The 129496-nt window shown below is 40.2% G+C and overlaps 3 protein-coding genes and 1 pseudogene across 8 annotated transcripts in view; 1 reads left to right on the top strand and 3 right to left on the bottom strand.

Moving 5' to 3' along the window:
* The first annotated feature begins 532 nt into the window (after window positions 1-532).
* LOC117244101 lies at window positions 533-993 on the top strand (annotated as a pseudogene).
* A 7425-nt stretch (window positions 994-8418) lies between these two features.
* On the bottom strand, window positions 8419-12609 carry C3H1orf115 (chromosome 3 C1orf115 homolog). The gene is made up of 2 exons (XM_015620277.3): window positions 12239-12609; window positions 8419-9933 (listed from the first exon to the last, which is right to left on the bottom strand). Exons 1-2 carry the CDS (start codon window positions 12527-12529, stop codon window positions 9814-9816), a joined length of 411 nt encoding a protein of 136 aa, XP_015475763.1. The 5' UTR covers window positions 12530-12609; the 3' UTR covers window positions 8419-9813.
* A 2662-nt stretch (window positions 12610-15271) lies between these two features.
* MARK1 (microtubule affinity regulating kinase 1) lies at window positions 15272-72903 on the bottom strand. Of its 6 annotated transcripts, none has more exons than XM_015622514.3 (18): window positions 72526-72655; window positions 50037-50240; window positions 49372-49425; window positions 43108-43156; window positions 41922-41987; window positions 40922-40992; window positions 39847-39903; window positions 35942-36178; window positions 35733-35852; window positions 31584-31683; window positions 30955-31067; window positions 29555-29708; window positions 28293-28486; window positions 25591-25691; window positions 23279-23437; window positions 22177-22428; window positions 19426-19470; window positions 15272-17354 (listed from the first exon to the last, which is right to left on the bottom strand). In XM_015622514.3, exons 1-18 carry the CDS (start codon window positions 72574-72576, stop codon window positions 17000-17002), a joined length of 2382 nt encoding a protein of 793 aa, XP_015478000.1. In that variant the 5' UTR covers window positions 72577-72655; the 3' UTR covers window positions 15272-16999. The 6 variants fall into 6 exon arrangements, with proteins under 6 accessions (XP_015478000.1, XP_015477999.1, XP_015478002.1 ...); XM_015622513.3 differs by having other exon boundaries at window positions 22177-22431; XM_015622516.3 differs by lacking the exon at window positions 19426-19470 and having other exon boundaries at window positions 72526-72659.
* Window positions 72904-126972: 54069 nt separating this feature from the next.
* LOC107201238 (acrosin-like) overlaps window positions 126973-129496 on the bottom strand; it is a 19915-nt gene continuing 17391 nt past the window's right edge. Inside the window, exon 4 of the mRNA XM_033512554.1 lies at window positions 126973-127020. Coding sequence (XP_033368445.1) covers window positions 126973-127020 — 48 coding nt within the window. The remainder of the gene's footprint in view (window positions 127021-129496) is intronic.

Consider the following 129496-nt stretch of genomic DNA (forward strand, 5'->3'; position numbering starts at 1 on the left):
TTGTAAAAGGCTACAAAATCACACCACAAACTTACCTTCCCTTGAGACCTCCCCAACAGACAGAAGGCTCTGTGTTGACTAACAGCTGAGCAGACTTTGATGTTGTTAGCTATAATCCCCTTACCCTCTTTTTTTCCTATCCTTTGCTTTCTCTTCTTTTCCCTCTGTCACGTATTAGTGCTGATGAGCACTCAATAAAGTGTGTTTTACTGTTTGAGTCCCTGGTTTTCTGATAACCTTTTGTACTCTAAGATTAAATAAATGAACCACATCACGAATCCCACCTTGTGGATCATGACAGATACCCAGCTGCAAGGCAAATATGACATCAGATATAGGCTGGACTGGCAAATGCCACTGTTGCCACAGGTCTGTCCTCACAGGGCAAAGCAAGAGCTTTGGGATCTGACGTCCAGATTTCACGAACTGATTTATTTTTATGATGAGTGTGCTGAGAGCAAAATTCCAGAAGGTAGAAGATGGGGAAGCTCAGTGTTGGGCATTTCTGGGAGATTCAGACAGCCCAGCCACAATGGATTACTGGAATACTCCATCAGCAGCATCCTGGTGGAGAGGGACACTGAAGATGAGGCTATTGTGGGCCTTTTTTGATAATGGGTACGTGTGGGCAATCAAGCCAGGTGAGTTCCTAGCATTCACCTCAAGAATCACTTGATCACAGATCAGGATCAGAAAATGTTCCTACTGTGGGAATCACCATGGATTGTAAAAAGTATGGTGGGATTTATGAAAACCTGGTGGTGGGTGAAGACAACGTGACGGATGTCAGAAGCAAAGACAGTAACAGCAGATCTATTCCTACTGGCATGAGCCCAAAACCCAGATCTTCCTCTTAGGCAAAAAGAGAGTCCACAGAAGAGTCCTTAATTAGAAGGACCAGGATATGACTGTGAGCATGAAAGTATGACACAAATAGTGCCAAAGAGACAGACATCTGCCCAAGCACAGACAAGGGAATTAAACCTGGTTTTGTTGCAGATGTCTTTGTCTTCTACCAGATGAGGGGTGCTGGGCAGGCAGCAGTGCTGGGACAGCAGCAGTCCACCTGAGCAGGTGTGGTACAGAAGGGAGTAATATGTACCTTCCTCATCAGGATGCTCTGTATTACTTTTGTGGTCTCCCAGCCATTTTGGGTGGTTTCTCCTTGTTATTCACATTTTACTAATTGATACTGGGGTAAAGGTCTCTGGTAACATTAGCTTTGTGAAAAGGCAAGATGGAGGGCAATGTCTTTGCCCTCTTGGTCACCACTTTGTTGTTTAAACCATGCCCTGATTCCAGTCATGGGTTTTGAGACCTTTCTCCTTCTGAAAGTGCACCACAATATGAAAGATAAACAGAACTTGTTAAGTTCGAATTTTTCCCCCTGAACATGCCCAGAACAGTTCTGGAGATTAACTATTAATCAGCAGAGCCTTGTGCTGCTGTTGGATTGTGTGGGGGGCATGTGCAGAGACAGTCTGCTGCCTGCCCACCTTCCACATCACTTGAAACTCCTTCTTATGCTACTTTACTGAGGCAGCCTGTCTTCCATACCCCTGGGATCCCCACATTGGTCCAGGTAAATCCTAGGTGCTAAACTGCTTGATCTGGTTTGACCAGACCTGCCCCACCACCTTCAAATCATTGGCCCACTGAGTCAAAAATAGTTACTTGTGATTGCTTTTATGACTCCACCACAGACATGAGAGGGGAGCCAACCCTGCTGAGTAGACTGAGAGCCCTTGCACACTCTTTGGTAGCCATTAATCTTCTCATTTAACATGGAGTCTATATTTTGTTGAATTTAATTGAATTCACACAGAGGTCTTTAATCTGCACCTGCACCCACAGGAGCAGAAAAATGCTATAAGGGGAACCAGGCATCTTATGTATAAGTAAATGTTCAACAAAACTGCAGCAACTGTCTAGTGTCTGATAAGCAGTGCTTTCTTATTAATCATTAATTATTGAATCAAAACATTGACATAAGTACTAAAGAGATAAAAACAAAAGCACAAACAGGTTTTAGAATCTAACAAAAAGAATGTGAGGCATCGCATAAAAAGATTTAAAAATCAAACAAACTACTATTTATGCTGGCCACTCCTGACAAACATTAATGCTTATTTTCTCAACCTTCAGGCAAAAATAAGCTACTAACACCTGTGGTTTCTTGATTACTGGCAATATTCTTCACAGTTCAAACTGAAAAGTGCAGAATGATTTTGCTCTCCGAACTTCTATGAGGCATCAAAATATCAGAATTTGAGATAAGATGAAAAAAAAATGGATGATTTACTGTGTGCTTGCTTGCTTCTTTTGGATGCCAGAGAAAGTAGGTCTGGAGTACAGATATACTTTACCAGCATAAGAATTTGGAGAAGTAAAGCCCTTGATGGTTGTGAGAAACTACAGCTCCTTCCTTGCTACATATTGTGGGCAGCACAGTGATGTACAGAACCATATTCTTTTAGTTCAAAGGACTTGTTAACTGCGTTCTGAAATAACTCACCTTTGCTAACAATTGGGTATTAATTTAGAGGAAAAAAATATTGCAAAATCCAAGAAGGACCTTAAACTTTCATTCCCTAGATTTGCTGACCTAAGTATCCTAAGGAGATTTTGTTCAGACCAGCCCTTCTGTTACATTCAGCTCTCACTCTTCTTGGACAGTATGGTGGGAAGGAGCTTAAAGTAATAACAGAAGGCAGCAGCATCTGTATAATCTCTCCTTTCCTGCTGTGAAACAAGGAACATAAAATCAGAAATAGCTGTGAACAGCATAGTTGTGGCTAAATGTTTCAGGTCCAATTCTGCAGGCTTTGAGGAAAGGCCTCTTCACCCACGCACCAGGTAACTCCCAAACAGCCTCCAGTAAACATCCTGACCAGCAGGTTTGTTTAATCCTCCATCCCAGGCACACACATACCTAGGAGCCACCAGCCACTAGCAATGTGAATAGAGCCACTCAGACAAAATATAAGTCCTGGTTTTGTTACAATCCAAACACAGCCTCTTGTGTGACAGAACTGTGTTTGCTGTAGCCAGAGCAGGCACGGTACTCCTGCCCTTAAAAGCAAATGACCATTTTTTCAATTGCTGATAACTTCATTGAAAATGTGTCTGATCCCTCAGTCATGAAATTGTGTGATGCTGACATATCTTTAAAAAGCATGGTGTTAACTCAGCAGCGCAGGACAAATTTGCAGGTAGAAAAAAAATTAATGGAGAATGTAAAAGGCATATCTGCCTTCAGATGTGGTTGGCAATTTGAGATAATTCTAGAGGCAAACCCAGACTCTCTTGTAGCAGCAGCTCTATCAGAAGCCTAAGATGAATGATGTGGAGAGAGTTGAACAATTTCACTTGTTTCAACTAAAAAAAAAAGCAGTCTTCAATATGTACACAGTGCTGAGCTTTGGAAAGGTATAAATTACCACTTTGAGGGCAGAGGTTTGGATGGAGATTATGAAAAATAAAACAGTGACAAGGACAGCAAAATACTGGCCTCAATCAGGTGTCAGTGTGTCAGGATGGAGCTAAATGTAGCCTGGGTTAGTCTCAGTGAAAGAATTAAATGCACACACTGGGGATATGGCAGTTATTTTTTCAGTGACTCTCTGATAATTCAGCAAAAGGCAGGGATGAGGGGAAAACATGGCCAAGTATGCTGATTTCAACAAGATATGATAAAAATCATATTATACTCACACAAATGATATCCTTTTTCCAAAGTTAGAACAGACAATAAATTCAAAAAATTCCTTCACAGAGAGGAGGGGAGGATAAAAGCACTGCTGTTTCCTCTTAAAATCTTGAAGGAAATCAGAGTTCAGTGAGTCACGCACTAGAAATAAGTTCAGTGAAATTCATGTGTGGAAAAATCTGAGGCGAGTAATTGGTGATGAAAGAGTTATAAATAGAGAGATTAATGATAGATGCCTTTTAATGGAGCCAGAGCAAAGAAATAAAAGGATCTCTCTTTTTTGGTGAAGGTTTTTCTGTACAGAGGATTATTTATACCCAAGACCCGGGTGGGTTGATCGGCTACTTTGGTAGCTATCAGCTGTCATTCCAGACATACAGAAAGATTAATTGAAAATTTGGTTATTCTTCCAGTCAAAAGCTAAACTTCAGTCTCTGTAAACGTACCAGGACAGTGCAGAAATGGTAGTTCCAGGCAAATGTTTGGCCCAGTATTAATTAACAGAGACTGTTGATGTTATGAGTTCTCCAATTGTTCTGTAAATGCTATTTTCCATGCGAATATAACATCCATCAGCAGCTTCAGGAGTCTGAAGGGTCAGGACAGAGGTGTGTATCACCCGGGAGAGCAGGTAAGGATCAAAGGAGAGGCTTTGCTGGGGAGCAGGGCTTTTGTTTTTCAGCACAAACATTAACAATTCTGCAGCTCTGGTTTATCTGCAGTCATAGGGCAGGATGGGATTCACCAAGGACAGGAAAGTCTCCACCCTAATTCAGACACAGCTGAAAAAACAACCTGATGCTAGTTCAGTGTCCCAGGAAAGGAAGGAGCAAGGATTCCTTTACGGGCAGCAGAAACGGGAATACAGAAAGCATGAGGAGCAAGTACGTGTGGTTTGCTGGAGCTGGGGTCCAAGGCATTCCTGGGGGGATGTCATTCCAGTCTGCCAACCTCCAACTCAAAATTACACATTCTCTCATAGGCAGCTGTCCTCTCTCCAGAAAAAGGTGAGATTTAGAAACAAGAAGTGGCCGTGGCTCTTCCCTCACCTCCAGTAAATCTTCCCTGAGGAATGTTTCTGAGGCACAGCAAGAACTTCAAGGCAAAGTGCAATGCATTTTCAGGAGTTGAATGAAAAAAAATCTGACACAAGAACAATGTTCCTATGGCTTTACATTTGAAACACTTGGATAGAGGAGTCTCAAGGTTCCACTGGGTAGGAAACGCTGGTATACGGAGATGAACATTACGCTGAGACCCCACATCCTGAGGATGGATCTGGACAAACAGGGAGGCCAGCTTAGGGAAAGGCAGGAAATCCCTACAGGAGATGAGGCAGAACAACTGGGCAGGCTGACAGGCTGGAAATCTGTGGGGTTTTTTCCCAGGAGATGGCAGTAAAGGACAATCGCCTTTCAGCCAGCGGAGCGCGGGGCAGTGGAAGCCGAGCTGCTCCTCAGGCAGCACTGCCACCCTCGCCAGTCGCTCCTTGGTACCAGGAGCAAAGCTTTATTCTTCGCGTCAGTGCTTCTGGCAAGGGTGAGGAGCTCAGTCTTCTGCATTTCCATGGAGTAGGTAAATTAAAAGCCTTCTGCTTACCGTGGCAGGATCCCACTCCCACCTCATCCAGACTACAAAAAGCCCAGGAGATCTCTCCTCCAGCCTCCCGCTCACAGGGGTAAGCGCTGCATTCGTGCTGGGTTGCTTCCCACTTTGTACAGTCGTGCTGTGAGACCCTCCACAGACAGACCTCAGCCTTCTGAAATAACCTCTTCTCATGCTTAATGATCACATTACTGCTTTCCCTGACTTGTTTCTGGCTGAAAACTCCTCAGCTTGGATTTATGACCATTGCTGTCTAGCTGCAGACTTCATTAAAGAGCCTGGCTCCATCTTGTTGGAAACCCTTTCCTATGTACTGAAAAGCTGCTGTCAAGTTTCTCCTAAGTCTTCCCTTATCCAGCTGAACAGGTCCAGAGCCCTGCATCTCTCTTCATGCACGTTGCAGGATTCAGGAAAGTGCACCACCCTCTCTGAGCCCAATCTAGACTGCACCCCAAAACAGGCCTGTCAGCCTAATAGTACTTCCTGAAAGAAGAAGGAAGGGAAGGATTTTATTCCTTTGCTTTCTCTTAATTTAGTTATCTCCATTAATCTACAAGTTTTTCAGGCTCTCTACTCTTCCTTGAAGAAAAAAGGATTTCCAAAGCATACTCTGTACAGGTAACTGCAGCAACTTTGTGCATATTTTAGGGTCAGTTTTGTCTCAGACCAGTGTTCAGCTAACAAGGTGCTCAGGATACAGAAAAAGAGAGAGCTGGTTTTACTACACCCCAACACAAAACCTGCCCCTTTCCCAGTCTTACAGACAGGGAGAGGTTAGAAAGGGCGTTCATCCCTGAAGTGATCCGTGACCTGGGAGTGGCAAAGATCTGGAAGTGCCAAAGTGCTGTGGTGTGGTGCAACTCTCCTCAGTCACTGCACTTCCAAAGCAAGCTGTTCAGGAGTGCTTCCTTGCTGCTAATGCTGCAGCACAAAGGACAATAGCTATGAGTCCTCTGCCATTTCCTCAGAGCCTACGGTAAGCCAGAGGAGTAATTAAATACTCTGGCAAAAACAGCAGAAGTATGCTTTATTCTCCTCTGTGACTCATTGAGCAGTTGCCAGGAATGGCCAGGGATTTAAAGTAAAAGTTACTGCCAGGCTGTTTGATTAGTGGAGTTTGCCGCTGAAAGAAGCATGGACAAGTTGATTACGTACTTCTTGCCACTCCTGCATGTATTCAGCTTCCCAAACCTATTTATCCTGCCATTTGTTATAAGGCACAGTGAAATGGAATCTCAAGTGAAATGGGAATCTGAAGGGAACCAATAGACAGTAGCACACCACTGAAGACAAAACCTGGCAAGTGAAGCAAAGGGTAGAGGTTTCATGAAGGGGCTGAAGGGAGGAACTATTTTGTTCAGCTGAAACATCAAATCAAATCTTCCCCATATACCCACCATGGTATCCACCACATCCCACATTGTATATGAGCAAGTCAAACATCTGTTTTGTTCCTCTAAGGCACCAGGAGTTCAGCTGCAGACAAGCCCATTTTTATAAAAGAGCCTGTGTGGTTGAAAGCTGTCCCTGCTGGGGTGGCTTCTCCAAGGATTACCTTGCCAAGAACATCTAACACCTGTGCAGAAGCTAAGATTCAGTCCCAGACTGCCCTCATGGCTTGGCACCTGCCAGGGCTGGGAGCCCAGGCTCCTCAGCAATCCCAGCCTCCTCCCATCACCAATGTCTTGCTCTCCCTCATTTCCCGTGCAGACTTCCAGCATGGCAGTCCTGCTTCAGATGGAGGCTGCCCATTTTGTTGGCTGAGCAGATGACCTGCCAGCCAGTGCCGAGGCGGCCAGGGAACATTTCCTCATCCCTTGTGTCACCGAGACAACATTTAGCAACAGAGCTGCAGGACCTGCCCTGTTCCACCTGTTTGCGTCACAGCTAAGCCAGACCTGGACCAGCAGAGATGCTGCCATGACTGACAGGAAATACAGCCCTCTGCCATCCCCCGAGCTGACAAGTGAACCTCACCCTCTGGATTCAGAGTTTCTAGACACTGCTGCGTGAGCTGGGCTAATGAACAGAGTAGCAAACCATCAGGACAAGGCTTGGCCTCACAAATTCCCTTCAGGAGCTGAGGAGTGAATCAGGAGAACTGATAAGCAGCACTAATTGGTAACCTCAGTGAGAACTATCAGTTCATTTTGAGGGAGGAAAATGAATCATCAGCTGGTTTATTGCAAAAGCACAGGTCACTCGCTTACTTTTTCTTTCTCTCTCCTCTTTCTTTGTTTTTGGTCTATTTTAGAAACATTGGCCGGCCAAAGCTGACTCACCGGTATGCCTGAGGCTTTTCTTTTCTCAGGCTCAGGCAGAAGCACCATGTACATGTCATTCAGGTTCTGTATGGATAGCAACCAGGTTATTCCCTTAAAGTTGCACCATGTGAGTGGAGGCTGGATGTCAGCAGACAAAAGTCCACTGAGCTGAGCAGTTCAGGAGCTAAGGTTCATGTTTACCTTTGTGGAAGGTCTGAAGGGCTGGACTCTGTGTGGTGCAATAAGGGAGCAGTCTTACTAGTCAGGGGACACACAGACAAATAGATGGGACACTCACTCCACACAGAAAAAATGAAGACACAAATCTCTCCCTGCACAGCTTTAGGAATTTAGAAAATAGGTCTCATGATTTATGCTGTAAGAGCACTGTAAAACATGGAGTGGTGTAACAAAATCAGAAGTTAATCCCAAACTCTGCAGGCTTGGTGTGGCGTGTGGGTGTTAGGACAGCCCTGTTCTTACTGCATTATCAGCAGTCCTATGGCATGCTGGTGGGGCAGATAAGAGGGACAGCTCTGTCCTCACAAAAAAGCTCAAGAGAAACAACAGAAGGCATGGAATCAACGAGCAAAATCCCTTTGTGGTTATCCCTATCCCAGCTTTTGCAACCTTAGGTCCTCTGCAGCCTCATCTCCACACCTTGATGCTCCTGAGCATTTCCACACGGTCTGGGCTACAATCATCTCCTACCAGGGCACTGAGGCCACAGGCAAAACAACGTGGGGAAGTTTACACTGCAGCTTCCCCTCGCTGGCTGGGCTGCAGCTGAGAAACTCCTCCTTTGTGTTCTTACTTACGTGTGTAGGTAAAAACAGACATGGATCTCGTGGTTTTTATTTACAGTCCAGTTAGAAAAGAGCATAACACCCTGCCCCACCCCCCTCCCCCAATCTGATTCATTTGCTACATTTAAAAGAAATACAGTGTGGTTTGCCAAGACATACAAACTTCTTTGTTCAGAAAAGGCAAAGAAAGCAAGTGAACAGCATTTTTTTCCAGTTAAGTCAACTCCTTGATTACAAAAACACCATCAAAACTAGAAATATATATAATACAGAGAAAGTGCTAGCAGGGAAGTCATTTATGACTACCACAAAAGACTGACAGAAACAAACAAACAAACCCCACAAAATTTTTAAGGTCCATAAACCGCCTTGTTCCTGTGTCATCAATGTATGATTTATGTCCCTGGAGGTGTGACATGGAAGCTGCACTACTGAGCTGATATTGACATCCTCTGCTTACAGCTTCCAGGTGCAGAAATGGAGATGGAGCTGGCAGATTATTTGGGCCTGTTCTCATACACCACATTTTCACATTCTTATATCAAATGCTGCGTGGATTTTTTTTTTTTCTCAGATGCAGCCAGCAATCAATTTCTGTTTCCCCTGGTGAACACCATAGGGATTAGGTTTAAAATGCCCCAGCTTCCAGAATCAAGTATATCACACATAAACTCCATTCTCAGTAAAAGAATATATGCAGATTTCATGGTAACAGAGGAAAAGTTTAAACTGTTAATCACAGTGAGCCTTTAATGGCTCAAGATCACAAATACACACCTAATTTTCTTTCTGGATTTTTACATCTTTCTTATGATTATTTAAAGGCTCATTATGTCCAGTGTTTGAAATGAACAACCATGATGCAGCAAAGCTCTCCATGTCTCAGGGCACGTTCCATTTATGTCCAAGTATAGTTTTAAGCACACTCATAATCCTAACCCTCTCAGTTAGAAAACCACCATCAATAATCAGAATCTCAGAAAACCAAATATTATCTTTTCCTAGTCCTCTGTTATCTGTTTCCTCCACTGCTCTGACAATTCCTCTCACTACCCAAACTCATCTCCACCTTCCCAGCTGCCGTCCCATTCTCTGTTTTCCTTCATGTCTCTCTCCATCATCTACTTGCTTTTCCATCCATCCTTGGCTCCCTTCCACACAGCACAAAGCTCTGGAAAACCAACTCATGCCCAAAAACAAGTTAAAGTTAAATTAATCAAAGATTATTTTCTCATCCTTACACTTCTTTGACCCAATCTGATTTTACAAAGCACTGGAATTTTTTTCAGAGAAGAGCACTCAGTCTTGGAAAGGGCACAGGGGATCAGGGCTGTTGGTCCAAGAGTTTTTTCAGATCCAGGTCTCAAATTTAATCCTGAGAAAGCAGCAATGGCCTCGTGTCCTCTCCTGTGGGGCACAGGGAGTTGTGCTAGCGGACGAAGGATGCCACGTGTGCTGACACTCCAAAGGGAGCAGAATAGGCTGCTGCTAATCCTTGCAGGCCGACCACCAGGTAGTGACAACCCTTCTGCAGAACCTTTCCGACATTCTGGGGAGAGAGATGAGAAAAAGGGATAAAAAAAGACAAGGTGATAGAAAATACCTTCACTTAAAATCATTCTGACAGCCGGTGTCATGGCCCCAGAAAATGAAATTCTCCCACAGCTAACGAGGGCTGGAGAGTGGAAAAACATTTTCCATCTATTTTTATATAGGCATACACACCCACAGGGTATAGTTAAACTGAACGGATGCAGCCTCCACAGGAAGCCAGGCTTTCACATGTGATTCTATTCAAGAATAAAATTAGTTTAAATTCACCCTAGTTTGTAGAAGTACATAATTCCCACATTACAAGTTCCAACTATGTTAGTAATTCCTAGAAGTTCATAAGGATCTAAAACTGGAGCTGAACAAGAAAGAAGTAATCACTGAAAATATTTCTATGGAAATTTCATTGCTTTTTTGTCAAAATAAAAAGTTTTGATCCACATCAGTACACATTCAGGAGCTCATCTATGTACTGCACTAGAGGTACACTTGCCATGGATAACTGAAAACCTTAATCTAATTTTAATTTAATTTTTGATAGTTTTTGCTCATGTGGCTGCTCACAACTGGGGAATTAATACATGGTGGTCAGATTTAGAGGAATATCAGAATTAATTACTAGTAACTCTTTATAGTTGTGTGAGACTAGATTAAAATTACTCTTGTAACATGGGAAACATCAAATCTGAGTAAATATTTTTAAATCAGTGAAATCCAGTCAATGTTCATTATATTCTTATGATTTCTTAAAGCTGGATTACAGAGGTTCTGGCACATAAAAAACATCAGCTGTCATGATGTTACTACGCAGTTGAACTTAGCTGGTTTTACTCCTATAGAGACTTACTCAAAAGGAGTTGAGGTGCCAAAATAAAAAGGTGGCTCGAGCCAGGGGGCAGATCCTGAGGATGGAGGAGGAGATTTAGGGACTTCCCTTCCTACATCTGCCCCTGCCTCATTATATCACACTGGAGTATTCTTTCCCCCTTCCTGCCCTTCATTTACCTACCCAGACTTCACCTGTTCTTTCATGAGTTGTTCTGTATGCCAGAGCCAAACTGGCAACCCTTCCCCTTGGGAATGTCGTCTGACCAACACAAAAGGGACTACACAATGCCCAAGAACTGGCCTGTGCTCTAAACTGCATTAAAAGCACCTTTATATACCAACAGCATCACCAACAGCAAAGTGATGACCTGTTGCAACCATTCTCACAAAACTGCACCGTACAGGCTTGAGACAGCTTCCTACAGCGTGGGACCTGGAAAACACAGCGCTGGAAACTCAAAGAATCAAATTTGTCACCAAATAATTAAATACTCTGTTCGTTACTTCATGAAGCAGTGGGATTTGAGAGGCAGCTCGGGACAACGCTGACATCTGTAAACTCAATTTCAAAAGTAACTTTGTCAAGCTAATGGCATTTTCTGCATGTCAGACATAGCAAGCATAGCTTTACCAAAACCATGGTTTTTTAAATAGAACGCAGTAGAAAACCATGTCTCATGATGACACCTGTAATCTCAGCAGCTGGAAAGGATTCCTGACAACAGAGAGGTTTCTCCTGTTAACACAGAAACTACTTTTTGCTACGAATATCCAAGACATACCTGAGATGTACTTCAGTGACGTGAACAAGAGAAAAACAATAGAATTCTTCCACATGGCAGTTTTGTAACCAAAGGCACCCGTCCTCCAGTGGGAAGAAAACCAAACCACCAGACTGTAGGACTTGTGACTTCCCACACAGGAAAGCAAAAGAACAATTTTGATCCAAAATTGTCGCTACAGATGAAGAACAAGCTGCATTTTTTTCCCTGTAACTCACAGCAGTGATTTCTAAGGGTCACCTTGGCCAAGGAATGTCCTGCAGGGCTGTTTACAGTTTCTTTCGGGCACTTCAGTGGAAGGGAAAAAATGTAGGCCAATTAACTGGAAGTTTTAAGGAATAGTTTTAAAATTATGATGCCGAGGGAAACGCAGAACCAAGCGAGGCAAAGCACCCGTCACATGGATCAGCTTAGTGTCATTTTCACTTCGAATAGACAGATTTTGTGCTCTTTGATCCAGGCGAGGGTCGGTGTCCGCCTCCCCCCCGGCAGCACCGGCTCCTTCCCGGGCAGATCCAGAGCAAGCCCTGACCCCACCTCGGAGCCGGGCGCGGGTTCGGAAGCGCCTGCGGGATAAGGGGCATCCCGGGAGTCCCTCGGAACTGTCGGAGCCGAGGCTCCGCTGCCTTCCCGGCACCGCAGACACCGTGCCGGGGGTCCCCGTACTGAGGGTCCCCGCTCCTGCGCCCTCACCTTTCCGTACTTCTTCAGGCGTTTCCCGTAGGGTCGCTTGCCGGGGGCCCGCGGCGGGCGCAGCGGCTCGTAGGAGCCGGGCAGGACGGCGAAGCGCACCTTCCTGCACCCGGCGCCCTCCTCCTCCTCCTCCTGCTGCTGCAGCGCCGCCGGCCGCGGGGCCCCCGCGCTGCCCCCGGCCCCCGCCGCCTCCTCCTCCTCGCCGGGCAGGATGGAGACCTGGTCGTCGCCGGGCCCGCGGCGGGAGAACCTGCTCCTCACCTTGGCGCCCAGCCGCGCACCCACGGTCATGGTGCCGCCGGGCGCCGACCCGTCTGCGCCGACCTCGGGCGCTTCCTCCGCGCTGCGCCACAGGTGTGGCCGGAGGCGGCCGCTGCCCCCTCCCCCGGGGCGGGACGGCTGCGGGAAGAGGCGCCCCGGCCCGGGGCAGGCGATGCCCTCGGCTCCGGACCCCGGCCTCGCCACCGCTGTGGTGCGGGCAGTCGGGAGCTGCTGCGGGAGCCCGGGATTGGAGCCCGTCAGCTCAGCGGGGACAGGTGAGCTCTGACGGGACGGCACAGCCCGCACCGCCCCCGGGCTGCTCGCCAGGGCCGGCGAGAGCCTTGGAAGATCCTTCCTGGCACCGCACGCTCTGCACCGGCCCACGGCAGCACCGCTCCAGGAGGTCACGCTCTTTCCTCGTCAGCCAAAAAGGCCAAGCTCCTTGGATATCCCTCAGTTATAGGTGTTCCTACTAAAGCCACGGGTGAACAGCCTCTTCTGCCTCCTGGGCTGCACTCAGCTACCCCTGGCAAAGGGGCAAGTAGAGGAATTTCTCAGCGGCTTTTGCCCAGATACCGGGGAGGCTGTGACAGCCCCACCTCGGCTGCAGTGTAGCAGCTGCCTCTCCTAAGCAGTGTTCCTCAGCTGGGGTACATCAAGAAATGCAAAACTGTACAGGGAGGATAGATGCAATTTATTAAACCAGTTGGTGTATTTATCAACATTTGATACTCATATGAATGCTTTGGGCAAGCAGATGCAACATGGGGACAGACTAATCCTTTCCCCTGGATTCTTCCTACTGAGAAACAAAGCCTTGAACCTGCATCTTCCCAAGATGCGTGTGTAACTTTTGGAAAGTAAATCCTGCACTTCACATTCTTATCTGCCCCAAGGATGGTGATTCACCACCTCTACAGCTCCAGAAAGCTCTGTAAAGAACAGTGGGGCCACATCCCTGGATGGTGGAAGTCTCAAGACTGTCACTACAGGAGAAGTGCTCTATCCCATAAACGAGAAGCTCTGAGGTAGGTAGTTTTTCCCTATCATCCCAAGAGAGGCAGGCCTTTCTCCACAGACTTGCTTTGTACCTCACAAGTTTGTTTTCCAGAATTCAACTATCAGAATACATCTCTCAGCTGAGATTTAGTGTCTCCATTTGCAAGACGGAAGGGGAATCACGACATGTTCTGACATGAACAGGTCCAAGGTACCCCGAGCTGTATGACACCAGATACCAAAACCTCACGTCTCAACAGCTCAAGGAATTTTAGCATCACCCATTACCATATGGCATAATGACCCCAACTTGGTTCCCCAGCACTGTTATTTGTTCAGTGGACCAGGAGTGACTATCTTATTTTCACTGATTTATATACATTTTAATGATTTTAAACTGGACTGTGTGGAAAGGGATGCACTAGTTTTGGAAATGCTGGTATACCCCAAAGAAAGAAATAATGCAAAAAAACCACCCCAACTCAGACAAGCCAAACCATGCAGTAACCCCACTGCTCACCCTCCACCCGTCCCAAACATCCCTTAGAGATGCTGCCAACAGATTAGTTGAATTAATGAGGCCTCTGAAGATTTGAGGCATCTCTCTTCCCAGCCTGGAGCTGGGAAACATGATGTGGCATTTAAAAAACTCTTGTGTATTTCTGAAGTTAAAACTGTGCTGATAAAATGCCACACCAGTCCCCTCCCACACGGAAGTTGGGAGCATTTGGATCTGAAATGCAGCTTATTCCTCTTGCCTAAGAAGTAACTGAGACATAAGAGGTCCAGCACAAGTCAGCTGTTGAGGGTGCCCAGAACCAGGCACTGGGTCATCTCACTGATCCTGGACTAAGGCTCTGCTTGCCAATAAAACCAGAGAGCTTTTTCAGAACCGCTTTCTCTGATCTTCCCATCTTACTCCTGCTGGGGCAGCAGATTTGGAAAGCCAGGTGCTGTGTGCACCTACACCTTTTGCACTCAGACTGTGTCCCTGGGAAAGCTCCAGGTGTATTTGCTATGGAGAGCATGAGGTCGGTCACAGCTCATCTCTTCCAGCAAGGCAGGAGGAGGAGGGCACAGAGGTCAGGAATCAGGCCAGTTTCACACTGCTGGCAGCCACTGGACAGAACACCATTTGCAGGCTGCCCTGATACATAAACTTTGAATTGACAGTGCCATGTTTCATGGGTAAGCTGAATGAAAATTTGTCAGCTCTGTCCTCTGGAAAAGCTGTGTGTGTTTTGCTACATCTCCATTTATATGGAGCAGTGAAAACCAGCGGCAATCTAGGGCAAAGTTAGCCATGGAAAAACAGCGCCTGTAAAGCGGGAGGCTCTCCTAAGTACTTAATCTACTGTCTCACAGCATGACCTATATTTTTTCCACTGAACCTTCTGAAAAGGCAAAGGGTTTTCTTTCATGACCAAGTTCATACATGACCTTAGATTAGCATCACAGTTATGTTCCAGTTGTGTATTTTTAAAAACAATTGAGTATCTATGGACATTTATGGGTAAATTGAGCAGACACACAACGCCCTCCTCCCCGGACTGATTTTTGGTGAACTCCTGTAAAAGCTCCTGGACATCCATTTCTAAGCAATGCTAAACCACTGATCGTTTCTGAACAGTGCAGGAGCACTGAACCCATACCATGCTAATCCTGAATTCACACCATGCTGAAGGTGGAGCCTGTGCACCTTTAAACTCTTTTGCTACCTGCAGTAATGACTGTGCTTTTATAAAGGGCAAACAACAAGTATTTTAGTATGAGAACTGTTCAAGTAAGTTTTAATAGAGTGCACCAGTGAATCAAGATGACTTGCATCAGATTTGGTTCAATGAACATCAGATAAAAAAAAAAGAAAAGGGGCTACAGTTCTTTCTTTCCAAACACCACCCTTTTTCTAAGGCAACAATACACGTCCATTTCCGAACATAACTGTTACATAGGAAAGCTACATCACAGTACAGTATGTAAAGTCCATCTCGGTCAAGAAGCCATTAGAGAATGGCACATTTACTACACTTACAGCTTTCTAACTTAGGGTTACAGAGTTTACCACAGCTTTTTTTTTCATTTTTATTTTTTAAAGTGACAATTCCTTAATGAACTTTCTATTCTTCACAAGAGTGTGCAGATGGGGCCCATATGTTGATATTACAGTAATTACGACATTAAATAACATTGCACAACCAACCTCTATGGTTAATTCAGTACAAAAGAACAAGTATTAAAATGTACCAGTACTAGTGGTTTTACATAGTTTATAATCATTAATTATGAAGGAAAAAAAATGTGGGGCTGTTTTTTTTTTTCTTTTCTGTAGGCAAGTGCCTAATTACAAAGCTGCACATTACAGGCATAATGATGTGGAATAAATACAAGAAATCTGGTAAAATATTAAACACAAACAGGTTACATGGGAACAAACTGTACAACCACAAAAGCATAAATCAACAATTTATCATTATAAACAATGTATGTTTAGCTGTAAAATATTACGTGGAATTGCATGTACTCTTTGGGGGCACATGTTCCAAAAGCCAAGCTAATTCCTGAGGTGGTATTATTAACTTACACAATTGGTCAACACTTCAGATTATCTTGTGCTATTAAACAGTCCCAATGTTAATAGATTTCCATAAAATGGAATTTGTAGTATTCTGAAGGCAGCAAATAAGTGATATTTTACACCAAGATATTCAAATGAAATAATTCTGGTTCTCCGTTTTGGTGCTACATTTGTTAATGGGCCATGGGAATAAGCACTGGAATTTGCAGACAGAAATCACTTATGCCTGGTTTCTGTTCCCCCACAGCTCTGAGCTGGCCAAAGGCAGAACAAAGTTTCTAAACTGTAAGTGCCAACACTGTAAACATATTTGTCTCTTTTTTTTCAACTAAACACTGTCCAATAACAAGGATAAGAGCCAAAGATAAGCAGGAACAGTCTCATGTAGAACAAAAGCCAATTACTCATCGACTTTTGGTTCAACTCATGAACGATTTTTAAATAATTAAAAATGGTCATGCTACAGTTGTGAAAACTAGTTTGTGCATTTGACTCAGGACAAGTTTTTTAAAAAACGCATGGTAGAGGTAAGACTTATAAAACCCACCAAAAATGTAAATGATAGGGAAGAACTTTTCCAACTCAAAGCATCAAACATACATTTCTGTGCAGAAATCTAGACAACTATACAAGATCTGAATTTAAGCAGTCATCTTTTTATTATACAACTCTATGAACATAAAATGAACAGAATGCTCTATATACTTACCTGTACATGTGAACATAACTTCTTTAGCTACAGTTATTTAATATAGGTCATACTGGATTTAACTTTACAATTCTGAATAACTATGTATAACCTTATTGCAGTAAGGGCAATTTCTACATGGGGAGTTTCACAGGCCAATCACATTAGGCGAAACCAGTACATTCAAAGTGTAGATCATGTATGAATCTTCCCTGATCCCAAAGAATTTAGGTTCTCTTTACAGCTTAAGCTCGTTTGCTATCTTGGATGCAATGTTCTTAAATGCGATAGAAGTCCCAGATATTCTCTTGAAGCGAACTCCATTGAGCGACAATCGTGGCAGTTTGCAGACTTCCATCTCCCACTGAACAAGGCTGTCTTGTCGTGCATCACCGTGGACACAGAAAAGCAAAAACCTCTCTTTTTGTTCGTAATCACAGTTATTGGCATCTAACACTTTCCGAATCTCTCTCATCATATCATTCGGGTCCATAGAACTCGTGGTCTTCATACTCCACGTGAAGCGCAAGGAGCGTGGCTTTGAATCTTTGCTATCCTCCTTCTCTCTGTCTTTAGGCTCCCCAGAAACACTCCTGGAACAAGTGACACACAGCAAAGTCAAAACCAGAGCAGTGTAGCCGAGAGAGAGAAGAGAAATACAGCTCTTGAACAGGGGTTTCTAAACTGCCATTGAGAAGCCACGAGTCATGGGCAAGCTAATTCAGGGACTGGGATGGGCTCTGCTGGAACAGCCCTGCCCCACGTGCCGCACGCGTGTGCTCAGCACAGCGCTGTGCCACAGTAGTGGCACACAGCAAAGCAAGTTTGGAAACCCCTGCTCTACAATGTTCTAATGACAACATGTGCAATGGGAACTGCAGCAGACACACGTTACTCCATACTGCTCCAAAGAAAGTGGAATCTATGTAAAAGCATGACTGAAGTTCTGCTGATTTCATGATCTGGAGCATGCCATACACCAACAAAACTGAAGTTGAGGGACACAATCCTGAAGCAGAAATTATACTGTAAAAGCAGCAGAGGAAGAAATCCCACCCTGCAACTCACAAGTCTTTAGTGAATTCCCTAACCCTCTTTTCTGCCTTCCCCCCCTTTTGTATATATTTAATTTTTGACCTCTCTCTGTGCCAAAAGACTTTATAATAATGTATTTTATTTTAACATACAATGATATTGATGAGGCAGAATTTTGGACTGTAATTTGGCTGTGAACAGCCTATTGGTCACCATTTGAGCACAGAGCCAGCAGCTTTTACAAGTAAGAAACAGCGACTTGTGTTTTACAAATACAGACACAAACTATTTTATTTGATAAAGAACAAAATTGCAAGGGAGCAATTTCCAATTAATGCTCTTTGTCTGATGCTTCATTATCAAATAGATTACTTGTTCCATTGCAGAAAACATTTTGAGAACCAGCACTAATTACTTTAAAGTAATTCCACAGGCAGCTGTATCTGCTCTTGCCCCAGGTATTTCTGATGCCTCCACATCCACCACTGGGGAAAGGTGCTGCTCTCATTTTGATTCTATAAACTGTCATTATTATTCAGAGAGGAGTCAAAACAAGCACTTTTAATTCAACTTTGTGTGACCCCCAGAGAACCGCATTGATATTAAGGGATGGAGCAGGGATAAGATCTCAAATGACTTTTTTAGCCCAAAACAGACACTGTAGGATGACAAAAAGCAGAGAAAGCTAAAGAATGAAAGCAAGAGCTGAAAGCAACTTTACACTTCATTTGAACACTCAGTCTCTTTTCCTTTTCTACATCCAAGAATTTGACAGCTAAGAGACTCTGAATTGAAAAGGGCTAACTTAGATAAATGCATTGTGTATTATATACAGTGTAAGAATGTGCTGTTTATTTTTTTAAAATAGAGGCTGTTTTGAAAACTAAATCAATACTTTCTTTAAGTGACTGGTTTAGAATGAATGCAAACTACAATGCCTGTTCATTAGAGAGCAGAAAAATAAAGAGGTATGCACTGTGCTTAAGCACACCAAAAGCTGAAACATGGCAAAAGAGCAGATATACTGGAGAATGAGCATATGAAGGAATGTTTTATTGCTAACAAAGCATATATAGATTTGTGTACAGTGGTTGCCACAGAAATTCAATATTTGGCAGTCACCACTCCTTTTGTCTGAATGTCACTTGCTTTATTTCTTAGAACAAGTGACATTCATTTTTCAGGGACTATAAGGTGTTTACTTATGGCAAGCAACAGCTTTAGTAATGAGCACAGTACGTAACTATAGTAAAAATTTAATAGAGACGTATATACACACAGACACACTAAGTATTTACACTGTCCACTGAAACCAAAAGTAAACACCATTAAATATTTGTAAAGTCAAAAGATGATTTTAAGTGCCTAAAGGATTGGTTAACTCCTACAGGGGGCTTTATTATTCAAAGGAATATGCTTACATAAAGTTTTGTATTAAATACTTCGCAATAAAGCAGAAATGAGGGATATAAAGGACCTTGCCAAGACCCCCTCCCCCCCCAAACAGAAAACATTTTTGAAATACAGAATACTTAACCACTATTCTCTTTTACATTTTGATTTAAAAGGCTTTAAGAAATCACTTGATTCGAAAGACCTAGGAGCGAAGTATTAATAGTGACTCCTCACCTTGAGGTGTCAGTTCTGCCACTGGCTTCGCCTTCACTTGGATCCCTCAAAACAAAGTTAAGGTTGAGATTCAATGATAAAGGTGAAAAATAAAAGTTAAGAAAACCTACACCTAGAACAATGTTAAATAGCTACCGATGAAAAAAAAATCAGTATAAATAATGGCAAGCCTAATACTGTTTAATATAATTTTTTCACAGCTGTAATTTTAGTTTCCCTTTATGACACCTTAATTTTTTCCAGCTCTGACGTGTAATTGTTTAAATTTTTTCCCCAATTGATGGTAAAATTAACAAGTTCTTCTGAACCTACTGCAGACAGAGCAATGGCCACATGTAATTCCAGCAAGCACAGAGGAGCAGTTGGTCAGGGTGGTCCAGGGGAGCTCCACTCTGCGCCCTTGTGGGTCAGGCCTTTGTGAATTCCTGAAAGCACTTTGAGACAAGCCCATGCTTAAGCACACTCAAGCAATTAACAGTAAGATGTGCCTAAGAATTTGAGACCAAATGCTTGAAGCCCAGTTCAGGAAGGTTACTTCAACATCTGCTTCACTTTTAAGCAAATCAGCTGTTACACTGACTTCAGTGAGATTGAATATATCTTCAACTTGTTGCATTAGAGCTGTGCTTTGCAAGGAACTGGTTTACATTATGTCTTTTTAGCATGAAGTAACTTGAAATATATCCCCAGATTGTGTAAGCCACCTAGGGATGTTCCTAGTGCTGCTGTACCAGTATTTAGCACCCAATTTCAATTACCTGATTAATGGAATACCTTCAAAACACAAATACTTTAGTAACTAACACCAGGGAAGTATCATTTGACATAAACCATTGATTCAAAACACTTCAATACCCTATTCACTAAGCATCCTAATTATGCATTTATTTTATATACTTACCAGAAGAGGCATTTACCCTTATCAAAAGTTAGTAAAAAAAGTCTTTCATGACACCTTCTGGTCAAAGTATACTTTAAACCATTATTTCCTGAACAGTACAGAAGTTCAAAGTTACATGATCCAACTCAAAGAACAGCAAAAAATAACCCCCTGGACCTCCACCCATGTAATCCCAGCTATTAAGTCTTAAACAACCCAATTCAAAAAAAAAAAACAAAAAACCAGAACACCCTACCATCACCAGTAACAAAACAAACACACCCTACAGGGCTGACAAAATATACTTTTAACATTATAAAACATACTAGGAAATTGTAAAAAAACTTCTATAATAAAGGATAAATTTAAAATACATGAATTTAGGATATCTTAATTCTAAACACATAGTCTAAAATATTATTTTAATATTTCAAGATAATGAAAATATTATTTCTTCGATCTAACTCTTAAAAACAAAGTCAAGATACCATTCCTTGTAAAAAACAAGGAGCCATTGCACAAAAAAGCAGCCTGTACTCTTGAAATTGACTACTTACTCCACAGAAAATACCTTTCTTCCCATTTACAAATCTACGCAGTTTACTAGCTTTGCTCTAATACTTTTTTTTCTCTTTAAAATCAGAGAATAATTATTTCCTTATAACAATATAAGTGCTGGAGATACCAATAATGGAGGATTACAGTCCTGTATGTTCAGGTTTCTGGAAAAAGAAAATAATTCATTCAATTCTTCTGTTTTAGGTCTTCAAAGGAGGTATTACTTAGACACATACTGATGCAGTATCAGCTCACCAGGTCAGATTAATTTTGTAAGGAACATTACTCCATATCCAGCTTCCTTCTCTTCCCTTTAAGTATCACCTTATGTAATTCATGATATTTTACTTACAAATTTGCAACTAGGAGCTTAACCTAACTTTCAATTTATCTTTTTTTCCCTGCACACAAATGGTAGAAATTCAGTGTGCAACAGCCTGATTCAGCAAAGCAAAGAGAAATTTCCAGGATGCAATTGTGGGGTAAAACTGAGAAGAATGCATTATGGACACATCCATAAACAGGCTTGGGAATTAACAGATAAATCACTGGTAGAAAGAGACAAACTGAAAATTAAGTCCCCTTTTGCGAAAGCTCTTGTGACTGCTAAGTCTACAGTCACTTGATCTTGAACAGTGTACTTGAAAACCTTTTTCAGCATCTTTCCTCACAGGATTATTACTGATAGCATCATCACAGGAATGAATGCAGATCCAGGATGTGTGGGTTTTCTTCTTTCAGAAACCTGAACTTACAATTTGAAGAAGCTGGTGACATAATAGAACAGGCTGTATGATACTGAAATACTATTATTTCCACACTTCCAGACTTCTGCCTGCTTCTAACTTCTCATTTATTCACAGATTTTAGAATTACCTGAAATAACTTGTGAATACCTATTATTTTTAAGTACAGCAATAAAATGAGTGTAAATATAGCCCTCGCAACAACTGCATTCAATTAAAAAAGTAAAATATTGTTAACGTTAAATAATGACTCATTTTGAAGTCACTCTTTTCAGCATTTTAATGAATTTGATTTTATTTTAATTGTATCACAGCTAGGAAACAGGAGGAAAAGACACTTTCAAGCTGTGTTCTCTTGCTCCTTGAAAATAAGGAAGCAGAATAGCTGGTCAAACAATGGTTACAATATACACACAGAAGTGAAACAAGGCAGATTCTGGAAGGAACACACAACCCAAGCAGCGTTCTACCTAAATTTCTATTTACTTCAGATAGACGTCACAATTAAAGTCCCAGTCACAGGCTGGGCTTTTCTAATTGCTTTCTCCTGAAACTCGAGGTACCAACCTGCGAACAAACTTGGAGGTGATCTTGCTGATGATGCCTGTGGACGTCCCTCTCCTGGCGTGTGCGAACGCCCCGGTCTCGTGGGAGGGCGAGGCGGGCGGGCCGTTGTAGGTGGCGTTGCGCCGCTCCCGCAGCTGCTCCCCGTGGAAAGTGCTGCGGCTGGAGCTGCCCCGGGGAAAGCGGGTCCGGTCTGGAGTGGTGGTGCTAATGCTATGAGCAGATGGGGAGGCAGCAGGCACTCTTTGAGTTGCACTGCTGGGAAAACAGAAGCATAAATAACGAGAAAGACCGGGCTAAAAGCCCTCCTACATGACAACTGCTTCTGAAAAGAGGGGAAAGAAACCCTGCTCTTGATTCTTTTTAAAAACTGAATGTACCACTGATTTGCTTTTAGTATTCGTACTCTTTGATTGTACAATGAAAATGCCTCTTGATTATTTCTATCTCAATGATGCATTAATTTTAAATTTATCTCTAGAGCTGTTAAAAAAAGTATACACAGATAATAGGACAAAAGGGAAAAAGGTAAAAAAGTCTGTAGTGAGATCTGAAAGTGTGCCCAGCTCTTTTCTGGAAAAATGTGTTCATTAACACTTTTACCCTTACTAAGACATTACCCTTAATGTAAGCCCTCCCAAAAAACTTAATGGATATTTGTTAAGTCATAACCTGACAGAAATAAGTGTATAAAGCTATTCAGGCAGTTAATAGTACGAAGAACTATACCATGGTGCTTCTAGACACCAATAAGCTTAGCAATCTACAAATCAGAGAGGTTAACATTCCAGTATTTAATTTCAATGTATGGTGGCCTGTGTTGTACAGTCCCATCTAAACTAAATTTTTAACTACATAAGTTTTCTAAAAGTTTCCAGAAGGATGTAGTCATGGAACTTCTTTAACTGTATGTAAATGAGTTCCATGAACAAAATCAGGTTTAAATCATCTGTAATACCCACAACACTCGAGCAAGCTACCGTTTAAAACCAGAATGTAATGTGGCAGTTTTGACTGGATTACAAACACTTTGAGGTCTGTCACAAACTGAACAAGAGCATTTCTGAAGTGCACAGCAATAAAGAAACACCCATCAATCTGTTACCTTGGTCGGTAAGCTTCAGTACCATCTTTGATGGTTGGCAGTGTGACTTTGATAGGGTGACCAGAGGCAGACATAGACTTTTGATGCCGAGGGCGTGTGGAGACAGAGGCCACTGCAGAGCCTGCAGAGGATGTGCTGCTTGCAGACATTTCCGTCAGGCTTTTCCATGGTAGAAAGGCAGCGGGGATGGACAAATGACAAGAGAAAAGAATGTAAGTGTAAAACCCCTTATAAAAAAGAAATAACTAATTTCTTATTTTAAAAGAACTCAGCAGTGCTGCTTAATTAAATAGAAGACTGAGTGACCAGGCTGCCTTAGTCAGCTAAAGAATACAGAATTCTAAGAAAATTTTGTTCATCCATAAATGAATTCTCCATATATGTTAAGTTAGGCCTTTTCATTCCTGCCAAGATTAAAGCTTACACACGCGTTATTCAAAGTAATAAAAAAAGACTACAACGAATACAAGGACAAAAAAATACTGAAAAAGAAATTCCCAAAGACTTAAATAGATTTATTAAATAGACTCTCCATTCATGAATACCCTTACTTGTAGTTAAAACAAACAACCAGAACATGAAGCATTTAGAACTGCTGTCATATTATCACTTAGAAGTCACTCTTTTTAAAGGACCAATTTGTCCTCCTCTGGACAGTGTCCTCCAGACATCGCTAGGTTGAGTCAACCCTTTCAAAGTACAGTTTCTTCTATCAGTACTTTTATTTCTCCTTCTTTAAGTGGGAAGAAAGATGAAAGTAGTGACAAAACTATTGTGCCATTAATTTTTAAAACAAAAGTGAAATGAATTAAGGCAAAATACAGCTTTGCCTCTACAAGGGTAAGTGAAATTGCATTAATAATGTATTAGCAATTGGAGTCCCACAGCTAAATAATATCTGTAGCAAAGAGGTAAAGACATCAGATGAATAAGTCGATGACAAGACATTCAGCTGCACCAAATCCAAATTCAACAGCAACACAACATCTTGTAGGAAAAGCAAATAATTCAACTCAAAAGAAAATTCTTCCAAATTTTTCAGAATATGCTCAAAGAACTGAGCACAATAATTACTGCACTCATGAAAGGAACAGGGATTAAGAATCTTTCAATACTATAGAAAAAATGAACATTAAAATTAAAAACTTCAAAAAAAATCCCTTTTCCTTGCAGTATTTTACGTATTAAATCTCTTGAAAAAAAAATATCTTCGTCAGATCAGAAAAAATATTGTAATATGTGTATTATAACCCTCTATCTAAAAAAATCTGATATCTGCTTTTTTACAATAAAAGGATTGTTACTATCTTTGTTCAAATATTTGAAACTATATGCAAAAATTTAGGAAAACACTTTTGAAAGCACCCATCTAATAATTTGAAATTAAAATGCTTTAAGGAAGTACATTAAAAAGCAGAAAACTAATTTTAAGTGTTTAATTAAATAGTTGCCTTTTATGTGTTCCACAGCTCATCATTTTACTGTAAATGAACAGCCCTGCACTTCTCTTATTTCTAAAATTTTATGCATCATTAAAAAATTCAAACACTAGGACAGAAAACAAAAGAAAACTAGTTTACTAGATTATGCTATTTTGTGCAATGATTTTTTTTCATTCATTTGACAGTAACTGCTGCATTTGAATATCTTGAAAAGCATCACAGTAAGAGCTGTTATTTGAATCTAAATTAAAAAAAAAAAATCCGGTTTTTATTACTCTCCATTCAAGCCAGTGCTTTATTTTTCAGTCAAGTATAGGGATTAAATAACACCAGGGATGAACAGAAGATTTTTAAAAAGACTAACTGGCAGTGTTAAATACAATACTGCTTTACAAAACATACTAAACTTCATTGTCATTGCACAAATAGACACAAACTGGTTAACATCACTATGATGATGTTAACTATGTTAAATATGAAAATACTATTTAGGCCAAAAATGTATATTGAAAACAGTTAAAAAATTTTAACCATTTCAGCTCTTTGAGTGGTTAGGCTACACTGCCAGAGTAATCCATCTGAAGCTCTCCACAGCATAACTGCCCACTTAGCAATCAGTTGTTAGCACAGCTACTTCATCCTGTGTTGGAAGACAACCCTCAGTAATCAATGTGATCCTATGAAAGGAAGCAAATGCCAACTCACACATTTAGCTTCAAAAATTGATCAAAAAGAAGCAGCAGTGGAAGATGAAAACATACATCTTTATGTATTTCATACCGTGATTCAAAATGGTATTTTGCAAAACCTGCTTCTTCTGTGCCTCAGTTCTTGTACCCAAACTAATAAGCAAAGGAAGTTGAACAATACCTGTTGTCCTTCCCATTCTGTATTGCAGAATAGCGATCTGAAGAACGTTCACAAACGTAAGTGTTCCTTCTTGTCATTCCACTACCAGAAAACACATTGTTCTAGAAGAGAATTAAGACTAAATTAAATACTTTCTACTGTGTATCATGTTGTACAAAAATCTAAGCACTGGAATAAGCAAATCAAAACAGCGTTTCAGCTACTTATGTATATTGTTAATGCTTTCAAATGTACTAAGTCAATCTGTCAACACAAATCATTTATATCATCAGCTGTTTTTTCCAATAGCTCATTCACCATCTCATTACTGCACCATTGAGAATACACTGAGAGAACACAAGGAAGTTTAATTTTGCTGACACACGCTTTACTAAGTATTATTATGCAATACCCACATACTGTGTTCCTGTATTTATTTGTCCCTGAGATCAAACAAACCAGGATCCCAGAGAACACACCTATGGCTGGCTGAAAGGCTTTCCTGCACAGCATAATTTTCCAACAAGGGCTCCAGTTTGTTGCCCCTGTCAAAAGGGCTTTCAAGAGCAAAACGGAAATACTGTCAATCTATGTCAGTAAACCCAGAAACTGTGATGCAGTAATATGGCAAATACATCTTGTTGCAAAACCGCTGATGGTATTTCTTTCTGTTATTAATTTCAGTTTGGATAGACTTCATAAAATAAGTGCATAGTCTCCATCCCTACCAAGCAAGGGTTAGCTGCTGAAGGCTTAGCTTTAATACAGAACATATAATTCTCACTTTGTAATACACTACATACTGAATTAGGGGTGGAAGAGGTTGCACTGTGCTAACATTACACATAACATTCTGATGCCTGCTGGCAAAAGATTTCAAATACCCCAGACTCAGCTACTACAGGACATCATGAACTCTGCAAGATTTACTATGTTTAGGTCTTCCTCATCTACAGTTTTTCAGCATTAATATGACCCCACAGAGACCACTTAATAAAGTGTTTTAAGACCAAATTGTAAAGAAGATTAACAACTGCAATAATAGTTTCTGAAATTAAACTCTCCTGAGTTACATGACTGAAGGTGATAAATACGTTTTCAAGAAATTCTGCCTTTCTGAACATCATGTTACCCCCAAAGTTACACAAAAATATTTTTAAATTATCCACATTAAATTAGCTTTTTTCACTTTAAATGTTTGAGTTTTAAACAAAAATATTCACTATCAGTGTAAGCTGCTCAACCTTGAACTATTGTAATATCAGACACCAATATTCCTTAATCATGCCCATCACAAAGCCCTTCAAAGTCCCCAGAATAGTCACAGAGCTAAAAATGCACAAATATTGAAGTTGTCATTAGCCAGTAAATCAATTTCTCATTCTTCATAGCAAAGATACTCCATTTAATTAGTTCTCACAAAGCAGAGAAATGCTTGTGACATATCAGCTTGTACCACACATGACTCTAATCAGCTTTGGGGCAATATAGTTTTGAGAAAGCTCAGATAGGAAATCTAATCTTAGAAGACTCAAAGTTCCTGCATGCAATCCACATAGCCATAATTTCAAAGACTTTTGAGGGGGTGGGGAGACAACAACCCTATTTAAAATTAAAAAAAAATAAATTAAAGCATGTGCAGATGCATTGCAGACACAGCCTGCAGAACACTAGGAGTTAAATGAACTTCAGCATTTATTTTACTTTCAGAAAATTCTAATAGAAATGCACATCATCTTTCCAGAATATCCAAGATGGGAGCACGTAGAATCCCAAAGGATAATGAGAATTCCTGCTGCCAGTCTACTGTACTAAAAGATGGCAAGAGTTTTTGTATTTAACAGACAATGTCTCTTAAATAGCACGAAGTATACTTGAATCTTAAATCATGATTCATGCACACTTTTTTCTCCCACGTGAGCTCTTGCTCCTAAGTAGCTGTTTAAACATAATGCAGTATTTTTTCACTGTGAATCCTAAACACCAATCCTACTGCACAGGAATTACCAAAAGGCAAAGTAGATGCTTTCACATTAGAAGAAAGACTCTCCGATTTGGAACAGAGGTGTTTGAGGCAGTAATATGGTAACAGTATACAGAACTCTGAATATCACAACAGAAACATTAAGAAATTATTAATTTGGTAGTCCAGTTCCTTAATACAACAATCAGGTCGTGAATCATATCAGCAGGTATACGTATCGCAGAACAAGTGGGTTGCTCCCCCTCATCTCACTCCATTTCCAAAATGGAGTGAGAATGAAGTGGTTTCAGAGAACCAAACAGCCAAATTTACAGAGAAAGTTCATGAGAGATATTATGTAGGATTAATCAAATGAAATCTCTGAATCAAAAATCCCTTAAGTTCCTTGTAGATAGACAAGCATTAGAAACCAGAAAAAGGGCAGTCCATATTGGATCCATTTTTATGTTCTTTCCTTAAATATCCAGTATTTTTCTTAACAGAAACTGAAGTTTTCCCAAGTGCAGACATTCTCATGTTTACTGTTATGTCAGTGTTAGAAAAAGTAAAGTTGGTGGGGAAGGGAAAGGTTTATTTTAAAAGGCATCTACTGTAGCCTATTTCTGTCTGCCAGGAAAAGTTACCAGAAATAGACTTAGTGGTTATTCAGTACCCATTATGTCTATAGTAATCTTGTGCTGCACATTTTGCTTAAATAGGGAAAAACAAATATAACAAGCTGAAAGCACACCCAACTCACACTGGTAACTGCACTTGACTTCTTTCTTTCTGGACCCACAAGGGGACTTGCAGCCATTTCTCCTTTGGATCCCACTGTAGTGCTGCCGAGTTTGCGTGAGACATCCTTGTCCCAGTCTTCTTTCTGTTCACTTTCCACACTGTTTGCCTGAGACCTTTTTGTGTATGACACAGCAGGAGGAATCGAGGGGCCAACTGCCAAATAAAAATAGAATTAATAAAGAACTAAAAATAATCACTGCATTTTTCTTGGCCAAAGTAGCCTAAATATAATTCCCTGAGTCCAAAAAAAGCATTTGAACAACTCTGACGGCAAACTCAGCACACAGACCAGCCTACTAAATCGAGCTGTGACAGCCTGTGTTCTTTTTACCCACTCTCTCTTCACCACCAATTTGCAGTTCAGAATTACTTCCCATTTCACATCAATATGTAAAACCTAGAAGAGCATTTTAGTTCTCACTGTAAATCCATGCAATTTGTACAATATTATGAAAAAAAGGAATTAAATTATATTTTTCAAAATTTTTTTTTAGTATTTTTTGCTGTATACCTTTCCCTCTAAATACTATAAAGATTATTTTACCCTGAAAACCCTAGGCCTACTTTATTCACAAGCATGTTTATACTTAGAAAATATCATAATTCTTTTCCCCTCATCCTTCTTTTAAATGTTTTGGGAAAACTCCTCCATCAGTAGACTTTTACATTCCTTTGAAATAAAATCACATGAGCTAACAAAATAGCAGAAAATAATTATGTAAATTAGGCAGAAAAAAAGATCAAGCATTTTAGAAATATTTATAGCAATTTGACAGCTGAGGAAAAAAATAATATCTTTAAATCAATGTTTTAAATACATATTCCTTTTTGATAGAGGCATTTTCACCTGAAAACATTTCCTGAATACTTGGTAAAATTGTTGTCTCTTGGAAGGAAACAATTTGGCCCCACAGCCAAGTGTAATGATAACACAATTGGCTTGCTGCCCTTGGGGCTATCCAGGGCAACAGCTGCCATTAGTTCCTAAACAGAAAACCCCCTCAGCATCTCATTTAGTGAGTTAACCAAGTATCAAGCCCAAAGAATTAAATCTGCGAGGTGCATGGACCCAGATTTACCATGGAAATCTTTGTACAGAGACACATCACAGCGAGCTACACCACAAATGCACAGAGTGGGGGCCCTGCCAGGCTCACAAAACCCTGCCCATTCCCACTAAGCTGTGTCTGTAACTTGACTTGCTGCAACATCATCCCCCACCATGGTCGCTGAAGCGCCGCTGTTTCTGGTTGGTGGAGATGCTCCGCTGGACCTTCAGGTGAGCGGGGGACTGCACCGAGCTGTTGTTGAGGTCGCTGCTGGGACGAGACCTTTGACCCAAGTTGCTGCTGGACAAGGAATCACCTGCTTCAAACTACAAGGAAAACAGTTTTCAAACCATAAACAAAATTCAACACTACCAGTACTTTTATACCGTTACAAAGCAAAAAGCTCCAATCAAAGTTGCTTTTAAAAAATTTAACATTGTATCCAGAGCTGAATATTCTTCCAGATTAATTTTGTCACTTCATCTGTGTTTAATGAGCTTTAAAAACAGGTAACTAAAGCTACATAGTTAATGAATGCTCAAAACAAAATTACAAGAATCTTGACAGAAACAAACACGGTGCTATTTTGAAACCGAAGCCACAGAATGGCTTTCCCTGCCTTTTTAAATTTTATTTCAAAGCCTAAGAGCATTCATAGCTCCGGAACAATTTTAAAATGCATTGGACTGAGTCAGAAGGACTAAAAAAGCAAGTAGTGACTAAAGGATTCTTTATGGCTTTCAAAACATCTTTATAAGGTCTGTAACTCAGTCACTGATTTGTTCATATCTAAGAAGCGCAAGTTCTGTGGAAGAGCAGAGGAAAAGACAAATATCCTCTTCCAAGCAATTTGAGCCAAAATGATTTTAGACACATTCCCTCCATCCTCTGCCATCACATGGGAATTCTGGCTCAGAGATGTGAGAAAATGCACTCAAGGATGCACATATCAGATTTACACTTTCTTGGAATTGAAGGAAGGCCAACGAAACAGCAGGGAAAAAATTCCTTCAAAAAGAAAAACTTGGTCTCTGATTTCTTGAAAAATCCATGTGGTCCCAAAAGATTTGCAGATCCTTCTAGTTCCAAAACAATCACAAGATTTTTTGCCACAAATTTATTAATGACTGCAATGCAATAACATATTGAATAATTACATATACTCTAGAACAGTATATGAATGAGAAAGGATGAACACATTTCTGAGAAATAAAGGATGTCACATCTGAGTAGTCAGAAAAATAAATCCTATTATTTCAGATTTTAAACTGAAAACACACATGACAAGAAGAAAACTCGGCACTTGGAAGTCATGGCAGATAACTTCAGATGGACAGCCAGCTTTTTAAAAAAGCAGTTCAACATGTTTACAAGCAAACATGAACATACTGGAGATTTAATTTATTTCTTCGTATGGGAACTAACACGATATCCAAGAGGATAGGAAGAAGTAAAAACATTCATAAGTTATCAATCACAATTTTTAAAAAAAAGTTACAAAATAATTAATAAAAACATCATTCAACCCAGCAACATATAAAGGCCAAACCAGGAAGTGTAAACAGCACTTACTTCAGGTGGTTTTCTACCTAGAAGCAGGTAAGTAGCCATGACTTCATCGTACTTTTGATTTACTAAAGATTCATGGATTTCTTCTCTTGAAAAGCCCATTGTGACCATAATGTCTAAAAGTAAAAAGAGTCAGCTATATCAGCAGAATAAGTGTTTGGCTTTACTGACAACTTAAGTGAAAACACAAACTCCTCTCTTTCACTGTTATTTTCATCTTGAAAACCCCCAACTATATTATACAACTCTTAACTAATTTATACAACATTCAGTGTTATTCAACAAAAAATAAAGCACTGGCAAATAGAAACTATAAACAGCTACTGAGCTAATACAGTAACTTTCTCTAACAGCAGCAGGCAAGTAGGGTTGCCCTCAAAATCTGTCTCCTTCATTCTGTTAAATTCTGTAGTCTTATTGGTCTTTTGCTGTGTTTGTAGATTGATGTCAGCTCAATGAAGTCACAACAGTAATTATAAGGAGGCCACTGTAATAGCATTTCTCATTTAGATAAAAAGAACGTATTTTACTTGTATGATGAGATTGTAGGTCAAATTCTTAAGGGTTTAGTTTGCATTCCAAGATAAAACTGCCTGTGTCTACCAGATGCAACACCTTTCTGAAAGTCTTACCTATTCTTTTGGTGTCATTGAAATCTGGTTCAGGCTCAGTATATGGCTTTAGTTCTTCTTCTTCATGACCAACATTCATCCACCGATCCTTCATGATTTGCTAAGGAACGAAAAGAGCTTTAGGTCAACAGGCCCTTTACCATAACCCATTACACTTGTGCTTGCTTGTCTGCTGAAAAGCTATTTGAAGTTCATAATAATCTGAATGCTGCTCTTTCCCTCATAACTTTTCTCCTGACATCTTATTTAAAATCTTTCACATCTTTATATTCCCCTAAATTCATTCCTCCTATTTACCATTCCCTACACAATCACCCTGCCTAAAATATCAGAAAAAACACTGAAAAACAAAGTCTTTTATTTTGTACCTTTCACTTCCACTGTCTTCTTATCTCATTTTGCCCACTGACTGACACTCATGTGTTCCTCTTGGTTAACATCCTAAGATGCTAATGCAATACTAGCTCTGTCATGATAAAGAGCTCCTTTAAATAATAGCAAAGGAAGTCTTTAGAAACTAAGGAATAATTCAGGAATATTCTGATGCTTCCTACAGTCATTACTTTCAAGATCATGATACCAACTGGTCATTTTTTCCTATGGATCTTCTCACTGCACTTGACCTAAATATGTCTCCAAGTTTTGCTGGAGGGAGAAATAACTCTTTACACTCTCTCTGCCATGCAGTTATTTACTTCAAAAATTTCTCTTGCCTTCTTTGGAAAATTTCCTTCTGTTGTGACCTGGATCTTTTTGTAGGCCCTCAAGACTGATTGTCTGGAATCCCTAACATCACAATTTCTCCTTAAGGGCATATTCATCTTTAAACAGCTAAAATAATTCTCCCTCCTACAGCAACAGGCACATATCTCTTCAGGGACAGATGCTAATACTACTCACTACATGGACACAAGAATGAAACAAGTGCCAGCAAATCAAGTTTCCCACAGGCTCTAAATATGCCTTACAAACACTGTATTAAGTTATTTCTCATGAAGAGCCAAAAACTCAATTTTCCATTGATATAACCAAATTCTTTGTGTGTAAGGCTGCTGCCCAATTACAGCCCCCAATAGGTCTACCCTTACAAGAACAATACAGAACTTTGTGCCAATTAACATTTTGCTGACAATAACACTTCAAGATTTGTTCTATCATGGAACTGATTTTTTTGGCTTTTGATGGGATAAAAAGGGATTGTGAACACATACTGCTATATGGCATTTCTGACACACAGAACATGAGTCTACTTGACAACAGACTTGGGTTAGGTATTTGTAGCCATGCAGCAGAGAGCCTCCCCAAAGAGTACTATGCAGTCTCTGCAATCACAATTTTTTAAAGATACTGTTAAATAAATCTGAAATTTAAGCACAATGAAGTGGATGACAAATCACTGCTCAAATTCTACCTCCCTTTCTCGATCCTCCTTGAATTAACAGACAAGCCTGAAAATTCCCACTTGGTTTTTCATGTCTCTTCAGCAGGTGGATCTAGAGTTCAATGTAATCCACTCTCTGTTTCCATCTGTTAAGTATCTACATTTCTGCTGGCTTCTGTCTTTGAAATACACGATCTCAGAGGCACACTGAGTTATTGTACAACTCTTAAACAGGCTCTTACAATCAAGCATTTTGAAGTGACACAAACAATCCAATTCCAGGATCAATACTACATTTGTGCAAGTTCTGCTGGCTTTCAGTCAGCTGATTAAAGAGCAACAGCCTTGGTCAGAATATTTAGAAATCTGACCCAAACTGTACTTCTTAAACATCAACCCAAACTAAATTTCAACCAGCTAGATATTATTGATGAGATTTTCCTCAATTTTCAGGAAAACTATCTAATAAAAATCTGGTCTGGCTCAAGTCCTGTCTGTGCCAAAATAATTTTGCTTTATTACACTCTATTTAGAAATCTGCTCTGGAGGAATTTCAGAGCAACACCATGCAAAAGAATTAAAGACTGGGGGAGAAGGAAAGAGGAGTTTTTTGAAATCCTGACAGTTAAGAGGTATTTTCTGACGGTATATTTTTCCCATCTCTTCCTGGGTAGATTTACTTGTTTATATCAACATTCTCTTGTTTCTAAAATGCTTCTTCTCAGCTGCAACAATGAAAAAGTCTAGAGGAATCATTTTAATAAAGATTTGCCTGGTCCTGACTAGAGGATAAGTGCTAAGCCTAACCCACACAGTACTGATCCTGTATGGATCTCAGCTTTAATGATGATGTCACTGACAAACATCCTTTTGGATGGTCTGCCAAAAACATGCATGGGAACTGCGAAGATGTATGGTTGAGACTAAGCAAATAATCAAAAAGGCAAAGCACAAAAAATTCTCCCCACCTAAGATGACATTGTCTTTCCAGCTAAAGTACACCTTCATTCTAAACATGTATTTTTAGAAGTGCTCAGACAGAAATTTCTTTCCAAACCACATACCACACTTTTTAATTCAGCAAATGTGATTTCAGCAATATTCCTTTAAAAAAAAAAGGTTGTGATGACTCTCTCTTCTCCCTCTCAGGTTAGCATACAGATCAATGTTTGTTATCAGTATTTTGGAACTGGCTCAAGACCCTTGGTCACACATAACATTTACTCGCTCTCTTTCACACAATCTGACAACCTCAGCCTTTCAGTGAGGCTGCTATCCAACACCTCTCTCCAGGGACAGGAAGGAATTTTACAAGAACTGGATAACACTACAATACCTAGAATAAAAGTGAAATTAGATTTGAAGAGAAACTGCTGAAAATCCAGAGGAAAATTCAATAAAAGAAAAAGCTACTTCCCTAAAACCTAAACGTGACACAGCTAAACAGTGATCTTTGAGTCAGTGATCTTTGACTACACTCTTACCATTATGTCCTTTAGACAGGAATCACAGAACATAATGAGCACATATCAGTAATGTAGAAGTCATCATTCACTACTCTCTTTGGCACAGACTTTATTCAACTTAAAACTATTTAGAAAAAGCCATAAACCAGCATCAGCTCAGAATGAGTTGCCTGCAGACAGAGCTCATTGAGTGCATGCTTCCTTGCACAGGTAGCATCCATGCCAGGAAGCATAAGTTACGCCACAACAAATAAAAAGCTGCTTAAATGAGATTTATTCACTGGAACACATCCACTGCTGCACAAGTACGTGTAGAAAGATGAAACAAAAGTCACCAGTGATTAACTCATGCAAATACTATTTAAGAAGTATTCTATTTATTTTCTGCTCTACTTTCATCTCTATGGTAAGTAGATGTTATTTTAAAAAAATCTCTCCCTATTAAAGAATTCACACAATAGAACCAGGCAGCTTTTAGAGTGAACTGTACACCAATTATTTGTTAAATATCAGCTATGCACAAGTACCATCCAATACATCAATCTTGAACAAAACAGCCCCTTAAAAACACTGAACCTTTTAGACACCTTACAAGTTGTGCACAGATAATCTCTGCATCCCATGAAAAGAAAACCTAGTTTACTAACAACAACAACAACCATAACTTATTAGAAATCCCCAAAATGGATTTTACCTGAGGGACACAGCAGAAATTATTATAAATTTTCCAGATACTCAGAAACAAAGCTACCAGAAGAAGGAGAAGAAAGGCTTGAACAGAAATAACTAGCCATTATTAGCATATCATTCACAGAGCTCTTAGAGTTTACATGTATTATGGCCCTATAACAAACAAAAAAGGCCACACTCTTTTCCATCAGCTAGCTGTTCTTGTACCTATCTTTTTCAAGAGGTCATGAAAATGGAAGTCAAAAAAGCTTATGGTACTTGTTTTTCTGAAAAACTCCAGGAAGATATTTACAATCTTGTCCTGCTTTACACAGATTTTGAACCAGCTCCATTATCTGACTGAAACAAGTGGGAACAGTTTGCACTTTGAAATGCTCTTAATTTAGTCGTTAGTCAGCTGCAATTAAGGTTAGATTTTCATTGATTAACACTTTCTATTTTCAACCTGCACTGTTTCTAGGGCATTTCCTTTTTTTTTTTTTTTTGAAGACTTTTGGGCTCTCAAAACAGGAAGAAAGCATCTATCCTGAAAAATCAAGAATCTTCACGCAACTGTTGTATTTTATACTTTCATAATTTCAACCCCCTTTTTTCCAAGACAACATTACTTACTTCCAAGCTGCCTCGTTTTATTGGATTCAGTACTAGTAGCTTCTTCAGTAGATTTTCACAGTCTGTGGACATATAGAATGGAATGCGGTACTTCCCCCTCAGTACTCGCTCCCTCAGTTCCTGTCAAGTAGGAGTTTTAAAAGATGAGCTCCTCATGACACAGAAGATTAACAGCCAGCAGAAGCCAAGCTTTCATGTTGTTACTGTACCTTTAGGTTCTGACCATCAAATGGCAGTGATCCACTCACTAGTGTGTACAAAATCACCCCAAGGCTCCACACATCCACTTCAGGGCCATCGTATTTCTTTCCTTGGAAAAGTTCAGGAGCGGCGTAAGGCGGGCTGCCACAAAACGTGTCCAGTTTATTACCAACCGTGAACTCATTACTAAACCCAAAGTCTGCAATTTTTATATTCATATCTGAATCAAGCAGAAGGTTTTCTGCCTAAGAGGAAAATAAAAGAGGAAGAGGACAATTTTTGTATTAGAGTAAGTATCAATACATATATATAGTACAGTGAATAATTTATCAATAAATACAAAAATGTTTCTTCTAAAACAGTTCACCATCTGCCTCTTTCTTGCAGAATAAAAGAAACTAATCCCCTCTTAGTATGTTACAAGGACTAAAATCAGCAATGTTTACTCAAGAAAATATAAAGAAACTATTAAAAGCAGCCAAACAAACTTAAAAGTCAGCTAAGCGAATCAACTGTACATTTTATTTTCTGGAAGAAAAAACGTAGTTCAGCTTCAGAGTGAAGTATCTAGACATCTCAGAATAGCTGTTGAAGCTTTTGACAGGCTCATGCCAATTTCTGGTGCCAAGGAGAGTAAATCTAATCCTAGACATCATCTACCATTATGGCAGAGTAAATGTTAGAAGGAATTTAAGACTTACGAAGTTACCTTCCTCTTCTAAGATGAAACACTTCAAGCTACATGCTGTACCTTAGCATTCTGTACCAAAAAATCCTCTCCCTTTTATGATTAGTGTTTGCTTCAGCAGCAGTAACACCTAGGTGTCAGCACTCAAGTATTTAATTCTTTTCACACAGAATGTACTCTATACATCTAAGATTAATGCCTGTGTAGCAATCATGTGAATGCAATGCATCACATATACATAGAAACAAGTGTACAGGTACCTGGAGAGTTGATAAACAGTGTATTATATTTAGTATCACAGGTAGGTAAGATTAAAAGGGTGAAATTGCAGAAATACTAATAAATTATTGGGGGAATAAAGTGATTTCTCAAAATGCAAGGATGCTGTGCAAGGAGTGCAGCAGAACTGGGCAATGTTTATCTAACTGGGTCCCAGTTCCTGGTCTGCATGTCAGCAACACAAGACAGCACCAAGCAGTGTCGTAATCCTACTTTTTCAATAGAAGGCCAGATATTAACCAGAGTAGAGGGTTCCCCTTATTGCCAAACAACAGTTTTATAGCAAAGAGACATCTCTCATCAGATGCAATACTCAGAATTGAGTCCAGAAAACATAAAAATGTTTCAGCTCACAATCAGAGAAGCAGCAATATAATTGTCAGCTGTTCAAAAGCGTAAACATGATTTTGTCTGGGTTTGTTTGAGTTTATTTTTAATATTTTCTTACACTCAGTGAACAGGAGACAATTAACTACCAGTATATCAAGCCAATAGCTGCACAACAGAATTTAGCCTTTATCAGGAGTAAAATACAGCCCATTTTTACAAACTCTGTCCTGGAAAATATTTTATTTTTCCAATTCATGACCTGTAATTCCAGCTGGCTCCAGCTGAAGCGCCTGCAGACAGACTCACAGAGCTGTTTTCCAGAGCTGACAGCCTTCTACACTACTTCACAAAGACTTCATTTTCCTTGTGGTGAAAACAGTACTGTCAGTGCAGCTGCTCTGTGATTACAACAGTCCTCCTAGTTCAACAGCACTCTGCTACCCAAGTGCCCCATGCTTTCAGGTTCCTTACTTCAGACAAGAACACCAAAATACCTTTTTAATATGACAAATAGAAAGATGATGCTCTTGTTGATTACACACTCAGAGAAAAAAGTATAAATTGAAAAAATAAGTTCTGTCCACAGGATGAGCAAAGATGGAATTGATTGCAGCCCTTTCTACACAACTTGTTTATAATTACAAAGTAAAAAAGGAGGCAATTCTTCTACCAGAATAGCCTGAACAAACTTGCATATTTTCTTACACATCGCTCCAGTTTAGTATGAAATAACTTGTAAATAACAGAGTTTACCCTGTTATTAAAGCCAAAAGTCTTATCAAAAATATCCAAAGTGGTGCTAGACCTCTGCATGGAGAGTCAAGAGAAGCAAATGAGAATGCAGACACCACTTTAAAGTTGCTTTTTCCATCTCTGCAGCTCCATGAGAAGAGTTTTAAACGAGACAGAGATGTCATATCACTTGGAAAGAAGAGATGAAGCAAGAACACCTCCTCAAAGACACACATTTAGCCTTTTTTTCCTTTGGAAAATGTATTTTTCATTGGCTAGGCTGACTGGCTCTCAACCACACTTTACTATGAACTTTTCAAATGAGTCTAGCATAATTCCAGCCAAGAGAAGACAGAGAGAAAAAATCAAATGAAGTTATTTTGGAGCCTGCCTGGCTGTCTTGCAAATAGGCAGGAGATCAGCAGCAGACTCTTCGTGGAAGGTAGTTCCTGTGTTAATGCTGCAAAGCTGTTACGCATAGGCTCGAGAGCACGGCCTGTGAGCTGTGTGTGCTATGGAACTAAGAAATGGGAGAGAGGTGGAGACTCTAAGGGGCTCCTGGAGAAAGAGCAAGATACAGGATGCTGAGTAACTGCAGGGTTAATGCAGCAAGATTCAGTTAAATAGCTGGGCTGAAGGAGCCAGAGCTAGATAAGCATGAGGAGGTGGCTGGCTCCCTACTCCCAGCTGAGTGTGGAACCAAGAGAACCAGTGAAGGGCTTGACCTGGCTGGCCAGGGTGCAGCCTTCTGCAAAGCTGAAAAGCAGTGGCTGCATAAGATCCAGGGAGTTTGACAAAACATTCACAGGCTCCAAACTGTCAGGGAAGACATGGAGGAATTTTTTTTAATCAAGATTTTGGTGAGATCCAACCCTTTTCTTCCTTGCATTCTGACTTTAGAGTGCTGGGCAGTCATCTCCACCATCAGATGACAACACTCCTGGGGCAGAGACAACTGAGCAGAAAAGGATGTATTTATTATCCATCCTCATGTGTGCATGCAGGAGCTGGCAGATTGACAGGTATCAGGGAACAGATTTGTAAGAATGAGGTTGAAAGAATGCTGCAGTGCATTATAAGACAAAAGATACTGGTGAAAAAAAGTCCTTAGGAATTATTCAACCTCAGCTTTTCACAAGTATTCAGATAGATAAGTAAGAAAGAACCTACACCAGTGTGTTCTTTGTAAATGTTCAATGACATCAAAGCAACAGCACAAGACAGCTTTTAAGTGGGTAAGGATGATGTCCAAGTCCCATGATACCTACACCTGGCACGAAGACAACTTCAGGCAAGGCTTAGGTTGTACCTGCATGTGCTGAACTCTTAATATAGTCTGGTGGTTTACACAGATAGATTATTTAAAAGGATAAAGAAAACAAAAACAAACCAGCTAATTTCTGTTTACCCTTAATTGATTTTTTCCTGCCCAAATTAAACACTAAAATATAAACCATAAACTTTAATGGATTAAAAACCTAACATACTACTTATAAATCACTAAGGAAACACTGTTTTATATCTTTGCAATATACTTTAACTGAAAATATTTTAATTAAGTTGTGATGGCTGGTATCAATTGATCTTCTGCAGCTTCACTGTGTAGATACCAGCATGACAGCAGGTATAATTCTTTGGAGAGCCTGTCTTTTTCTTAAATCCAAAACTGGAATGAAACTAACACATGTTCTATTCTTGTCTCCCCACTGTTCCAACAGGCAAGCTATATTATTTTTGTGATTCAGGAAATTGAGAATAAAATACAAGTGAGAGTTCCCTCATTCATATATTTGAGGCATTCACAGGCAGTGGCAAGGTCCAATATATAGAATTAAATTAAGTCTGTATAATAGGCAGCAAAAAGTAAAATAAGCAGCAACCTACCTTAAGATCACGATGAACTATGCATTTTTGATGACAATACTGTACAGCAGATACAATCTGAAACACCAAGATCATCAGTGAAATACTTTATTTCAAATTAAAAATTAAGTTTTTGCATATAATTTAGTAATTTTGTTTCCTGATATGATTCACTAGAATGTAAGAAGTTAATAAATTAAGTGTTTATCTTAAAATAGTCATCCAAATTTCTTTCATTAAAGTTTAGATACCAAAACTATAAAGTCCTTTTAAGTAGCTAATTTTCCTAGTAAAAGGAATAGTACATACCACTCAAGACAATTGGAGAAATATTTTTTTAAAATGCAAATCAACCAATAGCAATAACTATTGAAAGGAAATTAATCCACCCTTCAAGCCAGTGGCCAGATACATCATCTCAGATTTTATCTTCTAAAACATCAACTGTGTATCATTGCAATTCATCCCTAGCAGAACAATTAATTCAACATTTTCATGTCTTCCACATACACAACGAAAATAAAGTCTGAAACAGCAAGTTACGAGTAGTTTCTTTAAATGTTAATTATGTAACTTAACATATATTATTATATATATATCTAAATTATGTAACTTAATCCTGAAAAACACCAAGCTTGATATATTTATCTGATTAAAGCTTTTCCAAAACAATCACTAAAACCAGAGTAAGAAAAGAATTAAGATGAGAAAGTTGTAATAAGAATATAAAAGCCTATTACAGAATAGCCTTCATACAGAACAGTGTGACACGGCTGTCATGACATCAACATCTCCAGATATAACAGCTGTAAAATTCTAAAATATTCAGAAAAAGATTTAAACCTCAAGTGAGTCACAATAAAAAAAGTGACTCTTAGGAACACTGACTAAAAGAAAATGTAAAACAATTTTACTATTTTTAGACAGTATCTAGGAAGCAGATACTTTTCTCTTCTGGATTTTTTTCCACTGCAGCTTTAATAAATATTATCAAAACAATTTCTTGTTAAGTAGAAGAAGTTTGCTCATGTTCATGTCTATCTGAAAACAACGTAAATCAAAATAAAAAAAAAGAATGAACACATTAATTTCATACCTGCCTGAATTTTGAACGAGCCTCTTTCTCTTTCATTCTTCCATGTGCAACTAGATAGTCAAACACTTCTCCTGATCATGACAAGGACAAAACATCAACATTAATTTTTTTTACTATCACACACAATCAAAACATGCTTGAAAACAACACACACCCCACACTGCTCCCCCACTTGAAGGGAAAGGAAATAGAAGCAGCCAAGAAAAATTCCTTTTGACTTCTCATTGGATTTCATTCAGACAAATAATAACTAAGTAGTAAAAATGGAACCCTTAATACTGAGATTTCTTTAGTTTTTAAAATTAACCACTATGAAACAAACAGAATCAATCACTAAAAATATTCATATCATGCGTACAACACATTGGGAATCAGGCAACTTATGCCCCAGATTTGTTTTGCACATCTCTAGTGGCTTCACTTAACATTATTTATATTATTTCTGCTTATTCCCTCTTGCTCTTTTCCTAATAAAGCTGGTCAAATGCCTTTCAGATCCCCATTTTTGCACTGTCTGACAGCAGCGTTTCCTAGCTGATCACTGGCACTGTGCTGGATTCTCTTCCCACATTCAAACATTTCCCATTCAGATGCTAAGCAGCTTCTCAAGCAGGCACTCACTATCCCTCTCACTATGAGCCTGCTGGTTCCCCTTCCTGTGTTACTGATTCCCATCCTCGGATCTGCCTCTTCAAGTGCTTTGGCACACATTTGCAAGATAAAATAAACCTAAATATAGCAGATAAATATGAGTCCAGAGTTTTTACAGAATCTGTGCCAGATTATCTCCTGATACTGCAGCATGAACCTCAGAATGGGAACTACCCTTGAGCACAAACCTAAGAGGCTACTTAACAGAATCAAGAAATCCTGCCCTGGGAGGTCTGCTGGGACTACTCTCAAGGCCAGATTGGAATAACCCATTAAATCCTTAAAGCGTTTCTAGGCATGTAACTGGCATTTCAGTTTATCCTTAACGCACATTTCAGAATCCACTTACCCCCACTGGCATATTCCATTACCAAATACAACGTCTTTTCAGTCTCAATAACTTCAAATAATTTTACTGCAAGAAAAATGAATGAGAGATTGCAGCCAGGAGTAAAAGCAAAGCACAAACAAACAATTATACTCATGGAATGAGTATAATTTATGGCCAGTGATAATGCTAAATCATACAGAAACTTTATATCCTTTAGGTTAGCATTCTTTTGAGGGGGAAAAAGACCAAAAATTAATTTCTAAATCACAGTTGATAATAAAGCATATTAATTCACAATTTTCTCAGAAGTTTATGCACACTGTACAAACGAGTTCATGCTGAAATTAGTGTTTAATTTGACACAGACTTAATTTAAGAACATACAAACCTCCCTTGTTTTTCTAGCAAACTGCTCACAGTCAGAAATCTGAGATTCTGACCAACTAAAAACCAAGTGGATACCAGAAATGTTAAGTCTGACTTGCCTCAGATTGCAATATAACCAGTCATTTAAAACAAACACACCCCCACCACCACCCCCAAGAAAACAAAAAAACAGCAGAAGCTATGAATGCTGAAAAAGCAACAAACAATTTAAGGGATGAGAAGGGAGTGCCTAGCATGTAATAACTTGTACACCTCGTCCATACCTTGTATGCAACAAGCCCTCTGGCCAATTCAGGACCATTAACTGTCTCTGGAACAAGACTGTCCAGCCCTCCTCAGCCAGAAGAATTGTCATCACAAAGTAGGGCCCTGAAGCTGTGGGGTAGGTGAAAGAACTAAAGCAGAAAGGGAAAATTACATACTTGGTAATTCTAATTTTCTGGAAATATTAGTCAGCAGGACTCTTTCCTAGACTGAACTAATGGAGTTCTGCTACTCTCTCCAAAGAAACTCATGCTTTTGGGTCTCAAGAATAATTTCAATAGAAGAGGGGAGTTGGGGTACTGATAGACCAGAGAGCTCACATCTCCTACTCTGTGTAAGGCTTTTCTGAACTGAGCAGTTTACCTCCTCTGAGCAAAATCCTTGATGCAAGCAGAGTCAATAAAAGAGGTGATACAATGAAGCATTTACCAGATGCTTACTATCCTATTAGCTCCAAAGAAAGTTTCACAGCAGTACATTCAAATACAGCCAAATAGAGTAAAATGTAAACAGTATAATAGAAAAAAAGTCTGCAGAAATGCAGGGCTCCTACCAATATTGGGATGATTCAGAATCTTCATTATTCGTACTTCTCGAAACAACTGTCAAGGAAGCAGAACAATTTCCTTAGAAAGGGTTTATTAAGGAAAAATTAAACAAAATATACAATTTTAAATTCCAAAAAGACAGAGAAAAGGCCACAGAAAGCAGCATTAGCATAAAATATAGGTAAATATAGTGCAGTGAACTCCAGAAAACAATCTACATCTTATGCATTAAATAAATATAGCCACTACAAATAACTACATACCAAAACCAGACTAATTTTCAGGCTTTATGCAAACAGACACACTAAATTGTATAGCCCTTTCTGGAGTTTCACATTGACCAAACCCCACAGATTATTCACACAAGTATTCACTCTCTCTGATTTCTTTGGTGACTAGCAAGCTCAGCCAATTATCCTGACCACATCAAACCTGCAGGTGCAAGTACAAGGTGAAGCATTAGAGAAAAGTCACACACAGATGTTCAAATGGAATCAGATACCAGGAATTCTGAAATCCTACAAGTGCTGCTGCTCCACAGAGGTGAAGTAGGCAAGTTTGCTTTTCCCACAGCTACCAAATTTTACATTGGTCACAAGTGGCAGCAATCCCCCTCTCTCCCCCTGAAGATTTATCACTGCTGAAAGTCTGCTGTATGGCACTGAGTCACATAACTATAAACAACTGGACAAACGGAAAGCCCTAAGTATATATTCTTCACACAGATTTTTTTTTTTTTTTCTCAAAACAGAAAAAAGAGGTTATTGCTCCTACATTTCAATATTCATGGCTTTATCAATTAGGGGTGGATCAAGAGGCTCAAAGGAAAGAAGACAATGAAAGAAATCAAAAATGCCTATGTAGTTTGGTGCTGTGTACTTGAGGCTGGCAATACTGATGGGCTTGCACTGTTTAACTGAACAGCATAGCCCCTGTTTACTCTGCTGCACACTCTTTGGTCCCTTATTGGGCTAACATAGGATGCCAAAATAAATGAAGAAATGCTCACTCCTCAGTGTAATGCTTAGACACTTTAGAAACATCTTGGCACCACAGTCCTCCTTACAGAGAAACTAGGCTCAACACATTGTGTTGTTGCTCTTTTGTTTCTCTCTTATCTCAGAGACATCTCACCTTCCATTTTTAAGATTAGTCCCATTTGATCAGATGCAACCCTTGCAAAAGGGTACAGTGAAGCAAACCAGACACCAAACAGCTCCCCAAAGAGTAGCACTATGTATTCTATGTTTCTAAAATTCTGCATTTATTCTACAAGTTAAGACTACAGAACAATATCTTATTGAAACTCAGCTTTTGATACAGTATGATTACTACAGCTCAGGTAATAAATAATATTACAGTTTTAGATTTGTGTTATTTAAGTATTGCATGCTAGTTACTAGGCACTTGCCTCATAACTGCCATTAAAACAATTTCAGAGAGAAGCAAAGACTACAGAAACATTTCTGAGTAAATATGAACAGATGCAGTTTACTTATGTCTAAAACACAAAACAAGGGTATATAACATTATGCATCAGAATTAACTTCAGCAAATATATTTTCCTCATGAAATTGGTTATTGCTAAGAAAAAACATCACACCAACATGTTCTTTGTGAATTTGTTGTTTTTCTAAGTATTGGAATTTGTTGCACAAGAATAAATTTCTTAGCTAAATCAATATAGACTAATCAGAAGCTAACAAATCTGCTTCAATGGATGGTACAGCATCAGAAGAGCTCCTAAGCAGGTATGTGGAAAATCAGTTCCTCCCTAAAGACTGGAAACCTATTTCAAAACTTAACACTATTAACACTGGTATAAGAGGTACAGCAATGAACACATACCTTCATAAGCACAATTAAAATATGAGACTCCTACAGAAAATTTCAACCCTCAGTTTTATATTTAATACAAAGCACATGGGCATTGAAAAAAAAAACCAAGTTGTGCATTATTACATTTAATATTTTCACAAGATTTACAAGTTTACTAATTGGTTTAAGATTCAAATTGATTTTACAGTGACATGAAATTTTGTTCCACAAGTATTTCTGAATAAAAGCCTTAACAGTACTTGAGGACAATATTTTACATTGCAACTCTGCATTCCATGAAGCACTACTTTGCGATAAATCCCCTCCTCCATGCAGAAGCATGCTGGTTATTAACACCTGCAATGTCAATAACTATCTATTTACAAATATAAACACCTTTAAACAATAACCACTACACCCCTCAGTAACACTCAAGATACATCTTTTCCTTTGCATATAGATGTATTTAAGAAAAAAGACCATAGTTATTTCCTACAAAGCCCAGTTTGTTAAATTTATAAAAATCTGGACCGAACAGTGATACTTGCTCTTCTCTGAGGACAAGGCAACCTGCTGCAGGATTACCATCTATTTTACAGACAAAAAATAGTGTTTCCAGAATTCAGAAACACCTGTATTTTCCTGAGCAGCACTGTTCTTCTCTCTCAGAAGCTATAAGTACTCCCTGACTTCTCTCTCCTCACCCCACCACAGATTTACCACTCTTCATTCTTAAAAAGTGTCACCATTCAAAAAAGCCCTTGAATAAGCATCTCCTTGTTGGAAAGGTGCTGTAGCCTCATAAGCTTCACTTATAGAAAGGGAGAGCCAGCATCACACTCAGTTCCTAAAATTTGTAGTTAGGACTGTCGACAGGACTTGAAAAATTGTTTCCTGTGGTTCCAGCTTAGTTTTCCGAGGTACAAACTGCAGAAAACAAAGATCTGCCACACCATTAACAACATTTCTACCTGCTGTCAGATTGACACCTATGTTTAAAACATAAACTTTAAGGTACATCTTAAGTCACTGCAGTCAAACCGAAAATTTTCAGTTCACCAAGGCTTTGCCTTGCTTTGAAAAACGTGCTTAAAAGTTGCTCTGCTTTCTAAACTGTTACTGAGAAGGGATGTGGCAAAAGAAGCACTGCTTTCAATAGGTAACATATTGAAATTGTTCCAAAACTTCTACTACTTTACTTCTGATCTGCTTTTCTTAACAGAGGGAACATAAGTTAGAAGCTCCAAGTATGTTTAAATAATAAAAAGCTTGCTGACCTCTACCAGGTGCATATCTGAAATAACCATTTCCTAATTAAACCTATTAATGAAAAAAAAAAATCACCTTCTGCTCCACTAGCAGTTTGCAGAAGAGCAACAGAATGCTATTTCAGAAACATCCCTAGTGAAGCTGGTACAAGACAAAACTTTCAATATAGCAGATATGCAAAAATCTGCTATTTTGATATGAACTTTGTGTGAAGACAAAACCCGAATACTTACATTTGGGAACAAATTACAATAGTGACAATGGGAAAAGCTAAGTCAGTACAGGATGTTATTGTCAAGACAGCAAATCAACAATAAAGCCTGTTCTATTTGAAACAGATTCTTGGTGAGTATGGTGGTAACCATATACTGGAGAAACTGAAAACAAAACAGAAAGGTAGGACCCTTAATTCAACCTGGGTTTTCTATTTAAAGAGGTGGAGGTCCTGGAGTGGGAAATATAATGTAAGTTAAGACTATCACACTGCATGGACAAGAAAGCAAAACTAAAAATTCACAACATCAGCTTACTTAAGCCATCAAATGTTAGGCCATGACACAAGCTACAATAACTGTCTGAAGTACCCTGTCCATACTACAGGGCATGAAAACCATTGGTGAGCAGCTAAGAAGAAATGAAACACTCTTTGCTTTCATACCCGTGACTAACTACAGACCCAGCTTGTATAACACTTCCAGCAAGTGAAGTATGTGCTCAAATATTTCTGTTTACAAAACAGAATGGTGCATGTGAAGCCATGATGACTCATTTAACTTATTTAGGTCAGTAGCAAGCACTGTAGCAAAACCGACTCACACTTGGTATCTTTCATACTTTGATGAATGGAAAGGAGATGGTTTCATGAATGACCCCATGCCCAAGATAAGTACAAATTTATCTTGTTTAATTAATAATAATCAGCAGTGACTGAAGGTCTAAAAGTTTTGCTGCACTGCATACAATTTATCACCTTTGAAGTTCAAGAGACTGTCTTCTCAACCATGAGGATTTAGATGGGTTCAGACTTAGGAGTGGTATTTTTGCACCAGTAGCATTACTTCAGTGTCCTCTATAAACCTTCATTAGCTGAGTGTCTGTTCCTATTAACACAAAACTATCACTGCTTCCCATTCCCAACACTACCTCTTCAAGAAAAATGCCCAACCACTTAACAGCCCTTTGTACAGTATAAGCCTGATGACAAAATTATAAAACTTCACATTGCTGTGATACTAAATATTACATAAAGAATCAGAAACATAATGTAATAGTAAAGTGCAGAAAGAAAAAAAAAAAGGTGGCTTATTTAATAGAACAGAAAAGGAATTTCTATTATTTTACTTGAAATTCACAAATGACCCATTAAAATATTAACAGAAATTATCTTAAGCATGCTAATAAACCACCCTCTCACCCTTATTTGCTTTATATGCACGGTTGCTTCAGTGACACTGCAAAAATTGTGCTGAAGTTTACTTAAGAGCTTTCAGGCAATCAATATTCATTCACTCAGCCACAGCTGAAGACATATAAAGCTTCAAAACAAAATGATTTTTTAAGAAAATCATAATATTTTACAAATGAAAACATGATACCAACAAATTACCCCACTTTTTAGTGTGAGCAGATGATGCATGGGATCAATATATTTAGAAGTTACTAAAAAATGGAATTGCAATTAAATCACTAAATGCAAATATCTATCCTTAGTTCTACTATCAGCTGCTTCTAACAGTACCTAACACTGATTCTCTTGTTGCCAGCTTCCCACTCAGAAAAAACAAGTAACAGCAGCAATGTCCTATTGTGCGAGTATTTTATGTACTATTTGTGCAGTGTGACAGAATCTTTTGTATGCTATGAAAGTCTTATTTATACTTGGAAAGGTTTATTGAATTATTATTGAGTATTTTTGTTTAAAACTATTGTCCCAAAGCTGAGGGGTTTTTTTGCTTCGTTTTCCAGAAAGTTTTAACATATTTTAGCTTCTCATGGCTCAACAATGAGACAAACCCAGCTCTTCAACTGTGAATACCAAGCTAGGTAGGAAACAAGCTACGTGAGCAGCTCAGGTTTCCACAATATGCTCTGTCACACACTGCCTCTGTGGGTCCCTCTTCTCTAGCTCAAATATTAGCAAAGAGACTTGCTTAATATAGGATATAGAACGTAACAGCAAAGCTTCTGCATGGACTGCACAGCACGTTGAATTAAAAAATAAAAATCCAGAAGAACTCACAGTCAGATACTACTAAGGAGGCATTAAAGCAAATAAAGCATAAAAGTGATAAAAGAAAAAAAAGAAATTAAAGCAAAGCTGTTTAGAACTCTTCATAACCTAAGTTACACAATAAAATAAATCGTAACAGCAGCCAGAGATAAAAGAAACAGCAATAAGCCCTGGTCTCTGTCTCTCATTTCTACAGCTACAGACAGCAGCAGTCTACTATTTGTAAGCAAGAACTACCACAAATCTTTATAATGGGCATCCTCCAGTAAAATAATACAACATTTCTGTGCTTCAGCCACAACAAAACATATGCAGAGTTAAATAATAAAAATCCAAAAGAAACAAAAATCCCTAGGGTTTTGATAAAACCCTTATCACAATGACTATGGAAGATTTCTGAATTTCTATCTACAGGCATAAACAACACTGTTTTGATTATATTCACTCATTTTGTCAATTCTGTGCATGAAAAGTAATTGCCACAGGTCCCCTGAGTTCAGCGAATATTTTATTGAAGTTGAAAGATTATAAAGATAAATGTAGAAAAACCCATTAAAACAATAGAAGTTGGTACTGTAAGTCCACAAAAAACAATTACTACATTAAAGAAAAAATCCAAGAAAAATACCATCCATTACAGCATTAAATCTTGGTTCAGCATGTAGACAAACTGTTTGTATACTGAATTGGAAAGAAATGCTACTGCTGGCAAAGAGGAAAGCTAGAGGAGGAAGGAAGAGCAAAACAACAAAGCTCAGATAGGAACCACATGGAGTCACTGCCCTCAGACAAATGTATGTGAACATTATAGCAGGGAGACAACACTCTCCCCCCAAGGTCACACACAAAAATGTTGTTTAACAAGATAAGGGGATCAAATATTTTTGTCAAGTAAATAAAGGATCACAGTTCAACTGTTTACAGAATTTCAGATGTTATGGTCTATTCTTACCTTTTGCAGGCTAGTAGGATTTAGCTGGGTTTTATCTATTATTTTCACAGCAACCTTGGGAAAAAAAATAAACAATTACTATACCCAGAAAAAGGTTTGAACAAAATGTATTGAACAAAAATATATTGCACCTCTGTGAGCAAGAGCATAGATGCATCTCTAAAACGTGCATGTATATATATATATACTTCTATACATTTAATCAAACAAAATTCTCTAACCTATTAAAATTTACCAGCAGGAGTTTGGAACTTTGCCACCAAAGAATCAGTTTTATACTTCTGTCTGTGTTTGGACTGAACAATGTTATCTTGTCCACTGTTATCTTGTCCAGGCCCTCCAAACACAAGATTTATCTATTAACAAATCACCAATATCAATATCTGCACCTCAATACATTTCTCTTCAGTTTTAGAAATGGTTGGGGATGAACAGACACCTTCCCAGCCCCAAAATACCATTTGATGCACAACAAACATTTTGATCCTTTCACCAAGAAGCTATATTTTAAAAAGGGGATGGGTGGGAGGTTAGGTGGAAACTCAGACATGTCAGGTAACAACTTCTATGTCCTGAAACAGCCTCTAGAAGAAATACTTATTATAAACATAGCCAAAGAAAAATCAGGCTATCAGCCTTTTTTTTTTTTTTTTTTCAAGTCTTACCTCTCTTCCAGTAAGCACATGCCTTGCCAGCTTCACTTTGGCAAAATTTCCTTTTCCTATTGTTTTCAGCAAGCGATAATTTCCAATGTGAGGATGCTCCTCATTTGTGGATGTGATGGAGTTCCTACATCGTGGGATATTTTGTCTGCTACTTGACTTAATAGGCTGGATGTGTGGTTCAGTGTATCCATCAACAGAGGTGTGCTGTAAGGCAGACAAAATAGTTGGGAATTTAGCTACTTGGATTTTAGACAATTGCAACAGAATAGACCACAATCATAAAAAGGTGTAAAGGGGAGTAATTTATTTAATTTTTACAATATAACTGATAACTCTGGATGGCAGCCCAAGGAAAAAATGCTTCAGGCAGAGTTCGATACATGTCTCACAAAAAAGGCTGCAGAAAGATTTTACCATTTCCAAAAGCAAAACTAGGTATCTAGGCAGTAATCTACAAACCATTACAGGCTTTTTTAAACATGCTAAACCACACAGTATAGCACTATGTTGCAGATAAATTTGTCTAATCATAATCAAAGTTAGTCTTTTAAAAATAACGCTGTACAAAATATACTTGTACCTTATTGCATATTTGGAAATAAGGTTTCACTCTATTTTTTGTTAACTTTCTGCAGTCAAATGACATCACCATATTTTTTTTCAAGTAAGCTTTGTTCCCCAAACATGTTTGCATCTTTTAAATTCTTATTCAAGTAGCAAACTATCTACATCTTTATTTAAAAATAACTATTCTTTAAAACTCCATAAGATGACATAAAATATTTTAAATCTCAGAAGTCAGAAGAACTAAAAGGAAGTTATTTTTAATGCATGCCAACACATCATCCCACATTAAATGTTAGTCACTGAAGTCTGCAGTGCTTCTGTACTCTAACTTCCAAGTATATAAGGGGCAAGTTACAGATGGGGCTTGGAATTGTTCCAAGGAGAAACCAAAGTAATGAAAAATGTCAAAGGAGTGCTAACTGTTTCAGTATTTCAAATACTTTCTAAGAGTGGCAGATGGGTACAAATGTTTAACAGGTAAAATTTAGCTTCTAATCTTTTAAGTTACAGACTTTGAAGGCTGGCAAATACTGGAGGTAGAAAGAGTGTCTTCCCAGAGCAGATTTTAGATTTGTAGCAGAAAGGCATGCTTACTCCCAGCTAAGCATAAAGCACCGACAGACACCTGAATATTTTCCCATTACTGATTGCCTCAATTAAAAAGTAGATGCCTTTGTACAGAGCACTAACAAGTTCCTAGATCTTTGACCTTAAGCTGAAAGCAGAATCTGAGGGCAGCTGGAGTTTTACTGCTTCTCCCAATATCCAACCTAACACTGGGCTGTGCTGATCTCATCCATCATTCCTAATGGAATTATTTTCACATACAACCAGAATTTAAAGCAGTACTTCCAGCTTCAGTGTGCATTTGTTGAGATACTGAATCCAATGTGGATCAATCCCCACCTGTAAGCAGTCTGGCTTTACAGACAGTCCCACTGAACCGGGCAAGATTATTTCAGGACATGAGCAGTAGTGGAATCGGGTAAAGCAGCAAACAGCTGCAACACAACCGGAAAAAACAAGGAGTATACCACAACCAGAATGTTCTTCCCAAATGTAGCACAACCCTGCTTACATCACCTTCAGCATTATTAATTATTCACTATGGCCAAGAGAACAGCCCTAAATATAATTTTGTTTGTCTTTTCATTGCATGAGTCCTTCTGCAAAGTACTACTGTAACTCCCACTGCAAAACTGTTTTCCAAATTACTGGAGAACCAAGCAAGCCAGGCATGTTTAGATTCTGTATATCAGACAAATTTATTCAGTTATGAAATAACACACTAGTAATAGTATTTACTCTTTAGAAGCACATCATTAAAATGTTTTCTGTGGACTCTGAAAGAGAAGATCAGAAAAGCAGCTCCAGGCAAACAGGCTTTGAATCATTCCTTCAGCATCGGACACCAGTCCCACACATGATAAACCACAGCCCAAAGAAAAGTCTCCCCTAAAAATACACCCTGCAAAATCAGTACCTCTATGGTGCTAACAATGAATATTTCAGCTGTACTTAGAACCCAATCCAGGGCTACAGCACTGTGCTACACAAGTAAGGTTTAGAAGTCTTTGAGCCTCTTTGCTCAGTGAATTACATCTTCACTACAGGAAATACAATGCCTACCAGAAGCATTAGCAATCCTAATATCAGTTGCCAATTTCATATGCTTCACAGGATTAGCCTACTCCCTGCAGATACCTGAAGGGATCTCTTAGAGAAACAGCTGAACAGACTCAACCAATGCCATGGGCAAAAAGGAAGATGCCTTCACAGGATACACCATTTAAATACAGATTAAACAAAGAAAGCATTATTGAATCAAAATGACACTATAACAGTACAAAACCTGAAGAGGGGAAAAAAAGTAATAAGGTTCACAGTCATGATGATTCTGGATTTTGGTCTTTTTGAGACAGAAAAACTAAGCCACTTTGGATGGCTCCTAATTATTTCTTCACAAACAGATTATCTTCAGAGTTAACCAACCATTCTTTCCAGCTATACCCAAGGATGACAGAAATCATGCATAAAGAAGGTCAAATTTCCTAGTTTGAGAGCCACACAAATAAATACATACAATTTCTGAATCAGAACATCACTGAATGAAATTCAAATTATTCTTGCAATAGGCCTCTTTTCTGCACATGAACAACTTGCTATTGTTGGAAGGTAAAGACAAATTTCAAGTAGAAACTTATCAACTTCTAGAAATCAACATCCAGTGAAACTGAAACAGAAGATTAAGAAGTAAAAAAAATAAATAAAAATCAAGGTCAAATAACAGTATGTCAAAGATTATTTCCAAAGAATACTGAAGCTGAATTTCACAGAAGTATGCAACATCCACAGTCTAGAAGGCCAGGCTACATAGTTTTCAGATCCTTCTTGTCCATTACAATATGTTCATTCATTATGCATCAACTACTATGTGGCTACTTAAAATGCCATTTCAGTAGAACAATCTCTAAATTCTGAGAAAATTTTCAGGGTGCTGGAAACAAGAGGGCTGTAAAAACCAACACTCTCCTTAAAGTTCACTGTCATCTAAAAACAATTCCAGCCAACAAGCTGCATTTCCCACACAGGGCTTTAATTAGAGATTGTTATTTCACTAGATACCCTGTTTTATATATATAAAGAAATATATATGTGCACACACACAAAACATAGTAGGAAACACTACCTTACTAGTACATCATAAACATGACCCAATATATTCAATTTATGTCAGCGTAAAATAAAGTCTCTAGAAATAACCACATAAAATTAAAGGTTTCTTAAAATAAAATGTAATTTTAAACAAAAGTAGGGTGAAGCAATAACAAGTTTAGAGCTGAAACAGTTTATTAGAGCATTTTGGTATTTTGCACATTAGTCAAGTATTTTAAAATAAGAAAATAACCTGTGCAAAACAAAATCCACTTTTTCAGGAACCTCAAAAAAGTATTTCTAGCATTCAATTTTAAATCGCAAAAGAAGAGAGCTCTATTAACATTTACTGCTCCATATTATTTCTGTTTCTGACGTGTTTCATCAAACATTCAGGGCTGTTGCAGAAAGCCAAGGGCAGTAAGACCACAAGAGAGTTAACCTAACCCATTGCTTCTCAAAGCTATCCTTTTCTTTGTTTACCCAAGGTACCTTTGCCAAAGCAAGATGACCTGATGGCCAGACACATTGGCTCAAACAAAGTGCAGAAGAACTAACCCCACCAAGTAGGTACAATGTGTGGCTTTCACTACTTTACATATTCAGCATCCTTTAGCCACTTACTAGCCACTGGAGTGGTACTCTCAGGGATTATACACTGTAATCAAACTTACATCACCTATATTAACTGCTGCTACAGCTTGGTCTTAAAAATTCCCCCAAATCAATCCAGTCACCAATCCACACAGCCTTTCTCAAACAACATTGAAGGCCTCCATAGTCCTTCATAGTAAGAGGGTAATTTCCACACATCAGTCTGCCTACAAACACACCTCACTTGATTAAACAAACCTCTTAGTCCTGAATTTTCCCCATCTTGATTTATCAAAAGGCAAATTCTTCAGTAAAGTCAGCCCATGGAGAAAAAGTCTGCATATGCAGTTCTAGAAAAGGCAAATCATCACACTTTTCTCTCTTGTTATTATCTATCCTGTCCTGGACATAAGTATGTATCTTGCAGCCAATTTTTATATTTGCAACTCCTACCATTTACAAGCATGTGCCATACACATGAGCATTTGTAACAGCTGTCATATTTTGCAAATATGCAAATATTTTTCAAAATAGCTAGCCCAGACAGAGGGAATCTGAAGGGTTCTAAATAGCTCTGATCTGCAAAAGCTTTGCTCTTAATATATGTATAATATAGTGGGAAACATTCCTTTACTAGTACACCATAAACATGACTCCTGATATACTCAGTTTATGTTGGCATAAAATAAAGTCTCTAGAAATAAACACATAAAATTAGATATTTCTTAAAATACAATGGCAGGAAAGGAAAGGGGACAAAGATGTGAAATATTGTCCTAGATGTCCAGCTGCTGTCATGCTGCTGTCTGTCATTATTGCTTAGGACCTAAGAGCTTCTAGCAAGCCACCTCAAGCAAGATTTCTGCTGAAGCAACAATCAAACTAAACTGAAAGAGGCCAATTTCTTGAAAGCTCTTGGTAAACCTCGAAGTAGAAGCCATCAAAGATGTTCAGATGAGCTTGTTCTGCATCATGTGTCAAGAGCATCCAGGTGGTACAGGAATGATGCAAACTGCATACAACTAGAGTACCTGATCCCCCAGTTAGGGGCAGAAGGGGATTCTCTCCCCTTCCAGGTAAGGCTCACATCTGCACAAAACCACACCTTACTCCTGCCACATGTACCTATCACATACTGCAATTCCTAAAGCACCTCTGCTCCAATAGAGCACTATCTAATTTTTCCTCTCAGATATGTGAGGAAGTGCTTTTGAAGGGGCAATTTAAAAGACTGAATGTATATACACATGATTTTTTTTCCCATAATTTCTTCACAGCAATTAAATTCATACTAGATTGTGAATGCATGATAAACTTTGCTATTAAAAACACCACCAAAATGCAAAGCAACCAACCTTCCCCACTGAAAGAAGGGATAATATGCAGGACTAAGCTCAGAAAAAACAAAGCAACAATGATGGAGTGAGGAAAGAATCAGTTTTTAAATAAGATACCAAGATTAGTGCATGGCAGACAAAGAAGAGAATCAGTCAAAACTGTGACAAAAATGGGGAATGTACCCATCTCCTGCTCATGCACTTTCCAAAAGTGCAAGAAGAAAACAATCGAACATGGGCATGTGCATCTTTCTCTTTAGATCACTTACTTAAATTTGTAAAAATGCCAGACATGATCTTTTAGAATAGCTTGAATCTACCAACTATAAGATATAACAATTTGAATAAAGCTGGCCTGAGTCAAGCACACCCAAACATTTCATTAACTGACGCCGCAACTCTGCAAAGCATATTATAAAACTTTTCTAAATACTCCAAACCATACAGCACCAAGAGAGATACTAAACAAAGTAACTTCCTCATTTTAATTTTGGGTCTCTTCCCTTTTCTTCCCAGTAGTAATATTGTCTATCTCACAAAGACAACTCCAGTGGTAACAGAAAAACAGTTCTACTACAAGGTGAAATAAAATCCCCCAATGTCAATAGAAAAATGGTGTTCCCTTTCTAAAAGCAGACATGTACAAGGTGACAGGCAAACTTATGCTGAACACTGAGTAAATCTTAATCTGTGCTCACTACTATGAGATCTAAGCCCCATTGAAGTTTTGCTGGTTTTTGTTTTGTTTGGGGTTTTGCTGTTTGTCTTTTAAGTACTCAACATACGTGGATCTATGTGAGACATACAGAAATAAGTCTGTCAACTTTGAGACAGCATTGTTTTTCTCATCTCAAGTTACACAGGATGCAATGCTTACAGCTCCATACTTGAAGCCATCTAGGAAAGAAAAGATCCCATGATCTAGCAGTGCAGAACTAGACACAGCTAATAAGATTTCATACTAAAGGATCATTAGAATAATTCTCAATTTCTAATTTTCATACGGTTACACCAACCTGTATTGATCCTGTGCATGATATAGCATGGTCATTCCCTATTGTTTTTAAACACTGCAGTAATCTCATATGGAAGGGTGGAGTTCATTATCACATGGAATTACAGATGCATTTTATTTGAGAGATTAAAAAAAAACCTTAAAAATGTGCCGGTCCACCCCCAAGATGACAGCCAAAGCATTTCAGAAAAACAAATACCTCCATAGCATGAAATCAGGTCTTGTAACCCGAACTCAGCTAACATGTTTCCTCCTCTCCCTGGGCCTGAAGCCCTCAGCCTGGCCAGGCGTGCAGGTGCAGCAGAACAGGACCTTCCTGCCTTTGTTCCATTTCACTCAGAATTGGCACAGTTATTTCAACCTGGCACTTTCCTTCCTGACTCATCCCAAACACACAAACAAGATTTTCCAGGGCTAATTCAGGACAGCCATCCCATATCATCTCCATTAATTGCTAGGAAAAAACTGAACCCTCCCTGTAGCCCCATGAAAACTGAGACAAGCCAGCTAAAAGCTGCTTCAGTAATCCATAGGTGGAACCAGCATGACAGGGGAAAAAAAAAAAAAAGTTTTGGTAAAATCCTTGTTTACTCATTTTTGTCATTTGGTACAGTACTAGAAATTACCATCAGCCCTATCAAGGAAAAGAGTAAAACATTTCCTATCTTGTCAAAATGAAATGTCAAATGTCCCTCACCCATGAAAACTAACACAAAGTATTTTTTTGAAGGAAAGCACTTATGGGAGGGTGAAGGAAGGAACAAGACTATTCCTGCAGCCTCCTGGACACACCTAAACACAGTCCTTCACAGACAAGAGTCCTTTCAACATTCCTTGCCTGCCATTACTCTTTCCTCAGGAGGTGAACAGTTTAACCTCACCAATCTTTTTTGACTTTTTCATGAGATCTTCAAACCTGCCACCACAGAGAGACCAGTGAGCATTCCCATCTCTCCCAGAACATCCTACCAGCGCTTGGAGGCACAAGCAGCTGCAGGGCACTACTGATTCTGAATGCCACAGCACCCACAGTTTGCTCAAAGATCTCCTGTGAAACAAAAAAGAAAACTAAATGCAAATGTTGATTGTTAATTGAACCAACCAAACAATAACAGGAACACACCCAGAAAGGGAAACTTCTGGCAAAGGAAACTGGCAGGCGTTTTTATTGCACTTATAAATGATGCAGCCAGGTCATTTTTCAATTGGCCTGATGAAAGGCAGAAGAAGGGAGACATGAAACAACTCACAGTTCAGGATCATGTCAAGCACATGGAGCCTCTCAAGCATTTGCAGGGCTCAAGAAGTAGAAAATACTTTAATATCAAATTTCAAAACTGAGGGGAAAGGGCTGTTTCTACAGCCTGGAGACTGCAATCCTGAAACCTGAGGCTTGCCTCCAGACAGGAACACAGCAGCAGGAGGCAAGGTTTACTCACAAAAGAGCAACCAGATTAGAGTGTGAAGCATGTTTGACACTCAGGATCAAACAACCACTCTTCTGGGCCAGCTGAGGTTTTCCTACAGAAGGAAAGGATACAACAGCTAATTGGGTCCAGGCTCTGAATTGCAACTCATTCTTCCTTTCAAAGTTTATGAAATGGGCATTTTTTCCTTATCTACCACATACCTACAACAACTCTGGATGAGTCCCCATGTGGCATGATGGCTGCTGAAGCTGATCCAAACACTGCTTTCATGCCCATACACACACCTACAACCCCACTACTGCTGGGGCAGCAGGACAGACAGCACAGGCAGCCGAGCCAGACAAACCCAACTCTGCTGCCCGGGTCACCTCCAGCTCCCTGAGCACAGGCACCCCCTGACAGCTCCCCAGCAGTAGCACTGGCACAAGGACAAAAGGCAACAGCCAGCACTGGGAAGATGGGATCAGCTCTATGTTAAACTCTTGTGGAACTGTGCTATCAGGACAGGAACAACATGGAAAAGAAAATTGATCACACTACTTTTCTTGATAATCCAAAGGTAAATTGACACCAGTAGTGAAACTTTACCTAGGAGATACTTATTCCAATTCCACAGCAAGGTAAAAACACACAAGGACTCAGAAAAAAACCAAAACCAACACAACAACCCCCCCCACCCAGAACACAAAAAGCCCCAAACCAACAAAAACAATCCCACAAACAACTAAACAGACTTGCTTACTCATGTTGCTTACCCTCAGAAGAGCACACTATGTGAGCTTAAGAAGCTCCCCTTTAGGGATGACATGAGTTGGCAAAGCACCCCAACACTGCCACACAAAAGAGGAAGTTCCTCCTCCAGGCAAGCTGGACAGTATTTCTAAAATCTTTATGTGCCCATTACTGAAATCATCCAGTGGATCCAATGATGAATTCATCAAGACAGATCACCATCTCATTTTGAAGACTATATTACCTCAAGGTCTTATTAACTTTCTGAAGTAAAGCCAGCTTCTAAAAAGTGATGAGATGGCCAATTAAAATATCCAACCTGATAGTAGTACATACTAATTGATGTACAATGTCCTAGAAAAGAAACTGTCCTGGGCAATGCAGGACTGCATTGTTTGAGGACCACATCAAGCTTTGTTTCAAATGCCATTACCCAACGTTCAGCATGATTTCTCCATATTCTCTTGACGTGCTCCTTTTAGGGTCTTGGAAGTCTAATCTGAGGAATACAGAGACTCATCTTAACAATTACCTTCATACAATAGAGTATATACAAAATAAATGTAACTAGAAGTAATTCTCAAAATTAACTTGTTGCTTAGACAGAAGAGGTGAATAGAAAGCATGGATCTACAGCAGATTAACAAGGCCTATCTCAAGTCCTTCCACAGAGCCTTCAAGGGAGCGGCAGGGAATCCTTCCTGACCTGAAGAGCACTCTCATGGCCTACTGCACTAGAGCATTTAGAACCAGTTTAGCTCCTCTACCTTCAAAGTTTGATGAGATGTGCTGGTCCACCGCTTTGCAGCCAAGGACTTCTGGTATCAGTAACAAGCCTTATCTCAGAAGACTGAGATGCAGAGGGCCTAACGGACCTCATCTGTAAAAGACATGTGGTTTTCATATTTAAGAAAATCTCATCAGAACCAGCCTTCTGCAGACTTTTTTTTTTTTGTTTTTCTTAACAGTAAGGGTCACTCATAAACATAAGGATGACTGAAGAGTAACACATACTTTCACACAGGAAAACCAGAACACCTTCCTAAGAGGAAGAAGCACCTCAGCTGGCATGGACATTTCTACCAACACGTCTGCACTCCAGCAGCATTCATTTGCAAGAGTTTTGTCTCCTGAGAACAGGCTAGCAGAGCATGACCTGATGGTGGGAGATGCAGATAAAGTTATAAGGACACCACTAAACCTAGTTTATGCTTTCAAGACGACCAACTATGTTTTACAGCACAGGGAGATTATGAACACGTATCAGAGTCAACTGGATGGGACACAGTGAACTCAAACAAAAAAAAGGAAAATGAAGACAGTCTTCTGCCGAGTGCTCTCTACCTTGTTTTTCATGTAAGAGTTAATTAACAGATCAAATAAAATGTCCTCAGTTGAGCTGTAGCAATTATTTACCTTTATCTGGATAATGCTATACCACATTTCAACTTAACAAATATATTCCCAGCCTTGTGCAGATTTATGCTTAACTTTAAGCTGTCCAAACAGTGTCTAGCCCTTGGACCAGCTCCTATCATATGACCAAAGAGTGCGTTTTCCACAAAGCTCAGACTACAACATCCACAGAGCCCCTTGTTCCTAAACTCATGCAACCACCCTGTTTTAACCTTTGGACTTCAATTATTCAATTGCAGTGCTACTGCAATGTAGCACTCCAGAAATACATGGAACTAGGAAGCTAAATTGATACCTGGAAAAAAGCAAATAGCAGTAATATTCCTCAAAGATTTTGCAAATATATGTAATAAATATGTACTATGGCTAGAAAAAAACAATATATTTCTTTAGCTGTCTTAAACTGGAAGATGCAGTAATACAGTAGATAATGAATAGTGACAACCAAACATACACAGCAGATAGATGCCAATGTGCTGAATTCAAACCATGGACAGAAATCACACAAGTGTAACTGAGATGTAAAAACCAAGCACAAAAAAACATGAACAAATTTAATAGACCACATAACATAATTTGGCTAAGGAGGTAAAAGAAAAAAAAAATAAATCACAGGATGCAAAGAAAATATTACAACCATCAGATACTTCATTTACTCAGACCATGAAAATAACAAGTAAGGAAAATGTGGAAGAAATAACACACATATATATAGGTAAATCTTAGTAAAACAAGCCAGATAATCTGTGATTAGAGGTTTGACCAAATCTAATATGTATTCAAAATGAATATAGTCATTAAATAAGTAGCCAATCCAACAGCAAGAAAAAAGATGTATGACCTTCTTTAGAGTCCTTGACAATCTGCGGGTGAGGAATCCCAGATTCCCAGCTATGGGCTTTACACAGCAGCCCAGCCTGCAGGTTGTAAAAACTGGGAATTTCAGACTTCTTTATCTAGATGGTGAGACACATCAAATAATCAGTAGCAGCAGCCTCCAGCCCACCATTAGCAGGGGCACCTCTTGATTCTGTCTCGAGCTGGACATCAAAACAGTTTGGATAATTCTACAGCAGCATGTCTGGAAATCCCCAGCTGAAGTGCTTTACTGAATCAGATGCTGTCTCATATGAAAACAGGAATTAATTTGGTTCAGTCTCAAGGAAGGACAAGTCAAAAAAGCAAAGGAAGTCATGGGGGCCTGATGGCAATGTCACAGGTAACAGGGATTATACCAACCTCCCTAGTGGAAACTGGGAATTCTCTACAATCCCCAAACCTTAAAAGAAAGTCATCCCCAAGCAGATTTCAAATGGACACACCAAATTTTTCCAAGTGTTACGATGAGCAGCCAGCAATGTTCTGTTCTCTCTTCCACCACCAATATGCCAAGGGTCTTTCTCCAACTCACATTGCTAAAATGCTCCTTGCCTCTTAAAAGATGAGGGAAGCCACAACATGGAAGAAGAGATAATCACATATCCCTTTAGGAAGCATTGCAATCCCTGAACTATCACAGGCTTGCTGGGAACTTTATTTACCAAACTAACTAGAATGCTCACAGCCTCTTGGGATGACAGCTAGTGGGTTAAATATTTTTCTCTTTGTATCAGTTAAAGAATGTTCATTTTCTACTGCTTTCCTATGATCCAACAGGTGACCTGAAATCAGACAGTTTTGGAGAAAGTGTAGGAAAACATCTGGAGGTATCCTTAACTCCAATATGTAACTGTTCTACCAGGCAATAAACTTCACAGTACCCCAGTCCACGTTCTTCTTTTCCTCTGTCACTCCCAGAGTTTAATCTTCAATTAAATAAAGACAATATTAGGAAAATGGCTGATGTGCCATTAACACTTCTCTTGATCATAACTCCCATCTAATACTCAAGTGCTGTATTTACTTCAGCTTCTTCTGGTTAGTAATTATTTTGCAAAAGTAATGGAAACAGAGGGATAGAGGAGTCCAGAGTTTGTCTCTTCTGCACCACTCCAGAACCCTCGACACCTCCATTTGAAAATTATTCTATTGAAACAATGTTACACACCACAATTAATGCAATGAGTAACAGGGAAAAAGCTTGCAGCCAATACCAAAGGTCACACAAAAACAAACACTAACAGCAGCAGCAATAATAGTATGTTATCTTGTAGTATTTAGGAAACATCAAACTTGACTTTTATATGAGCGCTGTATTTTAGCTTTCTTTAAAAGAACCTTTAAATGCAATTTTATCAGTCTGCTTTGCACAGGCCATGGGATTAGATTTCCCTTAGCCTGACTACAAACACTGCTGGAGGCATACATTCTCTGATAATAATTATGTCTTCCACTGACTAATTCCAACATCTATATTAGCTCAACCCTCATTGCTCATACCAGGTTTGAGGATAAGATTTCACTGGACTCTGCAGTAGATGGAGCAAGAGTTACACTGTGAAGGGCTTTCATAAATTTTCTTTGTTCATGTGCATCTTATGTCTATCACTGGAAGAAAGAAGTCTAAAAAGCAGCCAGTCTTTTTCATTTAATATCAAATTAAGAAAAACAAATTTGAAAAGCTATTATACATAAGTATCTCTGCTAAAGACTACTCAGAACAGTATTATTAATATTTCTGTAAACATTTCATTGCATTGAATGATTAAAAATGCTATTCTTTTGGGAGTCTGATCTTAAGGAAAACATCTGATCTTGAGGAAAAAAATAGTATTTTAGTCCTCCAACAAGTAAAGACATATTCTTTGATTTTCTTTTTAACCACCAGTACACTGTCCTTACTATAATGGCAGGGGGAAGAAAATCAGATTACTGTTGGAAAAAATTACTAAATAAAACCCCAAATGCTTTAAAGAATTATATTACCTCAAATCAATAATGTTATCTGGAACGAGATATGAGTAAATACATTATACATGTAATCCATTTGTAAAAAACAACCATATCCTCTGTAAGAGCTCAATGTAGCATTTCACAGACTAAGGTAATTTCCATTGCAAGAACAGGACTCCTCTTAACACATAAGATTCTCTGAATTTCTACGCTATGCCTCTACTTATTTTAAGTGAAGACAAACATCTAAGAAGTAGAAAGATACTTACATATGACTGAAGCCAAGCATGCACTCTCAAAAGGAATTTCAGATATTTAGTCTTTAAGCACAAGTAATTTACACTGCTGCTACACAGCCTGCAGTATACCCTACCCTCCCTTTCTCCAGCTCTGCAACTCTCACCCATTAAATTCCTCATGTATCTGAGCATATGGAGAAAGTCTCTAAGAGAACATGATAAAAGTTATGTCATAAGTAATCACTATGAAGCTTTGGTTACTCCCTGCTGTTATCTGAGAGAAGCAAGCCCAGTAACTTTACCAAGGTGGAGGGAAGAAAAGGTAGAATGAGGAAAATATGGTCTAACAGATGAATATTTCAAGTAGTAATAATACTTTTTGCTAATATTTTAAAGAGCCCCCAACACAGAAACAGGTCTTCCCACCCCACCCACAGCAAAGAATTTTTGCACTCCCTGTAGCTTTACAATTCAGATTATTCCCACATTAAAATGCTCCTTGGGATTCATACAGAAGGGTATTACTTGAAGGATAAACAGGAGCTACAACTACATGGCTTTTATAAAGCTTTGTATTGGGTTTGCTTATGTCATTAAATGAGCAAAACTGGAAAAGGTCCCAGAAAGAGTGAGAAGCATAAGGAAGCTGGCAATGAGTATGCCAAGCTCCAGCACAAAAGCACGTTAGTAAGCAAAATGGGGGAGAAAACAAGGGTGAGGGGGGAGAATGTGAGATTATAGCAAATTGCAGGGGTTCAATGGCCAGCAAATTTACCAACAGAGTCAGCTGGAATCTTAGAAAAACAGATATTGGATGTGTAAGGATAAAGTTGATGTGATGGCAATCTATATACTAGAACTGGGTTTAAAATTACATTGGTCAAATTTTTGAGGGACTAAGCAACAGAAATTGTCTATGTGACAACCTTAAGATTACAAATAAATGGTCTTTTCCCTTCTGAAAAAAAAAGGCTGCATGAAGACAAGCAAAAGATGTTTTACTTTATTTTTCTATTACTTTCTTCTTCAGCACTGGGTTAAGATGCAAAAGATAAGAACCAACATTGGGGAAGGGAGGAATCCAGGAGGAAACCTTCCAGGAGAGCTTAAAATAGTACTCTACCCCAGTGATTAAGGCTGAGCCTCTGCTTACAAGGAGGTGGTGTTTTACTGCAGTGTGAGTGAGGTGTGTGCCCTCCTACAGAAGCATAGCAGAGGTACTACAGGTTTTACCAGGAGTCTCACCTTAGGCAAGAGCTTTTCCAGCAAGCCCTGCTACTATCCAAATCTCATCTGTTTTCTTCAACCACATCTGTCTAATGAAAGATATCACTTCTCTCTAACAACCTTGCCTAATTCTGCATCTGCTTGAGATTTTAAAAGTTATCATGCACACTACTTTACTTTATAATACAGAAGCAATTAGACTTTGTCACCAGTAATATTATCATTATCTGCTCTTGCAAAAAACTGCCATGGGCTATCCAGTAACTCTGTATGTTCAGCTACACAAACAGCGATGTACTACACAAGTGCTTCCACCAGAAGTGAAGTTCTGTCCCATTATTCAACATACCACCACTGCGTATGTTTAAAATACAGTTCTGCAACTCAGCTGGACAAAACGCCTTATGTTTGATCACTTGAAATACATATTAAGTTTGGACATCATTCTCTGCTTTATTTAACATTCTGCTACTTTTGTGAATTCTACAGGTATTTAAACAAAAAAGAGGATAATTATTCTGCTTCTTCCCAGCACATCAGTAGGGTGAACAAGTGATCAAGGCAGAGGCTGCTCCAAAGTCACAAATCTGACTCATTGTGACCTCAGTAAAACTTCATTATGTGTAACAACCCTTACTTCAGAAATTATTACACATATCAGTGTGTGGCCATTCAATGCTCTTTTAGATTGGGTATACATCTTGGAAATATAAACTACTCCAGCTAAAGCTTACTGTAACCAAGAGTCCTCTTTCTGAGATACCGTCAGGCTTTTGAAGAAACCAAGTGTGAAGAAAAAGAACCCTTTTAGTGCACATATTGCATTACTATATTTTATATTTAGGTCTCTATAGCAATCATACACTTTTATAAAACTTTGCTAACTGAAATATTTTGCACACAAAGGGACAGAAGTCATTGGTACTGAGCACTTAAATCTTGAACAGCCATGAAGGATTCTTTACAAAATCATCTTAATTGTAAGGTACATTCATGCCAACCAAATAAGTGGAGTGCAGACCACTTCTCATTCTGACATCACAGCCTTTACCTAAGGTATCCCACAAGGTTAGGAACAGCAAGATGGAAAAAGGAAAAATATTTTATATTTTATATGTTTTTATATTCCTTTTTCCTGAAACCATATACAACAAACAGCATAACAAGAGACCTTGAAAACCTACAAACACACTCATTCCAGCAAGAGAACGTGCTTTCCACAAGGATTTAAGCAAAGGGAAGTGACTGTTCATCAGCTGTAGTGATAAGATGGAGAATTTTGGAATAACATAATGATCTTTCACTCTACAGTGAATCCAAATAAACCCATGCTTTTGGGTTTCACATAAATACAACTATTGATCAATCATTAGACACTAAGCTGTGGAAGTGTTCCATGAGCATGTCTGGTTCATTGCTTTTAAGGTTAATTTTAGCCCAGCTGAATTTAACTGTGCAAGCACTCTACTACAACTGTGAACATACATCTTTCAGCAGAAGTTGCTGTTTTCATTGAAAGCAAGAAAAGAAAGCAAAGAAAAGCAAGCCATCCCTGAAAAAAATACTTATATTAAAACAAATAGAAAACAAAAATCTCCAACGAACAAAACCCCACCACCAAAACCAACCAATTGAACTTTGTTTTCAAAAAAAGAAAAAAAAGAAGCAGGATTATGACAAGCTGAGTGTGGTTTCAAATACTCTTGCCTTCAATTTTTCTTCCCACAATAGCTATAGCATATTTGGTCACTACTTAGGAACTAAAAGTTGAAATAGTCACAGGGAAATGTACTTTAAAAACAAGGGCCCTCTTATCATCTTGGAATTTTTAACCATAGATTCGCTAGGATGGTCACCAAAACAATTTAAGCCTGAATCATCACATTCAGCTATGAAGTCTCAAACTGACCTTGAGATCTCAACAAGCCTTTGATTTTGCTGTTTTACTAAGTTATTCACAGAAAAACAAAGATGATTCATTCTTACATGAAATACAACTGGGCCAATTTAAAGCTCAGTTTAGCACTGAACACAGAGAACACACCAAAGAAAAGCTAATTGACAATGTGAAAGAATTAGAGAAATGCTAACAATTAATCAGGCTTGGTAGCTGATGTAGAGAAAGAGCTTCTTATTAAAACTCAGATTGAGTTGCATTATATTCATTACACTGAACAATGTGAATGTTTCAATGAAACTTTCCTGTTTTCACAAACAGTCAACTGTGGAAAACATTTTTTTTTAATTTACCACTATCTAGAGCAGAGTAAACAGTTGAGAATCAAAACCCAGAAAAAAATTGTGAAATCCTAACAAAATTTTTTTGCCTATTCTGAAATTCCAGAAAGATTAAAAAAACACGACAACAAATCCAACCACAAAAAGCAAGCATTGTGTTTCCAACAACAACAAAAAAATAGATGGTGTCATAACCACAACATAAATAAGCTAAATTTGAAACTTGTCACTGCAGCAGCTTACAAGTAGTATGTTTAACCTGGAGGGCAGCACAGACTGTAAACATGTATTGTAAAATAAAGGACAGACTGAAGTTACTAAAAGATAAAATCTAAAAAGAAGTGATAAAATGCTTTCTCTTGGATATTGCAACGTATGAAAAGTTTGCTTAAACTCCCAAGTTGTGAGTAGACCAATCTGTGAGAAACCTGTCTTAGGGTTTCAGTTGCACTATTGTCTTCTAGCTCCACATTAATAGCAAAGTCATCTCCTTACAGAAGATAGCTTCTCAATTAATCTGCTCTATTGGAACACTGTTTAAAGTTCTCTCAAGCATCAGCAAGGTAATAAGGCCAGGTCTATCTAAATTCTGAGAACAAGAAGAAAAACTCTGCAAGTACAACTACAAATCACTGATTGAGAATATAAGTTTAGAGAAATCACAGTATCTGCAATTAAAAATTAAGTGACTACTTTTTCTGTGTTTAAACTACTGATATCAATTAGAAGCTAGCAGGAGATTCCTCTGCTGAGCAACAGCAATTGTGATGGTAGAAACTTAACACATTTAGAGTAGAAACATTAGTTTGCAGATGTAATCAGGTGTCTTGGGGAAAAAAATATCCTGCCTTTATTAATAATTGGAACATTTCAAGTGTCGAGATAAAAAAAAATAAAATCTCTCTTAATATAAACAGAAAGTCCATAGGATCAGAAACATGCAATAGTCAAGACTCCACTGGTCAGTTTTCCTAGAACATATTCTCCTTGTCCTAGTTCAGTGTTTAAGTCCACTGACCATGTAAGTACAGTTTTCAGAACATCAACCACAAACAATCCAACTTTGTGTTTACCTATGAATCTCAAAACCCCATGAAGTATGAAATGAAACAAATACTACAAGCCAACTGCATTAACTCTTTTTGAACTTTAACACTTTACACTCATTCGTATTGCCTAGAAAGAACACTGAACCGTGAACATTTTCAATATTTCAAAGTATTCCCCTTTACATAAAGAAAATGAAACTAAATGTGTATCACCTGTCCCATTACTCTCTCTGATCCACAGAGAAGGTTAACTTCAAAATGAACCTTGCTCTCTCTACGCATAGTGTTCTAACTCAGTGCGTGTTTCCCCCCCACAACATAGGAGCTTGGTCCAGATGTGAAGCAAAATAACAACAAGAAAAAGTCTGCACAGAGAAAACACAAACCTTCAAAATAAGATTAGGAGCACATACCCTCTCTTCTTACCATTCAAACAAACATAGAACCTAATGGTGTATTTATGATCAAGAAAAATAAACTTGCAAGGAAATAACACAGGCATTCTTCACTTCGCTCAAGTCCATCTCCTGTGGATAAGAAAGATACAGCTGTACTCTTGAACCCATAAGGCTTGGAAATTAGGCCATTCTTCTGCTTAAGGCACTGAAGGAAAGAATTCTTGTGAGATACTTTCTCCCACGCCCCCTCTGTCCAAATCAAAACCATGTGTTCTTATTGTGCAAAAGCAAATCCAGAAAAAAAAAAAGCCCAGAAAGAAATTAAACATGGTGTAATCATTATCATCCCAACTTGACCATTTCATTGTATCCTCTTATCTCTTCCTGTTTGACTTCTTGCCTCTTTAAAATGCAGCTGTCTCATAGGCTCCCCAGTCAGAAAGGCATCCTTAGCAACATCCACTTGAGCTGGCACCCAAGATGTCACCCTCCCATAGCTAACCCACAAACCGGTGTGCATGTGTCAAAGCTATAATTATTTCTATGATAATGAAGCAAATCACGTGATCACAGGTCACTGGGCTTATCCTTCTTAGAACTTCCCCTGCCATGACATCTCAATCATTCTCATATAGCACTGGCTATGTAAGACAAACCACAATTCCCACATTCCTCCTTGACTCTGGCCAGAGTTATCATCCAGCACTCCTGCCTTGTTTGTTCCTTCTTCCACTGTAAACATGCCAGATTGCTCCAGCAGAATTAATCAGCTTTGAGGCATTTGAAAAGTACGAAACAAAATAAAACCTTAAAACTTATCTAGATAGGTGAGACAGCACAATTAAACAGCAATACCTTCTCAAATAATAGTAATACCTTCAAAAGATTAAATTACACTTACTATAGAAGAAAAAATCCATGTATTCTTATGCCAGACTAAGAAGTCCTTTTGTCAGAAAAAGCAAACTACTTTCAGCATTCTCATTAACTTTACTAAAAGTATTATACAGCAAGTAGTATAGAGCCAACTGTTGAATCTCTGTGTCTTTTCTTACACAGAGCTTCCCAAAAGCATTTAAGAAAATATACCACCTATGTATTTCTTCTCTTTTGCCTTAATTCAGGAAAACCATTCCTCAATTTAACGATACAAGGCAACACATTATGAAAGGAAAAACATAAAAGCCCCTCTCATCAATTAATACCAACTCAATGAAAACAGAAGAGATACTCTAGCTCAAAGCTTTTGATTCCTGTCCTTTTCTTCCAGCAACAGCAGAGATGTGAAGCTCGGTTCACCCAAACTAACCCCAAGTGCAATTGTTCGAATGCAGTGATACACTACCCGTCACAGCCTATGAAAAATGTATCAAGAGGAGGCTGTAGTTACATGTACAAAATCCAAACACAGAGAAATTATTATTTTGAATACCATTCTTACCCCTCACTTGAAATCCAGTAATACACATGAAAATAAAGTACTGCCTCCATCCATTAATTTCCCCAAGATTCCCAATAAACTGTTAGTAAGAATAAGTGTTTGATAATCATAATCTACTTTGCTTCCTTAAACACAGCTTTTGTGAAGGAGAAATAATGTTTCCAGTGAAAAGTACTTATGGACATATGCTAGGGAAGCTAAACATAGTACTAGGAGATGTCAGGAATAGCAAAAAGGCAAAGGAAAGAAAAAGCGTGTGAAGCTCCACAGGGCAGACCAATCACTTACACACACACTGATGATTCCCAGGCCCTTGCTCCTTCCACCTGTTGTCTGTCCCTTGCTGCTGCTTCCTGTTCTTTTCACTCCAGCTTTCTGATAAGACTTTATCAAGTAATATGTTGCCTGATCTTATCCCTTCTAAAATATTTTCAAAGGGCAGTGTGGGACAAAAGGCACAAGGCATTATGGAAACAAGCAAGTTTTTCACCCATCCCATCAGGAACTCCTGAAATTCCTCAAGGAAGGTATATTCTTATGATAGGTGCTATATCCAATATTATAATTTATTTTTTTCAAATGATAACACAAATACTTACACAGTCACCGAGAAAAGCACACCGTAACATTATTTTCTATTTCAAAGAACTGAAAGCCATTGCCAAGAGATGGGGGTGGTGGTGGCAGGGTAGCTCCCCATGATTTTGTGCAACAACCTCGCCCCATGCGCAGAGCACAGCTGGACACACACATAGGGTTGTACTTAGAAGCATCAATCAGCTCTCTCCGGGATACAGAGCTCCAGTATGTCCCTTGGGAGTCACACAATGGAGCAACACTGCAAGATGCCCACGCGCACCAGACGGAAGAGAAAAGCGTCTCCTGAAGATCACCATTAGCTGCTCAGGAGAGCTCTGCTAGTATACATACTGGAAAACTGGAAATACGCACTACAGAGCTGGACTTTTTACCAGGCCCAAACCTGCTCCTTAATTCCTCACTCTAATTACTTCTCACCACCTCTGTTACCCAGAGCTTACTTGCTCGACTTTTTCCATCATGAGCCACCAGCATAAACAGTTCCCCAGTCCATTAGTGTTTATTAGCAAAAGGAAGCACATTAAAAGTAATTTAAGAGTCTCACCTCACCCTCATAGAATCCATTTTAAATCAAGGAATGCTGCTGATCAGGAAGTCAGCAATGGACCACCTACTCCTCCTCCAGCCTACATTTGCCACTTCAGCCAAAGGTCTAATGTAAGAGACACCACGGGCAGCAAGGACGGTTCCTGAGGCTGCCCAACAGGCAGAGCTCGAGGTCTCTGGTCCAAAATCCTGCAGACACCCACTAATGACAGCACTGGAGTTAACTCTGTGCAGACTGGGGAACTTACAACTGCACAGATGTTTGGTGCTTATCTGGCTAGAAGATTATATTCATTAGTGTAAGGTTTCAGACTTACACCAAGGTTTTCAGAAGCAAATGCGCAATTCTGAGTATTCTGATACACTGTACAAACCTGGGTGTTTCAGATGCCTGATGCATTCCCTGAAATTACAATAGTAAAAAAATAACACTATTCCTTAGGTGTCAAAATTGAGCGCTCACGAATAGCATATTTTCTAAATTAATGACCAACACTTTGAAGTTTTCATCCCACAAGAGATGATGATATTTGAAAGTATTTCCATTTGCCTTGTGTAAATTTTGCAAGTCTTATGAACTGTATTACCAGATATATACATAAATATTTCTTATCCTTTCCTGTCATCTATCTCTTATCTACATTCTACATTTGAAATAGATACTTATGAGTAACGTGTATCATGCAAACTTGGACTTTATCATTTAATCCAATTGAAGTTTTCATCCCAAGGACTTGCTTTTACTCTTACAACAACACAGAACTCATCAGTCCATGAAGAGTAAGGACAGACCAATTGCATCTATTTGCTTTAACTAGTAATAACTCTGATATTGCTGTATCAAATAAACTTCCACTGATACTAAAAGCTCATTATAATAATTCACCACATTAGGGTTTCACTTCTCTAGATACATTACCTCTTTCTGTTATCTTTGTCTTCCAAATCATCTTACATTAACTTTTTATTTCATATCAGTCAGTAACCTATTCAGAAGGCACTACTGTTTGGGCTTGTACAAACAGTACCAGTACCAAACCTCAGGAGCTCCTGCTACTAGCCAGAACGTCTATAGAACAGATTGACGCAATACAAACAAACACCTTCTTCAACCCGTTTTAGCCCACTAGGCCATCTTCCTTCGTTTCTTACCAATCACTTTCCACACATATAGAAGGTGGGGATTACTGCATGTGTTATATTTCCTATGTCTCCTTTTCCCCTTCCTTCTGCCACCTTCCCAAAGGCAATTAAGGATACACATTGCAAACAACATTGCTTTTAACACTGGTCCCCTCACCCAAGAGGAAAATTTCACACCCCCTACACTACCACCTACGTAAATAATCATCACTGGTGGACAGGACCAGACACGGTCCAGCATTCCTCAGGTACACCCTCCATCATAGCCAAAATTGGTTATTTTCTATGGACCACCACAGCAGAGAACACCACTGTGCTCCCAACTCCGTTGAGTCCGGGCGGAGCAGAGAAGACCGCAAAGATATTTAAACAGAGCACAAAGGAAGATACAATGAACTCGGGAAGACCCAAGGACACGACCACAGCCTCTCTCAGAGGCAACACAAAGCAAAGCAGAAGAAGGAATACAGCAACAACCAGGGACCGTCTTGGAGGTGCAAACAGAACAAAGAGCAAGTACCGCTGAACCCCAAAAGGTGAAGCAAGGCCAAGTGCCAGGCGGTCAGACAGCCCACAAGTGGATATCCCAAGGCAGGCGCGGAGGTGCCGTGTGCGGGGGCCGCCCTAAGGCGGGGCACCCCGACTGCCGCCCGCAGGGGCTACAGGCCTCTCGCCGGCGGGGGCCCGCAGCCAGCAGCCCGAGTGTGCCGACAGCCGAGGACATATAAGGGCAGCCCAGCCCGGCCCGTCTCGGCCCAACACCTCAGGAAGGGGCTGCGGAAGGGCTCCCCGCGGGAGGCCCAGGGCCGCGGGCGGGCAGGGGCGACGTGGAGCGCGGCGGGCCGGACCCGCCCCGGCAGCGCCGCATGGAGGAGCCCAGGGCGCGGGCAGGCGGCGGTGCCGGCACGGCCGCGGCCCGCCCGCCCCTGGGGCACTCGGCCTAGGCGGCACGACGGGCCGGGCCGCCACCGGGTACCGGGGAGAGGCGGAGGGAGGCAGGGAGGGAAGGGGGTCCCGGCGTGGCACTCACGTTCTCCGTGTCCCGCTCATTGACGGTGGGCAGCGGTGTGCGAGTGGACATCGTGCGGGCCGCGGCGGCGCCGCGCCCGGCGCTCCGAGGGGAGAGGCCGCTCCTAGGCCTCGGCGGAGCCCGCCGGCCGCCCCCGCCGGCAGCCGGGCGCACACGGCGGGACGCGGGGCCTCCTGCCCGCTACGCGCCCGGCGCCATCGCCTCTCCCGACCGCCCGCCTGGCTACCCCTCCGCCCGCCTCGCCGCCGCCGGGCTCCGCACAGCTCGGCCGCCGGCTCCTCCTCCTCCCCCGCCCTCCTGCCCGCTCAGGTGAGCGACCGGCAGCGCAGGAGGGCCGCGGCGCCTCCTCACAGCATCCGGCGGCAGCACCACCAACTCCGCCTCGCTCCCCTCCCCGTTTCTCCCCTCCTCCTCCTCCTCCGCCTCCTCCCCCTGCCCGCCCCCGCCGCGCCGGCCCCGCCGCAGGAAGCGCCGGGCGGTGCGGGCGGGCGCGGCAAACGCGGGCGGGCGGGTGTTGCAGTGGCGCCAGCGCCGCTGTAGCCGCGGCTCCGTCACGGGCGCAGCTTGGGTGGGGGCCTGGATGGAGCGAGCCCCGGGCCCGGGGCTGAAGTGTAGTGCGACCTCATAGTCAACAAGAGGCAGGACTAATCTCTTCTGTGTGGTGACCAGTGACAGGACCCGAGTAAATGAGCTCAGTCAGGGGAGGTTTAGGTTGGATATCAGGACACGGTTCGTCACCCCGAGGTGGTTGGGCAGTGGAACGGGCTCCCCGGGGAAGTGGTCCCAGCACCAGCCTGACAGAGTTCAAAAGGCTTTAGGACAACGCTTTCAGGCACATGGTGTGATTCTTAGGACTGTCCTGTGCAGGGCCAGCTCGGGATAGCCTGTGCCTCTGTGGGAGCCAGGTACGATGCTCGGCCGAGGGGATGGCGTGTCGCAGTGCTCAGGGCCCGCCGGGGGACCCGGCGTGTCCCTCAGCCTGGCAGGATGGAGAGGTCTCGGAGAAAAGCAGCGGAGCTCGGCGAGTCGGTGGCCTGGGGAACCCCAAACCCCCTGCGAGTGTGCCGTGGGACAGAGCCCATGGCGTGCTGGGGCCGCTGATGTTGGCTAGTGGCTTGCCAGCAGCTGTCCCTCCTTGGCTCTCCGTTCACTCTGGTAACCAGGAGCCTGAGGAAGGGCAGTGGGCCCGCCCTTCTGCCTCTTGCACGGCTTCAAGTCTGCATTTCATGGATTCTCTGGAGGTTTGTAAAGCCCTGTGTCGGCATCAGAGCGTCTGTGTAAATCAAATTGTTTATTTGTGCACCTCAGCCAGCCCGCTAGCCTCCTTTACCTGCTTGCAGCTGAAATGGGATCAACAAGACTGTTCAGTGCATCCCTCCGCTCATGTCCAAGCAGCTCACAGTCCTTGAACACTTAACCAGTGACCTCATGTACTTAAAATTAGAACCATACACACATTTTTGTCTCTGAGAAGTTACTAGTGTTTACACAACAGCAGCTTTTGCTGGAAAACCAGCCAAACCCTTCACCAAATTCTAAAAATAATCTGCAAAAAATGCAAGAAACCCCCCAACTTCCCCTGCACCAGAAGCAAAACAGTGGGTCTGAATTTCCATTGCAGTATTTTGACAGATTTGTGTAGCTGAGGCTGTAAACATCTTCATAAATTCTGTAAACACAATCCTTGTTCTGGAAAACCTTCCTTAGGAAAACACCTGGGAAGGCACTTCATGAGTTGTGTATCTATCTTCAGGAAGCTCTTCTGTGCTCGTGAAAGAGCACTGACTGTTATACATTACTTATAAATAACACATACATATGCATCTGTATGTATAGGTAAACACGTTAGTAGTGTATGTTTAATTCTGGCTGTACTAATTCTGGTGTCATTCAAGAGCTACCCCCAGCTCCTCAGCACTGGTCAGCCCACAGTGAAGTTTCCTACATATTTGGGAAAACAGCTGATGCATGCACAGGCAGAGAACACCCCCATGTTGTAGGAGCAGTGTAACTGGACCTGCTGTTTGCACATTCAGCAACCTGTTGCTCTGAGCATGCATCATTTGTCAGTCTGGAAATGATAGAGGTTCCCAGCTCATCCTGGAACCAAAGCCTCCCAAACCATGGCAGGGGCTTCTGTGAATTCCTAGCTCTCTCCCCACATAGCTGGAACTACCAACTGCAAAGGAAAATTTAGGGTCCTTCATTTCTCTGGGAACAAAATAATCCAAGATTGGGTTTATTCGAGGTAAGCAGCCATGGTCTAGCCGGCATGTCAAAACAAGTTTGTCGACAAACTGGATATTAACCCAGTTTAGTTGCTTAGCTCATTAAAATGCACTCACTTTTATCCCAAGAACAAGACTGTGTCTAGGGCTCTGTGTGGGGCCTGAGTCTGCAATCCTTACTTGGTCAAAGCTCCCACTGGTGCAAACTCATCCAGGTATGGATTTGTGTATGCACCTGTGGTCAGAGAAGAAAGAAGTGTAATGTCCAATATCTTCTAAATGTGTTTAATGGCCCCATTAACTAAGGCAAAGCTTAGAGTGACTTCCTGCCTTACAATTTGAATAAGCATTGGTCAGTATTTAATAGGAAAATTTCATCAGAAATTGAAAGTGTAATAATGTAATAATTCTTGTTATCTCAAGATCTGCTTTGCACTTGTTTTGGCCATGGTTGTTATTGTTATCTTCTTTCATGTTACCAAGGTCAGTCATTCATTTAATAGCTCTATTTAATTTTGTTGTGTTATTACTACAGGCTTCATGTTTCCCCCAGGTGGGAAAATGCAGGGACAATGATTGAAGAGCTGCATGGAAGAGAAGGTGACCACAGAGATGGTCCTGTCATAATTCAGTCACTCTCCAAAGAGACAAAGCAGAAGAAAGGCAGTGGGCTGAGCATAAAAATGGCCTGGAAGGAGAAAGCTTTGAACTATCTGAGACCTGCAACTAAAATATGCCAAAAGTTATTGCTGCTTCAAGTAGCATTAAGGTCTGCTTGGTGCCCAGCAGGAACAGTGTATATTTAATGAGTGGCTTCAGCTTTGGCACTGAAAACCTGGATATTCCACCACTTACCAGGACACAGATCCCATCCAGTACTGTAGTAGTGATTTCAGACCCTGGGTTGAATGAAACCTTATCCCACAATTTTCAAACTCAGTTCTCAACAGCAGAAGGGTGAGAGGTTCAGAAGTAACACAGGAACAGGTCACCACTGAGATGTGAATAAAACAGAGCAAAATCGTGCTCTTTATTGCCTTTCATTACACCGAGACATCTACTGTAGTGTGGAAAACAAAATGAAAGACCTGGCAAATATGAAAGAGTAAAATACCTCCAGCTGCATGCAATAAGGCTTCAATAGCATGAAAGAGTCCTGAGGTCATTACAAACTACAGGTACAGGGCTCCATGGATTACTCCATTTACTTTCATGAGGGACACCAGAAAAAATGACACATACTCTGAATATGTGTAGACTTGGCAAATATGTTAATAGTTACAAACAAGATTCTGATCTTGTTTAAGAATCATTAGGAAGTCTTAGTGAAAAGCTAAGTAACTTATAATTTGCCCTAATACTTTAAACCTGCAAGCAAATGAGGGGGGGTTTTAATACCAAGCCATACCTTTTGGGAATACTCTTATCATGTATGTGCAAAAACCTCCCCAAAATGTTTAAATACATTAAAGGCCAGAATTTGTCTCAAGGTCAGTTGTACTTAAATTTAGTAGTTAAGTTTGTGTCTTCACTTTCTTTGGGTAACTGAAGGTTTTTATTGTTTCATTACAAAGAACTGCCCTAAGGATATCCATGTAAGAACTTTGTATGAAAATGGTAAATAAAAGCAGCATTTGTCACTGATTAGCCTGGACATCTGGAAGAAGGATAATAAAATCACAGTACAACTTTATAGTTGCAGAAATTTCTTGCACATCCCCAAGGCCTCTAAAATGGTATCAGAAAATTTACTCCAGAGAAGAGAGAATTATCTCTTAAACATGTGGGTTGCCAGTGGTCTGAAGAAGCTTGTAAGGGCAGTTGCTCTGTCCCTGGGCATGTCTCTAAAAAAACAGAAGGGTCTTGTAAACTGGTCCCACTATGTCAAAGATCTCTGTCTCTTAATAATCATAGCTAAAAATAGCTAGTTTTGATTGTTTCCTTCAGCTTTGATATCTCAGCTTTCTTTTGATGCCCCCAGTCTCTTCAGCCATACAGCCAACTTCTTCCCACATCTGAAGAAATTCAAAAGGAAACTAGCAAGCCACCATAGCACTGAGGTAGAACCACAATGAGACCTGGGGCAATAGCAACTCTGTGAATTTCACCCCTTGTTTTCTTTTGCTGCAGCATTTTTTGACTGTTGTGGCTTTTAGTAGTGGTTTCAAACTTACTGTTAAAAAAAGTTAAATTTTCTTTCTTTCCTCTTTTTTTTATTTTTTGGTAGCTTGAATTTAGATTAGTGTCTTGGCAGAGGAGGTAAGGCTTGAATCATTTTCATGCATCAGCACTGACAATATCTTTTTTGCTATTCATTTTTTGAGAAACATTAACATTCTTAGAAAAGACTAGCAGAGAGCAATAATGAAAACAATGTAGTATGTTGGAAATACCTGTAATGAATATACAGTATCTTGGTATTCCTTTTATCTGAAAATATTTGTTATGTAAGCATGTTAAAGAGTAAAATAACTATTTAAATCTTCATGATTCCTATCATAGTTGTATCTGAGCTATCACATGAAACATAATGCACCTCTACATTTGAGCTGGGAAGCTTCCTGAGCTGTTGGTAAGCTGTAGATCTGAGGAGCAGAGGGTCTAAATGGTCTGTCCAGGAGCAGAGAGATAGCCAGGGACAAAGGAGACAGCAGACTCACTAGCAGCAGTCCTCAGGGACCTTCTGGATACAGTTTTAAAACCAGCTTTAGATAACCCCAGGAGATGGGGCAAGATGGTAGAAAGCCTGCAACAAGACTCCTGGTGATCTGCCATTGATCTTCAGAGGGCCACCAGAGACCAGAAGTGGGGGAAGAGTTGGGAAAGGCAATTAACCTAAGTGGTCACAGATGTTCTCACTCCACATCTGCCCTCTGCAGAGTTCAGTGGTGTTGGTTTCTGTGGAAACAGAAACTGTGCTAAATGGAGCTGCTATCCCTGGCAGGATTTAATTTTCCTGAAGACGTATTCTACAGTAGCGCAACAAGCACTCCTTGATGCAGAAAGGTGCAGAGCTATCCTGCAGCAGTATTGCATATTCTGATCCAAGGAAGAACAGCTTTTGATCCAGGAACAACTGCGGGATTTGTTATGAGCTGATCCAATAAATGATTCTGTAAAAGGAAGGTCTCTAACTGTGGCAAAAACGCTATGTAATCCTCAGGGAGCATGGGGTCAGTTTGAAATCTTTCCTCTGCCCATTTTAAGGTGACCAAGGGAAGAAAGATTTGAGCTAAACTGACTGCAGAGTTTAAGCGTGCCTGTGTATGTCTCTCTGTGTATTTTTTTTACTTATTTAGGACTTATTTTTACTTATTTAATGCCTTATTTGGTTAAAATACCTTGTTGAGTGTACTAGGTTTCATTTTTTATTGAGTCACTCTACCACTTTAGAGGCTTAAAATGACTTGGGTTGTGTGGTACTTTTTTTCCCATCTTTCCCCTAGCCCCTCCTCCACATCCCCCCCAAAAAATGCATTCGCCTTGTTTTGTTTTCTGCTGACTGCACTGAACTGGCAGAATAGCCTTAATTGACGAAATGACAGGATAGAATAAAATGTTGGAAGGAAAAAACTGACACAGGCATTCCTGAACTTTTTAACAGTTCAACCACAATGGCCTGTTCAAATGAATTCATTACTTCCACAAGAGAAAGTAAATTTTATCCCTCCCAGAATTTGCATGAGGAACAAAATGGCCAACAGCTGCTGGCTGCCATGAGTTGTCCACATCTTACAGTGGACTGAAGGCTAAGCTGAAATCCACCCCACCTTCTCCAAGGTTATCAGGAGCAAAGGAAGGCCATCTGGGCCTCCTGTAACAGCTGCTGAGCCAGAGCTGGCAATAACCTTGACTGCAGTAGCTTCAGCCATGGATTTAACAGTGGATGGATTCTAGATTTAAAGATCCCAAGAGGGTGTAAAACAACCAGATGAGGATTATAGGCAGCCGGGTTCACTTTGAATTGACTAAATCTCTGCACAAAACCAGCACCCCCAAAGTCAGGTGCAGGGAGAGGGAAGGAAACCTTACTCTGAATTACCTGGCCACGCCTGAGGTGGGATAACTGACTACACGGGGTCTTAGTCTGCCACCAGAACCATGCCCTTGCAAAACCACATCATCTTGCTCTCCTACCTGGGAAAGGAGGGTGCCTGGAAACACGTAGGAGAACACAGCAAACAAGAAAAGAAGCACATTGTCAGATTCTACTTTTTAAGTTTGCCAGAGAAGTAAGAAACAATGTGAACCTGATTTCCAAAATGAGATAAAAATAAACCAAAGGGGTTATTTTTAGATGTACCAAGCTATCCAATAACAATTCATCTTTACAGCATGTACAGATAGGATCCAGATTCTGATTTTGGTTATATTTCTGGAAGTTTTCCATTGGCTTTAAAGATAATTAATAGTTTCACCAAAGTAATTTGATCAGATTTCAGCCATAGATCTATTGTTCCTTGATGTGATGCACTTACTGAATAGGTTTTAGGGGGAAAATAATGATAAAAAAATAAAAAGAAGCAACACACTGCTCTACCTCACAGTTTTATTGAGGTTTAAATGATTGTAAGTGTTTTGAGAATGAACAGTGGTCTATGTCTGCTAGGCATTCTTATGCATTATATAAATGCATAGTAATCAGGCATGCTATTCTCATCTTTGCCGACAGCATGATAATGACGTCTCTGCAGTGGGATGAAATGCAACACTATATTTAATAAAGGTTATGGATTTTGTTTCTGTTTCATGTTGTTAGGTGCTCTGCTGCTTCTGGTATCTAGGTCACTGTTCAAATCTGTCAGGGGTTAACTGTGGCCAGTCATTGCTATCTGGCCCTCTGCTCCTACAGGGAAAGTTGTTCCCCTCTGTAACTCATCAGCTTAGTTTAAAGTTAGCAAAAATGCTCTGTGACAGTGCCAGCACTTACAGGGATGGAAGAAAATGCCAGACTTTATTCCAGGATATTCATAACTCAGCTACACAGTGTTGTTGATAGTGATGTAAAATGAATTAAGGACATTTAGCTGAAACACTGAAGTCCAGAATCTTTTAGGAGTACTAAAAATCTAAGTAAAATATCTGAGAACAGGTTTAGTAAGCTAATGGTTTGCTTAAGAGAACAGTATCATTTTTCACATGGGTGTGATGTGGTTGCAATAAAGTACAGGACAGAAGATGTCACTGGGGTCCCAGAACACTTTCCAGTGTGGTTTGCAAGATGTCATGACAACAACAAAGTTTATTTCCATTGCAAAACTAAATACATACATACAGACATACATGCATACATATATATATATATATATATTCTTTAGTTTAGATTTGTGTCTCAAGCCTTACTTTTGCCACTGCTCCTGTATTGCCACTATTTACCCTGAAGAAGTGTACAGAAATCCACTGGAACAAATCTTAAAGTCTTCTGGTCAGTTTTTTATTGAGCTTTTACTAGAAAATAACTTGTGGTAGTTCAAATCCTGATGGATAAAAAACAGCTGAGCCCACACCCTTCCCTCTGATTTCCATAGCAGTTGTTGCTGAGTAAGAACTGGATGCATCTCCTGCTCCCGCTTCAGGACTGCTGACGTGAACAAGTGGGAGGAAGATCAAGCTCCAGCAAGGAGGGACTTCAGGAGCTGCTTCGTTCTTCTTTCACACGGATGGGAGTGTCACAGCTCCCTTTCCTGTCTAATCAGTCTCAACACAGCCTTGCACAACTCAGCCTGCTTTAAGCTTTTAACCAGGGTGTAGGAGTTCAGAAAAAAAAAACCACCTCCCTTCCCCCAAGAAAAATGTAATTGCAAAGATTTGTTTTGATGTAGCATGTACAGTAAACTTGGATCACTGAAAGGGAGCCACACATTTGTGCGAGTATTTTTTCTTTCCCTCATTTTCATTCCTAGTTAGTTATTCATTTTATTTACCTCCTAGAGAAAACGCACTAGAGACTGGATCTGACTTCCAGTGACGCTCGTGGTGGAGCTGCAAGGACCATAATCCCCAGGGCTGTAAGACAGCTCCTCTCTGGTGACCTCGCTGGGGCTATCCCAGTATATACCAGCAGACAAGCTGGTCCCCATCATCATTAATGCAGACAATGACTCATCTTGTGTGCCAAAGCAAATGTTAATGCTTAATAATTATATCAAAATAGTGCATGGTGATAGATTCCACTCTCATTGTAATTGTGCTATTAATTACAAGTGCTAGTTACTCTTTGTAAGACTGTTTGTAAGACTCATTTGTTTCAGTATTCTGAGAGAAATCACGATGTTAGTGAATGTAAGGCTTCATACAAAAGCCTTGATCTGTGCCAAAAGCAGTGCATATATGTGCAATTTCAGTGTAAAGATCATGGTGCTTGTAAGCTCTCTAGACCTCTGGTGAAGCCTACACAGAAGTTTCAAATTTATTCTTCCATTAATAAGCTCAGAATATGGATCTTGGTTATTATTATTGCCAGTACATAACATGCTGAGATGTGGAGGACAAATGGCAGAGCAGACTAAAATTCAAATTAAGCAATAAATGAGCATAGTAAATAGCAGGGTCAGAATGGAATATCAATAAAATATTGTTCCATTTAGGGAAGGTGATCCAACAAAATTAACTAATATTTAACAATCATATGCTCACTGTAATTTGTTGTAACAGCAATAAGAAAATCATTAATGAATGACTACAGAAATATACAGGTTGGGACACTTAATATACATCTAAACCAATGGCATCAATGAAAATGGGACAAGACAAAAAGACAGGCTGTGAATTGAGGCTGTTCAGCCTGGAGAAGAGAAGGCTCTGAGGATACCTTAGAGCACCTTCCAGTACCTAAAGGGAGTCTGCTAGAAAGTTGAAGAGCGACTTTTCACAAGGGTGTGTAGTGATGGGACAAGGGGGAATGTATTCAAACTAACAGAGAGTAGGTTTAGATGATATTAGGAAGAAATTCTTGACTGTGAGGGTCTTGGGTCCTGGCAAGGTAGCTTGGATGGGACTCTGAGGAGCCTGGTCTAGTGGAAGGTGTCCCTGCCCACGACAGAGGGGTTGGAATGAGATGATCTTTAAGGTCCCTTCCAACCTAAACCATTCTATGATTCTTTGATAGTTCTATCTCTGTTACTTATAAAACCTGTTTTACTGTGGCACCTGTACATCTTTCTCGTTACAGTCCTCATATCACCTGCAACTGGGAAGCTTTGGAGCAGGCCCTCAGCAGCTGGCATCTCTGGGAGGGTGACAGGCTTCCAGGGATGGCACAGCCAGCATAGGTTGTCCTAGCCTGAGAACCTGAGCCCTACCTGCTGATGGCACAGCTGCTGGCATCACCACCTAGCAGTAGCTCTCCAAGCCTTCCCTATCCCATCCCATCCTTCTCTTCACCCTTGATCTTGGTTTCCTGCAGCTCTTGGTTTCTTGCAGCATGACTGTGCCACTGTGTCAATCTTCTTTTCCCTCTATTCCCAGCAGCCTGTGAGACACAGGAGAGAAGGCTGGGACTACTGTTTCTCAGAAAAAAAAGAGAGAGCTGTTGCTTTTGGGAGAGGGAAAAAAAGTAAATTATTACTCTTCCTATCTCCATCTCTATTTCATGTATCTTACCCATCTTCCTCCCTTCAGACTTGTTCAGTGTAACTACAAAATTCACTTTTACCCATCTATTTTGGGATTCTTGGGGAATCTTATGCCCTTCATACTAATGGCAGCAGAAGCATGGAAGAATAAACCAGTCTATCTAGAAAGTCTGCAGCTGGAAGAGACCCCCCCCAAAGTTAATCTTCTCACATGCAGTATGTTACCCTGGCTGATTTCTTTATGTGGAATGATATTTTTTATGTGTTAATACATGTTTCCCTCCTTTTTCTCATATTTTTGGGTCTTCTGAATTCAATAATAATGCAGTTTTGCTTCCTCTGACAATGCTGATAAACAGAATTTCCCTTTCAAGGTAAAGTTAGCAAGAAAGTTTTGCAAATATTTGTGGAAGTGTTCACCTAGTTCACAAGGTGCATGAATTAACCATGCTGAAATCTTCCTATGCATTGGAGAGCTGCACAGACAGGGGTCAGAAACGGTGCCATCCAGAAAACCAGGCCAAGCTTTAGGCAGCTGGGCTAAGCAGTTGTCCTAATGCATAGTTCATGAACAAGCCATTGGCTGCAATATGTTGGTGTTGGTCACATATCAAATAATAATGAGCGCTGAAGAGTAGATTCTGCAAATGAACGAATGGGGCTGACTCTCTCACCTTGGTGTGGGGAATGTGTCTTGAGGCCCATGTTTATGGAGCTACAAATTTGTTCTTTGATCTCTTCCCAATAATAAGGCTAAAGGAATGCAATTTTTGTTGTTAATATTTTGCTTAACGTTAGTCTAGGGAAAGGTCGTTAATATTCTGTAGCTATCTCATCAGTCTCAAGGGACATGTCATATACATTAAAGGAGACATATCAATAATTAACATAAACCCCTTCTAATCCTAAAGTCAAATATTAACATCCTCCCTTACTTTTTTCTCTTTTTTCTTTTCTTCTTATTTTTCTTTTCTTTTCTTTTTTTTTTTTTCTTTGGCTTCTGGCAAATTCCTAAAGAACCCAAGGCTGAGAGTGGTAGAATTTTGCCCAGAGATGATGAAAATAATGAGACAGCCATGTGCCTGCCTGCCTGTGGCAGATTTCAGGCATGTAAGTCTGCAGTAATATCAAAAATTAAGTATGCAGAGAAGTGCTTTATAATGTGTCATAATCTTGCAGTTAGCTCTAATCAAGAGAAGCTTCGATACCTATAAAACAATAAATTTTGGGGACAAAAAGTATTATTTTCTGGATTCCAGCTGCTTCTTACTAAAAGTATATTAAAAACTAAATTGCTAAAAAATAATACTTTTAAATATGCACATTTCATTCTTTTCAAAATTAAATCTAGTTAGATGTTTCTAAAACTGACTTATGAACTTGTACATAAATTCTTGTATTAAAAGCTCCATTTTCATCTTGTAGCATTAGCATTTACAGCGTTTAAAAAGGTGTGATAGTGCCACATGCTCAAAGCAATTCCAAATTCCAATTAAAGAGTAACATCATGTTAAACAGCTATAAAGTTAAATATATGTGCATATTTTATTAAGTATAGGCATAAAGGTTTTTTTCAAATGTCTATGTACATCTGAAAATGGTGTCTATCCCTACATATGTTTATACCTCTATCCATAATAAACTGCAGACCCATAGATTCATTAGGTAGAGGCATAGAGAGAGCTCAGATACATTCCCAAGGCATCTTCAATCACTGCCTTCTTTGTAATTGGGAAAGAACTTGATCTTTCATAACAATGAAGTAATTGTTTGTTTCTCCTTGCCATTTTCTTGCAAGAATTAAACATTTTGGGTTACTTATTACCATGAGATAATTCCTGCCATTCTGCTGAAGGCTCAAGCAAGGCTAAGTGTTTCCTAATTCCCAGAAGGCATGTGTTATCTCATGGTAGCACACACACACACATTGCACTGTGACATTTCTCCTTGATACAGGTAAATGGACCATACAGTATCCAGGATACAGCTTTTTGCTTCCATTAAAATCTCACTTGTATTTTCCTGCTTGCGAAACACTTTGTCAAGCTGTATAATACAGAATATAAATTTCACTGACCTCTTTTACCACTGTGATTTTAATAAAATACAAAGAAAGGCTGAACAGAAACATCTAGCTGCTAAAACCTACAGGACTGGCATTTAGGTGCAAGTTTCTGTCTCTGCTCTTGTCTGTGCTCTCGTGGGAAAGGATATTAATAATCTTATGTTCCTAATGGCCAACAGTCTGTGGATAGCTGTCTTAGAATATATTGTGAATAAAATGGAGATGTTATTGTTTAGTGTTTACAGGATGTTGCTGTTGAGGCCTGACTGTAACAAGGTTTCCTAACTTCAGTCAGCAATCTAGGTGAGGAGCCTTCTGCAAGTCTTCTTCTCCCTGGCTGCTTGCATTTCTCAACATTCTCAGTCAGGAGAGCATCCAGGATGCATCCCAAATTTTAGACTGTTCCTTGTGCTGTCAGTTCTTCAGTTAGTCACTTAGAGGGATGGACAAGTCTGTGCAGGGGACAGCCACCTCATGCCACCTCAACCACCCTCAGGGCCAGCTCTGTCTTATTTTTCCACACATTGGATGCTCTGAGGCAGATAATCTCCATGCTGCTAATGTCTGCTCAGGGGAGATATAAAAACTCCCTTGTACAGGAGGCAGGGGAAGGAAATAGAGCAAGGCAAGCCACCAAATCAGATATTAGTTTCTGATTGCAGCATATTTTTCTCCTTTTCCCATGGCAGAGTGTCATCATGCCACTCTCAGCTCTCTGAGTTTGAAGTCCACTGAGATCAATATCCAACGAATGCGGCCATGAGAGGACACATTCATGATAGCAAAGGGAGGGGACAGTGGAAACAGCCTATTAACTACTGCACTTGGGGATTTGCCTCCAGAAACTGAGGTCCTTCCAGGCTCCCTCTGGAAAGGAATTTGCAGCCACTGGGCACATACTCTTTCTGTCAATAATTTATTGTATATTGCCAGTGAGGCAATGCAGCCCTTTCTTCATGTACCTTGTCAGATAAAGCCACACATGGCATATTGTAAATGTGATCTTTAAACCCCAAGTTCTTCTGTGTTACAGAATCACCAACAGAGGAATCTTTCTTCTGTTGTACAGGGACCTGGATATGGGAAAATTTTCTATGGGGAGCTCCCATATGCCATAAATAACTACCATATGCCATAAAATGATAATGAACCTGGTTATCTTCTAAACAGAGTAATAAATAATATTTTCCGTTTTGTTAGTAGTAGTTCACCTGTTTAGATCAGGACATTAACAGGAAAAATTTTAGCAATAGCTTTTCATGCTTCAAATGCTTTCCTTCAAGAGAAAGGGGAAAAAAAATCCTGGACTGGAGAGACACACTGACTGGAACATAGCTGCAGTAGCTAGACCAACATGAAAAACAGATTTTTTGGGGGCTTGGTTTTCTTTTTTCACAAAAATTGTCTGTGGGACTAGCTCCCCTGCAGATGTATTTCTGAGGATGACAGTTTCTGCTTTGCATCTGTTACATACAGAGCTGAACATGAGCTCTGCAGTTTGAAACTGGATTTCCAGTTCATCAGAGTTCAAGGAACACTTGGGATTCTTTTGGCTTGGTTACATAGCTCATTACATGGGGGAAAATCCTAGCTGTCTTGAAGTCAATGGCACAAGCCCCACTGGTTTCAGAGGGGTAAGAATGTCACCCCTTGTATTCTAGAGGTCACCTGCAGAAAAAAACACCCCACAACAGCTCTGATTCTGACCATACAGTAATTTTATCCTCTTTATTCATGCGCATGCTTGTCATGTTTTTAGTCTACTGCATCTATCCATTTCCCTCACTAAATATTTATAAATGTTTCCCTGCTTGTCTTTCTGGAGTTTTGTGATCTTGCCAAGGGGTGTGATCTTCAAATCTAAGAGACAGAAAGACCCCTAGGAAGTGCATAAGCATAAAATACTGATAGCTTTCTGGCGCTTCAATTCCAGTTCCCAATGGGATAAAAAAACAGATTCCATTTATTTTAATTGTTTCTACATCAGTTCTTTTCAGTGCCTGAGAAGTACTGGACATCATCAGATGAGATATGCCAAAAGTGTTTGTCAGAACAAATTGGCAATAATCTTCTGTTTAGCTATAATATTTTTTTATTATTTTTTTTTATAATCGGGACATCTTCCTCAAATATTCCTAGCCATATATGGTATGAATTTTTTGCCTTTATTCAGTAATTTCCTTTTCAATTTCTCTCTCTTTTTTTTTTTTTTTTTAAAGGGCAGCCTATACTGGGAAAACATAAGAAATTTCTAGAGTGATCCAGTGTCTTGCATTCATATCTGATAAGCTGATGGCTCTGTGAGCCTGAGACACTGGAAGAACATCATCACATTTATAGGGTTTTAACGATAGCTCCTATAGTTACTCCAAACACAGTATGTTACAGCAATATTTTGCACTGAGTGGAGAGCCCTGCCAAGGCTCCTCGGTGTGCTTTCTCACAGCTGTGCTGCTGTCAGCCCGGAGACAATGCCTGCAGTGAGGAGCTCAGCATTCCCGCAGATGCTCAGCTGACTCGAGGCTGGACCTCAGCCAAAAGGTTCCTGAGCCCTGAGCCATTTCCTTGGGCTATGTTCTAATGTATGTTGCCTGTACATTCACACAGCTCTTTCTAATGGGAGGATGACTTGCAGGAGAGCTGCTGGGCTGGCTCACAGTCCCCTCGGGAAGCACATAAGGCAGAGACATCCCCTCTGCAGAACTAACACTGTATTATTTTCTGTGACAGCTGTGAGCTCACACACAGATATTGTCTTTAGTTACTTTGTTTGCCAAAACACCATCAAACTGTGTGGCATTTAAATACACCAACCATGCTGGTTTATAGTACCCTCCTTGTTGACCGCTGTGTTGATGTAGCTATGACCTTGTCTGGTGGGATGGTGTGGTATTTTGGGAAGAGAGTCCCTCTTGTGATGCTGTGCCACTTCATTCTGCATCTGGTGGTTTCTCTGGCAGCACACCTTGGGATGGCGGCCATGAAGTAAAGGGGGCTTGGAAATCAGCGTCTCTGCTTCTTCCTGGGGTATTGATGATGATGAGGAGGAGGAGAAAACTGAGCGAGTACTTCAGCAGAACATTTATCTGTCACAGCTCTGCTCAGCACAGCAGCACTTTGGGTGCAGCAGGAAACTGATGCCATCCCAGGGCCACCAACCTCTATTGCCAGAGGTTCCAGTCCTGTTTGCATCAGCAAACACACAGAGCTTCTCTCCAGATCCAGTTTTGCAATGACTGTTCAGCTGTGGAGGTTGCTGTGCTGCAGGCATTTTTGATTTCTGCGACACTGCTGTATCACTTAATACGACACAGCAATGCAAAGGGTTTATTAGTTGCACTGCATTTCAAACAGTTTAGAAAAGGTCCCTTCTGACAAACTGGCTTTCTCAGGTATCTGTACCAGCTGACACATTAATGCTTTGATTACTTATAATAACATAAAAAATTAGATGACCACGCAAAATTAAGTCACATGCCCCAGGTCACAGGTTCCTGCTTTGGTGCAGAGGTAATTTATGCAAACCCTAATTCCCTTCATGCCCTTCATGCAAGGACATCACCAGTGAGAACAGTTATTGTGAGTGGATTTTGACACATGTCAGTTCAGTGCTTCATACCATTATAGAAAAGAACACCTTCACTGATGCTTCTCTGCTTTCTAAAACCTTTCATCATGTTGGTGGTACAGAAGAAAATTGTCATCTAATTCTGAACTATGGATCTGCAGAGTGCTATGAATATTCTCCAGAACAGCTGAACTCAGTAGCAATGCCTGTGTAAAAGCTGATGGTTCTTAGCATGGTGAGTTTTTCATGCTGTCTGATGGCTTTTGCACATTTGTGAGTGTATGAGAAAGATGCTGAAGGACTGTGGGGATCAGAAGGTCAAGAGATCCTCTGGACATGTGTAAGCCAAAGAGGATATGCTGGCAGGCTGCCTCGTGTGGTCAGGGAAACAGGATCAGGGAGGCATTATGTTCCCATTTAGAGACCAGAAAATAGTTGGAGGGAAGGAATGTCGTGAAACCAAGAATATGTGTTAGCATTTACTCACACTTGGAGTTAACAGCATGGAAGGATATTATGTTTTCAAAAGGTGGTACTCCAATGAAATTTGGCAGCTGAGTGGCATCAGAATAAGTTTATTTTGTGATAAGCAATAACAGAAAATAAATGCAAAAACAGAGGTATCAGATTTTTTCTTGAATAGCAAGCCCCTAGTGAACTGACCTTTTGGTAATGAGGCAGGTAAGTAACAAGGCAAGCAGACTGGAAGTTAATTGGGTATAAATCAGGACCTCCACTGGAAAAGCGCTAGGGTTCTGCAAAGCACACGCCACAACTTAAGAATGACCAGTGTAAGTAACACCTTTGTTGGTGGTGGGATTGTGCACTCCATGCTGTGGGGTGGCCCTCCAGCCACCCCAAATTTGTAACTTCTCCAGAGTGCAGCGCTCTGGGGTGCAGTCATTAGAGCCAATCACAAAGGAAGTTAATCCATGACATTCCTCCCTGCAATGCCTGTGTCAGGGCTCTTTCCAGGGCAATGAGCTCCATTTCAGTCCTCTGAGGATTCTCCAGGAAATGCTTTAGGGCCTTCTCTTGGATTAGCTCCAGTAGTTGCTGGAACAGATCTCTCTCTTGCTCCTTTTTCTCTTTGAACTACATGGTGGTCATTCTGTCTGTATGCACTACTTACTCTTCAGGGGAGTTATGGCATCAGAAAGCCTAAAACAAATTTTAGAAAAGAGGAAAGGGTTTAAAGTTACACTTTCTTAAAATCAATCCTCATGCTAAATTAAACAAAACTGCTCCCTTAACACTGCCCCATTTCAGTTCATGCTCTGGAGTCTAGGCAAGGCAGCAGAGTGCAATCCAAATTGCTTTTGCTCGCTGTCAGCCTTCATGTAGCAATCATGAATGCTCTGGAGCATGGCAAGATGGGGAAATTAGCTGGAGGAGGTGGGGGGCTGTGGTGGCACATATAAAGAGTGCACATCAATTAGGAGGTTGGCAATCCCACTGTACCCCCAGTTCAGTTTGCACAGGAGGTTTTTACAGCCTCGGGGATCAGAAAGAGCTTTGTAAGAGTCCTGTGCAAGAGAAAGGACTTTGTCACAATAGTGGCCCAGTGGGTTCTTCAGTATTCCTCTCTGTGCTGGGTTCTTGTGCAATTTTCAGCCCTGCTGGTTTGTGCAGCACTGGCTGCTCTCATAAATCTCCTGACTGAGTCCTAATACATACACAAGATCAAAGGAGCTTGCAGAGGGGTTTCTGCTGTTTGCTTGGTTGTCTTCAGTGCCTGTGTTGCAGCCTTGGGCACTTTGCAAGTACACCTGGAACATTCAGAGCCTCTGCCTGCAATACCTGCAATAAGGTGGTCCAGCTGGTCTTCTGCTAATTAAGTCACTTGGAGCTCTCCAGCTTTGCCTTGGTAGGGGGTCTGTGTGGTGTGTTTGTTATTCCCTATTTGTCTTAAAAATGTTCTCTAAAGGTGTCTGCATTCTGGTGTTTCTTCTGGGAGAGACTACAAAGACTGTAGGAGTGCCAGTGAAACTTCATCTCTCAGAAAAACCACAGAGTGCAGGTAGCAACTCCTTAAAATTTTGAGTAGTTAACAAGTTCACACATAATATTCCAGCCTGGGGTCTGCATAGACCCCAAACTTGCTGGCTCCTAGTCTAAGCCTAGCCTGGGAAACTTGGCAAGTCCCAGCAGTAAACTCAGCTTGCCAGCACTTGCCCAGCCCAGAGCTGCATGGCATAAAGTGGCAGTGGCCCTGGCCTGTACTTGAGCCCTCAAGCTGCAACAACAGCTGTAGGAAGCAGAGATATGGAGAATATGGTTCTAAGTACTGAAATTCTGCAAGACCATTAAGATTTCCTTTCTTTTGCAAAGTTATTTCTGACAGTAACCTTCTTAGAAACCTTGCATGCTACATCTGCTTGCTACTCTACTGGTTTTCATTTTACATCTGAAAATTGATTTCAAATTCAAAGACATCATGACACAATTGAGCTTTGCTCCTCAGTACCATTGCAACCTAAGAAATGAAAACCAATATAAGCTGTCACTGATAGAGGTGAGCAACAGATCAGTCTTTTAAATACACCACTGGCTGACTTCACATTCCAGAGAGTCCACACAGATCGTTCCCTGGATAGTGTGGTGAATCATTTGCCCATCCCAATGTTTTGTTAGAACAACAACTCTACCAGTCATCTGATTTGTCAGACAACTGGATGATGTCAGATTTCTCCTCTGTGTCTCACTTTGTGCCCCCAAGGCTGAGAAAATGGATTGATTTTAAATGGGACCTATCGTGCCAAATTTCCTAAGAACTTCAAATGAATACTCTCATTCAGTCATGACAAATGCCTTCTCAGATTCCAAGAACACGTCCACGGTCTGCATGCTCCTCTTTGGGTTGAATAACAAAGAACCTCCACTCATAAAGGGATCTTTCAAGAAACTTCTTGTAAATCAATCACTGACAACTGCACAGTCAGTCTTTGGTCTTGTCAGTTTTTAATTAAAAAGTTGCACCAACAAGTGATGACAGACACAAGCAGCACAGCCTTCTTCAGAAAGTCCAAATATGCCTAAAGGTGAGCACGCAGGACAGGTTACTGTGCTCCTCATGGAATAACAGCTGAAAATTACCTGCCACATAGAAACAAAAACAAACTTTAAGAGATAGATTTCTGATTTGTGTATACCCAAAATTTGCTCTCTAACATTTTGTCCTAATCCAGGGCTGGACATAGCCCCAGAATAAAGAAGGTGACTGGGTTTGCCCTGGCATCCTCTGATGACAAGACATCATTCACCCACCAGTGGTACCTTACAAGGAGTCAGGAAATGATAGCTCTGTGCTTCCATCCACACATTCTCCTAAAAAGCACTTGGCTGTTTGGATTTTAGATGAATTAATGTGCTGGAAGAAGGAAATTTTTGTTCCAAAGCTATCCAGTACTGAGTGTCTTTCCCCTCACTTCACCACCTCCTGGTGATTGTAACCAGCGCCTGAGACATATTGACACACATCCTTACAGGATGCCAGCAGATGTTCATGCAAAAGTAGTGAAGAGCCAGAACAAACAATCCAGATGATACGAGGTGAAAGGAAAGCAAGGCAATGTTTTTTAGGGAGAATTTTAGCACTCAGGACGATTTTCAACATCATAGAGAGGGCAAGAGAGAGAAAAACAACAACTCAGTTTAAAAGTATTTCTTCCAAGGCAGATAACCTTAAAAATACAGAGAAGAAACCTGCTGGTTTGGGGCTTGTGAAATCTGTTCATAGATTTTTATGTCACCTTTGTAGTCTTCTGCTTGGTCAGGAAGCAGAGATTAAGAAAATTGGACCTGATTTACAAGAGAACTTGAGGCTCATTTGGAGCCTTCTTTATCTTTGACCCCAAACATGAAAGTTTGCATTTTTATCATTCAGTCAGTCAACTGTGGATTGCCTAAGATATAGGGACTTACTGAGGATTTGTAGAAGTCTTTTCAAAAGACTTTTGTTTCTGCACTATCAAGTAATTCTGGCTGCAACTTCAGATTTCCCCACTGCTTTTGTTTTTGTTTTATGTAGCATGGCCTGGGAATAAAGTCACAGAGAGAGTACAGCAATAGCAAAATCGGATCATTTCTCTTAACTTTGTCTGAGCACATTACATAGGTTTTCATTTCTCACTTTTTATGCTATTTCATCTGCATTTCTAGTTAGGGCTCATTTCTGCCTATTGGCCCAGCAGTATTGACCACTGAAGTTATATGGAATTTTATTCTCTGGGCCCTGTTTTCCTTGCATTCTGAGTAAACAAGGCAGATTGTGGGTAAAACATCGTCCCCTCCTTGCAATGAATTATTTTTCCCCTCTTTAAAGAGCTAGTACCTTCCCATACATTCTTTTTCTGAAGTTTGCATTACTGCTTAAAAAACCCAAAAGAAATGCTTTGGCTTGACCTGTAGCTTCTAGACTTTTCTGTAATTTTTATAATTAAGAGTAAAGGATGGTACTGTGGTTAAGCTATTGTATTTGGACTCAAAATGTAGGGAAGCAATCCCCTAAAAGTTATTCCAGTCCTCCTTTGGCAGGGAGCTAAAGGTCTTGTTTTCAAAACTGGCTCCTGATTTTTGTTTTGTTTGGTTTTGTTTGTCCAGTTGGAGGCCTTTAATGCCACCAGCTCAATGAGAAATCTGTGGGACCTGCAGTTTTTGCCATGTGTTAATCAAGGTCAAGGTGCTCCCAGAACAACTGGGAGGTGCATATTCCCAAATTAGAAGCCATGCTTGAAAGTCAGGTTTTTAATCTCTTGTGATAACTCAGAATACCTACTTTAGGTGGCAGGGGACTTAACTGGCTCTGTAAGGAGCCTAAGGCTCCTATCTGCCAAGCCAAAAGCTTAAAGGTTGGCAGAGTGAATATGTAATCCCCTGTGAATTGGGATGTTGTCCCATCACACCAGGCCACTGTGAGGCTTTGGAAGTGCTCAGAGACTCTCTGGTCTCCATCAAAGACAATATATGGAATAAACAGAGCAGGGCACTGATGAGCCTTCAGTAGTGCTGACTGCAGGCACAGAGCTATCAACTTCCCACTCCCCCAAAAAGTCTCTTCAGTAAGGTCCTGTTTAAATATATCCAGAAATCACACCAGCATCTATTTCTTTGTAGCAGGAATAAGGAATGATGGTGGGTAGCCAAGCAGAAGGTTAATATATTAATAATAGGAGCCTGATTCTCTTCTTTTTTTTTATGCTCATTTAAACCAAGAGCATCTCTTCTAAAACTGATGGATTTGCCTCTGTGAAATTCCTTCAGTGGAAATGAAAAATGGGCTCTGACTGAGACTCCTCAGTTTCAGGTGCTGTTAGGTAGGCAATACATACTGACAGCAAGAAAGAGCTTAAATTCATTTTAATCCTCTTAATCACTTATTATATATTCTAGTGAGTTTGATGTCACTTCGGGATATTATCCAAGACTAATAATAACTATGATACCATCACATGAAGGCTGGCTTTTACCCTTACCAGAGCCCAGCACAGCAGCATGGAGAAAAGAAAGGACAGAGGAGACAGAGACCCTTAGCTTTCCCCTTTCCATGCTCTGCACAGGCACTCAAGAAAAAACTCACTGTCTTCTGCAACACAAGCATGCTTTGGATGATGGACAAAGAAAAGAATAATGGCAACACCAGCAGCTATAACTCTGCCAAATCCCATCCTGATGTGGGATTTACAAAGGTTATCATGGACTGGGGAATAATTTCAAAGGACTTCTTTATTGCTATGGCCTGAGGCCAGGGGAATAAACCTTCTGAAGCAGAGGAGGATTCCCTTTACCTCAGGCTATTTGTTCGAACTGTGAGCACAGTACAGAATTGGATTTACTAGTCTGTCCCTTCCAGAGGATCCCCAAAGTCTCTTCTTACAGCACCTAAAGAAAATCAGCTGCTTCTGGAGATGAAAGAATTAGACTCGAATTTGCCACTACCCAAAGCACATTGTGTTAACACTGTAAAGGGAAAAGGATGGGCCAATGTCAGAGGGAATTTGTGCTCCTTTAGGAGCTGCACCAGGATAGACAAGCCAGGAACTGATTTTCAAAGCTTCATGTGAAACTCTGAGACAAGACTAGAGAGATCTTTTTTTAAGAACTTAAGAGATAAACTGAGAAGTTAAAAAGGGGATTTTATTTTGTTTCTCTGAAATCTCTGGTCTGAGGCAGACACCCCATCCACTCTTTTGAAAGTCCCAGCCTTCCTTTTTAAAAATTATTTCTATTTTTTTGGCAGATGGTTATTACTTTCCCTAAATCAGACATCATCTCAAGATCAGGCAGGAGAGTTAAACTTTCTTCTGCCTAAAATGAAGTTATGGGTGCTCCAGAGTATGTGCAGTTGTATTGAGGCAACAAATGGTAAATTCCTCAGGATGGTGTTCCATATGGGGACACTACCAGTGCCATCAGGACCTCTTCAGGGGGTCCAGCCTCAATAGTGCCACTATTCCTTTTTTCTCTCCATTCCCTCATTTCATTAAATGCTGGAGACTTCTGGATCCCCAAGGCTGGTAGAACTCAGTACATGCCTTTTTTGGTTTCTAATGGAGATGTTCAAAGCTTGTACAATCTTTGTGTCCCAGGTAGGTTGACAGAGTTGTGTTTGCAAGTGAAAGAAGGACAGAAACTTTCTTTGCTGTTTTTAGTCACTAGGCTATGGCACAATCACCCTGTTTTGATTGTGCCCTATAGTGTGACAGAGGTGCTCACTGATTGCTGTGAAATCAGTGATTTACTGTGGAATACACTGAAGCCCCATTTTTTTCTCCCCCTTTATTAATTTTCCCAGCCTCTTCTTTCCACAACAATCAGAGCTGACACTATTCCTTGCCTAAAGAGAAATCCCCAGCCAGTCATGAAGCAGACAGAGACCTGGGAGTGGCCACATGCTGCTGTCAGCTTTAGTGCACATCCTTTTCACTGCCATTAAAGCTTGGGGTCACGTGGAGCTGATCATCACAGACTGAGGGCAGGGTATGAACGTGCATGTGCAATCACAGGATTTATCCCTCCATCATTGGGAACACAAAGCCCATCCCTAGGCCATTATTCATTCAACGTCCTGCCTTTGGATCAGTTAATTAGGACCTACTTTTGGATGATTGTGAGTAAATCTAAACTCCAGGTAAATTCAAGGAAGCTAAGACCAAGGTTTCCAAGCACTGAGCACAAAAGAACAACAAGAAAACCTACCCCATAACAGATTTCATTGCTTGGTTGTGTCCTTGCTCAGAAGTGATCCTCAGAGCAGGTTTTCTTCTTGTCATATGGTAAGACCAATGCTGAAGAAGGTTTTTGCTGCAGATTCCACCCTGAGAAGCTCCTTCCTGGAATCACTCCTGAAAATGAATTTACAGCTTCAAGACTACACCTGCACAGGAGATGCCTGTGGCAGTCAGTAGGGAATGTGCCTAATTAAATACAAACAGATTTTCAAAGATTGCTTCATCCAAGAAGCGAAAGCTAAATAATTATATGGAACAAGATGATTACCTGGAACAAGATGATAAAACTCCTAATGTTCCTGTTTATGATATGACTGTGAAGCTTCTCTGTTAAAACTGGGATGCAATGCATTATAGTTTATTGTCTAATAATACAAGAAGTAGTGCTGCCAGTATTCTGTGTGAATTGTGCTTTTCTTCCAAATAAAATTCCACCTGGAACCGACCCATCCAAGTAACTCCCACAATTTTCCCTGGTTTATCCTCACCTGGGAGGAAGGAAGGCTTAGGAAGGGAGAATTATGCTTTTGCATCATATATGAAATACATCTGGGAACTTTAGTAGATGTTGAAGGAATGGCCACATCTTTACAGGAAGGAAAAAACCCCAAAGCACATTTCTACGTAATGGCAAATTGCAGTGAGAGGGTAGACCTGTGACCCTGTGCCCCCTCTTTTGTGTGATGAGAATGTGCTGATGCCATGGCCACAGCTACCCCTCTCTCCTGGATTTTGCAATAAAAAGGAGAGCTTTGCCACTGTGTGTGCCTGGTCAAAAGCTACGGGAGATGTTTTGTTCCCTGTCAGCCGGCGGTGTGATTGCAGGGTGTGCCCAGCCCATTCATCCAGCTACTACACAACCAAACCCAGCAACTGAGATATTGATATTCATGATGATTTAACTCTTCTGACCTCTCTCTGGCTGGGTTCCAAGCTCTGTGGAGTCTCTGCTCTGCTCTCCACCCTGCCTCTATGCATTTTTATTTATATCCACTTTTTTTCCTACCTATCTCTATTTCTTTTAAATAAACTTGGAATTCTGGAGAATAAATTAGCAGTTCATGAGAGGTGCCAGTGTGTTGTAGCATGAGTATAGCTCAGTACAAGTGCTGTCTAAACTCAACCTCAGTACTCACCATATTTCACCAATGACCCCTTTACAAGACATTAAATTACTGCTCGTCTCAAAAGCAACCCTTCCTCCTTCTTTACTCTCTCTCACATCTTCCCTAAAGACATTTATAATTACCTCTGCAGCTTGGCTTCAAAAATTTGTAAGTGTTTTGGCATCTGCTGCTGTAAGTGGTCTTCATGCTGCAGCTCCACACCCCTGTGAAACTCTCCTGAAATGAATCTTGACAATGGGGACCAGCTCCACTGGGGTTTAATGCACCACTTAGTTCTTTGAAATTTTTTAAATTTCTATTAGAGTGTTCACATCTTTACACCTAAGCATGACTAGAAAAGTCTTCTTGGGTCAGGACTTGTGGTTTGACCTGGGATGGTATCTCAGAATTGGCACCTGTGTTTCTATATGGCCTTTCCTACAGGCAGAGATCCTGGAGTCTCTGCATTATAGGGCTGAGCAGCCCATGTCAAGTTAAAAAAACCCCAAACTTTGATTAATAACATCTCTGTTTTAGTTGATGTTTGTTTTTAACCATTTGTGCAATACCTCAAGCCAATTGGCAGGATTAATTGGTTTACAATACCATATTAATTAATATTACAAAATCATTTTGAAGGAAGAAAGAGCTAATTAACTACAAAGCATTAATACAGCAACTGGGAGAGAACCCAAGGGAAAAAGTCTACAGTGTAATTAATACAGAATACATTTTTTTCTTCCTGCCCTACAATCTCCCCATAGTCCCAGGCACTAATGACTTTCACTTGGCTTTCTGAAAGGTTTTCTGCTCTCCATCAACCTACCCCATGCTTAAAAATATCCAGAGGTAATTTGTATTTTTTTTTCTTCCTTGACCTTTTCTTTCTGGCCATTCCCTTGATGCAAGGTATGAACTCAACCCTTGCTCCTGTGAAGTGCTTGTGAGGCAGGTTCTCTCTGATATGGAACGGCCGTGCTGGTTAAAATCCAGTCTCCAGCAGTCGGTAACACAGGCACGGCAGGAGAACAGGGCAAGCCACAGCAACCCTTTCCATTCTATACTTTCCCTTCCTACTGCTCATCCCACATTTTTCCTGTGAATGTCAGATGACTCACTGATTTTTTTACAGCCTTTTTAAAAAATCTAGTTGGCAGTCAATCTGCTTCAAGCCATACTACATTTTATTTGTTTGCTGTTCTCTAGTAACCATCCTCAAAAAAAAAAAAAGCTAAACAAAACTACAAATTATAGACAATTAAGGTGGAAAAAAATTGACAAATATGTGCTTGTTTTTGTAAAATTCCAACTGAAAGCATACTGCTCTGCTTTTTGTGCTTGGATTTCAACCACTTGCACAGAAATGCTTGTGAAGGTGCCCCCAAGTGAGGAGTTGGGCAAGGGCACATGAAGAATTGTCAGAATAAACACATATAGTGAAAATAGCTACATTCTCGCTGTAAAAATATCTCCCTGCTAGAGTTTGGGCTGAGTTAACTGATGGCATCCAGGAAATAAATGTTTACAAATGTCTGAACCATAATTTATAAACATGTGATAGCAGCTTCAGTGAACTAGCCTAAATCCTAAAACCTTTGTCCCTATGAAAATGCTTGAACTACTTTGGTAAAGCTGAAAGAGTAGAACAAACAAAGCAATAAAAAACAACTGTAGTACTCAAGCATTTCCACAGCATATGGCTTGTTCCCAGGTAAGAAGCATCTGCAGCAGTGATTATACCTAATTATTCAGTTTAAGGAAAAAAAAAATTAAAAAAAAGCCCAGGACTCTAAGTTATGCAGTTCTTAGGAGTTATGACACAGTTAGCACAACCCATACACCCGAGTCAGGTCTAAGTCCAACATGTAAAATACAGCTCTGTGGTATTGCCAGGAGAGCGCTGTGTCATTAAGGAGTCTGCTCCTTCAAAGGAAAGGTTAAATCAAGCTCCCTAATCTCTGGATGAATAATCCCATTATTTTCCTGAGAAAGCATCTCACCTAGCAAATACAGTGGAGTCTTGCCCAGGCATGTTTTCTATAGGTGGGAATTGGTAATACCTGGATGAGGGCGTGGAATGGCCTTTCTTGGTGAAGTCTGACTCCATTAATCATTGCATGCCTCATACCCGACAAAAAGTGTTGATGGAACGGGTTTAGACACACTTTTGAGCTAGAACAATGTCACACCAGCTCAGCTAACATTGGGTATTGTGTTTGTAGTTGCCTGGTGTGATGCAATGGAAAATTGCAAATAAAATTCTGATGCGCTGTCAGCTCCCGTGAGCTTTATCTGTAGGCGAGAGGGTGTCACAGAAACAGAGCAGCTCCCCTGCTCTTGCCACAGACACCTCCCTGGGACAGGAGGAGGAGGGGTAGACTGAGATTACCATTGTGGTAGGTGATTTTTTCTCACAAAAGGGAGTTTGATTTTGAGAGATTTGCATCTTTATGTTGTTTATCTAGGGTTGAATTGCCTTTATCACCGTTGGTAAGTCCGTTTAATCCGCATGGGCCGAATTCACCTGCCAGTTTATAGAGCTAGACAATGCACTGAGATGCTTTTCACTGGCACTTCACATAGTGAAATGTTCCTACCACCTCTTTTGAGAAGTTCTAGCACCTTTATTAATTGTTTATTAATTGTTTCATGTTTGTTAATTGTTTCACCCTCATTCTTTCAGTAATTTTTTTCATGCTGAGAATAAAATTCTGGCAGCTTTGAAATCTGGTAGAAAGCAAGTGATCAACACAAAAAAGACCTCATTTTTCTTCTGTGAATTTCTCTTCAGGTGTTGCCATAATAGAAATGATTGAACATTTACCATTTCCCCACTCCTGGAGGAACTGCTGAAAGAAAAAGTATTGGCAGCACATCACATTGTGGCTGGTTGCAAATATTCTTGAGAGAGGGATTCACATACCACCAAGGGCAGCTGTAAAAGGCAATGTGGTGCAAAGGCAGTGTAAAAGGCAGTGCTTGGAAACTGCTGGAGCAGATGGAGCAGCAGGTCTGGGAATCAGCAGCAAGTCCAAGCTTCTCTGGCCATCACCTGGTGGTGTTCCCTAACTGAAAGACACACAGCATCCTCCAAGCTATTTCCTGCCCCATCCTCTCCCCACTTTATTCCTTACCACATTCCTTGGGTGACCTGGAATACAGTTCTGCTTGGTATATCCTACAAGCTGCAGACTTTCCTTCCTGGTAGCATGTCCTTATACTATTTTAGATATTCTAGCCTATTCTATGAGTAAAAAAATCCCCAAACCCCAACCACCTCCAGCCCAGCCCCAAGCATCTCACCCATTTTACTCTGGGTTGACTGGTTGTTGCCTGAGGGAAAAGCATTGAAATCTGGCACTTACCACTTATCCTGGCTGTCAGCCCAGCCAGCAGGTCAGCCACAGCAGCCTTGGGAGAAAGCTAGGATAGGTTTGGGACTGGTGCCAGCTTTCCCAAATAGGTGGAGCTGGAAATAGCCGTGTTTGTTGAAGCAGCTGAAGGTGGAGCTGGGGGTCCCCTCCACTGGGCTGAACAAGTGTCTGTGACAAGGGGTGTCCACAGCTCACTGGGATGTCCCATCTCAAGCTGCCTTCACACACAGCTCACAAGGTGCTGCTCTGCTCTTTGACAGGAGGAAGGCAGCTCTTGGAAATACCTTTGCAATGTAAATCCTCAGGGAGCAGCTTCAAAAACCAAACCTTTCACAAATCCTTACATTACCATTATTACCACACACCATCACCAGTAAATTATTTTACTGGAGTCTTTAAAAAGACTCCAGTAAAATAATTTTTTGGAATCACAAAATGTGTAGAAACACATTCAAAGCAAAGCAAACCAGTGGGATAACAGGGTTCATCTGGACCTTTGGTGGTGGAAATAGAGGAGAGCCCAGGCTCAGCTATGAGTGGTGCAAAAGCCATTGCTCACTTTTCCTTCACAGCTCACCTCCTGGGCCTCTCTAACTTGTCAAGTTTGGTGCAGGTGCATGCTCAGAAGCTGTGCCTGGAGCATGTTCACTTAAACATTCAAACTGGGAAATATTTATGCAAAAAACTTCTTGCCGTATTCACACAATTCCAGGGCCATTTTTCTGTATTTATTACAAGGGAATAAAACCAGGCAGAAAACCCTATTTTGTGTAATGTTCAATATGGTTTTTAAAATGTGGGGGTTGAACCTAAGGAAGCAAGTGACATCTTCTGCTTCTCTTACATTTTTGTAGGGTCTGCATGAGTCAAGTCTGAATGTATGGCCAAAAAAATAATGCAGATTCATGAGCCAAATGTAATATCCCTGACTTACTGGCACAAATAATCTTTTCCCTGCAGATAGGCTACATTGCTTCAATCATTTGGCTCTTTCTTTTTTAGCAGCTTCCAAAAGTGATAAAATATATAGTGCTCCAATATACATTTTGGAGGTAAATTTTCAAGGCCTTAAGACCATGAAGTCATGCCTGTGTGTGTCATTTTTTCCATTAGTGATGAGCCTGAGGTGCTGAGTTTATTTCTGAATCCAGATGGGTATTTGGGGCCTGTTTTTTCATCTGGATATATGATCAGATGCCTTTTCTGACTAAACACATTTCTATATATCTATTATTTGAGTATTCAGAGAAAAAATACAGTCATCTTTGTGTTACTACTGAATGTGATCAGTGTTTCTTCTCATGCTGAGGATAAAATAAGGTGGAACTGTAGTGACTGAACAATAAATGGAATCCTCACAATCTTCTGAAAATTTTAGTCTGTTAAATGTCTGTCTGGATTCAGAACTTTTTCACACTTTTTTATTTTTAGCTTGGGAAAGAAGGAGAAAGTGTTGTCTAGACTTATCCTTATAGATGATTAACTGTTCAAGGGGAAATACACGGCAGGCACAGATACAAAGGTTCTGATGGGAACATTGCTATATGTTTGCACACTGTATCCTGCTGGATAATTCTTTCCTTTGGGGATATGTCTAAGTACAGATTGCTATCCTGTGCTACAAAGTCACACCGAAGTTGATATTTTGGAGTGTAGAGATTACCCAGGCTCTGCAAGAGTCTGGGCAGCCTCTTGGGGTTTGTCCTTGAGGCAAAAGTCGCTGTTCCTGAAGGCGAGAAAATGAATGCATGAGGTATTTTCTGTTTGCTGTATATAGGCCAGCTAAGCTCCCTGTGCCCTGAGCCTCAAGGTTTGTTCCTTGTGCAGAGTGCTAGTTGTGATGGCTATCAATTTCGGTGTCGCGGTAAAGAGTGAATTGGGTACCCAGAACGGGCACAGTGCATTTTACGTGCACCCCTGGCAGGCAGCACACAGGCCTTCCAGGGAACATGGCAACAATGTCTATAAAATGGGCATCATAATCCTTAATTGTCTCCAGTGTAGGAAGCTTAATTAGGAATTTCAAGTTATCTTGAGCTCCTCAGAGGGATGGCGCATATGCTGATACAGTGAGTAATTTGGCACAAATGTATTATCACACCTACAACGTTATTACCATGTGGATATGCCAGGGCAAATAGAGCAGTGAATGCCTCAGATGCTGTGGAGACAAACGGCTCTGTAATTGCCTGAAGACCTCTAGCAGAAGAGAGGGATACACCTTCTGTGCAGAGGCTTTATTATAACACATACTGATAAATCAGCAACCCACAACTTTTCATCCCTACAGACAAAGACTCCCACAACCACATTCTTTCTGGCAGCACAGAGATACACCTACGGTTCCAAACCTTCTGGGACCCCTTGGGGACAGTCACAGCCACAAGTTACTGGCAATGCACAAAAGATCTGTCTATGGTGTGCAGACTTTCTGGCAACACAGCTGCATCCCCAGAGCCAGGCTTCCTTCGAGCAGTGATACACCAATCAGACCACATCCCTTAAGGCAGAGAGATGATACAGAAACACCTCACATTGCAAAGGGAGATGCCTTTGAAAAACACTTTAAAAACCAAAAAAAAACCCCACTGGATAACAGGGGCTTTATTGTTGCTTAAGTGCCAACACTGTCAAAGCTATCTGTGCGTGAAGTGGATGATCAATGTTAATAAAATACATTCCAACTGAACGGTTTGTATGTTCTGCTGAGCTGTACAAACCACGAGAGCTCTCTGCTCTTGTGGTTTGTGTTTCCACCATGAACCCCTAATAACGAAAGCACTGACCCAGCAATCAGCATTTTGTGTGCAGGCCCTGAGATTGCTCAGCTGGGTGTAGTTTCTCTCTCTAGATGAAAGTATGTAATGCAATTAATCCAGCTACTGGTACAGTGTGTTAGGGGCTGGCCATTCTTCTGCATGAACAGAACAGCTGGCATTCTAGTATTTCCTTATTCCTGAGCACTTGACTGTCAAAGCTTATGATGTTCTTTGACACAGGGAAGACAAAAAGTAAGGGGGGAGTTATTTAATATTATACAGCAGATCCAGATTTGTTGTTATTTAGGATTATAGCTAGAATGAAATACTGTGGGATTTACTTTAATCTCCACAAGAGACTAGGTCTGTTTGGAAATGTCAGTGTATATGCTATAGCTGATCTACTGGGTCAATCACTTAGACCCAGAGCTTTTTTGTGGTGGTTGCGCTCATGTTATGCTCAGGAACTATTCAAAATGGGGTCTCCATTTCCAGGTGTTTTGCCAGCTGCAACTGAGTGAGGTGTTGGGAACGTAAAGGAGTTTTTTGTTACCTTGTGGCTTCTGCTTTCAGCTGGGAGGGCAGCCAGGAGAGAGGGAAGCAAGTGGCTGCCAGGCTGCTTTTTATCATCTTCCTCAGTCCAGGGCAGCCATGCCACTCTCCCACATCCTTCAAGGACTCCAGGAATGGACAGAGCAGGACATCTCTGCCACTTTCACACTGCCAGAGGAGAAGGAGAGTGGAGCCAGTACTCTCTGTGCAAAGGACAAAATTATCAGAAGTAATTTTTAACAGCCCAATAAGCAATAAATCAAAGTCACTTGTATTTTCTCTATCATGCAACAATAAAAGGTGCCCATTACCCTGTCAGATGTGATACAGGAAGGTCCTGGAGAAACCCAGGTTAGTATTTGGAGTTGCCTGCTCAGAATTGTCTCCAGCAGACATAGCAGACATTGTTTCCCCTTGAGTGACTCTGCTTTCCTCTACCTCATTGCTATAGCTCAGTGGTCAGGAGGCTGCGCTGCACGGGTTAGTGAGGAGTCACCTGGGCTGGAACATGCCTTAGGGTCTGGGACTGTGTGTAAGGATGGTAGGCACTTGCAGATGATGCTCATTCACCTTCCCCTGCAGACTGAAAAGCAGGAAAAAATACCCAATCAAATCCATAGGCATTGAATAGCTATAGTGGCAGAAGGAATGTCCCACGGAGCCTCCAGCACTGGAGACTGAGAATTAGGAAGGCCTGTGTGGGTCAGACTCAAAGGTATTGCTTCCCTCAAGAGCCTGAGTCGACATATATGGCTGGAAACATGGGATAAGCCCCAGCTGAGAATATCTGACAGGTCTGGAGAATGGGACTTGGCAGAGCTGCTTGCAGCAGTTTAGCTTGCAAGAGAGGTGCTACAGAAAGATGGAAATAGGGATGGATGAGAGGAGATGAGAATGCTGATTCACTTACATCCCACCACCATCTCTTGGGCCTTTATTCAGCTGTTTGTTGCACCATGGTTTGGTGGGGGGAATGACAGTATTCTCCATGTGTAGAGGAGCTGGTTAGTTGCACTGTTCTGCTGTATGATAAAGCACTTTCAACAGTGTTTACAAAAAAATATATAGTCCATATGTTTATGGAAAACTTGTAAAAGAATTTGCCAGCACAGCTTGTACTGAATGGCAGTGAGAACCAAAATGGACCATAAAAATAATGGTTTTTAAAAAAAATTAAGACTTGTATCTTGGACAGGAAATTGAAAATGAAATCTTTCCAGTTTGTTGGGTTATGCCTAAGTACAGTACGTCTTGCTAAGCTATGTCAGGCTCCATTCCTACTTCAAAGTTTACTTTGATCTTCCTTTATTTACATTAGCCTTTGCCACAGTATTCACAAAGAGTTTTCAATGACTGCTCCAAGTCATATATTACACTCTGCTAAGACAAGTTTTAAGTCTTGTGATGGTGCACATTATCTGGTGTAACAACAATAACCCCAGCCCTATAAAGTATTACCCTTATTCCTTTAGTGCACATACACACAGGCCAGAATTTATACAGCCTCAGTGGTGGTTGCACCTAATTATGAACAGGGTCTAATAAACCCTCCCCAAAATTCTGTGAATGTTCCCTTGTAGACCCAAACCTCGTTCTCAGCATGCTTTTTCACTGAGTGTGCTCCCTGAGAATGGTACATTATGGTACGTAATGGTCCATGAGCAAACTCGCAGGGACACAAAAAAATCACACAAGGACAGCCAGCCAAGGAAGGATCAAGCCAACAGAAAGTGATTCTGAATCTCACTGATATGTACAGGGTTTTTACTTGTTTTGCTTAGGTATGAGAAATTTACATGTTTGAGTACAACAGAAAATCCAGCCCAGAACATGGATTCTGTTCTACATCTCTTAGCACTCCCTTGCCTGATGCCACAGACCTGGGCAGGCAGGATGGTGTCTAGTTTGGTCATTCCCATGGAAATCACAAGGAGACGTGGCTTCTCCATATTTCTAAACATCCCAAGGATGAGGCAGGAAGTGTCACAGCTTTATTTCTTGATTATTTCCTCACTTATAGCCAGGCCTATTTAGGAAGAATCGTAACAATAGCTTTGTGACAAGTGTCATGATAAATTCATTAGCATGCTAAACCCTAGATTTTTCCCCTCCCATTGGCTTTGGTTAGCTAATTGGAAGGATGATGTAGTGGAGACGCTGGTGAGATGATCAAAGCATCAGGCCAAGAGTTTAATTTTCATTAAGGCCACCTTAGGCTCCTGTAGAGCCAAGAAATCCTAAACCAAGCAGATATTCCAGCAGTGACAGACAGTGTGAGTGTGCTGTGAATGACTTTGAATGCAGATTTTATTCTGTAATTTACACTAGTCAGAAGGCTACAATAACTATATCACTCACAGAGGGTGGGGAGTATGAATATTCCACCACATTTTCCAGAAGCCAGACAGTTGGTACAGAAGACATTATGCAAACACCAAGCTTCTCACTCCCATTAAGAATCTGTTACAATCCACGTAATGCTTTAAACTTGAATGTTCTTAGGAAAACACATAATTCTTAATATTAGAAATTTAGTTTTATTTGTGTAGCAATCTGCCATGTTTCCATTGTCTTTTAGAATAATCGTAGGAGACTGAGTAATGCATTCTGCCATCCACACTGAGGAGTAAAGGGAGGAAAACCAACCTCACACCCTGCAACACATGCACAGCAGAATGCCTGGGAAAACATACTATTTATTTGCCATTTACCATTTACCATTTATTTATGCCATTTTAGGAACATTTGTATTCTTACCAGTATTTCTGGTTGCAGTAAGTCTACCTGATACTGCATTTACCTAACAGATTTTTAAAACAAAAAAAAATGTTTCATTAACTAGTGAAAAATTACCAAGTAGTCATAAATCAGTAATAAGTAGCTATGGCAAAATATTTCAATGGTTGTATTGAAAATAGATCTGGAATTACTAGTTTGGGAGCTGCTGATTTTTCTGTTGACTGAATTGTTTAAAATGGAATGTTAAACACTAAGTAATTTCATTTGGCACTATGCAGTGTGTGCGAATTGTGAAAGGAATAGACAGACAATTAGAAATCCAGAAATTTAGGTGTGACAGTGGGCCCAGTTCAGTTTTTTATGATTTTCTTAAATTTTCTATGTCCTAATTTCTCTTTCCGTCTGAGAATATAATGTGTTTTTATCTTACTAAAACATTCTGAGGCTGTCATATACAATTTTATTCATAAATACAAACCATTGTAGCTTCACAGATAGAAAATACAATATTTTAGATAGAAAAGACGATATTTGCATTGAACACTTACCACTGGATTTTAATCTTCCCTCTGTAACATCATAGCACTGTCCTGGGAGCACTGCTGACTATAAACAAGAGGTCACACCCTTTCTGCTTCCATCATACACCTTAGTGGATGGCGTGGAGTTTGGGGAAAAGGCCCTGTGACATTGAAGAGATGTAAAACTGAAGCAGGGGAATAGATGAGTACCTCATTCCAAAGTGGAGTGAAAGTGGAACTGGATCATTTTTTGCCACTGAAGCCACTCATATCCATTATTAAAAAAAAAAAAAAATAAACAACAAGGGGTGATGCTGGATATTAAAGTCTGTGTCTGTTGTGTTGTCCTGGGTCAACTGGTTATAAAATTGGGAGAGCAGCTGAAATAGAGCCCGTAGGAGATATTGTCTGTGGGAAAGGAGACTGAAAATTCTGTGGAGCACAGAGGCACCACAGATTAAAGATAGGCTGTGCTCCTCAAACTCAGGCAGTAATATAAACACTCTGCCTTCAAGACTCCAGATTTGGATTATTTCCATTATAAAATACAGAGTGTTTTTTCAGAATCCAAATCCAAACTCCATCAAGTTCACAGGAGTATGAATGAAATGCTATTTGTACTTCAGGGTGTAATCGGCAGTCAAGTTAAATCTTTGTAAGCCCATTAATCTCACCGAGAATCTGATCTAAAAGTTTCAACATTCTCTCTATTTTTTCCTAAGCAAAATATTAGCAGCATTGTCACTGGATTGGAAATGTCAGAAATGGTTCATTAAACCTCCCAATGCCAAAGATTCCATTTTAGAAATGCATTAGTGGAAAAAAATAATGACCTTATTGCTCCATTCATAAGTGTATTATAATCTGTAACAGGCAGGTAATCTTTTTACCAAGATGCCTTTTTTCTAGAGCTTTTTATAAAGTTGTATGAAATTATATAGGTCCTGCTTGTATAATTTTTTTCTCTTTCAGAACAAAAAAGCACCATAATTGCCATGAAAATTGTATTGTGCTGTCAGGTCACCATCCTGGGCTGCTGTGACCAACAGAGGGTTTTGGAAAATGCTATTAATCTGGAAGGCTTTTCCACGGAAGGATAAAAACTTTCCTGACCTGCCATGAAAGCATCTTGGGATGCACCACAACTGCAAAGCAACACCAGCAATGTTTTCAGAAAAATATAAACCAGGAATTATATAAAACACACATGCCTCTTATCCAGCATGATGCCAGCCTGTTTGTGTATCCCCAAGCGGCCAGCCATCCTTGATTTTCAGAGTAAACTTCCATCTGGGGAAAGGTTTAGTCAGGGAGCATTCAAAGGCAATAAAGGAAAAGCTTCAATGAAATGTCCAGCACCATCTTGTGGCATTACCATTAATTAAACCAATTGGTCTTTTCTGCTGCCGAAACTTTGTAAGTCTTTTGCTTTTCTCACCTGAGGAGACTGATCACTATAAAACAAGAGTACAGACACAACTTTGCTGACAAAAAAAGCCTGTGGACATGGACATGGACCTGTTGGAGTGGTTTCAGAGGAAACTACAAAAATGCACAGTGGGCTGGAGCACCTCTCCTATGAGGACAGGCCAAGAGAGTTGGGGTTGTTAATCTCGGAGAAGAGAAGGCTCTGGGGAGACCTTAGAGCACCTTCCAGTACCTAAGGGAGGCTGCAAGAAAGCTGGGGACAAACTTTTAGTGGGACCAGTTGTGATAGCACAGGAGGTAAAAGTGTTAAATTGAAGGAGGGTTGATTAAGATTACCTATAAGGAAGAATTATTTTTTTTTTATAATGAGTGCTAAAATATTGGATCAAGTTGCCCAGAGAGGTGGTAGATGCCCTGGACACATTCAAGGCCAGGCTGGACAGGGATCTGGGCAACCTGTTCTATTTGAGCACATCCCTGCTCATTTCAGGATGACGTTTGAAGGTCCCATCCAACCCAAACTATTCCGTGACCCTGTGACTAGAAACAGGCTGGGGAATAATTCTCCTTCTGATGGCTTGGCCAACATTCCTTTTTCCATTAGCTGAGATGAACTTGGTGCCAGCTATTGCTGAAATAGAACTGCTGCCACATTTGCTTACATAGCTAGTGCATGATCTAAGTCATTGTTTGTAGAGAACTATGCAAGATGTTCTGCATAATTGTATGTAGAAACCCACATCATGCTCTCAGATAAGTTTATAGAAATACTTCCATACAGCTTCACAGCTTCAGTCCTGAGTTAAATTGGGCCAAAAAATGGAAAGAGTAATTTTCAGGAAGTCTGCAATTTTCTGGACTGACACTTCTTTGTCTTTGCTCAAACAACAAAACAACCCAGCTGAATTGCCTTGTGTTGTCCACATCTGTGCGTGAATTAAATTTCTCTGTGAAGTGCTTAGTTCACAGATAAGATTTTATCCAATTGAGAGGAAATTCTGAAAGCTCATCTTATCATTTCTCACAAGCTGAAGTTTCTCTGTCTCTTCTAGTGCCTCTTAGCCTGGAATTTACAAGCCTGTACTTAGGAATAAGGTTTCAGTTCACTCATTCTTTGGCCTCTGCTGAGACTGATAAAACATTCCAAGATTAAACAGCACCTGGCAGGGGAGCTGTTTGTTTATTTTTCATATGGTAGCAGTATCATCACTAGATTAATTTCAGAAGTCATTGGATTCTTTGGTCTCCACCCAGAAGCAATGTACACAGGTGTAGCTCCACAGACATAAAACCTCTTGAGGATCTGGCCAGTATTTTTTAGTAGTGGTCATAGCTCTGCTGCAAATATGCTTATGCATAAGTCACATGTGTATAAGTATTTTTTATAAGTAGCCATGTATTTTTGAAAGTTTAAGCTTTAAATTTTAAAGCTTATGCAAATAATTTTTGTGAAACCTTAAGTGGAAAACCCCAAAAAACTAACAACCAATAAAAAAACCCCCAAACAAATGCAAAAACCCAAACAAACAAGAACAACAAGAAGAAAACAACCAACAAAAAAATTCCCAAAACCCATAAACTACTAAGGCAAAAGGATACAGTACATTCTTCAGTTCTGTAATTACTAGTTAATCAGAATGTCATGATCATGCCTTGAATTAAAATGATGAACATCAAGTTTTTTCTTATAAAAACTCCCTGCTCACATTAACCCCTGACCACAGGGACTGTCCCTGCAGTCAGTTGCTGCACTCCTTGGTGTGCAGCAAAAACCAGGACTCCAATTTCCAAGGGAATTAAACCAGCTTATAGTCAGCTACTGCTGACAGTGTCCTTCTCCCCTCTCAGACCCCATTCAGGGGTCCAGAGCCTGGGAACATGGGGGTCAGGGAGCCTGCTTAAGAACTCACTGTGACTTCTGTTCCTGTCATGGCACTGGTAGATACTGGTTAGATACCTAAAAAGCCACCTGGAGGTTTGATAATTCAGGTCTAGGGTAATGTTTTATTGTAACAGCCCTTTCAAGCAGGATCCAAACACACAAAGTTCTCAAGGTTCGTCTCAGCAATGTTGGCATTTGTCTTCTGGGGCTGATTCTTCAAAACAAAAAAATTAAAAATTGAGATAAGCCAAATTGTTGACCAAAGATAAATGTACACAACTTCTTTTATTTTTTATAAAACAAAGTTAATAGCTATTGAATCCTAGATATAGTTGATATTTACTTTAGCCCTCAGTTCACTAGCTATTTAAGTGAGACAAGGCTGCACTTTATTCAAGCCCATAGCTACAATAATTCCTTCCTTGCCTTTCACAATAAATCAGGCAAAGCAGAGCTCTGAAATATGACATGTGTGATGCATGATTTGTTGTCAGTGACCACTGCAAAGTATTTTAAGTCACAGAGCAAGGGGATAAATTACTTTACCAGAAAAAGGAAAATTTAGCTGTGAATATATTTTAACCACATGAGTGCCAGGAAGACTTCTCCATGCTTCTGTAAAAAATTGCTTAACAAACAGATGCCTGATCTCCAGCTGAAGGGATTACAGAATAAATAGCAGATTTGTCCTCCTAACTGCAGCTTAGTGAATCATAGGTAATACGTCAAACTTGATGCACATCAATAAATGGACTTAATGTGTAAGTTGATGGGTGGGTTGTTTAGTTTTGGCATCTGTCAAATGGAATTTCAATCTGTCAGTAATAAAGTACCACAAATTACAGCAATGGAATACATTGATGTGCATGGAAAAATAAGGAAAAATTATCAAAATTCAGCATGGACAAAAACAATGAACTGTTTTGGGCTAAGAGAGCAGATTGTGGCTTTATTAATTTATACAGGGCAACCAAATAAATTCATACTCAGGAAAAAATGCTTAAACTATGAATTAAAATGTAATAGCGATGGATAACCTAAGTGAAAAAAAGTAGAAAGAAGAAAAAAGTAATTAAAAGTAATTATTTTATTTGCAAAAATGTTAGAGAAAGGTACTTGATTCATTAGTCAATCATTGACAGAAATGCCTCTGAATGCTTTGAGCATGTTTTTGAAGAGAGAATTTCTCTCCCCGTCACTTGTCTGGAAATCTGATGAGTGAAGTCTTGAATTTTAAATGCAGGATTACGGAAATTTTATATTTTTTTGTATAGTGCTACAGAGCAGCAACATTTGCCTTTATAAAAGACAATAAAGACATAGTATTGGCTTAGACAACATATTTCTGTAATGCTGCTTCATATCCATCAACTGCCTGAGCCTGCAATTGTGCAATAAGGGAAGAGGATCTTTTCTCTGAGAATAGGAATGCACCTTTTCTGTGGGGCAGCGATGCCTCTCTGCTCTTCCTGGGATCAATGCTTGTCCCAGGGTACTTTGGGAACAAGGTATTATGTATAATTTGAAAAAGGGTAGGCCCACACAACCTTACAACCAGTCTAAATAGAAAATAGATATGTTTGCTTCCTGTGACATTGAAAGGATTAACAGCTGAGATTGAATCCTACCCCCTCCTATTAATCCACTGGGCAAGCAAAACAGCCGTGTGAGCACTGGCAGCTCACTCCAGAAATTATTCTGTCACTGCCCTCTGTGCCTTAAACAATTTTCAGCATCAGTAACCACAGTGTGTGGCATGCTCACACTTCTGCAGGACATTCCCCCTGCAGGATGGGGCAGCTCCTGCCTTCACTGGGAGCAGAACTGGTGTGGCTCACAGGGCTGGCCATGGCAGATTGCAGCCAGTTTCATTTCCTTAGCCTGGGGGGAAAAAACTGCTTTAAGGTGCTTTTCTTTTGGTTTTCATACCCCTGATCTACCAGGTGGCTGCTTGAGATGATGTAAGGAAGGTTAAAGCTACTTTCTTCTCACCAGTGAGGGGACTTGAGCTCTCCAGACCCTGCTCCCTGAGAGCAGGAGAGGACTCTCAGCACCTCCTGGCAGTCTGAGCAAGGTGGCACTCTTGTACTTGGGGTGCTACAGAATAATTTCTTGACAGTATCTCATGGAAATCTTAGTGGTGACATAAATGTTCTCATGTAGGACCTTGCTGATGGTGGAGTATTCCTGTGGAAATCTTCAAGTAGAATTGGCTGATGGGGTAATTCTGTTGTGGCATTTTTCTTGTAGGAGTTTGTTGGTGGTGAAGGGCTTCTGTGGGAGTTTTCATGTTTGTTGATGGTGGAGCACCACTGCTGAAGGACTTCTGGATTTATTTTGATGTGCAACATTGGAGAGTACAACAATGGTTTGGCATGAGTTTGTGGGAACCATAATCCTGTGGGTACAGTGCAGAGGACGTGAGTAGACCTGAGGTTTCTTGTGCAGTGCAGAGGAGGGGAGAGCTAATGAAGGTTCTTCTCCAAAAGTGAAGAGAGGTGAAGCTGTCTGCTGCAGCTCCTTCTGCCAGGGCTGAGAAAGGCCTGTGGAGCTGAAGTGTTTCCCCAGTTTGAGGAAAAACCTGTTTCCATGACATAACTTGGATTAAACAGACAATGAACTCTGTATGGAGTAGATTTGGATACAGTGGCACTGTTTAACTTTATTTCAAGGGAGAATTTCAAAACATATTGAAGATAATTTCAAGAGAGGTCACTCTAAATTATCCAAAAAAATCACTTCCTATAGTGTTGTTATGATATAATTAAATAAAGTTCAGGAAGACTCTAGACTTAATTAAAGAAGAGGAAAGGCAACACAACTGTCAGCTTTGTAGTGAAAATGAAATAAAACCTACTTTTCATGGAGGAGGGTTTTACAGCAATGCCTTGCCTACTAATTTACTTTTGAATAATGGAGACTCAAAGTTCAAAGAAAATCTCACCTAAACCCAAAAGAAACCAAACAAAGCTGGTGTTAAATCTAAATTACACCCACCTGAGAGAAAGGTGGGGGCTTGAAAGTGGGAGTGGAAAATGTTACAATTGAGAAGGGAATTCTCTTTGGAAGAGGGAAGGTGTGTTTTTGGGAGGGATAGGGATGTGGTGTAGGTAGTAAAAGAGCAGCACTTGAGGCTTGCCTCCTCTTTAGGAGGGCAATGCAGTTGTAGAGGTGGTAAGAAAAAAAGGATAAGGGCTGTCTCCTCTACAGGGGAGGTGAGGTTTATGGTTCAAACAAGTTCAGGTGGACTGAAAATTAATGTTTAGAAAACAGTAGAGACATGTTTGTCAGTCCAAGGCCTGCTGAGCCAGCTGCCCAGTCCCTTTGCACAGTGACCTGATCTGGAGCCAGGTCAGTGTAAAACACTATAACCATGCTGAGGAGTTTGCTTCATGAAGAGAAATGCATATACAGGCTAGTAAAATGAAAAAGATCTTATGCATTTAGGAGTTGCTTGAGCAGGACTTTCTTCCATGTGGCCGTAAGAGAAACAGTAAAACATGTCCAAAGCTAAGGGGGTTGCACAGTTATGTGCCAGGTTCCCTTGTGGTTGAATTGCCTGTTGGCAACAGCTCGATTGTTTAAGAGGTATGGGAGGCATTGAGAGCTCTAGAAAACTCATATGTTTGCAGTCTTTGCAGGTAACTGGGACATGGGCTACATGAGTGTGTGGAGAACATGCAGAATTAGACATTTAGAACAATTAAAAGCCCCAAATCATAAGAAAAGTGCAGTTAGTTCAATGGACATGTTCTGGACTCTGAAGAACGACACCGTTCTCAATTGGAATACTGGTGCAAGTTTACTTCCCTGCTTGGCCAGGACACCTCTGGCTTACCTAAGTTAGTCTGTTTGCCCTGGGTTTCTTTTCCCTTTTGTTCAGCCACCAAAAGAAACAGAGAAAGGAAATGTCCTCTGTAGGAGCTGGCAGTGGTTGCTGTTGGGGGAGCTCCTGTGTCCCTGGGAAGGAGAATAAGTGCAGCTGTGTGATCTTAGAACACCTGTATTGAATCTTTTAATCTTCCCCTTGTGAAAATAAAAGCCCAGCTTGCCACCTCTAAGGATCATTAGTAAAACTGTCCTTGATTTCTGGAGGGATTATGGGGTACCTGGAACAGTCTTGTACAGAGGCGAAATAACTTTGCCATCTCTGTTCCTTTTCTGACTCCAGATGAAAATTGTTTTCCAGCCTTTGCATGCAGGGGTTCAGCCTCTGCTCCCTGGGTTGAGGGAATGCTCTTCATCTACTGGTTTACATTTGTGTGCTGTAGGCTTTTATTCGGCTGGTGGTCTGTAAAACTCAGTGTCTCTCATTTTAATCTGGTGTAATGACTTTGAGTCACGTTCCTCCCATCTGCAGCTGTAGAAGGCTCTTCCTGGCAGGCCAGTGTTAGCAGCTAAGCGCAAACAGGCTCATTCCCTCGGCTCCAAACTGTAGTCAACTAGGGCAAAGTAGTTACAAAATGAAACTGAAGTTTTAGAGGTCTCCTGTAACTAATTATTTCCAGCTACAGCCTGCTCCTAGGGTGACACTGGAGGAAGTTAAAGTTAATTAGTGGTTATTTTGGCTGTCTGCTCAAATTATATTTCGGCATTCAGCTAGGTCAGGGTATCCAAACAATAAAAATACCTTCTAAAAGTCACGATGAACTTCTCATTTATCCTCACAGCATCCACTTTTCAGAAATTACTTGAGCACATTTTGTGGTGAGAGGTGTAGGTGGACACCTCTGGGGAGCAGCCTCAGGCCAGGACCCACTCCTTCTGAACCAATGTGTCCCTGCATACCCCAAGAGCAGTTGCATGTTCCAGGCTTTCATTCTGTACTATCTGTGATGCACAACCAAGCCTAAAACACTTCACACAGTTTTGCCCAGGGAAGAATCAGCCCTGTGTCTGCTGCAGCCCCTTATGCTGGCAACAGCAGGTGTGTGGAAGCTTAGATTGCATGGAGAAAGGACTCCTCTGGAGAAGGATCTGTCACAAAGCAATGAATGTTTCTTTCTTTTCTGTTTATTTAATATTTTTCCTTATTTCATATTATTCTTTAATTCCTATCATTCTGAAAATGAAGTGCCTGTGCTGCTGCTTTGTATGATTCTGCTTCCTGAAGGTCTGCTGTGTTCTGCAAATGCCCACAGGCACCTGGACATGTCTCCAAAGCTTTCTGTTTGTGTGTGCACTGCCTAAAAAGCATGAAAGTAAATTATTGCTATCTACTGTATTCAGATTTAAGCTTTATTTTCACAGGAGGTAAGTACCAACAGTGATATTCACATCTGGGTGTAGCTCTATGCACTATGAAAATCCAAGGATATTTGTATCTGTATCACAAGTTGAAGCTTTTATTTGAGAAAGCATCGCTCTTAATTCTCCACCTGCAGGCTGGTACTATAGAATTATTCCAGGACAATCTCAGACTCTAAAGAGAAGCTGTTTTAAAGAAACCTTTTTGTTTCTTTTCTAGAACTACCTGGTTCTTACAGTTTAAACAAAGGCAAAACAAACCAATGAAACAAACAAAACCCAAAATCCAAACCAGTCAGCACACTGACATTTTATCTTCTGCTTGCAGATGAAACAAATTACTCCTGCTATTAGTAAAAGAGTTGTTTCTGCAGTTGTGAACTAATTTCTTTAATAACACTATATACATACCAAAAATACAGCTCAGTTGTTGCTGTCACTGACCTTGGTGTAACACCTGTTCATCAGGAAAAAAAAAGTGGATTAGGAAAGGACTTGAAAAATAGGAGACTAGGAAAATGGAATGAGTCCTTGAATTAGTAGGTCAGGCAGAAATACTTAAGAGAAATATAAGATACTTAGTGAAGTAATCAATAATTTTTTTAACTGGTTAGAATAAAACTGGTACAAGGGCCTGGGTCTTCAGGATGCTGGCATATTTAACCATATGATATGATATTCTTATTAACCATCTGGAGAAATGTCAGAAAAGGAATGAGGACAGCTAGATTACAATTCACTGAGCCTAAGCATTATCTTCATTCAACAGGAGAGCAGACAATTTCACTGTCCTGGCTGATGTTCACCCATGCTACTTTTTCCATTAGAAAATTTCTCCCAGCCTGTTCTCATTACAGCCTTTGGCAGCCCCTTTACAGACCCACTCCAACTGCAGCTCTAGGCTTATACTCAACCCAAACCTGAATCCTACCACTAAAAATAACCATAATCTGAGGATTATCTTTCCACACATGGCAATGGTAATGGCAACTAGTCATTACCAAGGAACAAGGCTTTTATAACCCATGTCTCTCCACACTTCCAGCCCCATTGCAGCTGCAGCTCTCCAGGCTCTCTCTTTCCCTCAAGCCCAAACCTAATTTTTACTTAAGCTGAGCCTGCAAGAAGGGCCCCCACTTATAGTCCAGATGAAAAATTTCTCAAGGGATAGTCCTCTCTGCTGACTACACTTCAGTAACATCCCTTGTGAGAGGATTTTATTAAATATTGGATTTGTGTGTGGATGTTGCACCTCTGACTTTCTTTATTTTCTTTATTTATTTATGAGCAAACATTTATATTCAGTATGTTTAATCAGGCTGATATGTTTGGGCAGGATTTCCAAGAGAAGCAGTCCAAAACAAGGTAACTGTAGAAGGTTTCTTTTTTGGCCAGATCACTAATTATTTGTATAGCAAAAAGCTTCTGAATAATTCCTCCAAAGCAATAGCAATCTATGAAGTGCAAAATCACAGGAAGAAGCAATACCTGTATTCAAAATATACTCACCAGGAAAGAGGAGAAAGAAGAAATTACTCCTGAACACGCACAATTCTATTGAATATTTAATGATAATGCTCAACTTGTAGGCAGTGTTTGCATTAATGAAACAAATAAAAATACCCCCAAAATCTGGTGAGGTTACATTCTGAACTTAAAGGGCTAAATATGGAATAATGAAGGTGTTCATTACCTTATCTTAGTTCTTTATACAGGCCTGGCTGTGCAGATCAGCAGAAGCTCTCTCCTCAATACCTTTTGTGTGAAAGCCCCTGAGCAGGAATAACCTGTGGGGCGCAGCAAGATCAGCTGAGGTGCTGGAACTATTCCCCTTGGCCTCAGGTGGCAAGTGCCCAGGTGAGGTTATCAAATACCCACCTGTACCAAAATGGGTTACTCCTTTGCCATAGTTGCTTTGCCTAACCAATCCTGCTGGGCACAGATTTTCAAAGGATTTGCATCTGCTTTCTCCAAAATAAACATGGCCTGAATGAGGCAAAGTTTTTTATCAGTTCGTTGCTGAATTTTCTTTCTCTTCACAAAAACAAGGAAAAGTAGTCCAACAGCACTCCTTTTATATAACTTTCTCATCAGCCAGATGCCCCATATCCCACAAGAGGTACTAATTTATTTATATAAATAAATCCAGCAATGGATAATGAGGGGTGGTAGGTAAAGTCCTTCTGATGAGAAATGTTCTCCTTTAGCTGAAAACTGAAATTTCTAAAGAAACTACACTGAAGCAAGACATTTTATTTCATCAGTCAACTTGGTTAGATTTATTTATGCACGTCTTTCAAAATTTTAATGAGACCTAAACTTTTAAATCTCTGCATTGCTAAAAGGCTTTTGTCTTCATTGTCTGGATGAAAAAAAATAATTTATTAAAATAGCAAGTTAGAGCTTGACTTTTCTAATATTTTATGTTGAGTGTTTACCACTAAGAAGTTATTGTGCAGTAATAAATCCCTTGAGTTTTTAATACAACTCAGACTTGTTTAAACTCTCACTGTAAGCTGTTTAGTGATACTTTCTAGAGGACAAGAAGCCAGAAGGGAATAAAACATCTGTGGTTTTTATATGCATGATTTTGGCTGCAATACCAGTAATGCTTTCCATTTTTTAAGACAGGGGAGATGCTGCTGGCCTTGCCATCAAAGTACTGCTGTGGCCAGAGCAGAATTTATGGGGACTGTGACTTCCCCACCAGCTTTGAGAAGCTCCTTCCAAAGTGGCCCAGGCACTCTGTTATCTTTATCTCTGTTACCTTTATCTCTGTTTTCTTTGTATCTCTGATATCTTTATACCAGGCTTGGTCCTGCTTCTCCTCAAATCAGTGGGAATTTCTGAAGTCTATTGAAAAGGAATCAGGACCTGTGAAGTTTTGGGTCAATTCAAGTTCAACAAGGTGAAGCGATGTACTTTTCAAAGCAATGTAAAACTCCAGCACTTTAAAAGTTAAACAACTGGATTCAGAAATGTCAAAATTAAAGCTCTGTACACAGCTCCCATTCTCCTTTACGTGTGTGCATTGCAATATGGCCTATAGGCTGATGTTCTGCTTTCTCCAGAGATGTACAGGACAGATGGAGAATATGGCAGAAATGTGTTTGGGATTACCTGGTTTCTATAGAATCTTTCTTACCTCACACATAAAGGTTGTTTGGAAGAGGATCAGTCATGAGATATGGGGAGAAATGTGCTTGCAGGTCTTGGCTATGATCTTAATTGTGTAATTTCCAGGTATCTCATGTCTGGCTATTTAGATAAAGTAATAACAAATAAACTCAGATTGATCTTGATGCTGTTGCCTGCATAATTTTTTGAAAGCACATTTCAAAATGTTGGTGTGGAATGACAGCAGTGAATCTTAGATTCATTTATTAGATTTCTTGGGCTGTTGAGTTCAAGCAGTCAGTAAACAATTAAGCTGTTCCCTTTTTTTTTTTGCATGCCACCTTTAGAGGGAGAGCTTACACTTCACCAGAGAGTTTCTGTTTTTAAGACTTGGGTCTTAACTTTCTGCTGCTTATACTAAAAATCCAGAGGAACCAATTAAATGCTATTTTTCTAGAGCAATATTTATAGGCATCAGAGTTAAGCATATGGACAATTTTCCTTTGGAAATCACCGTAGTCAAATGGACAAAAATTAAATTGAAGATAAATTTCTTATACTGTAGAACTGAATCTGCAGGACTTAGCTGCCACGGGATCCTAGGTGAGGGTATGAAGGTTTGATTAATATTTCTATTAACTGTTAAATCACCACCATTGAAAGAGTTGAAATTTAAAAGGTTTCCAGAAACCTTAGCCTATTTTTTATTGTTTTCTCCCTTTCTCTCCACTCCTAAGCTAATGTATGTATGATGAGAGCTGAAGGAGGAGAAGGTCATGGTGGTATCCTGCTAAAGAGAGAAAAATCACAGTATTGATGGAATACTGCAAGTTTTAAAAACACATATTCAGTAAGCTTAAGTAGTTTTATCAGAATTTTATCGTAGAATTCAGTGATGCCCAGTGACAGGACGAGGAGCAGTGGTCATAACCTAAAGCACAAGAAGTCCTACCTCAGCATGAAGGTAGAACTTCTTTACATTGATAGTGGCAGAGCACTGAAACAGGCTGCCTGAGGGGACTGTGGAGTCTCCCTCTCTGGGGACATTCAGACTCCATTCCTGTGTCATCTGCTCCAGGTGGGTTGCCCCCCTGCCTCGAGATGGGGGTTGGACTGGGTGATCTCCAAAAGTCCCTTCCAACCCTAAGGATTCTGTGATTCTGTGAATTCAGTATGTTTCCAAAAATTAAAATAGGTCTAGAGTCCAGCACTACATTTTTCTAAAAATCTCACTTCCAAGTGTTAGAAACATCAGGTGGTATGAAGACATGCTTGCTAGGACTATTGCTGACATTAGCAGAGTGATACATTTAAGATTAATTGTGGATGGTCGTAAAACGGTTCGAATTCTGACAAAAGCCTTAGTTGAGAAAGATAGGACATGGAAAATACTAACCTGAAAAATGAGAACTTTGAATGCTCTGAGCTGGCCAGGCCCAGAGATTGAAAGGAGTGTTGGCAACATCTCTTGGCCATTGCAGGTGCCACAGAGCCCTGGCAGAACTAGGTCATGATGTCTGCAGACCTAACTTAGGATATCTGCTGCCCTCTAACAGCAAAATATAGGAATCACAAATTGTTTTTGCTAGTGAACTGGAAAACACAGGACCAGCTCCTGCTCTGATCTGCACCCCATCCTGTGCCCTGTACCTGCAGAAGTGTGTGCTGCCTCTGTTTCACTACAGCTTTAGTGACAACCTGTACATGGCTTTTGCCTGCCACACATACTCCTCTGATTTTAATCAGCCCTCAGGAAGATAAAAGGACTATATGTAGATGCACAGCATGGAGTCTTCTCCCCAACAGCACATTTTAAACCAAAACCAGCCATTGCAGAGAGAAAAGGGTCTTCTGGATTGGCTTTTTATACCCCCTCCCTCAGTAGCTCTGGCTCCTGCACATGAAGCCTGACTGCTACTTGAGTGATTTGTAGTTGCATTTGTTAAAAAAAATCCCTCCAAACTAAAATTCAAAGGCATGTTATCTTCCTGAAGCTGTGAAAACAGTGTAGAGGCTAAGGTAGCTGTACATCAGCTGTAGTTGATGTCTGCACTACAAAACTCAGGATATCTTCTCCCTAGAACCCTGTGAACGATATATAAAAAGAATTTATACCATTTCTGTGATGAGCTTGTGAAGAGGGGGACGTGTTAGCTACTAATTTTTCTTCCACTTTATGATTGCAATACTCAGATTGACTCTTGAAAGGGTGGGAGCATAAATAGAAACAGAGGAAACAAAGTTTTTATCCTGAAACTTATAGAAAAACAGTAGCATAAAAAGGGGGTTAGTATTTTTTTATGGTTTGAAACTAATATAACAGGTGTATCCAAGCAGGACACTCTTGAAATGTTTGTTTAAAACGCCAATTTGAAAGCCATTTATGTAAGTACTGTAATTGCACTCTTGTTCTTCATGGTAAACATGCTGTTCTGTGCAGGCAGTTTGAAAGGGTGAAGGGAAACTCTTTCCCTGCCCACCTAATTTCTTTTGAGAATTTATTTTTCATGCTGTGTAGTTCTTCAAATCTGAAGGAGAATTCTAGCTAAAATAATGAAGCTGAGCAAGACTGTCATCCAGTATTTTGGTTCCAGTTTTAGAAACTAAGCAGCTAACACTAATGGGATTAACTGTTAGCCCACTGGCACACTTGGTGATTGTGACACTGGCCAATCTAATGAGCCCATGGCACTATGAAGGTAAATAAATTACATAGAGCTTAAAGCTAGCAGCTGCTCTCTCCTCCTTCTTTATCTAGACATTGTTTATTCCTCTCAGGAGAACAAATCATGCCATTTTCACAGTTATAGCTGAGATCTGGACCCCTAACCATGTCATCCACCTCAGCAGTACACAGCTACTTGCTTTGTGCATGCAGGGCATCATCTCAGAGGCATTTATGGATGTTCCCTTTCCTTGTGTCTTCTAACAATGAGAGAATGACTCTGGTCTCTCTGCTTCACTGGAGTCATACATAGAAATAATAAAAGTTAGTAAAATCCTGCAGAAATGTACAGATGAGTAATATCTTAACTGACATTAATTCTCCATTATTATAATTCGGGATCTAAAAGACAAATTTGAGAAAAACCCACATTCACAGATCTTTAAGTACACCTTAATAAATGGCACTCTGATTTTGATATGATTCATTACCATGGTTAGTTGTGAAGGTGATAGAGAAAGCACTTTAGGACAAATATTATGCCTGAAAGCTTAATCCAGTTTACAAGTCCAGTCACACTGACCACATCCACAATATTTAAAATAATAGGTAGTGCCAATTGCATTTCTGCTCTGGCCATGAATAATCACTGCCATGGATTATAGAGCCAAGAGGACTAGGAAAACCTTTTCCTTTCTACAATATCCATCATTTCATGAAAGGAAATTAAATCTTGAGATTTCATTTAATTCCATTTCAATTTTTGATATTTCATTTCCTTCCATGAAATCCTTCATGATTTTCCAGGAGCTCCAGATCTGTAACTTTCTCTGCATGTGTGGATAAGCTTCTTGCTACCTGAACAACTGTTAGGAATAAAACCTCTTCTGACTGTGAGAAAATGAGTTGTTTCCTTCTATGGGTTTTTTTCCTTCATATGAAAAAATGAAATAATTTAGAGATTGACGCAGAAACGTGAAAGACAAATTACAGACAACCTTCTGTATCCATGTCTATCTCTAGGATTTACTTCTCTTAGTTTTACTTCTGACCTCTGCTCCTTTCCTGCTCCTCAATGTATGAAATAATAAATTGAATGTGCCAAGGAAAGAATAGTAGTTCACAAGCTGCAGTTTTGTACAAAGGTTTCAGTTACTACCACTTTCCTCAGCTGGAAAGGGCAGCATGGCTTGCAAACAACAAATTTCATGGTTCTCAAAAAACCACCAAGATTCCCTGCTGAGGGGCAGTGCTGGGTTCTTCTGTTCTTAAGCTATGGACAAAAACCAAAGAGAATGCCTGGCTGTGCAGCACAGATGAAGTGGGGATTTCTCTCTGTGCGTACAAAAACTTGTCCAATGACTGCTGAAAATATATTTCAGCCAAAAATGTGAAAAGGCACTATATGAAAGTATTTGAGCGGGATCTGCTTTTTACTCTGTCACAAGCTACTTACCTCCATGTGGAGTGGATCTGCAATCACAAGTATTTTCATATACTGTTCAGTTTATGTTAAAGTTACTGCAGAAAATAACTATATTCAGCTCTTACAGGTCTTTAACTAGAGTCACCTTTTAGGCTGATAGTTGACAGGGAATTCCATTTTTTTTTCATGGCCATAGAAAACCAGACATGTCAAACTGTGTTTTGGCAGCTCTGGTCCCCTTGCTTCTTTTCACTCAAGTGCAGATTTCCCTGCAAGCCTTTGGTGGGTGGAAATTCTCACTCTAGCCAGCTGTTACATTAGATGTTTTTTATTACATTGGTCATAAAACTTTTGCACAAAGCTGATATTGTACACACAAACTTTAGGGAAGCATTTCCCCAACTTCTGAATGTCTGGGTAGAGATTGGGTAGAGACTGGTCCTCTTTTGTTCTGGTGACCATCACAGACAGGTGATATGACCTATATGACCATATTAACTATGACAGCATTTTTGTTAATTAACCACTTTTTATTATGCAGTATTACTTCCCTCTTTAAAAAGAAGCCAAGGGGAAAAACCCCACCCAATCAAAACTGAGCAAAACTCCCATGTTAAGTAACTAGTCACAGATCAGAAGAGATTGAAGAGATGTTAGAAGAAAAATACTAGGTCAAAAATTATTCATACGAACAATTCTGCAAGTACTCAGAAATGAGGCCAGGTTTGCAAATAATTTGTTAACTGAGCAACTAAATAAAAATTTAACTGGATAAGATTTTTTTTGCAGGGAATGCTTTGACTACTGGAAGGTATCCTATTAGATCCACTATATATGCTGATTTTTTCAGCCCTAATCCCCCAGATGGCAGTCTGAACTCATTCTCTGAGATGGCAGATTTGCTCTGCTGACAATTAGGTTTTCTCTCATTAAGGATCATGAAGATAAGGCATTCTTTCTTTTCCCTAACTCTCCCTGATATTTCTCTCAGATCTGGGACATCAAAGTCGTACTGAAATGAATAAAGAACTTGAAAAGATGAACTTCAAATACAGAAAATTAGTATTATTTTGCCTGATTGGTAGCATGGTAGCAAAGCAGGAGTGATACTGCATCCATGGATATGTCAGCTTCATTCCTAAGCAAAACCAAAAGAGAGGACCCTAAATTTTAAGCACCTCTCTAGAGAGGTCTAGCTTACATGCTGAAAATCCATATTTATTGAAACAACCACTTATTTTTCAAAAAAGTACTTCAGAGATATGAGTTATGAAAGAAATCATCCAGTTTGACTCTGTCACCAAATAAGCCTATGAGATTTATATACTTTGCATTATTTAACACTCTAGTTAGTATCTGAGAGTTGTCTGAAGGTATATTCTGAAGGTGAATTAAGATTTCTAGAAATCTATTGCAGACCTCTAAAAGCAGGGAAGAAACAGAACAAATGATTGACTGATACCCACTACAAGCAAAGCTGCACTGTTGCAAAGCAATCACCCTTACTTATTTCTCTCAGCTTTTGTTTCACTGCGATGAACACCAGGAGACAGTGATATGTTTGTTCAGATTCACTCACATTTTAATTGCAACAAACAGTTCTTGGCCTGTACATTTTCCAGTCTAAATATACGATATTTGAATTCTCATTTATATTGATTTGTGATAACTAGACCAAAAGTTCAGTGGGGTAGACATATGCTACATGACTGGTGGGGTGTCGTGGTTTTAAACCAGTAACTAAAGAAATTACTTATTTCTTGTTGAGAGATATGGATTAAAACAAGAGCAAAACAGGCTTAAAACTTAAAAGGAATAAAGACAGTTTATTAACAAACTACAAGAATAAGAACACTAGAGTAAATTTCCAGAAAACCCCTTCATCTTTTACATTTTTATCATTTCTTTGTACACATGACATGATAACATAGAGATAAATAACTTTAGAACTTTGGTGGTAAAAAAAAAAAAAAAAGTCTCAATTTTTGTTAGTCTTTTCATCAGTCTTTGTAGAGAAACAGAAGTCTCTTTCTGCTAATCTATGGAGTTTCTCATGAGAAAACTATTTTTGTCATAGTTTTCTATTTCTCTAATGCCAGCTGCCCGGAAATCTGTCATTAGATCTTCTCCTCCCATCTCACATCTCTCCGAGGTGTGCATGGGTCAATAAAGTCTAGGGATTTCATTTTTAAGGATGAGTTATTCAAAGGCAGAAGTCCTCTTCATCTGTTTCTGTGAGCTCTCCTGGAAAACAGTTTTTCTTTGCCCCCAAGGCTTCAAAATCTTCACTCTACTTAATCCCAGCAACTCACAGTATCTCAAGCACTTTCTCTTTTGCTCAAAACTTACTCTTTGAATACTCTATTCCTCCCAATACTCTTATCATGAATTAAAGGAGTCTTTATATGATTATTGTCCATCTCCATAGTTTTAACAAAAAGATATTTCAGCTATTAAGCATCTTCTTATTCTCTCTCTCTTATTTAAAACTTAACTCTTTTCCTCACTGTTGCATTGGTGGTTCTATGATGTCTTCTCTATGTTAATTGTCTCTCTCTCTCTCTCTGTCTTTCTGAGAGAAGGAGTAATCTGTATGTTTACTCAAAGTAGTAAAAGAATTAGAAGCTTAAAAAACTACAAGAGTTCATAGTATCAGGTTTCAGTCCAGCAGCAACAACTAAAAACCAAGCTCGCTGACCAATGCTGCTTCTCCCCCCCCCTCCACCCCGCGGCCTTGTCAGCCTGGAGGGAGGGGGAGAGGCTAAAACAGAGCCTTGTTACCTTGCCAAAAGTCGGAAGTGAAAGAGAACAAGAGAATTCTGTCTGTGCTTCTTAAGGGGGTGTTTACAAGTTGAATTCACTTTTTAATGGTCAGACCTGCTGTCAATTTTTGGAAATGACTGATAATTGGTCAAGAGGAAAAACTCCCATCAGCCACCATCAGCTTCAACTTCCCCTCTTTCCTCAGCTGTCTTAAAGGTAAAGCTACCCCATGACATGGGGCCATAACTAGTAGAATCCCATTTATATTGCAGGGGTTTTTTGAACAATGTTCTTCCATATTTGCATGGTTGTTTTACTGAGACTGCTTCAGCCTGTGAAACAGGTTTATGAGATATTAATGAAAAGTGAACGTAGATGGGAATAAATACTATTACAATGAATTAAGGAAAAATAAATTAATATGCTCAGAAAAACCTGCATAGCTTTTGCTTGGCCTTCATATCTCTAGAATAATAATGTAAGATATCAAGCCAAATAGCCAGCGTGCTTTGTCATGGAATGCTATGATTCAGATTCTCAAGCCTGGGAATTCAGGCAATACAAAAGAGTGGGATTTGGCCATGCTTAATTAGCACAGAAGGTCTTATTGAAAGAAAAATTCTCTATGAGCTATGCATGAATGCTGAGTGACATTGTTAGAGTTACAAAAAATATATGGTGATTCCCCAGTCACTACACAGTCCACCTGAGTGGCTGCAACCTTGCTGTCCCTCAAATCAGCATGGTTTGAGGAATTAATGGAGGTAAAAATTTCCCAGGACAAAAAATTTAACTATTAATTTCCAGTCCTTTTCCTTCCATGTTCTTTATCTCCCACTAAAGGTGTCTGTGAGGCTGTGTTTAAGTTGGGAGCAGTGAGAAGCTGAAGTGAACAGTTTTGTGGCAGCACTTTTTGTTCACTTGTTTCTATTATGAAATTTTCCTTGAAGACCTCTGGATTGGAGCTTTGCAGTATTAGGTGATATATAAGCATGGAGATAGCACTTGCCCTGAAGAACACCTCATCCTCTATGTATTTCTTCCATGTAGGCCACACACATCATTTTATCTTTGCTTCCAAAATTCCCTCTTCTGTGTGAACACTTACTGTTCTCTGGGGCAAATCACAGCTAGCTGCCTTTTATTATACTTTTTTCCCTTTATCCTGCCTGTTCTTCAGCTGTACTTTGTCTTCAACAAAACTAATCTAGTTAATTCTTCATTTTCAAACCAGGCTGTGGTGCATGGTCCACAGCTGCTTAGCAACAGCTCCCCTCTGTGTGCAGGGATAAGGGCAGGCAGGGATGCCAGCCTGGAATTCTGTTCTATCAAGGTGAGAAAAAACAGGAACAAGATAGACTGTTTCCCTCTGGGCTTTAGTGCTGCACATCCTACTGTTACACACTGGCAGAAATGTCAGAGGGGCAGGGTTTGCTTTCATTACCAGAAAGGGCTTTTCAAATAAAAAATCCTGTCTCAGCACATGAAAGGAATCAAATACGCACAACTGGTATGTTCTGGATGCATGTATGGGTGATCTAAACCATTCCTTTATGAAACATTAGGCACAGTTTACAATTACTCAAATCCCAATATTGACAACTTCACATAGGCCTGAAATGTACCAAGGAGGAATGTGGGGAGCTTTATTGCACAGAATTTGGGGGACTAAGTGTTGCAATCTCAAAACAGGAGGTCTGTCACTTTCAAGATAGATATGAGTGATTTATGGTGTAGATCTCTCCCCAGACAGACTTCCAAAAATGCAGACAAAACTGTGGGAAGTAAAAACGCTGTCTTTTACCATCTTCTATAAGTATGTGTATGTGGGAATGTACCTTGTCTCTCTGTTAAAACTCTGTTTGCATCACATCCTTGGGTGAAAATCAAGAAATGCAAATGGTAGGGCTCTGAGGGTACAGCATTAATAACAAATAGTCAATGTTTTAAAAAGATCCAGGTTACCTTAAAAATCTTATTACTTCAAAAACATAAACCTGTAAGATGACTTTAGGATTCAGGTTATCTAGAGATTGGGTCAAAATATTCTTGTAATTGAAGGCCAGGATAGTAAGCACTCCAGTAGGCTTTGTAAAAAATCTCAAGAATAATCAGATTGAGACAGTAGTCTTCATGCCTTCCACATTACCTCAAGTTGCAAAGAATGAATTTGGAACAAGACACAGCCAGAATTTTGTTAAGCCTTACAGGCTGCTGTAGATTAATTTCAGCTGGAGATGCCTGAAGTAGCCCTATGTAGAGAGGAGAAAAGGTTGCTTAAATCCTAACTCAATCCAACTCAGAATGATCAAATGAGGCATGCTGTCTGGTCTATTCCATCTTCACCCAATCCTGCCTTTGCTGTGAGTCAGAACACCCAGTCTAGATACAAAATGGAAGGAATTTCTACAGTTTGTTGTTTTTTTCTCCAAAAGAAAGGCTTAGAATTCTTCTTCTATATGCAAGAAGTGAAGAGCTCACAACAAAGAGTTCAATGCCTTGCCAGCTGTCACAGATACTCCAAGACAGAATACTTTATGACAGCCATTTTTATATTTTTATATTTTCAGATATACAGTATACAGTATACAGTACTTGCTCTCTCCCCATGAGTACTAGCCACATTATTTAGAAGGCGCTAATGTATTTAATAAAGTGATTGTTTATATCAATTTGATATTATGGTATAGATGTATCTGTTGTAACTATTACTAAATTGCTGGATTCATTTTCATTTATTATCAAAGACCAAATGTGGAATTCTGCATATGACAGTATATTGACACTCATTTATGCTAATTAATGAATGACAACTGGAGCTCAACAGTGCTGCTGAAGAAGGCAGAGTTTTACTCAATGTACTCCACAGATATTAGAATCATAGGATGGTTTGGATAGGAAGGCATCTTAAGGATCATCTAGTTCTTATGGGCAGGAACACCTTGCTCTAGACCCAGTTACTCAGAGCCTGGCTCAAAACCTGTCATTGAATTCTTCCAGGGATGGGGCTTCCACAGCTACTCTGGGGAACTCATGCTGTAACTTGTTAATCTGTTTTTCTGATTCTGCTTGCACTTCTTACATCTGGATTTCTCAGTCTCTTCTGATCCGAGCTCCTTTGGAATATTCCCCCACAGGAAGTTCTGTTTATCTCGGTTCTCCAGGTCAGGAAGAAAACTCCAAAGCTCGTTAGGATCTTGTTTCTCGTGTTTATTAGGATGTTATCACAAAACTTGGCAGGTCTCTCCAGACTTTCTGCACAAGTTCAAATCACTACAACCTGGCACATTTTGGCTCTGATGGCACAAAATGGCCTTGAATGGAGCAGCCTTTTTATCTTTATACTTACCTTTATCCAGTTCACAATAGACACATAGATTATTTTTCTTAATGACCCAATGACCCACCACCTGTGTCACTGTGGCATTTTCTATCCAATCACCTACTATTACCCAAAACCCTATAGAAGAAGAAAATGAAGAAGAAAAAACAAGGAAAAGAGACAACACCCTAAATCCTCCATCTTGTCTTCTGTTTTCTAAATTAGTTTATACCCTAAACTAACTTTTTCACTCAGTGACTTAAGAAAAGTCTCTAATCTACACACTCGCACTTTTAGCTTTTCTAACTTCAACAGTTATTTTCATGTATCACCATGAAAACATGCCCATAAATTTCATGTTATATGAAATTCAGTGTTCTCCTGGATCTCAGAGCCAGGCATCAGAGACAAGGCCACACACTCTGTGTCTCAGACTCCAACACATGTCAGTGCCTCAGCCCCCCTCACAATCAAGAATTCCTTCCTATGATGGCATCTAAAGCTACCCTCTGTCACTGTAAAGGCATTGCCCCTTGTCCTATCAGGACCTGCCCTTGTAAGAAGGCTCTTGGCAGCTTTCTTTGGGCCACTCTTCTTGCAGGATGAGGCTGCACTGGCCCTGAGGAATTTCACCAGTATCCTGCTCTCTGCAGCCTTTTCTCTACAAGATTCTTCCCAAAAGAGAATCACTCTGGAAAAGGGCTCCTGCAGGAAGCACGTGTATGCTTGGGTCAGGAGCCAATCCAGTCACAGCCACAGTGGATGAGCAGTGAAGTGCCCAAGCTGCACCACCCTTCCTGCAGAAGATGCAGTGAAATGTAGGTTTAGCACATTCTGTGCTGGCCACATCAGCCAAAGAAATGCCCTCTGGCAGGCTCCATGCCCTTGCTGCGGGAGAGTTCTATTGAAGTTCTGAGCTCAAAATAATGAAGGAGCTTGTGGCACACTCATGCCAGGTTAGCCAGTGACATACAGCAATTGAATGCTGTAGACAGAGGAAGATGCCCCTGCTCTAAGCCACCTGCTGTTGTCCATGCTATTCAGCCATGGGAAATTAAGGACAAAAGAGTTTTTTCTGCATCCTGTGGTGATTATGTGTAGCACTCAAGCAAATGAGCACAAGAAGATTTGTTTTGTGTATGTGCAGCTGGCTCTTTGATTTGCCAGGCCTATACAGCCCTCTCATCTTCCTCAACTCCTCTCTCTCTCTGCCCTCACCTCCTCCCAAATATGGAGCCAAGCCCAGGAATCTTTTCCCCCTGCCTCCCAGGCTGGCCCTGCCTGTGAACAGCCTTGGTGTTGCAGCTGCTCTTGGCCCACTCAGCTTGGCCTCCCATGGCATTCCTGGTGTGCTCTCCTACTGTTCCTGCCAGGTTCCTCTCCCCAGAATGACCCCAGCTCTTCCT

The sequence above is a fragment of the Parus major genome, chromosome 3, assembly GCF_001522545.3.
Source record: "Parus major isolate Abel chromosome 3, Parus_major1.1, whole genome shotgun sequence".
Taxonomy (NCBI): domain Eukaryota; kingdom Metazoa; phylum Chordata; class Aves; order Passeriformes; family Paridae; genus Parus; species Parus major.

What these genes read in the sequence shown, in the direction of transcription:
- MARK1 (XM_015622513.3), bottom strand. Translation starts at nt 72,576, where the DNA reads ATGTCCACTCGCACACCGCTGCCCACCGTCAATGAGCGGGACACGGAG. An exon ending in ATGTGCTTACTGGAAGAGAG is followed by an intron (nt 49,426 to 50,036) that starts GTAAGACTTGAA and finishes TTTTTTCCCAAG; the next exon opens with GTTGCTGTGAAAATAATAGA. An exon ending in CTCGTTCAAAATTCAGGCAG is followed by an intron (nt 39,904 to 40,921) that starts GTATGAAATTAA and finishes TTGGTGTTTCAG; the next exon opens with ATTGTATCTGCTGTACAGTA.
- C3H1orf115 (XM_015620277.3), bottom strand. Translation starts at nt 12,529, where the DNA reads ATGACCGTGGGTGCGCGGCTGGGCGCCAAGGTGAGGAGCAGGTTCTCC. An exon ending in GCCTGAAGAAGTACGGAAAG is followed by an intron (nt 9,934 to 12,238) that starts GTGAGGGCGCAG and finishes CTCTCTCCCCAG; the next exon opens with AATGTCGGAAAGGTTCTGCA.